Source organism: Bos indicus x Bos taurus, chromosome 6 (assembly GCF_003369695.1).
Source record: "Bos indicus x Bos taurus breed Angus x Brahman F1 hybrid chromosome 6, Bos_hybrid_MaternalHap_v2.0, whole genome shotgun sequence".
NCBI classification, from domain to species: domain Eukaryota; kingdom Metazoa; phylum Chordata; class Mammalia; order Artiodactyla; family Bovidae; genus Bos; species Bos indicus x Bos taurus.
Window position 1 is genome coordinate 13,166,284 of NC_040081.1, and position 121,896 is coordinate 13,288,179.

At 37.7% G+C, this 121,896-nt stretch overlaps 2 protein-coding genes across 12 annotated transcripts; one reads left to right on the top strand and one right to left on the bottom strand.

The window, feature by feature from the left end:
• Nucleotides 1–40,557: 40,557 nt before the first annotated feature.
• LARP7 (La ribonucleoprotein domain family member 7) lies at nt 40,558–58,468 on the bottom strand. Of its 6 annotated transcripts, none has more exons than XR_003511438.1 (13): nt 58,299–58,468; nt 52,213–52,410; nt 51,960–52,060; nt 51,803–51,886; nt 51,508–51,672; nt 51,332–51,425; nt 50,912–51,259; nt 50,690–50,834; nt 48,629–48,777; nt 47,829–47,947; nt 44,374–44,554; nt 44,032–44,123; nt 40,558–40,897 (listed from the first exon to the last, which is right to left on the bottom strand). XR_003511438.1 is itself a non-coding variant. In XM_027543815.1 (13 exons), exons 2-13 carry the CDS (start codon nt 52,406–52,408, stop codon nt 40,817–40,819), a joined length of 1,734 nt encoding a protein of 577 aa, XP_027399616.1. In that variant the 5' UTR covers nt 52,409–52,410; nt 58,299–58,465; the 3' UTR covers nt 40,558–40,816. The 6 variants fall into 6 exon arrangements, 4 of the variants coding, with proteins under 4 accessions (XP_027399616.1, XP_027399614.1, XP_027399617.1 ...); XR_003511437.1 differs by having other exon boundaries at nt 47,829–47,950; XM_027543815.1 differs by having other exon boundaries at nt 44,374–44,533; nt 58,299–58,465.
• Nucleotides 58,469–58,596: 128 nt separating this feature from the next.
• ZGRF1 (zinc finger GRF-type containing 1) lies at nt 58,597–114,425 on the top strand. 6 transcript variants are annotated; one of them, XM_027543807.1, is made up of 30 exons: nt 58,602–58,839; nt 61,780–61,865; nt 62,697–62,777; nt 66,971–67,030; nt 68,512–68,697; nt 69,362–71,543; nt 74,868–74,941; nt 77,161–77,211; nt 79,045–79,131; nt 80,798–80,983; nt 82,749–82,851; nt 82,946–83,043; nt 85,395–85,518; nt 87,600–88,258; nt 89,159–89,297; nt 89,812–89,996; nt 90,784–90,980; nt 94,710–94,849; nt 98,256–98,399; nt 100,872–100,986; nt 102,050–102,312; nt 103,600–103,759; nt 107,249–107,326; nt 107,527–107,674; nt 109,253–109,380; nt 111,049–111,172; nt 112,475–112,651; nt 112,787–112,921; nt 113,640–113,901; nt 114,077–114,425. In XM_027543807.1, the coding sequence occupies exons 2-30, from the start codon at nt 61,797–61,799 to the stop codon at nt 114,235–114,237; spliced, it is 6,516 nt and encodes a 2,171-aa protein (XP_027399608.1). In that variant the 5' UTR covers nt 58,602–58,839; nt 61,780–61,796; the 3' UTR covers nt 114,238–114,425. The 6 variants fall into 6 exon arrangements, 5 of the variants coding, with proteins under 5 accessions (XP_027399608.1, XP_027399610.1, XP_027399609.1 ...); XM_027543809.1 differs by having other exon boundaries at nt 100,875–100,986; nt 114,077–114,424; XM_027543808.1 differs by having other exon boundaries at nt 58,602–58,815; nt 114,077–114,424.
• Nucleotides 114,426–121,896: the final 7,471 nt, after the last annotated feature.

Below are 121,896 nucleotides of genomic sequence, written 5' to 3' on the forward strand. Positions count from 1 at the left end.
ATGCTTGATTTTTGTCTCAAAACCCAGCACAAATACTACAAATAGACATGAAATAAAAATGATGATTTTTTATTATTTGAGGGAGTTGCCAGAAAGAGAGGGAAGAAAACAATAAAAATGCACATGATTTTACAAAGGAACTTTTTTTAAAAGTGTTATTTTGGGGGCCTCCGGGGCTGGACGTAGCCGGGCCTCTGGGTGGGGACGCTCAGGGGCGGCTCAGATGAGGAGGGGTTCTGGCTCACGAGGGAGTGGACCTAGAAACCCTATTTCAACGTTAGTTTCATGACCTCAGGAACTTTCAGTTGGTTTCTCTTTCAGGAAGCCGGAACTCTTCATTCCTGTCTCCAGGGCAGGCCTTCCTCTGAGACCGCACACCCTCCAGGCCCCTGCAGGACACGCTCGGCCACCATGGATGAACTTGAGGCAGGCATGGGAACTTGGGTCGCGGTCGCCGAGCAGAGGGCAGAAATGAAGAGCCTCCAGCAAGGAGAGTCTACAGGCTGGAGTAGCGTGAACTAAAGACCCCAGAGAGAGGCCTTCAGCCACTGCCCCCCACCTGCCGGTAGACCTTCGTGAGGGAGACCCACCCACCACCTGCCCCACCCCGGTCAGTCGCGTGATCTTCGCCATCAACCACAGATTAACGACGTTCCAGAAGGATACTCCCTTAGCGTGCTCTCCAATCCAACCTGTCTCCACACACTCTTCTTTCTAAGCAAATTGTATTTCAATATGTCAGTTAAAAATCCTTACATGGGTTCCCAGTGCCTTCAGGATAAAGTCCGAGTTTAAGCATGAGAGTTCCAGAAAAACATCTATTTCTGCTTTATTGACTATGCCAAAGCCTTTGACTGTGTGGATCACAGTAAACTGTGGAAAATTCTGAAAGAGATGGGAATACCAGAACACCTGATCTGCCTCTTGAGAAACCTATATGCAGGTCAGGAAGCAACGGTTAGAACTGCACATGGAACAACAGACTGGTTCCAAATAGGAAAAGGAGTACTTCAAGGCTGTGTATTGTCACCCTGCTTATTTAACTTATATGCAGAGTACATGATGAGAAACACTGGACTGGAAGAAACACAAGCTGGAATCAAGATTTCCGGGAGAAATATCAATAACCTTAGATATGCAGATGTCACCACCCTTATGGCAGAAAGTGAAGAGGAACTAAAAAGCCTCTTGATGAAAGTGAAAGTGGAGAGTGAACAAGTTGGCTTAAAGCTCAACATTCAGAAAACGAAGATCATGGCAACCAGTCCCACCACTTCATGGGAAATAGATGGGGAAACAATGGAAACAGTGTCAGACTATTTTTCTGGGCTCCAAAATCACTGCAGATGTTGACTGCAGCCATGAAATTAAAAGACGCTTACTCCTTGGAAGGAAAGTTATGACCAACCTAGATAGCATATTCAAAAGCAGAGACATTACTTTGCCAACAAAGGTTCGTCTAGTCAAGGCTATGGTTTTTCCTGTGGTCATGTAAGGATGTGAGAGTTGGACTGTGAAGAAGGCTGAGTGCTGAAGAATTGATGCTTTTGAACTGTGGTGTTGGAGAAGACTCTTGAGAGTCCCTTGGACTGCAAGGAGATCTAACCAGTCCATTCTGAAGGAGATCAGCCCTGGGATTTCTTTGGAAGGAATGATGCTAAAGCTGAAACTCCAGTACTTTGGCCACCTCATGCAAAGAGTTGACTCATTGGAAAAGACTCTGATGCTGGGAGGGATTGGGGGCAGGAGGAGAAGGGGACGACAGAGAAAGAGATGGCTGGATGGCATCATCGACTCAATGGACATGGGTTTGGGTAAACTCCTGGAGTTAGTGATGGACAGGGAGGCGTGGCGTGCTCCGATTCATGGGGTCGCAAAGAGTCAGACACGACTGAGCGACTGATCTGATCTGATGGGCCCCATCTCCCTCTCTGAATTAGCATGTCCCCCATCCCAGGAACTTGCCTGCAAAGTCACACCTCTGTGTCCCTGTGTCTTTCCTGTCCCTCCTTTCATCTTGCTCAGCCCTTCGAAGACTGTTTCAGCCTTCAACACCCAGCACAGGTTGGATGTTCTCTGATCCTCCCAGGGCTTCCTTGTGGGCACCTCGCCTGTGCCGCTGTATGCTTTGTCTCCATCTGACACAGCTGACCTTGACTTATTTTCCTTCATCTCCACTGCACAGAAGCAGCATGACTGCACAAGCTCCTGTTGATGCTCTCTGTCCTCATTAAGACTATACTTAATAAGTGAATGATAGACTTATAAACCCATATATTATTTCAACTTCATTAATTAAAAAAATTATTTTCAAGATTCCACATTGTATTTAGTTGCATTGAGCAGCTCCAGCTGCATGCAACGAATTCTGGTAAATTCTCTTTCCATGTTTATTCTGTTACAAATATTTTCTAATATAATTATATATAAATTATATAATTTATAAATAATTCCTTGTTACAGCTTCTTGGTCTTGTATGTGCTCAGTTGTGTCTGACTATTTGTGGCACCATGGACTGTGGCCCACCAGGCTCTTCTGTCCATGGGATTTCCTAGGGAAGAACACTGGAGTGGATTGCTATTTCCTCCTCCAGGGGATCTTCCCAACCCAGGGATCAAACCCGTATCTCCACATATTCTGCATTGGCGGGCAAATTCTTTACCACTGTGACACCTGGGAAGCCCATGGCTTCTTAAATACACCCATCATTGAAAAGTGGACATTTAATTTCCAAATACATAGGGTTTTTAAAGTTAAAAAATATATAGTATGTTTCTCATTTTCAAGTCATTTTTGGTTTCATCAAAATAATATGGCGTGTAGAGAGGCAACTTTTGAAGAACACATTGGTTTTTAGTTGACAGCTTATTGATACCATACTACCTAAAGTTATTCCAGATATTTTTGACTCTCATATTTACAAATATATTTCAGTATTTCATAAATGTTATTAAGATTTAGAATAGTTATTAAGCTATAATCTTTTTTGTAAACTGTTAATTAAAAAGGTAAAGGTAATATCTGTTCGTGGTAAACAACATATAAACATTACAGGAGTATATAAAGTGAAAATTAAGAGTCCTCCATTCCCCATTATTCTAGTACCATGTCTCAGCAGCAGGCTATCAAAAACTATCTCTTATTGTCCTTCCTAAATTCTTAGCACACATATTTGCAAAGAGATAATAAGTATAATTTGGGGATTGTGTTATACATCCTATTTCTTTTTCACTGTACAGTATAGCATGTTTCCATATGAGTACATACAAATCTACTTTTAAAAAATTTTAATACCTACAAATAACTTATGTAACAAATTTATAATAATTAAAAAATATGAGCCTACATTGATATAATCAAACTATGGATTCTTCACATTACTTATTAAGTTGTAGTTTTTATTGAGATAATTGTAGATTCACTTCCAGTTATGAAATAATATGCCAAGATTCCTTGTACACGTTGTCCAATTACCTGTCACGGTAACATTTTATGAAGTTATAATTTCACAGCAAAGATATTGACTTTGATACAATCTACCAATCATATTCAAATTTCCTCAGTATTATTTGTATTCATGTGTGCAGTTGAGCTATTTCAAATCCTGAAAGATGATGCTGTGAAAGTGCTGCACTCAATATACCAGCAAATTTGGAAAACTCAGCAGTGGTCACAGGACTGGAAAAGGTCAGTTTTCATTCCAATCCCAAAGAAAGGCAATGCCAAAGAATGCTCAAACTACCACACAATTGCACTCATCTCACATGCTAGTAAAGTGATGCTCAAAATTCTCCAAGCCAGGCTTCAGCAATACATGAACCATGAACTTCCAGATGTTCAAGCTGGTTTTAGAAAAGGCAGAGGAACCAGAGATCAAATTGCCAACATCCACTGGATCACCGAAAAAGCAAGAGAGTTCCAGAAAAACATCTATTTCTGCTTTATTGACTATGCCAAAGCCTTTGACTGTGTGGATCACAATAAATTGTGGAAAATTCTGAAAGAGATGGGAATACCAGAACACCTGACCTGCCTCTTGAGAAACCTGTATGCAGGTCAGGAAGCAACAGTTAGAACTGGACATGGAACAACAGACTGGTTCCAAATAGGAAAAGGAGTACTTCAAGGCTGTATATTGTCACCCTGCTTATTTAACTTATATGCAGAGTACATCATGAGAAACACTGGGCTGGAAGAAGCACAAGCTGGAATCAAGATTGCCAGGAGAAATATCAATAACCTCAGATATGCAGATGACACCACCCTTATGGCAGAAAGTGAAGAGGAACTAAAAAGCCTCTTGATGAAAGTGAAAGTGGAGAGTGAAAAAGTTGGCTTAAAGCTCCACATTCAGAAAACGAAGATCATGGCATCTGGTCCCATCACTTCATGGAAAATAGATGGGGAAACAGTGGAAACAGTGTCAGACTTTATTTTTTGGGGCTCCGAAATCATTGCAGATGGTGATTGCAGCCATGAAATTAAAAGATGCTTACTCCTTGGAAGGAAAGTTATGACCAACCTAGATAGCATATTCAAAAGCAGAGACATTACTTTGCCAACAAAGGTCCATCTAGTCAAAGCTATGGTTTTTCCAGTAGTCATGTATGGATGTGAGAGTTGGACTGTGAAGAAAGCTGAGCGCCGAAGAATTGATGCTTTTGAACTGTGGTGTTGGAGAAGACTCTTGAGAGTCCCTTGGACTGCAAGGAGATCCAACCAGTCCATTCTAAAGGAGATTAGTCCTGGGTGTTCTTTGGAAGGAATGATGCTAAAGCTGAAACTCCAATACTTTGGCCACCTCATGCCAAGAGTTGACTCATTGGAAAAGACTCTGATGCTGGGAGGGATTGGGGGCAGGAGGAGAAGGGGACGACAGAGGATGAGATGGCTGGATGGCAACACTGACTCAGTGGACATGGGTTTGGGTAAGCTCCGGGAGTTAGTGATGGCAGGGAGGCCTGGCGTGCTGAGATTGATGGGGTCGCAAGAGTCGGACATGACTGAGCAACTGAACTGAACTGAACTGTGTGTTTGTGTGTGTGTGTGTGTGTGTGTGTGTGTATGCGTGTGTACGAAGGTAGGTATACATTAAGTTCTATACAATTTATCATTTATGTGACTCATATATCCACCACCAAAGGTAATATATTAAAGAGTTTTAACACCACAAGGATCTTTCACATTGCCCTTTTATAGACACCTCTGTCTGTCCTTAACCCTGGTAAGCACTAATCTGTCCTTTCTATCTAAAAATGTTGTCATTTCAAAAATGTCATATTTAATATAAATGAAATCATGTATTAGTATGTCATCTTTTGAGATTAACTTTTTTGTTGAATTCCCAATTAAGCTGTTGCATCCACCAGTGAGTTTTTCACTCCTTTTTACTGCATAGCGGTATAACTTAGAATCTTAATACTATAAGAAGTGTGCTGTTATCAGATGCCACAGGATCTCCTATCACAACTTATTTTAAGAAATCACATCACAGTGGCTCTAACCATCAGGAATTATGTTATGAGGTTGATATAGGCCATGCCTGTTTTCAGGAGTGTAATGGTAACTTCATGAATATCGTCCTGGATGTGGCTCAGGACAGTCTTTCCAATAGAAAATATGTAATATTCAGAAAACATTTCATTTGTTATGTGCTTTATTATTTTGTCAACATGATTTAATTTGAACTTAAGAGACAGAAACAGTCACCTTGGGTTGGAGGAAACCCAGAAGACTTCTGATGTTCTTCTCTACTGGGATATCTTCCAGCTCAACCAGGGCAGACTGCCTGGTGCCTGAAGAGCTAAGGTGAAAACCAGCTATCTGAGGAGGGCACCCGGGCAAGCAGTCTTTCATGGACTCACCCTTGTGTTTGGAAAAACTTCCTCTTGAAGAACAGGGAGTATCTTAGTGTACTAAGATAATATCGCCCCTTCAGAGCAGTTAGCAAACTGTGAAGGAAAAGGAAGACTGAGGAAAACTACAAATTTAGGACACATTTAACTTCACAATTGCTGAAACAGCTAACGTGTTTCAGAAAGTGTAAAATAGTATGCTCTCAAATAGCACTGTTCTAAAAAAGGAAACTAGAAGAGAAAACAATTGTGCAAATTCATAAGAATTCTTGCATATAATAGAACTTGTTTCCTTAGCGATGTTAATTCTTGGTAAGGGAATGGGGGAATATAAGCATAGGAAATCAAGTTAGACGTAGATTTATAGGTGGGAAAACGTACATTTGACCTTCTATGTATTTTTAATCAATTAAAATGTGATATAAGAATCTGTAAATAGAAGTAGAATATTCATGGGCAACTAGGAAAATCTGAATAGCAAATTTCATTGGTTTGCAGATGGCACATAAATGTGAGCTTGTAAAAATAGATCAGAAAGAACAGGAGAGAAATGGAGAGTAGTTTATGTCTGTGGCAAAGAAAATAACGTCTAGATCCCCAAACTAAACAATTATTTTCCTATTTCTGCAGAAAGTGCTTATATATTAGTTAGTTGTTAAGATAAATATCTCTATTTTTTTCAATTTAACACGCAAGCAAATTTCAGTTTGTGTCCTTGGAATAGATTCCTCACTTTTATGCCGCCTTCTTTTTTTTTTTTTACAGTGCAAAAAGGAATATGGAGAATAATAATGAGAGACCTGAATGAGGATGAAACACCCTTTATAGGTCAACTATTCAGGCCCTGTCAGCATCTCTAACTCAGCATGTCCATAGCCACTTCAGCTGCTTCTCCATGTTCTCACAGAGAAAATTGGAAACTCAGAGGTTATCTCTCTCCTTTCTATCTTCGTCCAGTCATATCCACATCACTTATTAAATTCTCTTCATACCAGTTTCTTTTGTCCCAGTCCATTTCTCTTTCTTCATGGTTGCCACAATCTCATTTCAGGCTCTCACTGCTTTTTTTTTCCTCCTTCCTGTTTTAGTGCAGGAACTTCTTGACTGGCCTGTCCCACTCCAATCCTGTGATCTATCTTAGAATGACCTTTTTAAAGCAAATGTCTAACCAGGGGACACTTCTGCTTCCACCCCTTCAAAGTTTCTGTATCATACTCAGGAAAAAATCTAAATCTTGAGTTCAGCTCATGAAGCTCTTCACAGTCTACCCCCATCTACCATTCCTATACCTGCACACGTGTTCCACCATCTTGCCTTCAGACATCCTTGTCACTCAAATGTTCTTCCAGTCTCTAAAATGCAGCTTAAGATCCCTTTTCTAAGTCCTGCTACTCCTACTCCCATATCAGTCTCATTAAATTTATCTGTCTTACATCCTTATTTTACCTATCTTACTCATTCATTCATTCAACAAACGTCTGAGTGCCTACGTGTGCCAGGTATTATATCATCATAAGGTGATGATGATTTATGTGTCTCTCTTCCCCACTTGAATGCAAACTCTGTGGATTCTGGGTTCAATTTAAATAGTGTCTAGTGGATGGATGGAGATATTTAAGGATAGCTGACAGTGTTTCTTATAAGCATCAAAAATTTTTTATATTAATCATTTTATGTAGAAAAATTTCTAAGATATATTCTAACCTCCCTGCATTCTAAAAAAAAAAATACGGAGACTGCTTGACTCTTCTAGATGACTCCTTATTGCTAGTCTGTGAAGTATTTGAGTTCTCCCTCTACATTTTTCTGTTCCTTCCTTGCTGATATGAAATCACCTGTCACTTAGTACTGTTGTCAATTTGCCGCCTGAGGCAGCTGCTCTTCTAACACCATTCTGATCTGTTACAAGTTTGGAAGCCACATCGTGAAAATTGCTATAACTGAAACAGAAGCAAATTGCTACAACAAAGCACAGACAGATTCAGAACGAGGTCCTGAAGACGCTCTTCTGAGAACGGTCATGAACTCGAGGGTAGCAGTAGTACTCGTGCCTGGCAAATCCCGTGGATGGAGGAGCCTGGTGGGCTGCAGTCCATGGGGTCGCTAGAGTCAGACACGACTGAGCGACTTCACTTTCACTTTTCACTTTCATGCATTGGAGAAGGAACTGGCAACCCACTCCAGTGTTCTTGCCTGGAGAATCCCAGGGACGGCGGAGCCTGGTGGGCTGCAGTCCACGGGGGTCACTAGGAGTCGGACACGACTGAAGCGATTTAGCAGCAGCAGTAGCAGCAGTCATGACAATTATTTTTGCCTACTAAGATTGCTTTCCTTCATGATTCTTTGAGCTTTGGATAGAAATGGTATTAATGTATGGTATTGTAAAAGACAAATCACAAGATCAACTTAATTAAAAAATCTGACAGTCTGTGTATTCTTCAGTATATGAAAACAGCATGAGCTTTGGAGACAGATAAATACAAGCCCAAATCTTTGTTCACTTTTTGGGTGACCTTTGGCTATCTCCCTTAATTTCACCTATAAGATATGTAACCTGGAAAATAGAGATAAAATCACCCTTCTTACTGACTTGTTTGCAAATAGAGTAAGATAATAATTTAAATAGTCAACAGTGATGTGCATTTAAAATTTTGCTGAGAGTAACTCTCATGTTAAGTGGACTTACCACAGTAAAATAAAAGAATTTTAAAGAAAATAATTTAAGAGTAGTTGCCTATTTGACATTTTGTCTTGCAAAAATGAGCACCTGCAAATAAGATAGGGGTATACTTCAATAATAAGTAGAAAGTTGAAGTTTCAGCAAAATGATAGATCATTAAAATTTCACTGGGCAAATCCTATAAACCCTTTAAATGTATGCTATCAGTGCCTCTTACAAGCAATCTTGTGACCTTTGCTAGTTTAGGATTATAGCCTTACTCAGGCTCCTGTCAGGAGCTCTCTCTTCTACTCTGAGTGGCTCTTCTTCCCTCACAGACCACCAGGCCATTTTTGGAGAGGGTTTTGTTATTTGGACTCTAAAACTGTGCTAAGCATTCATATCTAATAACTCATTTAATTACACTATACAGGGTTTTTTTTATGTTATCTTAATTTTTAAGTGAGGTATAATTGACAAATAACATTATATTAGTTTGAGGTATACAATATGATTTCAATATTTGTATTATTGCAAAATGACCACCACAATAAGTCTAGGCACCATCCATCACCATGCATAGTTACAAAATTTATTTTTCTTGTGATAACTTATAAGATTTACTCTTTTAGCAACTTTCAAATATGTAATACAGTACTATTAACTATAGTCACCATGGTATACATCACATCCCTATGATCTATTTATTTTAAAACTGGAAGTTTGCACCTTTTGACCTTCTTCATGCACTGTACCCTCCTTCCTACTCTCCAGATTGTACTGTTCTTACACACAGTTTACAGATAGAAAAACTGAGGCAGAAGTTTAAGCCGAGTTGTTCAACATGATAGCCACTAGCTCATGTGGCATGTGAGCATTTAAAATGTAGCTTGTCTGAATTGAGATGTCAGGGTGACGTACACATAAGATTTCAAACACAAATTAGCACAAATCAAAAGGATGTAAACTATCTCATTAATATTAGTTTACATTGATTGCATGATGAAATAACATTTTGCATATATTGGCATAGGTGAAATAGGCTATTAAAGTTGATATCATTTGTTTCTCTTACTTTCTTTAACATAGCTATCAGAAAATTTTAAATCGCTTATGTGTCTCATATTATGTTTCTGTAGGACAACTCTGGTTTAAGCAAATTACCCCAAATGACCCTGGTAGTGTCAGAGGCAGGGTGAGAAACAAGCGGTCTAGAGGACTTCCCTGGTGGTCCAGTGGGTGGACCACTGGGCGGTTAAGAAATCCACTTACGATGCAGGGGATGCAGGTTAGATCCCTGCTCGGGGAACTAGGATCCCACACACTGTGAGTAACTGAACCTGGCCTGCCCCAACTACTGAGCCTGCATGAAGCAACCAAGATCCTTTGGCTGCAACTAAGACCCAACACAGCCAAATAAATAAATATCAAAAGGAAAAGAAAGACCCAGGTGCTCTGGTCTGGTCTCAGAGCATGAGCTCTGCCCTACTGAATAAAGCACTTACTGAGTCTGGGCACTTAAAGTGAAAGTGAAGTTGCTCAGTCGTGTCCGACTCTTTGTGACCCCATGGACTGTAGCCTACCGGGCTCCTCAGTCCATGGAAATTTTCCAGGCAAGAGTACCGGAGTGGAGTGCCATTTCCTTCTCCAGGGGATCTTCCCGACCCAGGGATTGAACCCAGGTCTCCGGCATTGCAGGCAGACACTTTACCGTCTGAGCCACCAAGGAAGTTTGGGCATGTAGTGGAAGCACAAATTTAGCAAATGCAGTTTCCTTCTATATTCATTAATAACATGTCCCTTTTCCTGCACCTCTGCTTTCTTCTAAACTACTTAATAGATATTATCTGATTTAATTTCTATAGAAAGTCTACTGCTACTGCTGCTGCTAAGTCTATTCAGTCGTGTCCAACTCTGTGTGACCCCATAGATGGGAGCCCACCAGGCTCCCCCGTCCCTGGGATTCTCCAGACGAGAACACTGGAGTGGGTTGCCATGTCCTTCTCCAATGCATGAAAGTGAAAAGTGAAAGTGAAGTCGCTCAGTCGTGTCCGACTCTTCGAGACCCCATGGACTGCAGCCTACCAGGCTCCTCTGTCCATGGGATTTTCCAGACAAGAGTACCGGACTGGGGTGCCATAGTTGTCTGCTATTATTATCCCCATACAGACAAGGATATTGCAGTCTAGAGAGGTTAAGTCCCTTGGCCAAGATCACAAAAGCAGTGAGGAGTTAAATTATCTCAGAATACATTTATTAGCAAGGATCATAACATTCAGTGCATCTAAATTGCTTGAGACAACTCTACTGGGCATGCTCTGTGGAACCAGTTCAGTTCAGTTCAGTTGCTCAGTTGTGTCCAGCTCTTTGTGATGCCATGGACTTCAGCACAGCAGGCCTCCCTGTCCATCACCAACTCCCCGAGCCTACCCAAACTCATGTCCATTGAGTCGGTGATGCCATCCAACCATCTCATCCTCTGTCGTTCCCTTCTCCTCCCGCCTTCAATCTTTCCCAGCATCAGGGTCTTTCCCAATCAGTCAGTTCTTCGCATGAGGTGGCCAAAGTATTGGAGTTTCAGTTTCAACATCAGTCCTTCCAATGAATAGTCAGGACTGATTTCCTTTAGGATGGATTGGTTGAATCTCCCTGCAGTCCAAAGGACTCTCAAGAGTCTTCTCCAACACCACAGTTCAAAAGCATCAATTCTTTGGCACTCAGCTTTCTTTATAATACAACTCTCACATCCATACATGACTACTAGAAAAACCAAAGCTTTGACTACATGGACATTTATTGGTAAAGTAATGTCTCTGCTCTTTAATCCTCTGGAGAAGATGGCAACCCACTCCAGTACTCTTGCCTGGAAAAATCCCATGGACGGAGGAGCCTGGTAGGCTATAGTCCATGGAGTCGCAAAGAGTCGGACACAACTGAACACCTTCACTTCACTTCACTTTAGGTTGGTCATAGCTTTTCTTCCAAGGAGCAAGTGTCTTTTAATTTCATGGCTGCAGTCACCATCTGCAGTGATTTTGGAGCCCCAAAAGATAAAGTCTCTCACCGTTTCCACTGTTTCCTCATCGATTTCCCATGAAGTGATGGGACTGGATGCCATGATCTTAGTTTTCTGAATGTTGTTTTAAGCCAACTTTCTCACTCTCCTCTTTCACTTTCATCAAGAGGCTCTTTAGTTCCTCTTCACTTTCTGCCATGAGGGTGGTGTCATCTGCATATTTGAGGTTATTGATATTTCCCCCAGCAATGTTGATTCCAGCTTGTGCTTCATCCAGCCCAGCGTTTCTCATGATGTACTCTGCATAGAAGTTAAATAAGCAGGGTGACAATATACAGCCTTGATGTACTCCTTTTCCTATTTGGAACCAGTCTGTTGTTCCATGTGTAGTTCTAGCTGTTGCTTCTTGACCTGCATCTAAGTTGTTTGAGACAACTGTACAGGGCATGCTCTGTGGAACGAGTATTTCTAGGTATTTTTTAAGACAATCTGCAGTCAGGAGATTGAAATCAAGTTTCAGATCCCCGTAGTCACATAGAGACAACCTCAGAAAAATATCAATGCTGTCATATTTCTTCTGTCATAAGTTATACATCATTTCCAATATGAATTAATGCTAACCAATATATTTTAAATTTGTAATGCAATCAATCAAAATATTTCCAATTGTATACAAGTTACTTTGTAGTACCTTGCATGCCAGATAGCTGCTGCTGCTGCTGCTGCTGTATCGCTTCAGTTCTGTCTGACTCTGTGCGACCCCATAGATGGCAGCCCATCAGGCTCCTCCGTCCCTAGGATTCTCCAGGAAAGAATACTGGAGTAGGGTTGCCATTTCCTTCCCCAATGCATGAAAGTGAAAAGATTTCTAGTACTTGTCATTGTACAGTCAGCTTAACACATTATTTTTTATAGGATATTTTGGAACTTTTCAGCTTTCAAAATTGAAATTAAAGAACAAATAAAAAAAAAAGAACAAATGAATTTAAGATGCCCTTATTACAAATCTTTGAGATAATTCAGAGGGGGGATCATATCAATAATCATTTAACAATTACTAATTGTGTTTTAATTTTCAAAAAATTAATTTTGTGTCTAGTAGTGAAAAAACAACAAGAAAATACCTTGCTTCAACAGAGCTTATGTTCTAGCCAGGGGAATGGTAAGGGCAATAGATATTACAAATGAATATGTAATATGAATATGAATATTCAGGTGGTTAAAGGGCCTATGGAGAAACCCAAAGAAGAATAAAGACACAGAGAATGACAGGAGAGTGGTGGATGGAAATGGGGCTGTTTTTAATAGGAGAATCTGGGAAGTTCTTTTTGATGTGCTGACATTTACACAGGGACCTAAATGAAGTGATGAAGCAAGACTTTGCAGTTATTTTGGGGAAGAGAATTCCAGGCAGAGGGGAAGGCAGGTGCAAAGGACCTAAGGAAGGAGCAAAAGGCTAATGTGACCAAAATGGACTGAACACGGGTAGGCGATGAGGTCAGAGAGACGTGAGGTGGACCAGAGGCAGAGGGCTGGATAGGCCTCAGTAGGGACTGCTAACTTCATTTTGATTGGCACTGAAAGTCATTGGAGGTTTTAGAGTGGAAGAGTGAGAAATTCTGCGTCATGCTCTCACTGCTTTATGGAGAATAGATTGTATGCAGCAAGAACGAAAGTAGGGCCAGGGGCAGCTAAGAGCTTCCTACAAACGCCCAGTTCTGGAAGTTTGGCACATTAGACTAGGATGGTACCAGTGCAGGTGATAAGAAAGGTCAGATTTGGGTTATTTTTGGAGCGAAGGCTGACAAAACCTGATTGGATATGAGATATGGGGAAAAGCTGCATTCAGGCAGCTAAACCGGCCTGAATGCATAGGACTTTGTCTTCATTCATTCATTCATTTGCTCATCCTTTCGTAGCATCTGAACTCTGCCACTTGTCACCTGCGCCCAAGCCAAAACTCATGTTCATACAAAGTAATCCCTCCTCCTCCCGGATTGTTTTTTGAGTGATGTTGCTGTTGTTTTTATAAAGATAATTTTTCCCTTTAAAAAACAAGCTACATCTATAAAAAGATATTTTTTAAAGAAATAGAGGGAAAATTATCCTAGTTACATCTCCCTAAATCTACTACTAATGTTTTGTATATTTGCTTCCTAGTACTTTGCAAGATGCAAGCATATTTTTACATAATGACATTATTGGGCATAATCTATCATCTTATTGCACATTTAGCTTTGCCTTTTGTCTACATAGTACTCAAAAGTAGCATTTATAATGGTTACTATTTCAATCACTATTCTCCTTGTGGCTCCTTCCAATTCTTCGTTATTTATTATAAGCAGCCCTGAAGGAATGTTTCTAATTTTGGATTATAATTTTACACCAAATTTTCAGATTTGGATTGCTGGGTCAAAAATAATGAATAATTTGCCTAATAACATTCATTTAAAATATATCTATTAAATATCTGTATAAATAAGACCAAAATTAAACTGAACTTGGTGAACATAAACATTTTTTGGAGGCCTAACATCTAAGTTTTCAGTAAAAAATCCCAGAAGAATAATCTTTTTCAAATTTTTTGGTTAATAGGTGAAAAGGCAGTTTTAAACTTCTAGAACTATGGCTTTACCATTTATTTCAAAAGTAACACACTTAAAATGTTTTAGAAATATTGAAAAATAGAAGTAGGAAAAACACTGTACTCATATTACACCCTCAAAGTCACTGATAGAATACTAGTGGACTTCCTTCCAGTCTATTTTTTTAATGCTCAGATTATTTTTATTTTTTAAAAACTTATTGAAAAGTAATAATATTTTTCCTGGAGAAGGAAATGGCAAGTCATTCCAGTATTCTTGCCTGAGAAATACCGTAGGCAGAGGATCCTGGTGGGCTACAGTCTATGGGATCGCAAAGAGTCAGAAATGACTGAGCGACTGTACATGCTGCAGTGTCATGTCCTGGAATGGAGTACAGTCACAGCTTCAGGTTTCCAAGAGACAAAATCATATTGGCTTAATTGAAGAACGTATCCCAGAGAAAGCACAGCATATCAGTTCACAGAATTTAAGAAGGTAGAGGTTGCTAATCCCAATGCCCTGAGAACACTGGTATTTCAGACTTCGTGGCTGGTTCTTTGGAAGGCTGAATTGCTTAATATTTTGATTGTATCTGATGAGTCAGAAATCCAAAACCACATCCATGTTACATAAACATTAAATCCAGAGCAGCCAAAAAAAAAAAAAGGCCATTTGTTTTCCTGCTATAAATACAATTTCACATTCCAGTTTATTCATTTAGCATCTTTCCACACAGTTTTCATGCCGCTGCTGCTAAGTCGCTTCAGTCGTGTCCGACTATGTGCGACCCCATAGACGGCAGCCCACCAGGCTCCTCTGTCCCTGGGATCCTCCAGGCAAGAATACTGCAGTGCCTTGCCATTTCCTTCTCCAATGCATGCATGCATGCTAAGCCACTCAGTCGTGTCCGACTCTGTGTGACCCCATAAACGGCAGCCCATCAGGCTCTCCTGTCCTTGGGATTCTCCAGGCAAGAACACTGGAGTGGGTTGCCATTTCCTTCTCCAATGCATGAAAGTGAAAAATAAAGTGAAGTCGCTCAGTCGTGTCCAACTCTTAGCGACCCCATGGACTACAGCCCACCAGGCTCCTCTGTCCTTGGAATTTTCCAGGCAAGAGTACTGGAGTGGGTTGCCATTGCCTTCTCCTTCCTTCTCCACATAGTTTTCATAAACATACTTAAATAAAAAACTTTTCTTTCTTTTTTTTTTTTTTTTAGCCACAGGGTTTTTGGGATATTAATCTCCTGACCAGAGATTGAATTTGGGGCCCCAGCAGTGAAAGTTTTGAGTCCTAGCCATTGGACCTCCAGGGAATTCCCATCCCAACTGACTTTTTAAATGACTGTCAGTTGGAATGAAATGGAATGGAATTTACATGGATGTTAATACGATCTGTCTTTGACTATTGCTAACCCACCCATCAGAATTTAAGCAGGTTAATCCATCAAGCTCAGTGATTGTTTCAGCCGTTCCTTCCTCAGCAAGCTATTAGCGTCTACTGAACAGTTTTCCAAAAAAAGAAGGCTTATAGAAGTTTCCATGCTAGACTCTCTACAGTTTCCTTAACTATCCACCTATTATATTTAGTGTCTTTAATTCTATCTTGGTGCTACATCTGTTCTTATGTAGCCTTTCCAATTCATATGTTGTTTTCCACTTTTAAATATATTGGTAAGTCATCATATACACAGTTTAAAGTTACATATAATCTTCATCTTCTTTATTAAAAAAGCAATGTTCACTAAAGAATATTATAAAATATACAAGGGGGAAAAAAAGGAATTCAAGAGCTGTAATCCAAGCAACAATGCTAATTCCTGGCATACACTGTTCTACATCTTTTTTTCTTTTTGGCCACGCTATGCAGCATGTGGGTTGTCTGACCAGGGATCAAACCAATGCTCCTTCCAGTGGAAGCACAGATTCTTAATCACTGGACCACCAGGCAAGTCCCCTCCCCCTGCCTTTTTTTTTTAATGTATGTATATATGCCCCTTGCAGTTCACCTGCAACCATGTTATTGGTCATCAACAATTGAGAATAACCTAACTTTTCATCTGAAGGGAAAAAAAAAGCTGCCTCCTTGAATGGAAGTTTCATATTGTTGTAAAGTTTTTCTCAAAGGGATGCAGGAAGCCTCACCTGTTCAGTTCAGGGCAGGGAAAAGACAAAGTGAGAGAAGGCTGATGTCAAAGAAAATGGAAAGAATAAGTCAAGGTCGAAGCGGAAGGACAGGCTTCAGAGGCACTGGGTCCTCAGCTGCTGTCGCTTCTCATCTTGCATTTGGCCTCCTGCCGGACACCAGCGCCTGCCCTCCACCCCCCACCCTCCTCCTCTGTCCTGCCCTTGAGAAGACACCCACTAAGAGGTGAGCCTACACTCCCACTCCTGTGCTAGCCGCACGGTGCAAATCCCCATGAGATTCAGGCTGGTACTGAGTTATCCCTTAAGCTCCTAATGATCAGCCTTGTTTTAGGGAACTTCCTTGTGTTTGGGAGACATTCTCACTTCAATAAAAGATCAAAGAAATCTCTTGCCACAGGAATACGCAATTTAAATAGTTTACTCACGTTCAATGTTCCATGAAATAATGAAACTGTATAGAAACTGTATGCTTCATATTTATATTCTACTTTATAAAACATTATCATTTGTGCTGGTAAAACATGGGTTTTGGATGTAATTTAAAATTGAAATCTTACTCCTGACTTTCCTACTACTAATTGTGGGAACTTCATTAAGCAATTTAATTCTCTAAACTTCAATTTCTTTAGATGAAATGAAGCTAATAGTTCCCAACTGCAAATGTAAGTCTTAAATGAAATGATATATTTTAAATGACTAATAGAGTGCCAGCAGATAGTTTTTTTAATTCTTTATTTCTTATCACAACTATAATCGTGTCTCATGTGTATTTGTTGCAACTGAATTAAATAGATTAGCATATATAAACATGAGTTTAAATCCTTTGCCAGCATAGGCATCTGAGAATGTTTGCAAAGGAGACAGAAATTGCCTTGGTCCTTCAGTGTCGCAAAATGGTGCTTAGCACCGTCACTTACATGTAAGTACCCCAGGTTATGGAGTCTACTTGGGTGCTTGTCAAAGGAAAGAAAGGGACTCAGAATTTCAGAGTGACCAGTAGGACACAGATCTAGGAATTTTCACGTGTGTTGCCTGAGACCCTGGACTACTGAATTGATACAGGAGTTTGCATTAGCAATCAACTCTGCTACTGCTAAGTCTCTTCAGTCGTGTTCGACTCTGTGTGATCCCATAGAGGCAGCCCACCAGGCTTCCCCATCCCTGGGATTCTCCAGGCAAGAACACTGGAGCGGGTTGCCATTTCCTTCTCCAATGCATGAAAGTGAAAAGTGAAAGTGAAGTCGCTCAGTCGTGTCCGACTCCTAGCGACCCCATGGACTGCAGCCTACCAGGCTCCTCCATCCATGGGATTTTCCAGGCAAGAGTACTGGAGTGGGGTGGCATTGCCTTTTCCGAATCAACTCTAGGGACTCTCAATATAAATCTGGCTCAGGCAGAGAATTTAAGAAAGAGAAGAGAAATAATTGTCCTTCGTCATCCTTGAATGAACTTAGGGTCCAAGAGGGGAGAGAATATGAAGCATTAAAAGTTGCTCAGAATAGCAAATGAAGCAACTGACAAACAACTAATCTCAAAAATATACAAACAACTCCTACAGCTCAATTCCAGAAAAATAAATGACCCAATCAAAAAATGGGCCAAAGAACTAAATAGACATTTCTCCAAAGAAGACATACAGATGGCTAACAAACACATGAAAAGATTCTCAACATCACTCATTATCAGAGAAATGCAAATCAAAACCACTATGAGGTACCATTTCACGCCAGTCAGAATGGCTGTGATCCAAAAGTCTACAAGTAATAAATGCTGGAGAGGATGTGGAGAAAAGGGAACCCTCTTACACTGTTGGTGGGAATGCAAACTAGTACAGCCACTATGGAGAACAGTGTGGAGATTCCTTTAAAAACTGGAAATAGAACTGCCTTATGATCCAGCAATCCCACTGCTGGGCACACACACTGAGGAAACCAGAAGGGAAAGAGACACGTGTACCCCAATGTTCATCGAAGCACTGTTTATAATAGCCAGGACATGGAAGCAACCTAGATGTCCATCAGCAGATGAATGGATAAGAAAGCTGTGGTACATGTACACAATAGAGTATTACTCAGCCATTAAAAAGAATACATTTGAATCAGTTCTAATGAGGTGGATGAAGCTGGAGCCTATTATACGGAGTGAAGTAAGTCAGAAAGAAAAACACCAATACAGTATACTAATGCATATATATGGAATTTAGAAAGATGGTAACAATAACCCTGTATACGAGACAGCAAAAGAGATACTGATGTATAGAACAGTCTTTTGGACTCTGTGGGAGAGGGAGAGGGTGGGAAGATTTGGGAGAATGGCATTGAAACATGTATAATATCATATATGGAACGAGTCGCCAGTCCAGGTTCGATGCACTGGATGCTTGGGGCTGGTGCACTGGGACGACCCAGAGGGATGGTATGGGGAGGGAGGAGGGAGGAGGGTTCAGGATGGGGAACACGTGTATGCCTGTGGTGGATTCATTTCGATATATGGCAGAACCAATACAATATTGTAAAGTTTAAAAAAAAAAAAGTTGCTCAGAATTTTTTTATGATAAATTAGCAATGATTGGTCCCCCTCTAATGATGGGTTAACAGTGAGAATATTATTTCTGGAACAATGTATTTTGAAACTTTTCTCTTTACTTTTTTAATTTTACCTCTTGTCACTAAAAAAAAGAGCTTCATGCTCACATTGCCAGCAAAATTCAGGGCAATGCCTGGCTGGTCTTATCTATAGACACGGGAAGAGAGAAAATGAGGTGATTTCAGAAAGATGATACTCTGTGCCTAAAAATATCCTCCTACCCCTGAAATTCTATTTCAGAAGCTCCTTGTAAAATGCCTAGCACAGTGGTAGCACATATGTATTAACTGGTCAACATGTGATGGCTATTTCTATTACCAGATAATATATAAAAAATTATATATTATGTTTACTTTTTTTTTTTTTTTTGATCATGCTGCAAACATGCAGGATCTTAATGCCCTAACCAGGGGTTGACCCCGTGCCTCTTGCAGTGAAATCTCCAAGTCTTAGCCACTGGACTGCCAGGGAATTCCCTATTTTTACCTTTACAGTTTTGTGTCTTGGAAGAGAAGTACTTTAAGATGTTTAAGGTCACATTATTCTGCTCAGAACCCTCCAGTGGCTTCTCATCTGCTCTAGAATGAAAATTAAAAAAAATTTTGCAGTAACCTCCTTACCCTCAAGGACCTCTATCACCCGATCTCCAGCTCCATGCTTGGCCTCACATTCTACCGAGCTGTCCCCGATCTACTCCACAGCTGCGGTGCTAGCCTCGTACCTCAATAGCCAAGGCACACTCCCACCACAGGGCTTTTGCATTTGATCTTCCTGGACTTAAAACCTAGACTCCCCCCCTCCCAAAAAAAAACCTAGACTCCCCCATCTCATATCCTGCCAGGTCTTCACTCACCTGTCATCTTTTCAATGACACCAACCCTTCCTGGCTTTATTTTTCTCCATAGAATGTGCCATAATCTAAAATAGTGTGTATGTGTTACTATATTGATTGCTGTCTCCTTCCACTAGTGCATTAAGTTCAACAAGGGCAGATATATATTTTATTGCTGATGCTTAGCCATTAATAGCTACACAGTAAATATTTGCCAAAAGAATAAATGAATGAATCATATAGAGTGCCATTTGAAATGCATTATCTAAGAAAATATTTTAGTAAAAGTATAATCTTGAGAGGGGGCATGAGAATCAGATGGGACATCTAAGGAGGTAAAGAGCACGGACCAGAACAGTCTTAGAAATCAAAAGATAAACTCATCTACCTGATCATTTTGCAGAAAGGCAAGCCTCTTTGGTGGGCCAGAAACAATACTGCATTAATCTAGGCGATTGAAGAACACCTAAACCTCATCTCAGAAATTCCACTGTATTAAAACCCTGTTATGGACTTCCCTGGTGGTCCCATGGCTAAAACTCTATGCTCTCAATGTAGGGGGTCCGGGTTCCATCCCCGGTCAGGGAACTAGGTCCCACATGCTGTAATTAAGAGTTTGCATACCACAACTAAAAAAAAAAATATCTTCAGGCCTCAACTAAAGATCTTGGATGCTGCAACTAAAAAAAAAAAAAATCAACAATAAATCAGTCAATCACTCTTTTGTGGTCATTTCTCATTCATGTTAATAGATCTCTCCTTTTCCTCTAAGAGCACTAGAGCCAAAAAAGAAAAATTACTTCAAGGGCCCGGAAGGGAATGACTTAACTAAATATAGCCACATCGTACTGTAAGAAATAAAGACTGTAAGTCTGCCAAAATCAGATGCTGTCAACAAGGAACATATTCTGTTGTTCCTTTCTTCAACCTTGAGATGGGAAAATTTAAGAAACTAAGATGTGCAATTCTCTATTTTCATATCATAATTAGACATTTAAAATGATCTTGTATTTGGACCATCTTTTCCAAGTGTGAACTGGATATTTAAAGGCAGATGCTACGTGACTCCAGACAAAAATACACTGTATCATATTGGGAGCCATGTATGCCTCCTCAGCTGCCGCAGGAACATTTGTCATGTGGTGACAGCATTCTTCTCACTTCTGATAGCACGCACACTCTCACACCAGTGCCCAGGGCCTCTTCAAGTCTCTGTGTCTCTGTGAAGTCAGTTTTCAAGAACGCTTTGAGATTAGAACAAGGTAAGAAAGGTGTTAAGCTCCCTCCTACTTTTTCAAGCTATTTCAAAGGTAAGTATAGGATCAGTAGAGACAACATTTCAGTGATACACAGATTGGGGCTGGAGGTGTAGTGAAAACACACAATTCTTCTGCCCTGCACAGGGTCTCAGAGCCTTAGGGTTAAACGCCAGCTTTGGATGCCAAACCAAAGCAGAGTTGTCCAAAACTTGCTCTGGAAAACTTTTAATTATAACTCTCTCTTTCTTGGCATAGGTAAGTTAGGAAGCAGTGATGCAGTGAAAGGCTATTTTAAGGATGGTGTTCTTTTTTTATTTAGACGTCTTAGGGGAAGAGAAATTAAGTATAAATAGAGAGGGAGTATGTTGGAGGCAGACTATAGGTTACCCCAGAAGGGAATATGATGTGGGGCATAAGCAAGTAGAAGAAGCCAGATGATTGCAATAATGTGGCCTATGAGCTAATAATACACTTCCATGTATAATCATGAGACAGTCATGAGAACAGTGGTCCTCAAACTGTGGTCCCTGGACCAGTGGCGTCTCCATCACCTGGGAACTTGCTTCAGCTGTAGAGTGTCAGCCCCACCCCAGACCTACCGAATCAGAAACCCTGCGGGTAGAGCCCAGCAAGTTTACCCAGCCCCTCAAGGAGTCTGCTACACACTAAAGCTTGAGAACCACTGAACTAGTGAATCTGGGCCCTGTGCAGGAGTTCTGCAACGTTAAAGAGCTTCAGGATCGTCACCTGGTGATAGATCCCAGCCTCTAACGCCATGCTCAGACTAGGCTTTTCATCAGTCCTTGTGGGCTTGTGAAAGAAAGGAAAGGAGGGAAGGGAGGACTATATTCATATATCTCAAAGAAGCAGAACTTAGCAACTTCCATCATTCATCTCTCGTGTCTTGGTTTTTGTTATACTCAAGCAAATTTACAAAGAGATATAAACTACTACGTATAACAAATAACAAGGACATATTGTATGGCACAGGGAAATAGAGCATTATTTTACAATGACTTTAAATAGAGTATAATCTGCATAAATATGGACCATATTGTACACCTGAAACTAATAAAATATAACAATTATACCTCAATTTGAAAAAAACAAATTTACAGAAAACTTAATCTCCAACACCATTTAAACTGTATGAAGTGGGTGTGCATAACATTTTACTGAGCTGAAATCAGTGTATATGCATTATCTTTGCAATATGATTTTAATTTTTTATTTATGCTTTTACCTTTATCTATTAAGGATATGAGGCTACCGCTTGTTTTTCACTTGGTACACACTCCCATGTATCAGTTTAGCCAATATGTTTTTCATTTTTATACTTTATAATCTTTCTGTGTGTTTTCTTTTCAGTGGCTTAGAAATAGAAAATAACTAACTCTGATTTTTATGACAAACAGTGGCAAGAGCATTTGAATCTCCTGCAGAAAACAGCACTGACTGCTACCATGTGCTAAATTCAATTCAAATAACAAAGAAAAAAAAGAATCAGTCCCAATTCTGTACAGGCAACAGTCACATGAAGTAATTTAAGGAAATTAATTAGTAAGAAGCACCATGGTACTTAAGTGATTAGAGAATACACAGCAAAGAAGTGATCAGAATGGGAAGGCTCCCTGAAGAAAATTAAGTTTTGGATCAGCATTGAGAAGAAGTGATAGCTGTGGATTGGCAGAGAGTAGGATAGTCACTCCAGGTTTACAGAATGGCCTTTCCAAAGGCTCAAAGACAGGAACTAGCAAGTCATATGCTGGGTGCTATTTGCCAATTAACTTGGCTCAAGAAGAAGGTCATGTTAGGGAATAACAAAAGTTGAGGTTGGAGAGTTGACAGTAAGCCCAGAATGCTAAACTGAGAGATACGGTAACTAGTAAACAGGGACTCTTGATAGATTTATAATGAGGCAATGATGTGGTAAAAACAATTAAAAAAAAGGTTGACATCTGAAATGAATGCTGATGTAGAAGTAAAATCCATAGGTTTATATTGTTGGCAATATAAGTCATTTAGAGCAGGAATTGTTGTGAATAAGACATAATTGTTTGCACTATTATATCGCTCTCCTTTTGTTTCTGCACTTAATCTGCTTTATAAGTCCCCTATTCCCCAGCATCACTATGTAAAATAATTCTCACGTAAGTCAGATATGACTTAGCAACCAAACAACAACAAACTTGGGCTGGAAAAAAATCTCTAACACACCAAATTTCTATCATGCAGAAGTAGCTCAGGTTTTCAGAACCAATGCTAACACTGTATTTCTGCACTACATTTCTGAGCCTCTGCTTGCCTTCAGCTGTGAAGGTTGTACCACTTTACCTTAGTCAATCTGGTGAAGTCACTGCTTGCTACATCCTCTGTGTACAATGTCAGTTTCATTTAAGACTTGAGTTTCACCATCTTTAACTGGAGCAGCAACAAAGCTGGAAAAAGCTCTTAAAAATCTTGATATTTTAGAAATGTCAAAGATATTAAATAGGAGGAAAATGTGATGCTATCCAGTCCAGTACTAATCCTGAGCTTTATTTTTCTTTTTGATAGTCTACATGCATACCTGGAAAATCCCATGGATGGAGGAGCCTGGTGGGCTGCAGTCCATGGGGTCGCTAGGAGTCAGACATGACTGAGCGACTTCACTTTCACTTTTCTCTTTCATGCATTGGAGAAGGAAATGGCAACCCACTCCAGTGTTCTTGCCTGGAGAATCCCAGGGACGGGGGAGCCTGGTGGGCTGCCGTCTCTGGGGTCGCACAGAGTCGGACACGACTGAAGTGACTTAGCAGCAGCAGCATGCAAAAGAAGGCATCTGTAAGTGAGCTCTAGTTGTTCACTCTGGGGTCCATCTATATCAAGGATACCATGGTGAATTTAAATCAAGAGCAGATTTGACGAATAATAAATCAGTGTAGGAATTTTGCCAAGACTTCACAACCTGGAGGTGATGATTTCAAAGAGAAACTTTCCCAAACCAGTTTAGGACTCTAAGAGCTAGGGAGAACAAAGTATTTAAAAAGCAGAACTCACGGTCTTCTTTCAACACATGCTAAGGGTCAGCACTAACTTTTGGCCAAAAGTATATAGAAATGAGATTTTGTTTTGGGAAAGCAAGCCTCTGGGATGGTGAGAAAAGAAGTGTAAGGATTTCCTACCTGATATAAACCAAAGAAAATCACTGGGTAGCTTCCTGGCCAGCAGACGCCCATCATTCTTGTATTTTCTTCTCTCTTTTCACTATTTCAGTTCCTCTTGGGTGCCTGTGGGCCCATCAAATATGATGGAGTCATAAAATACGTATGTTGACCTTGAAAAGCAAACCATACACGCTCAGAAAGGAGAAAGGGAGAAAAAGAGAGAAGAAAAGGAAAGAGGGGGAGAGGATTGAGAGTGTGACAATTTGATTAGTATGGAAAAGCCTCCTTAGTTGGGAACTGGGAACGTGCTCTTCCCTGACTTCTTTTTCCACAATTCTGAGTGTGATTATGAAGCTACACTTCAGCGTGCTTTAGCATTTACAGATTCGTTTGTCACACGACACGACCCTCATACTCGTTAGTGTTCCCCTGTAGGAAGAGGGACTGCTTCAAAGAGTGGTAGAAAATGGGCTCGTTGAGCTTAAAGAACAAGCTTTTGCAGTACATTTGGGGGATTATTTTTTACCGCAGGATACACTTGACTATTCGTGGTATTTCTATTATTATTTTTTAATCTCTTTTATTATTTTTTATTATTTCTTATTTTTCTTTTATTATGTTGATATACATTCTTCTATACCTTATTTGTTGAGAAATTTATTGTGAAAGGATGTTGAATTTTGGTAAATTCTTTTTCTGCGTATGTTGAGGTGACCAGCATCTCTTTTTTGATGCTTCCTATGTTCCAGGTGCAGATCTAGGCACTGGAGACACCTCATTTGAAATCCCAGCTCTGCCATTTACTTGCTGTGTGGCCTTGGACAAGTTTCTCAATTTCTCTGACCCTCAGTTTCCTCAAAGGTAAAATATATCTCCTAGGACTCTTCAGTTCAGTCGTTCAGTCGTGTCAGACTTTTTGTGACCCCATGAATCGCTGCACGCCAGGCCTCCCTGTCCATCACCAACTCCCGGAGTTCACTCAGACTCATGTCTATCGAGTCGGTGATGCCATCCAGCCATCTCATCCTCTGTCGTCCCCTTCTCCTCCTGCCCCCAATCCCTCCCAGCATCAGGGTCTTTTCCAATAAGTCAACTCTTCGCATGAGGTAGCCAAAGTATTGGAGTTTCAGCTTCAGCATCAGTCCTTCCAATGAAACCCAGGACTAATCTCCTTCAGAATGGACTGGTTGGAACTCCTTGCAGTCCAAGGGACTCCCAAGAGTCTTCTCCAACACCACAGTTCAAAAGCATCAATTCTTTGGTGTTCAGCTTTCTTCACAGTCCAACTCTCACATCCATACATGACCACTGGAAAAACCATAGCCTTGACTAGACGGACCTTTGTTGGCAAAGTAATGTCTCTGCTTTTTAATATGCTACCTAGGTTGGTCATAACTTTCCTTCCAAGGAGTAATCGTCTTTTAATTTCATGGCTGCAGTTACTAGGAGCGAATAAATGCACAGTGCTTGTAACTGTGCCTGGCACAGTAACCAGCTGTGAGTATTCTTTTACTGTTAATTCACACAGACATGTGTAATATAAAAGATGAAAATCAATACCCCATCCCACTCTGCATACATAACCAGTATTAATAGTCTGGCTAGTATATGTCCTATTTTTATATGCATATATCATGAATTGCAGCAAGAGTCGGACATGACTGAGCGACTGAACTGAACTGAACTGATAAAATTTACACCTAAATTAGGTGTGTTAATTCTATTACATGAGTGGGATCATTCTGCTCTTGAACTTGTTTGTTCACTTACCTATGTTTATTTCATTTATTCAGAAAGAAATGGATATTCACAATATATCACATAGAGTTAAATACAGGGACTTCTCTGGCGGTCCAGTGGTTAGGACTCCATCCATGCTTCCAATGCAGGGGGTGCAGGTTCAATTCCTGGCGGGGGAACTAAGATGCCACAATTAAGTGGCCAAATTTTTTTTTATTTAAACAAAATTAAATACACTATACATAAATTAAGTCCCTTCCTACACACCTGGGCTTTCCTGGTGACTCAGACTATAAAGAGTCTGCCTGCAATGCAGGAGACCCAGGTTCAATCCCTGGGTTGGGAATATCCTCTGGAGAAGGGAATGGCAACCCACTCCAGTATTCTTGCTTGGAAAATCCCACAGACAAGAGGAGTCTGGCAGGCTCAAGTCCATGGGTCACAAAGAGTCAGACACGACTGAGTGACTAACACTTCACTTTCCACACACTCATAATAAAATATGGACAGGATAGTGACTTCCAGGCTGCCTTGAACCAAGCTGGATATTTTCTGGTTAGAGAGGATAAACGTGTAGTAGAGAATAGGGGCCTTTGGTAAGCTGGTAAATCTGTTTATTCATCGTCATTGAGGTCAGCCTTTCTTCTTTAAAAGTAGTCTAATAAATCTTGATATATGATATATTAAATCTGAGACTAATGCCAGATCCATCCAAACCAAAATAAGTCCATAGAAACAGAGAACAGTCCTTAGGGCTGGTATTAGGTAGGATCAGTGAGGAATGCAAGTGAATAGCATAATGTGATTAGCAGCTTCTTCTTGTTCAGTTGCTAAGTTGTGTCGGACTCTTTGTAACCCCATGAACTGCAGCATGCCAGGCTTCAGTGTCCTTCACTATCTCCCAGAATTTTTTCAAACACGTGTCCATTGAGTTGGTGATGCCATCCAACCATCTCATTCTCTGTCGCCCCCTTCTCCTCCTGTCCTCAATCTTTCCCAGCATCAGAGTCCTTTACAAGATGCTTCTTTGCATCAGGTGACCAAAGTATTGGAGCTTCAGCTTCAGCATTAGTCCTTCCAATGAATATTTAGGGTTGATTTTCTTTAGGATTGACAGGTTTGATCTCCTTGCAGTCCAAAGGACTCTCAAGTCTTCTCCAGCACCATAATTCAGAAGCATCAGTTCTTCGGCACTCAACCTTCTTTACGGTCCAACTCTCATACTCACACGACTACTGAAAAAACATAGCTTTGACTAGATGGACCTTTGTTGGCAAAGTGATGTCTTTGCTTTTTAATACTCTGCATAGGTTTGTTATACCTTTCCTTCCAAGGAGCAAGCATCTTTTAATTTTGTGGTCGCAGTCACCATCCCCAGTGATTTTGGAGCACAATAAAATAAAACATGTCACTGTTTCCATTTTTTCCAATCTGTTTGCCATGAAGTGATGGGACCAGATGCCATGATCTTAGTTTGCTGAATGTTGAGTTTTAAGCCAGCTTTTTCACTTTTCTCTTTTATTCTCACCAAGAGGCTCTTTAGCTCCTCTTCGCTTTCTGCCATTAGAGTGGTATCATCTGCATATCTCAGACAGCTTATTCTTAGAAAAGTGTTTTAATCAGATAACTAAAACACTGAACACAAAATTGGGAAGAAACAGCGTATCCAAGGATTCATTCAGGCATCAACAGTGAGCAACTGGAGCTCAGAAACAGCAGGCATATTCAGAGGTTAAAAAAAAAAAATTATAGTGTCTTAGAAATTTCTCATTAGGTGTTCCTTTCTTCCAGTTTCTCTTATTTCACTTTGAAGATGGAAGGTTAGATCCTTTAAAGTGGCAGGAGAGAGACATACTCAGATTACTTTAGAATATGACACAGATGCCAACTCACCAGCCATTCCAGTCAAGCCTGTGATGAAAGCAGTCCTGTTGGAGAACCTCCCAGGAGCTCAGCTTGTTCCTCAGCGACCTACACCCGAGAGTGAAGATACCGAGGGGCCCGCTGGCACACTGACTGGAGTCACTGGATTCCCCCAGGCCAGCACACACATGTGCCTTTGCTCTGGTCTAGTCAGTCATGGTCACAGTAGCAAGTAGGTTCTTGACATGCATAGCATAAACCACATTAACTTTACAGGAGAGGCAAAGAAAGGCTGTTAGAAATATTTAGCAGGCCCTTACTGAGGATTTCATGGCCCAGCCTCCTCTATACTCCACTCCTTACCTGCCATGAACATATCTAGGAATTTATCCTAAGCACACACGAATACTTAGAATAATAAAAAAACAGAAAACTGAATGTCAAGCAATAGTGGGTTGATTCATAAACTTTGGGAGATAACATAATGGCATACCAAATAGCTATTAAAAATAAGGATGCTATTTTAAGAGATTTGATGAATGATTACCATATGCCAAGCATGTGCCAAATGGTAGGTAATATTACTATCTCTACTTTGCAGATTAAAAACCTGACTCGAAGATATTTGTTGACAGAAAAACCTTTATAGTATACTACTCGGTAAACATAGGAAGTTATGAAATGGTGTAATATGATATATAGAATTTTGATGAATTTCTTTTTTTCTCATATATTTTCTATTTTTTTCCTCAGAATTTGTATTATTTATGTATCTGAGATATAATAGCAGGGTAACATTTTTTTTTAATCAAAAATTTAAAGTTAATTTTCAGTACTTGAGATAATTTAAAAATAAATATATTTCCATTCCTTTAGTATTCCTTCCTTACCCTTAATAAAAAAAATTTTTTTTAATCTAGAGAAGGGGCAAATAAAGTTGGTTTCCTTAGTAATAGCACCAAAAGCTTCCAAACATTCTTTTTGTTCTTCCCATTACTTTCTTTTAAAACTGTTTGGATTTCCTGAGTAATAGATATGCATACTAATTATCGGTCCAATTTTATTCCAGGGTTTTTCAAAATGATGACTGTGAAAATGGCCTGATTCAATGTTTAAACCAACAATTTTAACAGCTTAAACAAACAATTAAGTGGGTCACCGTCTCCTCCTAGAATCTGCAGAGCCTTTCCAACACTAGTTTAAGTTCAAGGGCCAATGTCTTATTGCACAAATGTCAGGAAGGGTTCTCATTTTAAATGTAAGGATTGTGTTTAGAGGATTCTTCAACTTTCTATTCATATTAAAAAAATTAAATACAAGTAATGCATTTTAAAAAATATGCAAACAGGACAGAAAGACATAATATTCTTTGTCTTTACTTCGGTTCTTCTTCACTGAAGGGATTGCTATTACCAAGTTTCCTGTGTATTATTTTAAAGTGTGTTTAATACATTTAACAGCACATGTATGATATATGCTTTTTTAAAGGAGACATTCTCTTTTTAATATGTTTGCCCAGATGGGCTCACACTATGATACTGGTTTGTGACATCTTTTTTCTGCTTCAGTTTAAATGCAACAGAGTATTCAATTGTATAAATGTGGTAGTTTAGCCACCAAGTTATGTCTAACTCTTATGACCCCATGGACTGTAGCCTGCCAAGCTCCTCTGTCCATGGAATTTCCCAGGCAACAATACTGGAATGGGTTGCCATTTCCTTCTCCAGAGGAATCTTCCTGACCCAGGGATTGAACCTATGTCTCCTGCATTGCCAGCAGATTCTTTACCAGTGAGCCACCAGGAAAGCCCTGTGTAAATGTACCATTATGTAAACAATTAGTCTCTTTCTGATGATTTAGGATTTTTCTTTTAGAAGTAATTCTGGAATGAGCAAAACAGTGATCAAAAAAGAACATCTAAATGTTTGATTCTATTTACATAAAGCACAAAATCAGGTGAAATTAATCTATGCTGAGTCCTCACTTGGTGAAGGGAGTGGGAGAGGTTTCTAGGGTACTTATCTGTTTTTTGATTTGGGTGCTGGTTATCCTGGTTATTTGGAGAAGGCGATGGCACCCCACTCTAGTACTTTTGCCTGGAAAATCCCATGGACGGAGTAGCTGGTAGGCTGCAGTCCATAGGGTCGCTCAGAGTCGCTCAGTGAGCGACTTCACTTTCACTTTTCACCTTCATGCATTGGAGAAGGAAATGGCAACCCACTCCATTATTCTTGCCTGGAGAATCCCAGGGACAGGGGAGCCTGGTGGGCTGCTGTCTATAGGGTCGCACAGAGTCGGACACGACTGAAGCGACTTAGCAGCAGCAGCAGCAGTATCCTGGTTATTTGAGTACAAATGTATTCCTTTTGTAAAATTTCACTGATGTTTACTAAGCTTTAAAGTACGTTTTCAGTATACAAGTTGTACTTTAATAAGAAATTGAAGAGAATTGTTAGTGCAATTGCTGTTTGTAAGACTTAAACGCTGGTTCTTCTGGCAGCACACTGAATATGTGGGTTACTTTCATTGAGTTTTAGTTCTGTACTTTTGCGTGTTTAAATGACTAAATATATGTTACAAATAAATGAATGATATATGTGACCTTATACCCTCTTCTCCAGATTACTGCTCTAGCATCACAGCCTCAATTAGCACAGCTATGTGGGGGAAACCCAAATCCCTGTGTTTGGCCTCTTGCTATTATCTGATCATGGTTCCTATTCGTCCAATAACCTGTAAAACATCACCACTTAGAATTCCACCCCCAAATTAGCACATATTAAGAAGCTAAGAATCATGCCTCTACCTTACCAGTCTACCTCTTGAAAATCAATTCTCCTTTTAACCCCTTTTTATTCTTTTTTAAAAATCAACTGCTGTGTTCTGCTACCCAGCGTAGAATCCCAGGCTTTGGCTCTTCCACTTCCATCAACATTTATGTCTGATGAATCAATACAGATTGTCAGCTCTTCCTTGGACCCAGGCCTTGCATTCTTCATACCCTTTCCATTTTCACTTAACTCCACTTTCTCATGACTGAGATATTCTAGTGGGTTTCTAATCTTGTTTCACTGGTATCTGATTTTCCTTCTTCACTTCAAAGAGTTACATACTGATGTTGGTTTTATTGGACTGATATTTCATGATATCTTTCCCTTGCTTTTCCATGCGGATGGTCTTGATCCCTGTCTTCTGTACAATGTCACGAACCTCATTCCATAGTTCATCAGGTCTATCAGATCTAGGCCCTTAAATCTACTTCTCACTTCCACTGTATAATCATAAGGGATTTGATTTAGGTCATACCTGAATGGTCTAGTGGTTTTCCCTACTTTCTTCAATTTCAGTCTGAATTTGGCAATAAGGAGTTCATGATCTGAGCCACAGTCAGCTCCCAGTCTTGTTTTTTGTTTCTCCATCTTTGGCTGCAAAGAATATAATCAATCTGATATCGGTGTTGACCATCTGGTGATGTCCATGTGTAGAGTCTTCTCTTGTGTTGTTGGAAGAGGGTGTTTGCTATGACCAGTGCATTTTCTTGGCAAAACTCTATTAGCCTTTGCCCTGCTTCATTCTATATTCCAAGGCCAAATTTGCCTGTTACCCCAGGTGTTTCTTGACTTCCTACTTTTGCATTGCAGTCCCCTATAATGAAAAGGACATCTTTTTTGGGTGTTAGTTCTAAAAGGTCTTGTAGGTCTTCATAGAACCATTCAACTTCAGCTTCTTCAGCATTGCTGCTTGAGGCATAGGCTTGGATCACTGTAATATTGAATGGTTTGCCTTGGAAACGAGCAAGATCATTCTGTCGTTTTTGAGATTGCATCCAAGTACTGCATTTCGGACTCTCGTTGACTATGATGGCTACTCCATTTCTTCTAAGGGATTCCTGACCACAGTAGTAGATATAATGGTCATCTGAGTTAAATTCATCCATTCCAGTCCACTTTAGTTCACTGACTCCTAGAATGTCGATGTTCACTCTTGCTATCTCCTGTTTGACCACTTCCAATTTGCCTTGATTCATGGACCTAACATTCCAGGTTCCTATGCAATATTGCTCTTTACAGCATGGGACCTTGCTTCTATCACCAGTCACATCCACAACTGGGTATTGTTTTTGCTTTGGCTCCATCCCTTCATTCTTTCTAGAGTTATTTCTCCACTGATCTCCTGTAGCATATTGGGCACCTACCGGCTTGGGGAGTTCCTCTTTCAGTATCCTATCATTTTGCCTTTTCATACTGTTCATGGGGTTCTCAAGGCAAGAATAGTAAAGTGGTTTGCCATTCCCTTTTCCAGTGGACCACGTTCTGTCAGACTTCTCCACCATGAACCGTCCGTCTTGGGTCGCCCCACACGGCATGGCTTAGTTTCATTGAGTTAGACAAGGCTGTGGTCCGTGTGATCAGATTGGCTAGTTTTCTGTGATTATGCAAAAAAGCAAAATGGCTGTCTGAGGAGGCATTAAAAATAGCTGTGAAAAGGAGAGAAGCAAAAAGCAAAGGAGCAAAGGAAAGACATAAGCATCTGAATGCAGAGTTCCAAAGAATAGCAAGGAGAGATAAGAAAGACTTCCTCAGCGATCAATGCAAAGAAATAGAGGAAAACAACAGAATGGGAAAGACTAGAGATCTCTTCAAGAAAATTAGAGATACCAAGGGAACATTTTATGCAAAGATGGGCTCGATAAAGGACAGAAATGGTATGGACCTAACAGAATCAGAAGATATTGAGAAGAGGTGGCAAGAATACACAGAAGAACTATACAAAAAAGATCTTCACAATCCAGATAATTACAATGGTGTGATCACTCACCTAGAGACAGACATCCTGGAATGTGAAGTCAAGAGGGCCCTAGAAACCATCACTGCAAACAAAGCTAGTGGAGGTGATGGAATTCCAGTTGAGCTATTTCAAATCCTGAAAGACGATGCTATGAAAGTGCTGCACTCAATATGCCAGCAAATTCAGAAAACTCAGCAGTGGCCACAGGACTGGAAAAGGTCAGTTTTCATTCCAATCCCAAAGAAAGGCAATGCCAAAGAATGCTCAAACTACCACACAATTGCACTCATCTTACATTCTAGTAAAGTAATGCTCAAAATTCTCCAAGCCAGGCTTCAGCAGTACGTGAACTGTGAACTTCCAGATGTTCAAGCTGGTTTTAGAAAAGGCAGAGGAAGCAGAGATCAAACTGCCAACATCTGCTGGATCATTGAAAAAGGAAGAGATTTCCAGAAACACATGTACTTCTGCTTTATTGACTATGCCAAAGCCTTTTCCTGTGTGGATCACAATAAACTGGGGAAAATTCTGAAAGAGATGGGAATACCAGACCACCTGACCTGCCTCTTGAGAAACCAATATGCAGGTCAGGAAGCAACAGTTACTGGACATGGAACAAGAGACTGATTCCAAAGGAAAAGGAGTTCGTCAAGGCTGTATATTGTTACCCTGCTTATTTAACTTATATGCAGAAACACTGGGCTGGAAGAAGCACAAGCAGAAACACAAGCTGGAATCAAGGTTGCTGGGAGAAATATCAATAACCTCAGATATGCAGATGACACACCCTTATGGCAGAAAGTGAAGAGGAACTCAAAAGCCTCTTGATGAAAGTGAAAGAGGAGAGTGAAAAAGTTAGCTTAAAGCTCAACATTCAGAAAACGAAGATCATGGCATCCGGTCCCATCACTTCATGGGAAATAGATGGGGAAACAGTGGAAACAGTGTCAGACTTTATTTTTGGGGGCTCCAAAATCACTGCAGATGGTGACTGCAGCCATGAAATTAAAAGACGCTTACTCCTTGGAAGGAAAGTTATGACCAACCTAGATAACATATTCAAAAGCAGAGATATTACTTTGCCAACAAAGGTCCAACCAGTCAAGGCTATGGTTTTTCCAGTTGTCATGTATGGATGTGAGGGTTGGACTGTGAAGAAAGCTGAGCGCTGAAGAATGGATGCTTTTGAACTGTGGTGCTGGAGAAGACTCTTGCGAGTCCCCTGGACTGCAAGGAGATCCAACCAGTCCATCCTAAAGGAGACCAGTCCTAGGTGTTCATTGGAAGGACTGATGCTAAAGCTGAAACTCCAGTACTTTGGCCACCTCATGCGAAGAGTTGACTCATTGGAAAAGACTCTAATGCTGGGAGGGATTGGGGGCAGGAGGAGAAGGGGACGGCAGAGGATGAGATGGCTGGATGGCATCACTGACTTGATGGACGTGAGTCTGAGTGAACTCCGGGAGTTGGTGATGGACAGGGAGGCCTGGCGTGCTGCGATTCATGGGGTTGCAAAGAGTCAACACGACTGAGCTACTGACCTGAACTGAACTGAACTGAACTTCCCTTGCTTAAAATCTTCAGTTGCCTTTATGGCAAACCTCTGAGTCTGACATTCAAAAAATTTCTATAGACTGATCCTTATCAACCTATCCTTTTATCTTTTCCTTCTTTCTTTTTACTTATCTTTTCAGCGGCTGAGATCCTTTGATATGTTCCAAATATGCCAGACAAGTTCCAAATTTATTATTTTTACATTTGCCGTCCTCTCAATTTCTGGAGCAAATGGCCTCCACAACTGGGTATTGCAGAAGCATGGAGAATTCTGACTCAACTTAAGCAAAAGGTAGAGAACCCTCAATTGACTGAGATTAAAATCCTCCATGGGATGTGGGGCTTGAAACCGAGTTGAATTATATAGGAAAATAAAGTTACATTTCTAGGACACTTTAGTTTGTGGGCTGACTTCTACTGCAACAGAAACAATGGATTTTGTAGTATTTTAGGTAAAGATGTACATTATTATTTTCTATACTCATTTGGTTCAGAATGTAATTTATCAACTGAACAATGAATTCATGAGTTAACCCCCAAGATGTTTAATTGCTAACGATCCATCCTAATTTTGTCCATATCCCTTTATACTAAAATAAGGATTAGGCAGGTGTATGTTTGAAAGGTTACTTCATAAGTAATTCCACGAATTGCTCTAAGTACAGGAAAATAAACTCCTTAAATCATGACAATTTTTATTTACTCATACCACTAGAGACTCATGGAAATACAAATCTAAATCTATTCCAGGCAAAAGATTAACAAAGCAAGGGGCTTATTAAATGGATTCAAGACATAAAATAGCCTTTTCTTTGCCTGGCCATAAGCTATGTCTATTGCAGGGATATAAGCATGCTGATATTGGTATTGTCATTCTTTCAAATAACTGCTCATCGGTATAATTATTATTGTGTATACTACTGTAGATTCCAGTTGCATGGTGATAAAGTTCTATCAATTCACAATACAGCATATTACCCCTTTAACCCTATCCCTGACCACACTGGGTAATACTAATCTTTTTTGTCAATCTAATCAATCCATAAAAGGGCAGAACACTTTATTTTCATTTTCTAGATTACTAATGAATTTATGGGTCTGTTCATTAAGTTTATTGGCCATTTATATTTCGTTCAGTTCAGTCGCTCAGTTGTGTCCGACTCTTTTACGACCCCATGGATGGCAGCATGCCAGGCCTCCCTGCCCATCATCAACTCCCAGAGCCTTCCCAAACTCATGTCCACTGAGTCTGTGATGCCATCCAACAATCTCATCCTTTGTCACCCCTTTTTCCTCCTGTCTTCAATCTTTCCCAGCATCAGGGTCTTCTCCAATCAGTCAGTTTTTGCATTGGATGGCCAAAGTACTGGAGTTTCAGCTTTAGCATCAGTCCTTCCAATGAATATTCAGGACTGATTTCCTTTAGATTGACTGGTAGGATCTCCTTGCTGTCCAAGGGACTCTCAAGAGTCTTCTCTACCACCACAGTTCAAAAGCATCAATTCTTCGGTGCTTAGCTTTCTTTATAGTCCAACTCTCACATCCATGCATGACTACTGGGAAAACCATTCACTAGATGGACCTTTGTTGGCAAAGTAATGTCTGCCTTTTAATATGCTGCCTAGGTTGGTCATAGATTTTCTTCCAAGGAGCAAGCGTCTTTTAATTTCATGGCTGCAGTCATCATCTGCAATGATTTTGGAGCCCCCCAAAATAAAGTCTGCCACTATTTCCATTGTTTTCCCATCTATTTGCCATGAAGTGATGGGCCAGGATGACATGATCTTAGTTGTCTGAGTGTTGAGTTTTAAGCCAACTTTTTCACTCTTCTCTTTCACTTTCATCAAGAGGCTCTTTAGTTCTTCACTTTCTGCCATAAGGGTGGTGTTATCTGCATATCTGAGATTATTGATATTTCCCCCAGCAATGTTGATTCTAGCTTGTGCTTCATTCAGCCTGGCATTTCTCATGATATACTCTGCATATAAGTTAAATAAGCAGGGTGACAATATACAGCCTTGATGTACTCCTTTCCCAATTTGGAACCAGTCTGTTGTTCCATGTCCAGTTCTAACTGTTGCTTCTTGATCTTGACATGCATACAGATTTCTTAGGAGGCAGGTCAGGTGGTCTGGTATTCCCATCTCTTTTAAGAATTTTCCAGTTTGTTGCGATCTACACAAAGGCTTTGGCGTAGTCAATTGTTTTTGTGGAACTCTCTTGCTTTTTCGATGATCCAACAGATGTTGGTAATTTGATCTCTGGTTCCTCTGCCATTTATATTAATACTTGCTAATCCTTACTCACTTTTCTATTGGTCTTTCCTCGTTGGTTTATAGTATTAAAAAATAAAACACTTTTCTTAAGACCAAGCCCTGTTTAGTCAAGACAAATCTAAAAACTTCTGCTAACATAAATTATATTCCATACCTTTGGAGCGGAGTGAAGCTTTAAGTACTGCTACAGAACAGAATCATGAAAAACTAACAGTGTCCTTTAGTAGTTGCAAATCTCAGGAAGATGGACCACATTTAGAGATTCTTAATTCCTGACCCTGAAGTCTCTACTTAGATGATGATATGGTCTATATTACAAATCCTGACTCTTGCTTTGGATTACCTCAGACCTATCTGTGATGACTTAAAAGAATGTTCAGTTTTCGTTTTGTTTCCTTCAACAGTGGAAGAATATTCTCAAAGTACAAAAAGCTGAACATTCTTGTGCACTGGGCTGCCATGAACAGTGGGCAGATTGTGCACTGCACAAATCCAAGAACACCGTTCACATTGTAACCTATGCAAATACTGCCATCAGTGTAAGACTTGTGCCTCTCTAGGAATAAGGCAGCCTTGTTGGTGTACTAACATTAAGAAGGTCAACAGACAAGTGTGGACTAAGTACAAGTGACAGTGTTGACTCTTTCTTAGTGTAACTCTTTCCTAGCTTTTCATTCCAGTTGCTTTTCTCTATTATGAACTTTCTGAGGCATTTTTTAAAATGTGTGATTTAAAAACAAGGACCTACCCGTATAGCATAGTGAACTGTATTCAGTGTCTTGTTAATAACTTATAATGGAAAGGGATCTGGAAAATATATATACATATATCACTTTGCTATATACCTGAAACTAACACAACATTGTAAATTAACTGTACTTCAATTTTTAAAATCGCTTAAAAAAATAAGGAAATTCAGGGGAAAAAATTTTAAATGAATAGTATAACTTTGCCACAGAAGCTCTCTTAAATCCAGAGAGAGGTAAGGAACCAAGATAGCACAGAAGTATGTCTTAAAAAACACAAACCAAGGATGTGGTTATTAGCATGTGGAATTCTCTAAAATCAGATAGGAAGTCTGCTGAGTTTCTGAGAAATTACTACTGCCTAATAAATTCATGAACCTAAAAGTATAGTTTATTTTTTAAAGAATAGTATTGCTTTTTTTTGAAGATGATATTTATTTAAGGTTGTGATTGGCTGTGAAGAACAGACTCAACTCATGCTAACTCAAGAAAGATTTCTGCTTACAACTCTATCTTCTGGGTATCAAAATCAAGAAATGAAGTACAGACAGGACTCACAGGTTTCAGAAGGAGAAATCAAGTTCTGTTAACAGCAGATTAAAAGATAAGGCTCTAGGAATTCCCTGAGGGGCCAGTGGTTGACTCTGCTTTCATTGCCATGAGGCCATGTTCGATCCCTGGTGAGGGATCCCACAAGCCATGTGGTGGGGCCAAGAAAAAAAAGAAAACAAAGATATAGCTCTGTAAAAATATAAAATATCTATAAAATAAAAGTGCCATAAACCAAATCAAAAGGCAAGAGATTGAATGGGAGAAGATATTTATGAGAATGCAATAACTGTTGCTGGCAGTGCAAGTCTATACAGCATTTTTGGACTATTTCAGTCACGTTATATAAAATAGATTTCTCCCAGCAATCTTTATTCCAGAAATCCATCATGAAGACATACACATGTCAACAAAGGTGGGGGATACAATGTTCATTGCAGCATTGCTTTTAGTAGTAAAACAGAGCAGACAACTACAAGTCCAGTAGAAGCACAGTTAAATTGCAGTACATCTCTACTACGGGATGCAAAGCACTGGTTAAAAAGGAAATAAGGAAGGAAGAAAAGAAGTTGGCAAGAGGTTGGGAGAAAGGGAGGTATCCTAATCATTAAATGTGTGATCTTCAGAATAAGAGAAACTGCGTTTAAGTCCTAGACTAGCTATCTATTACGACCTTTGGCAAGTGCTTCAGCTTCTTCATTTTTAAAGTGGTGATACCACTGGCACCTGCTTCACTGAGGTAACACAGCAAACAACCTACCGATGACAACAGCCAATACGGTTTTCTTTGTGAAAGTGATACGGAGCTACTGCAAGGTGCTTAAATCAGTACTGCAGTTAAGGGAAGCAAACCCCACTGACACGCACAGACAGGCGTGTAGCACACTTGAAAAAAAAGGAACATGAACACCGAGAATCAGCGACTTGAAAGAGAAAATATCCTTTATGCAACTAAATCAATCTCTGATCCTGGGGAACATCCTGAAGCACATATTCAACTCACATTTATTAATCAGCTACTATGTGCTAAGTGTTGGATAAAGAAGGGAATATACTTACCTGAAGGATCAAAGGTTATATATCTTGAAAGATCATGCAGAATCAGGACTCTGCTTTCAGGAACCTATCCTGTATCATCTAGACTAATTGTCCTGTTACTTATATTGTACTGCCAGTTTATATTGTTGACTTGCCAGTTTCCCTCAAGGCTGTAAATTCCCTAAAAGCAGGGAACCTTACCTTTTCTTCACGTCTCTCAAATCTACAGTGTGAGTGTCTGATGTGTTAGTTAGTGTTAATGTTAGTCGCTCAGTCATGTCCAACTCTTTGCGATCCCATGGACTGTAGCCTACCAGGCTCCTCAGTTCATGGGATTTTCCAGGCAAGCATACTGGAGTGGGTTGCTATTTCTTCCTCCAGGGAATCTTCCCGACCCAGGGATCAAACCCAGGTCTCCTGCACTGTAGGCAGATGCTTTACCATCTGAGCCACCAGGGAAGCCGGGGTCGATTAAGTATTCCTTTAGTTAAGTGAACTGAAGAATAAATGCAAGAATGAATGAATGAAATTTTCTCCCCCTCCATCTTTTTCTGTTTGTCCCTAGGACTTATCTAACATTGTGTAATTTTTACTTATTTTTATTTATCGTCTCTATCTACTGCTGGAATATAAGCACCATGAGAGAGGGATCTTTGATTTACTTCACTAATGCCTCCCAAGTGCTACAATAGTGTCTTAATTAGGCTTTCCTGGTGGCTCAGACGGTAAAGTGTCTGCCTACAATGTGGGAGAGCCAGGTTTGATCCCTGGGTAGGGAAGATCCTCTGGAGAAGGAAATGGCAACCCACTCCAGTACACTTGCCTGGAAAATCCCGTGGATGGAGAAGCCTGGTAGACTACAGTCTATGGGGGTCGCAAAGAGTCGGACACGGACTGAGTGACTTGACTTTCTTTCTATCTTGTTTTAAAGACTGCCAAGGGGAGAATTTCTGAAAGTTTACTTGATAACCTCTCCAAAGTCACCTATGACAGCCCTCCTTGAAATTAACTGAATTCTTGAGACATACTCCTACTATTGATTATTCTAGATCAACCGGAGCATATGTAGTCATAATCCTTATAAGAGGGTTTAGCAACAATTTACTGATCATTCTTTTTCTTCATGAGTGTGTATGCTAGCTTTTCTTCGTGGGGAGAGAAAAACTAGTGAGTCAGTGGCAACCTGCCAGCATGCCTATTTTTGGTAGTAAGCTGCTGCTACCCCAACCTGATGCAGCCAATTTACTTAAATCTCTGGCCCATAGGAGTGAACAGATTCTTGATTCTTTGCCTCCCACAATGCATCCAAGGGATATCCAAGTTAATCCCCCACTGCTGGACAAAGCTGATGGGACTAGAAATGGGTCTGTAGACCAAGGAAATGAATCCCAAGGTTATCCAGAGTACTTTCCTGATATCCTGATGAGAGATTAAGATGCCAGTCATGTACATCCCTGGACATTCAGTTCTAGGAAGGCCTTCAACACTCCCTTCTGTGATTTTCCTGAATAAAATGATACACTTCAATTATACCAAAGGCTGGTTCCCAGAAGATATTTTTTTCTGTGTTTACAGCATCTGGTACATTTTATTTTGTCTAATCAAAATAAAATGTTTACTTCATTTATGAAAACAAACTTAGTATGTTTAAAACATTTAAATTGCAAACAGTTCATATAGTCAGTTCAATGGAAGCTCGGACAGGCAAAGTACAATAAACAGAATGAAATACCACACACATGTCTCTGTATAAATCAACATGAAAGGATATCTAAGATATTTCAAATGGAAAAAGCAAGTTACAAAATAAAAAGCACAATGAGCATTCTCTGTTAAACATTTCCCCCAAGCTATTTATTTAGATAGTATTATTTTTGCATATATGTTGTTTTCGTAATATAAAAACATCAAACTTAATGATAATTTCAAACACATTTATTTTCTAAATCACCAGGTTTATTTGTGTCATATAATTTCAACAAATGCAACGTTTACAGAAAAACTGTGGTAAACAATGTAACTGTGTCCAGGAAAAGTATTTACAAGTCAAAGAACAAGTATTTAATTAAATGTAGGTTTTAGAAAAACATTATGCATTATCACCATAAAAAAAAGATATTCCTAAGAATAGCTCTAGTATCCAGTGAAATCTGAAGAGGTACACAAAAAATTTTTTTCAGTCATATTCAGAAAATCTTATGTGTTGACTTGCTTGTTGAGTCTTTTCGAGTCTAATCTTTTCAGCTTTGGTGATTAACTACAGAGAAAAAAATCAGAAATTAGAAGGAACTGGATACCTAAAAACAGAAAGATAATTATGACTAGAAAAATCTCACAACTATTACCTTGAATAAAATTTTTTAAAAAGGGGAAGAGGAAAACAAATGAGATAATTAAGCTCAGGTCAAATCAGTTACAGAGAGAACTACTAAATTAGAGCTTATTAAATATAGTAGATATTAAATTTTTGAATTATCTAAGATCCTTGCATTTTAGTTCTAGACTACTAAAATTTTTTCAATTAAAAATAACCAATAATTTGGTTATTAATTAATTAATAAATAACCATAATTCCACCAACATGGACCTACTATTCAGTATAGGGAATGCTCCTCAGTATTCTGTAATAACCTAAATGGGAAAAGGATCTGAAAAAGAACACATGTATATACGTAGTAACTGAATCACTCTGCTATACACCTGAAACTAATACAACACTGTTAATCACCAATGTGCCAATATAAAAGTAAAAAATTTTTTTTGACATTTTAGGAGGGTTGAGGACCAATCTTTGTTTCATCATATCCCTTTGGGTTTGAGTATTAAGACACTTTGCTTAGAAATTTGAGAAATATTCTAAATAAGGATCTGCTATTAAAAGTACTTATTATTACACCCTTACATAAATAATCAAAAATTTTAAAGAAGGCAAATGAAATTATGCAGAATGAAGAAGACCATTTAAAAATGCCCAAAAGCTTTCTTGATAGAAAAACTAAAGTAGCATATTTAGCTTTGGAGGAAATGAAAATCTTAGTCTCTTATAAACACAGATTCTAATTACTATTCATTAAAATAGTTTTTTTAAACTGGTGATAAGTGGTCATGGCAGGAAGTCACCATTATTTATTTTTCATTTTTTTTTATTGTGGTAAATTTTTAGGAAGTCACTTTCAGATTAAACTAAACGCAAACTGATCAGTGGAGTCAAAATTTAAGTGTTTAAAATCACAACCATATACTTTTTGCAAATTTTATGAATTCTATCTTTATCTGTTTAATAGCTGATCTGTCAGTACTTTATAAAGCAAAGATGATTTTGATGAAAACAACAAAAAATTCAAATGTGCTCTACAAGCTAAAGAAAAATGAGAAAAGCCTCACTGTGTCTCCAATACCTGTTATCTAATTTTACTAAAATGCTCAACGTGATAGGGTACACTAGAAAAATTTGATTGAGGTAGAATGAATGAGACCCCTTAGGGCATGTCTTTCCTTCATCTTACTGATCTTTTGTTACAGGTCTTAATTTATCTGCACTTGATTTTTATATGTCAAAATATCATACATAGAAAACAAAGTATTTCTTTATCACTTGTCTTTTAATTCTATACAAACTGAACAGAACTTAGAAAAGTGTCCCCAGTAGCCCTCTCCTCCATAAAGTGAAAAAGAAGAACCAGGATTTTCTATATAAGTATTTTTCTTTCACTCAAGTATACTACTGTGGAAACAGTAAAATGGCATGCCAGTGAGGTATTTACACTATACTTTTGGCTGTTAATTTTTTCTAAACACTTATTTTCTATTACTAATATGCTTGCTTGCTTCCTGTACTCCAGCTACACTGGCCTCCTAGTCTGATAATCTCCCTTCAAGACCTCTGTACTCTCAGTTGCCTCAGAGAGTAAAGTGGAGCACCTAAATTCTCCTGGCTTGTCTGCTCACTTCCCTAAAGTCTGCTCTACGGTCACCTTTGTAGAGAACTTTCCAAGGAACCTCATCTGATGTACCCCATTATACTTTTGAGTTTTCTGCACAGCACTGGTCATCATCTGACCTATATTAACTCTAAGCCTCATGAAAGAAGGAGACCTTGTTACTCATGGCTAGACACTCAGTTCTTACACAAACCAATACCAAAAATGTTAATTAAATGAATTAACAAAGTAGTAAACTAATAACCTCCTCTCCTCTGAGAAGCTAGGTTGTGTGGAACCTTTTTTCATTTTATGAAATGAGCAAACTAGTACTTTCATTGCTTTAGCTACAATTCTATACTTTCAGATGACTGCTCACCATACAAATCATGCTAATGATAAAAGCCTGATCCTGTTAATCAATACATGAGAACTCTTCAATTCAATGATAGAACTACTCACTGGTTTCAACCCAATTTATAAAATTCTCTGTCAATGTTTATTTCCTTGTCTCAAATTTAATTTATACAGATGGAGTCTTTCTTAAAAACAAAACTGCTTTTTTCTAGTTTTAAAAATACACACAATTCAAATGATATTTTACACCAATTAGAAGGAGAAATATTACTTAACAAAGTGATTTCAATTGTGAGTTCTGGATTAATGATTTTAACATTTAAGTTAATCAAAGCTTAAGTAGGCTTTGAAATTAACACCTCATAGACCTGAAAGAGTCCTTAAAGAGGAAGGAGGCCTCTCTATCTCAACAAATTCAGTCTGCATTCATGGAAAGAGAATTAACAAAGATCAGTAGAAAACCTCCTCCCAAGTCATTTTAAATTCCAATGAATCCTAGGAGATGCAAGACTAATGAAAAAAACTTGATTTTCCAATTAAAAAAAAAAAAGAATTTTATACATAGGAACAATTAACAAACCCAGAACACAGGAAGTATGATCTTTCATAAAATAATGCACATACATCTTTTTGGATTTTATTGATTTTTACAGTATACAATTAGAAATTGATAATATTAATTATTTTGTGCCCTATTTTGCTCTAAGCACTTTAAGATGTACTTTTACACGTATAACATTTTTAAAAAGAATAAACAGCTTACTAGCAATAATAAACATCTGATAAATTCTTAAGTGTCATTTAAAGTAAAATTATTAAGAGACTTGCTTTAAATTATTATTTTTTTTTCTATAAACTATTTAATGAACTAATTTAAGCTTGTTTATTTCCCTTGTCAGCTATTCTAGAGAAAAAGGAATAAAGCTTACCATCACTATTGGGAATAATATGCATAGTTTCTGAATCTTATCTGTGGAGACTCATATCTTTAAAAACTACACTCTAAATACACACTGTGCTTTTTACCATTAAGACAATCTTTAAATAATCATTTACCACAAAGTTATGAAAGAAAACAGCCAGAAACTGAAATTACAAAGTATGAACTGATTACCTTCTCAGTGCCTCTTTTCTTTTCACGAGGTTGGTTAAGTTTGGCCTGCCTATCTACCAAAATCTTCTGCCAATACCTCTGTTCATGATCACCTTTAAGAAAACAAACACACATAAACATGCTTATCACTGAACATAAGGATACAGATGAAGAAACACATCCACAGCTTTGTATTTTCAGTAGAACCGGAACAGTTGTCCGAGTTATTTAATGCCTTTTACGTATATTAGTGTAGAGAAACCTCCCCCTAGTTTTTCATCTGCCAAACTCGGAAATTATAAAACAATCACCCCAAAATAAGCATTGTTAAAAAAAAAAAGAGAAGGTTCTATAAAGTTTTACCAGAAAGAATCTCTAGTTGCCAGCAGTGTTTCTTTTTAATTTCCGAATGTGCAGTTACTACTGCTTGAGCATCCTCAGGAGTTTTAAATCTAGCATGGCATTCTGTATCTCCTTCCAGCAAATCAACATAAACAACTTCTGAGATTGCTGCCAAAGTATCCTGCATTAGAATTTAGAAGGGCTTAAAATAAATAATAAAAACATTTGATTATAATTCTAAAATTATTCCAGTATAGGACCTATTGTAAAATTGAGCCATGTATCATTTCAAATGAGGAGTAACTATTTCATTTCAGTTAGCTTCCAAGATATATACAAATGGAGAATTCCTTGGCAGTCTAGTGGTTAGGACTCTTCACTCGCACTTCCAAGGGTACAGGTTCAACTTCTGGTCTGGGAGCTAAGATCCCATAAGCTAATAAGATGCCCAAAACAGACCCCAAACCAAAAACCAAACCACCACCTAAAAAGAGACCTCAAACAAAAACAAAAAAACAAATGCTCTTAGAAATAGACTTGGACAAAGTTGAGTACCAATTTAACATCAACTCTAACAACTTTCTTTCATTCAACAGTATCTTTAAAATCATGCTAGATGGGAATATGGCACAAGGCAAAAAAGATCTATAATACAGAATGTACAGACACTTTCCTCTAACACTCAAATTTAGAAGAAGGGTTCCATGTCTGGGTGTAAAGAGTAAAATAAAAAACAAAACTGAAATGGCATTAAGGAAGAAGTTGTGTTTCCACTTACCTGTATAAAATCACTTAGGACTTAAAATATATGCAAACTTTTTATAACCACTTGTGAAAAATGTTTCAAGGAGCACAGAAAGAAGCTTGGTTCTCAAGTTGTCTATGGGAATACAGATGGGGCCAGAGTTTTTACTCTGATAAAACATCTAAGCAACCTCTTCGAGTCACGTAGCAATGAGAAGTTTTACCTATAAGGCCTGCTGTGAAGGCAAATTAACAAGATTCCTGCATTCCCAAGTCATTTTTTTTTTTTCACAGCAGGTTCTACAGTGTAAGCAAGGTAATTATGCAGGAATGTTACACTAATTCTTAATTCAACAACTTCCATTCATAAAGCTAAAGTAACTGAAGGTTCCCAACTGAAAAGAAAAAAAAAAAAAAAAAAAAAGCCCTACCTACCTCAACTCCTTCAGTTTAAACCCAAAATTTCAAGGTGCAACTAATTTAGATTATTTATTAAAAGAAATATTTATTTGGCCACGCCTCTTGGCTCGTGGGATCTTAGTTCCCCAACCAGGGACTGAACCCAAGTCTTTCACAGTGAGAGCTTGGAATCCTAACTACTGGACCACCAGAGAATTCCCTAGATTACATTTTGATGTTGAATTTTAAAATTCTGAATTACAGAAAGAACTCAGCAATACCTGGAAAGGTTACTTCATAAGAAAAGTGCCTTAGTTAATAATAAAAAATAAGTAGTAAAAATCCATGCTTATATATTAATACAAGCCAGGTACTAAGTCTTAATTTATCCCAACAGTTAAAACACTGCCTATCACAAAATAGACACTTTATAGGCAAATTCAATTTAAAAACTGAAAACTGGAGAGAAATATACTTGCCAATTCTTCCCATTTCTCTATCCAGTTAATGAGTTTTTAAACACAAAGAAGGAAATATAAGGTATTAAGTGATGAAATTTGAATGTGTTTATTGGTAGTAATGAGAGTTTTGTAACTGATATATTTACTAAATATCCATTATAATGTCAGGCTAATCTCCAGATTTAAAACCCTTCTTAGAATGACAAATTAACCTGGCAATCACATGGGAAACTCAGAGACAGCAGTAAGAATCATAGCTCAGTTTTTGTTCCAGCAAAATGTAAGTAATTAATAACTTGCTTAATGCACTTATTTTATGATTTTGGTGATCAAAAATGAATTTGTAATTGACATAATTACCATTTAGATAATAAAATCTCTCTGATAAATATAATTAAACCTATTCCAGTTATTCAAAATAACAAACTTTAAGTAGTTTTTCTTTTAAAACTTGGGCCATCTGACTAACCACAGCAGCATTTACACTTCAATGTTTTAATCCTTCTTATTGCAAAGTCTATTTTGCTACCAAATTTTGAAGTTCAAGCTAGTATATCAATTTGGGATTGACCAAATTCCTAATCAATACTATAGTGAGAGTCTAGATTTACGTCTTAGTGACAGCTACAGGATTTTAAGGAATAGGGTTTCAGATAAACAGTGCTTACGGATGGTTACAATGAGCAACTTTAATGGTAACAGAAGTTAAAAAATGTTGACTGGTAACAGTCTATGGAAAACCAAAACAACATACCACATGGTGCTGACCTCAGCGTATTTATAAATATACTTGCTAGTTACAGAACACATTGCATAGTTTAAGAAGAAAGTGTTTCACTTAAACGGATGACAAAATTTAAAAGTAAATAGGGTACTCCACCTAAAAAGAGTATGTGAATAACAAATATTGCCATGCTAGTACAAAATGCTGTAGAGGATAAACTCTATAAAGTGAAAAAAGACAAGAACAGCAGGGATAGGAATTTAAAGTGTAAACTATAAATTTTTGGAGATTTTCAAAATACTTTACACTTTCCTGTAATTGTTTCAAAAATTTTAAAATAATCGATGTGGACTGAAAATACCAAAAAAATTTTTTGGAATAAAATTTTTAAAGGCTCTTCTTGCCAAAAACAACAACCCTGCATTTTTTTCAGGAGAAAATTTCAATTCTCAAGAGGATTCATTAACAGACAAAAATAAACTAAGTCTACGGTAAGTGAAAAATATGCACACTATCCCTTTTATTTCAAAATAGTTCTGATTTTTTTTTTAAGTCACAAAATCTTTCAGGAATCTATTGAAAACTAAAAGCTCTAATGAAAACAAATCACAAATTCTCTAGTTTGCTCCAAATAAGACAACAGCAAATAGTTACAGTTTTATTTTAGAAACAATCACAAACCAACTTTAGTGTTAGTTCAATCTTTATGAAAGTTTTATCCCTAAGTATTGCCCCAAAATCTAGTTTCTGTGGATTTTTCTGAAAAACAGAAAAGGTCCCCTGAGAAAACGAATATTGGGAAAGCATTTTACTTAATCTCCTCTTTTGCTATAATAACTACAGTAGGGTTTCATCTGTTTCCTATACACAATCATTGGGCCACCAATAAAAATAGCACAAATTGCTGTTTTCCTATAAAAGGATTAAACTAAATTCACTATAAATTTGATTCAGTGAGGAATTTCAGGTATCAGAATTTGCTTCAAGTCAGACTTAAAGGGTTATTATGGAATCAACCCAATGAGCAGTTTACCACAAGAGAACAAATCCTAATTTGATTTGCCTCATTTTCCATATTCAAAACACTTTCACATGGGGGTTTTTAAGAAGAAAGAGAAACAACTATCATGGGGATTCAAAAGCATTACCCTGACTTGTTTCCTGCCAGGTAAAGGCTCGGTGCTAACGATCTTCACAATCACACCACTCACAAACTGCGGTCCTGCTGAATTAACTTTCTCCTGAGGACCACACTCTTCACTGTTTGCTGCTGATGCAAAAAGAAAAAGACCAGGAAAATACCTCTTACTTTAATAATTTAACGCTTATAGGCCTGCTCTAGAGTATCAATAATGGTCTCCCAGCTTTATTTAAGTAATTTAAACTTACTCATAAGGCCATTATGTTGTAAGTTATACTATTTATTACAGATTACCATAAAGTAAAATACAGAAACTCTTATTATTGTAAATGCAAACTTCTACCCTTAGAACAACACGTTAAAAATCTTAAAAATGTCCCCTTTCACTGAACCAATAAATTGTTTTACTCATAAAGAAATAAACAGGCATAGGTATACCATTACAATTCAAATGTGGAAATTTATATTTTCAACTTATGGGAATTTAAAATATAAATATCAAAGATCATCTTTGTTTCTACAAATGTGATGAACTACAGACTAGGCACTCATCACTAATTTTGATTACTAATGAAAACTGTATAGAGAAAATTTACGTGATTAAAAAAGATTCAGTTTAAAATGAGCCCTTCAAATATTTTTAGGTTAAGGATAAATCATATCTGGACACTTGAGAAATCAGTAATTGCTCTAATAACAACCACTATATAATTGAGTTTCAAAAACTAAAATTTATCTTACAATAACTCAGTGCGTTTTAGCATAAGTACAATATAATGCTACAAAAACTATCATATTGATGCTTACTTTTTTCATTTTTCATTCCGGAATTAGTAGGTACTCCATTTGTTTCCATTTCTGATTGTGATTTTATTTGGGATATTGTTTTTTTTAAAGAAGCCATGCTGGCTTTTTGCAGTGCTAAATACTCTTTCTTCAAATCCAACCATTCTGTTCTGTAGTGAAAATAATTGTACTTTTAAACAGTGACAACAGATCATTAAATAAAAAGTAAGTCTCAAAATATAGACAGTGACTTTTAACTACTCCTTCTCCCAAACTTTCTTTAAACACAGTTAAATTATCTCCTGAGTTCTAAGTCTATCTGGCAAACAAGAAAAGGGGAGTTCCCTCCGTCCCAACATTCAGATTAAATGTTTTATATTTGCTGATTCAATTCTTTAGTATTTTTCAAATATGTGAGTGACAAAAATAAAAGCACTGAGTTAACTAACTAGTAACATTTACTAGAAAAGTCAGTTAACTCTGGGTGAAAAATTAAAATTTTAAGATTTGTTAAACTGCTTCCAATTTGAAAGGTAACATTCCTCAGTATTTACAGGAGTCAAAGGAATTTCTAAGAAGAAAAAAAACACCCCATGGAAGCAATTTATTTATTTACATACATTTAACGTGTAGAGGTTTCTTCAAACAGCTAGAGCTCCTCCAGATAGAAACACAATGCCTCTCCTGGCTCTGCAGGAGCACTCATTGTTACCCTAATCTGTGCCATCAAACAAGCAGATAGGGGATTTTTTTTTTTTTTTAAAGAGGAGAATATCTGTGGTAATGGTTTTAGCTGTTAACATTGACATCTGTATACTTCAAAAAAAAAAAAAAAAAAAAAATCCAGACCCACCCAGGACCATACATTCCCTGAGAGCTGATACATTAGAATAACAAAGGGCTCTTGTAATGATTCTCTGAGATAAAAAGGGAAAAGGAATTCAGGAGTTAAGAATAGTATAAATAGAAGTACCCAAAGTCCATGCCTTTTAACCCTCCAAGAGGAAAACTGGAATCTTTGGAAACTGTAATCCAGGAAAGTTAAGAAAGAAACTCTTGTAAAAGGTATGCCGTTTTCTTTCTTCTACTTATCTTCCACCTCTTGAGAAGATGGACTCCCTTTAACTTTAACATGGTAGTACTTTCTGTGACTTTTGAAATAGTAAGTGCTTCCATGTTTTAGTAGAAGTGAATCCAAATTATGCCCCTGGATACAAGATGGCAACTTTTATAATTTATCGAAGCTAAAAGGGGATCCCCTCTGCTTTAACATGGGGGTACCTGCTGTGTAAAGCAAAAGTAAGTGCTTCCATGTTTCAGTGGAGGTGTCTCCAAGTCAATACTTTAAAAGGATTTACGATCTGGTATTTTACAGAACTGTTGAAACTGGCTATTAATGAAGCTCTGAAAGTAGTGGAAATGTAGCATTGCTTAATTTCAAATAAAAGATAAAAAGTAAGTAGTCCTTTTAACGATGACATTGTTACCATTTTTTATCATTGTTATATCATTTTTTATCATTGTTATATCATTTTTTTTATCATTTTATATCATTGTTACCATTTTGCTTAATGTAAGTTTGTCAGGCATTTATTCTGTTCCCAGACTATTTTCTAAATGTACTTTTCAGGTTAAAGAAAATTCACGATTTTTCCCAAGACTGGGCTCCCCACCACTTAAACGTGGATGTACTTGCTTTATAGCTAAAAAAGTAAGTGCTTCCATGTTTTAGTGATGGTAAGTCTTCTTTTTTCATTTTATCTTCAAGAAAATGCAAAGAGTACTTACTTACACTGCTGGTCTTTGGCATATTCAAGATGTATTTTTAAAGCTATTAAGGAATACCCTCTACTTTAACATGGAGGCACTTGCTGTGACTTCATAAAAAAATAAGTGCTTCCATGTTTTAGTGCGGTGGTTCCTTTTTAAACCTCAGCATTGTGTAACTTCTGTGCAGATCATGGCTTCAGGCCATTACTGTTGCTAATATGCAACTCTGTTCAATTCAAATTGGAATTGCACTTTAGCAATGGTGATGGAGTGTGTCATTTGCCAACAATATAATTTGTACCGGTGACTTACTTTGATAGTACTCGTAATGGAATAACCTCTTCTCCCATTTTATGCCTCTCTTTATGTTTTTTCTTATGCTTTCTTTTTGCTTTCAGTAGGGATCCGTCTTTTATATCTCCAGTATCCTTTTCCTCTTCCGTAGAGACTTCTAATTCTAAATTAACAGAAATAAAGACATGAGTTAAGAAGAAACCCCTCCTTATCTAATCCTAAACATAAAGTCAGAAATACCTTTGTTTTCTTTACAAACTTCTGGAGCTTCTTTTTTAACGTCTTTCTGTGACACTTTCTTAACTTTCACTTTGGGAGTGAGGCAGTCTGCATCTTCAGAGCCGCTTCTTTTCCTCTTCCCTGCTTTGACTAAAGGTAAGCTGGATACTTCAGTTTTTTCTCGTTTTTTCTTTTTCTTTGTGGGTTGCTTTTGGGGTTCAGTAACCTCTACTTCAGAGCTCTCAGATGTGGTCCTTGATCTTTTCTTACAGCCACTTTCCTTGCTCGCGTCCATATTTGACTCCTTGGTCTGGATATTGTCGTCTTTCTTTGTTCGGCCTTTCTTCTTTTTTTTCTTTTTCTTTTCTTCTGTAACAATGTTATTTTATTTACTTATTTTACTTCATCTAAGTGTAAATAAAGTATTTAATAATAACTCACCAGTTACGCTGAGCGCAGGAATGGGCTTGTTTTTCACGGTCTTGGGAAATACACCAGGTTTTCTTGGTGCTTCCTCTGGCGGGTTATTAAGAAACTGAAATGAAATAAGCAAAATTTTGTTACTGTTTAAGACACTTAGTAATTTTCTTTCTCTTTCTTTTAGGTTGTGGACCTACCTCAATAGCTTTTGCAGCTTGTTCTTTTGTTTCAAATTCCACGAAGGCAAATCCCTTTGGGTCCCCAGTAGATTTATAATGTGGTATACTTATATAAACAACATTGCCACATTTCCCGAAGACTCTCTCAATCCAGCTGTGGTTAACATTTTTGGGAAGTAATTCCTATAATAAAATAGTAATAATAAATTGTTAAAAACCTTAACTGAAAATAAAGCTTTACTTAAATTCACTACTACTACAATGTTTCTGTTGGGTGACAACAGTTCTGAGCTTTTCCAGAAAAACTGCTTACCACATACACTGTCCGCTCATCCTCATCCTTTGGCCTTTCACCCAGTGGCTTTTTCCTCCTGATTCTGGTGCCTTCTAAATCCAGCTTTAAAACAGTACATAAAGTCAGTATTAATTAACAGTATCATGTGACACATAATATATGTAACAATTCTTACCTCTACAACAGCAGAACTTTTTAGTGCTCTGGCTATTAACTTTCCATCAGTGGTCAATTTTTTCATTTTGTTGAATGACACAAGAAGTGATATATCAACATCTAATGAAAACATAAATTTAAAAAAGTTTCAAAAACATTTTTAACTGTTTAATGTTTAATACACAGTGTATATTGTACATTATATGCAGCATATATAGATTAGAAGTAGATAGAGCTCTTACAACTTGTATAATACACTAAAGGAAACTTACATCCATCTCTAGATTTTTCTATCTGCTCTCGAAGAAATCTATCCTTGTGGAGATTTGCATCTCCAAACCAGAAGTCCACTTGCTTCACAATATCTGCAAGCACCTGTTTAACTCTAGACCGTTTCTTTTTTTCTTCTTTTTTCTTTTCTATGCTTTCTTCCATTGCCTTTTCTTTATTTCCACTTTCAGCTTCCATTTCTGTCAAATAGGAAGAAAAGGTAAATATTTTAAGTATTAGTGACATAAAAAATACTTAATTTAGCCTTTATCTGAAGGGAAATGGGCTCAAATATCTCTACCAGAGAACAAACTTCGGATATTTTCACTATTAGCTGTGGAAACTTTCATTTTGCCTGTTTATCTCCTATGTTAACAGCGTTTTTTCATACATTCGAGTATAAATAAGGAATGACAGACTGAAGTGTTCATTTCACAACCTCCAATGAGAGAAAAACACTTGATTTTTAAAACTGTTCTTTGCTTGCTGAAGTGTCAGTGAGATCTCTTATAATCAAGACTGCAAAGTTCTACACAGACAACTAATCTGTTTGCCCTCTTTTCTATTGCCCTTTTTAAAACCTTACTGTTTATCCTATATCTTTGTTTTGCTCACTGGTACATTCCCATTTCCTGGTATACAGTAATTCAAAAATCTGTTGGATGGTGTCATCTTAGTTGATACACTAAACTTACACACACACTAAAAATGAGTTAGCAAAGGCCTAACAGGAGGCCTGGGGTGATACTAAGACAAATGGGAAGTTTCATCTGTCTTCTCTGGTGCACTGGGGTGGGAGATGCTATTAGTTGGTATGCAGGCCTTGAGGCTGACCAGCATGACAATAGATTGGTGGGCTAAAGCTTTTGGGTATCAAGGTGACCAAAACACGATACTAGTCTTAGATAAGGGTAGGGGAAAGCAGTGGATTTGGGTTAATTGCTGTATTTGGGGAAGACTGGGACTACATCTCCAGAAGAGATGAAGATTCTGCCCCTACGCTTATCTTCTGTCTTATATCCTTTAAAGCTCAGTAAACAGTTATTAGATTAAAGCCTATTTGTGTCTCCTGAGTCTGTCAGCTATAATCTGAAAGTGCAGCAGTGATGCTGCAGATAGAAACAGATTTTGTTTCAAAGTGACATCCAGGAGGAGGGTACGAAGCCATTAATGCATTTCACTTCAAACCGCCAACTCAATGTGCATTCTCATCAAAGGAAGAGTATTTTGGCATTTTTAAAACAGGCTTCTGTTGGTCGGGTAAGCACTAATTTCTAAAACATAAGTAATTTATTTAGATGATGCTAGCCTAACTCATAAAATGGAAGTACATGCCAAAATTAACCATTAGAAAAACAATCAGGTGCTGCATAACCATTTATTTCTCACCTCACTCTCACTTCAACCCATCCTGTCAGGCTTTCCTTTCCATCATTCTAATGAAACTGAATACTAGGGTCTCCACTGTCTACCAGACCTCTCAGGAGCATTTGCAGTTGCTAACGCCCTCGCTGAAAACATTTTCTTCATTTGGCTTCCAGGAGTTGTCTTCTCCATTTCCTTCTCCGGACCCTCCGACTCTGTCTGCTCTACCTTTCCATGATGCTCAGGACTGCATTTAGTCCTGGGCTCCCTGATCTACACAGATGCCCTTTCAGAGGGTCTCTGGCTTTAAGCTCCATGGCTCTATATGTTGATGTTTAACAAACCTATCTGCCCCACTCCCGACTTATCCCATTATCTCCCCATTCCAACAGGCAAATACCCACCTGACCTCTTCACTTATTTATCTGAAGCATATCTCAAGCTTAAATTGAACTCTCAAATTTTAGTAAACCATGTTTTTTGCCTAGTTTTTCCCATCTCAGAAAATACCAGTAAAAATTGCTGAGAGGGCAAAAACACTGAAATCCTTCTTAATTCCTCCCTCACACCCCACAGCCAATTTATCAGCATTTCTGTTGGCTCTAGCTTTTCAAAATTCATATGAATTCTCATTTCTTCCATCACAACCACCTGTTCCAAGCTATCACGGGTGTCTTGCCTGCAGTTCAAACACATCCTCACATTTACTTGCTTCTACTCCTCTTCCATTATCAATTCTCCAGACAGCAGCCAGAATGATCATTTAAATATATAAGTAAAATGTCAATTTCTTGAACAAAATCCTCCAAAGGTTTCTTATCCCAATCAGAATAAAATGAAAAATCCTTATTGTGGCCTATAGGTCCTATTAGATCTGGCCTAGGGATTTCACTCTAACTTCATCACTTGCAACTTCTTTCAGGGTGCTCATTACAACCTCAACACACCATGGTTCCATTCCTTGAACAGTCTAATGCATTCCCACTTCACGGCTTTTTGTCCTGCTGTTCCCCAGCTTTCCTGTCACACCTGCAGGGATTACTTCCTTGTTCACCCAGGCCTCTGCAAATGTCACTTTTTCAAAGAGGCTTTCTCTTTCACCAAATCTAAAATATCCCTTCCCTGCCAACCATAACCCTACTCTCTCCCTCACTCACCACTTTCTATACTTATATCCTCTTATTCCTACCTGGAATTATAATTTTATTGCCTACCTGCTTCATTATAATATAAACACTACGAAGGCAGAGACTTCAGCTTGATCACAACCTTGGCATTTATTGAATAGTTAAGTAATATAACTAACAGTATCTAATAAACTGTCAAGTATTGAGCATTTCAAGTTATTTTGTAAGGGGGTAGAATTATGAACAAAATACAAATGTAGGCTATGATTGTCACTACAGAATTCACTATTAACTCTTCTGAAAAATCTATAAAGGGCAGATTACCACTTCTCCATTTGTTTTCATAGTCAAAGCCACCATCTAAGGAGATGGTGGACAGAACTACATAAACACAGAAAGCCACAAATCTCCAAGAAATCAGACTTTTCCCAGCATTCTCTTCTCAGCCCTGATACTCTCCTTCCTTCCTCATATATATATATATATACATTTTTTTTTTTTTTTGGTGGCCTGGAGAATTAAGTTCAGAAAATCTTGCCCCATGTGAATAACACTCATCTGCAATTTTTAATCTTAAAAATCTGTAGAGAATCAAATATATCTTCATTTTTGAGTACGGATATGGATTAAACAGGAAATAAGCTATGGTACAAGTTCTCTTCCCTACCTACACATTGGTTTCAGAAGATCAGGAAGTTACATGATAGTCATAGTTTACTTTCTCAATGTCCTATGATAACAAATAGGTCATTCCAAACATTCCAAATCAAAGTTGTTATCTTTCTTAGCAATGTCTGTTCTGCTGTTCTCACCACCCTCATTTTATTTAAGGATGACATATTCTACTTAGTTAACCAGTCGAGCTATTTACTAGCTGTATGAATTTTGGGCAAGTTAACTCAACTTTCTACGATCTACAAAGTGGAATAAAATTTATACTGACATAATTGGAGAAGGCAATGGCAACCCACTCCAGTACTCTTGCCTGGAAAATCCCATGGACGGAGGAGCCTGGTGGGCTGCAGTCCATGGGGTCGCTGAGGGTCGGACACGACTGAGCGACTTCACTTTCACTTTTCACTTTCATGCATTGGAGAAGGAAATGGCAGCCCACTCCAGTGTTCTTGCCTGGAGAATCCCAGGGACGGGGGAGCCTGGTGGGCTGCCGTCTATGGGATCGCACAGAGTTGGACACGACTGAAGTGACTTAGCAGCAGCAGCAATAGGGTTGTTGTAAAAATTAATCAAAATGAATAAAGCACTTTCCATTGCTGCTATACAGCACACAGTCAACAATATGTAACTGTTATTTATTATCATTTTATCATTTACCAATCTTTCATTAAGTCCTATCAATGTAACCTTTGGAATGGCTCTTATCTTCATTCAGTTTTCCACAACTACTGTTATAATAATATGGAAATAGTTTATAAATTGTTCGAGAAGTCATCCATCCTTCACAGAAGCTGTGTAACTTGTCTAAACACAGGTCTAATTTTGTGACTCTGATGTTAAAACTTTCAACAATAATAATTCTTTAGCATCTTTTGGTAACACAACATGTATTTTTAAAAAATTAAATGAATCAACTAGTTTCATAGGCTTTAAACAAAGAATAACAGTTACTGTGTAACACCAGTTACTTTACACACCTTGTTTTAAATCCTCATAATCCCTCTAGGTTGTTTCTCTTAACTTCTTTTTACAAAGGCTCAAAGGTTAAGTGACCTGGCTAAAGCTAGCTAGGTAAGTAAGCTCAGGTATGTTTAACTCTTACCCTGTTTACGTTTTAGTAGAACCTCTTGCAACCTCTTACCATGTAGTCTATGTTTTGACTCAGAAATCCTTTTTTTTAATTGTTAAAAAAATTTTTTACAACGTTGTGTTGGTTTCTGCTGTACAACAAAGTGAATCAGCCATTTGTGTGTTCGTGCTAAGTCGCTTCAGCAGTGTCTGAGTCTTTGTGATCCTATGGACTGCAGCCATCCAGGCTCCTCTCTGTCCAAGGAATTCTCCAGGCAAGAATACTGGAGAGGGTGGCCATGCCCTCCTCCAGGGGATCTTCCTGACTCAGGGATCTAACATTGCATCTTACATCACCTGCAATGGGAGGCAAGATTTTTTTAACAGTAGCGCCACCATCAGTCATAAATATACATATATCCCCTCATTCTTGAGCCTCCCTCCCCTTTCTCCATCCCACTCCTCTAGGTCATCACAGAGCACCAGACTGGGCTCCCTATGTCATACAGCAACTTCTCACCAGCTATCCATTTTACCATGCTACTTTCTCCATTCATTCACTCTCTCCCTCCCCACCCCCACTGTGTCCACAAGTCCATTCTCAACATCCTGGCTCAGAAATTCTTAACCTGAAATCCATGGAATTTAGGATGGATTTCAAAAATTATTGTGAATCCCAAGAAATTTTCAAAGGTAAATTTTAAAGAAAAGGTGAAATCATGACTTTTCTACATTTATAAAATGAACACGTCAATCATTTTATTTAAGTAATTAACCAGGGAACTAGTTAAGTCCTAAAAACCAGTTCAAAGGTGAACTCAAAAACTAGACAAGCATAAATACAAGCAAGCAAAAATATTGAAATGAACTTGTTAACAGATGTAACACTAATCAGGGCAATAACTCTGACTTATTTCAATTATAACTTACATAATTGTAACATAGCTCAGTGACAATGAAAAGCAGAGGTAAGCTGGAAAAGTAAGCCAGACACCTTTTATTTTGGCCATTTTAACCTCTTTTACAATTTTTCTTTAAAAGGTTATAGAAAATGTTTAGACATGTATATGCATTTTCCTGGGAGGCTCATTCATATCTTTTAAATCACATTTTAAAAGGAAATGGTGTGTCAAAAAGGTTAAGAACTATAGTTCTAGTCACAGCTGACTATCCAGCAGTGCCCACTTTCTTGTCTCTGCCTCTGCTTTAAGTGAGTCTTCTCGTCTTCCTTGTCTTATCAACTCTTACTCAGTTTTCAAGGCCCAGGTTAAACGGCATCTTACTCTTTCTAGCTTTCTGCTAGCACATTTTCCCTAAACAATCGCCTCATCTGTTTCCCTTTAGGTATGTCTATTAACGCACTCAATAATACACTGTATTTTTTCTTCCTTCCATAACTGGATTTTCAGCTCTCTGATAGAGACAAAAGTTCTGAAAAAGGAAATGACTTAATTTTATTTTTTGACTTAATTTTAAAATACAAGTCCACATTCGCTATCTGTTGGCCACCAAAACTCGAATCTGCGAAGAAAAGCAATTCCCCTTTTACCTACTGCCCCTTTAGGTACCCATCCTTCCTCGCGGAAGACGTCAAACGCGGGACTGCCCCAACCTTTCAAAACCGGACGACAGGCGCCCCCAATCACTAGAAAACTGGAACTGCAAGGGCTGCCGGAGAACTCTTGCGCGTGCGCACAGAGAACTAGGACACTAGGGCAATCGAACTGATGGGTGGGTGGGAGGGGGCGGGATGAGAAGGACCAGAGACGACAGAAAGGACTGCATAGAAAAACACTGAGAGTAATTGAGACCTCACCCAATCTGGGCTACCCTAGAGTCCACTTAGAACTTACTCTGTCCAATTCCCAAAACACAGGGCCAGAGACTGCGTTCTTCAGGTCTTCGCGTCCCCCGAACCTTATAGTCGTGGTTATTTTAGCGTCACATGAGCGACACTTCTTCCGAACGCCTTGGAAAAGATGGGCCCAGAGGCTGTGCGACCGTCATTTACGTCACAGGCGTAGGCTCGCTCAGCGTGGGGGCGGGACATCGGAGAACGCAGTCGCCACAGAGGCTCGCAGCCAAAGAGGAATTTGATTGGCAGTTTGAAAACGGCCGTTCAGGTCCGGAGCCGTGGTGGGCGGGCTAAATAGTGGGGTTTGATCCGGTGCGGTCGCGAATTGATGATGTCACGACTTTTCGCGGGAGAAGTTCGAAAGTGGGTGCTGTGCAATGAGCAAGTTAAAAGAGCTGTTTCTACTCGGGAGTTTCTGGGGAGTGAGGGTAGATAGGCTGGAGTTTTGAGCTCCAGGTGCTGTCACTGATTTTGATGCGACGGGCGAAGGAGTTTGCTCCGCCAGACGGGGTCCGGTAAGGAAGCTGTGTGGAGACAAGGTTGGTTCACGGCTTGCCCCAGCAGCTTGTAAATAATTCGTGCCTCGTCTTTACCACCTTCCCCCAACTCCTGCTGTGCAGTTCCGGTATCCGTGTGAGAACCCGGGATGGTTTTGCTGTTTATTTTTAGGACTGACAAAGGGTCTCTTCTTCATTGTCATCTGGTTACCCAAGATAGTGATAATTAGAACGTTGGCAAATGAAATGTGAGCATCTTTTGGTTGTCTGAACTGGACGGTTTCTTAAAAGCCTCTTGGGCTCGTGATTCTTAAATTTTTAAATCTGTGAACCATTTAGGGATTCGAGAGATCCTGCTTGTTCCAAAAGAAAAGGACCAAAAACGTCTCATCGTACTTAGTAAGAACAGCTCATATTTTAGTGATAACACCGAATTTTATACATAAATCTAAAAAACAGCACACTAATGTATGTGTGAAGATATGTATGTAATTCTGTACTAAATTATCACAAAACATCTAATCTCTCCTCTTTTTTTGAAGTGTAATCCTTTGAAGTAATCTACCACTTACAAGAATTTGGACCTTCTCAATACCTTTTACATTGCAAATCCCTCAAGTAGTAATTCTAATTTAGGAAAACAAGGGGGGAATTTATTTTGCAATTGGTAAACAGCATATAAGTAATCCTAAAGAAGTAAATACTGGATTTCTAACCTGTAAATTGTGATGGTAATAACAACTTTTCAGGATTATGAGACTGATAAATATTTTATGTAAAGAACCCAGTCCCATTCTTGCCTGATACAGTAGGTTTTACATAGTCACATAATGTAGTTTTTGTGAATGGGAACACCAGAATTTAGACTACTTAGTTTTGAATTCTGAATCTGCCATTTATTTACTTCATGATCTTAGGCAAATTACATACTTATTATGTACCTCACTTCCTATTTTTGTAAAATGAGTGTAAAAAATAGCATCTGTACTATAAGGTGTAAATATTTAAAGCATTTTAACAGTGTCTATCATATAATTTGCACTGAATAAATAATAGCTGTTATTAAAGCGATCTAATGTTAACTGCTACATGCCAAGCATTGTGTTGACACTATGTAGTCTTATCTACATATATAGGAAGTCTAACCCATTCACTGGCTAGAAGCAAGTTGCTGTAAAAGCAGCAGTGAGCGATGTGTTTCTTTGGACCTCTGTTACCTTCTTGGCATTCACTAGGCATCTAGCAATCCTGTAAGCTGGAGGGGAGGGATTAGGATATGGAGTTATATTTCTGAAAGGCAGGGCCTCTGTAGGTCTGGTCCTGTGCTGTGAACTATGTCATGGGACAAGTATTCATATCTCATTTGTGTACCGTTTGCCCTGCCCTTTCTCCATTTGGCAGCCAGAGCAATCTTTGTAAAACCCAAGTCAGATCATGTAATCTTATTCTTAAAATTCTGCCTTGGCCTCCTACTGTCTTTTTAAAAAGTCCAAACAACTTAGCATAAAATAGAATGCCCTTCGCATCCTGTTATTGCTCACTTTTTCAGTCTTATCTCTCACAACTCACTATGTTACACTTGATTATAAACTAAAGTTCCTTGATTATGCCTTGCTAAGTCTTCCACAGGTCTTTTGTACATGTTATTCTTATTTGGAAATACCCTCCTTGGAATTTTTCCTTAGTTAATGATTATTTCGGTTTACAGTATATGCATTATGTCTTTCAGGAAACCTTGTTTGATGCCCTAGACTGAGTTGGGTGCCCCTCCAGTGCTTTTCCTTCCATATTTTTTGTAATTACTGTTTATTACCCTGCTATACTGAAAATTCCTTGAGACTAGGAGCAGTATTTTGTTCATTTTAGTATCTTGGCCTAGTGCTATGTACACATAGTACATAGCACACAGTAAGTACTAAATATATGTGATTTATAAATACCATGTAGGTGGCCTATTTTTATACGTTTTGTATGTATAAAGGATGACTTTAATCCAGAATTGCAAATCATTGCTTTATTGGATACCTGTAGGTTTCAAACTTGAGTGTGTATCACTGTCACCTCCAGTGATTTTTAAATTACAGGTACTGGACCCCAGTGCCAGCCTTTATGATTTAATAGGTCAAGACTCAAGAATTTGAATTTCTAACTAGCTCCCAGGTGTTGCTAATGCTATTGGCCCAGAGATCTAAGGCCGTGCTTAAAAATAATAATACTTTCTTTGGCATTTCTATTTACTTCTTCAGTTCATCATCAGTGATTTTAGATTACCAGATTTGCCCACAATAACAATTTTATCCAATAGCATGGGATAAGTATAATTGCAACTCATTGCAATTATATTGAAAAAGTTTTTCCTTGGAGATGTATTATAATGTATATTTGGTTTTAGATACTATGTTCCATTGACTTTGAAAATGTAAAAGGAAAAATTTGAAATGCAAGGGGGCCATCTTGTGGTGATCATAGTAATTCAGTAATTTGCCAGTTTTAGAAATTGAAGCTCTTTCTCAGAGAAACCCAGCTTCTGGGGCAGGGGAAAATCAATTTTCTGATACATATTATGGCACCTGGAAAAACGTCTGCAGCCTACTCATTATTTTATATATTTTACCTAGTTTTCTCTTTACTTGGGAAATTCTTTTTCCACAGTGTGGTGTCACTATTCTGTTGGGTCCTCAGTGGCAGGTAATTTGATTACATCCGTGGGTTGGTTTTTTTTTTTTTTTTTTCTTTTGGCTTACCCTGGGAGCTTGTGGGATCTTAGTTCCCTGACCAGTGAGTCATACCAGCCCTTTGCGGTGAAAGCACAGAGTGCAAGCCACTGGACTGCCAGGGAATTCCCTACGTGTGTGTTTCCCTTGGTGATTACATGGTCTCAACACTTAAACACCTCTCTCTGGTCCAGAGTTTGTGGGGAAAGATTGTAGTTGATACTTATTCTGTTCATCAGGGTTGAATATTTGTCGTTTTTCATTTTAGGTGCTATAAATAGTTGAATGACTACTGATTATTTTCTGGACCTGACTGTAATATCAGAAGAAATAATGGAAAGCCAAGAATTTATTGTAAGTCTTACTTGTGTTCACTGTTTCCTTTTTCCTTCCTTCTTTGCATGTTTCACAAATGTTTTGCCAGATTTAGCTAAAAAACCTAAAACAAATTTTTTAAAAACCCCAAACCTGGGACTTTCCTGGTGATCCAGTGGCTAAGACTCCTTGCTCCCAAGGCAAGGAGTCCAGGTTCGATCCCTAGTCAGGGAAACAGATCCCACGTGTTGCAGTTAAGAGTTCACATGCCACAGTTAGGGATTCTGCATGCCATGGTGAGGATAGAAGATCCCACGTGCTGCAACTAAGACCTAGTGCAACCAAAGAAAAACAAAAAACAAAAACCCAAACCTAAAATAGGACACTCTGTTAAATTTGAACTTCAGATAAACAGTGAATAATTTTTTAGTATAAGTATGCATCTCTTAAATATTGCCCTGTATTCTGTCTGGTAACCCTGTATTTTGCCTAGAGTTCACATTGGTTATGCAGAGTTCTTTGGAACAAATTCTTTGGAAGCTTGGAACCAGGAAATAATTTCTTTCTCTCGAAAGACTGGCACGTCTATTCTATCTAGATTAATGGTTCTTAACCTGTTTGGTGTCAGGACCCTTTTATACTCTCACCTCTCCTTTCTCCCCTCCATTGTCTTTAAAGACCAGGTTTCTTTCTTTGTTTTTTTTTTAAATTGATGTTTCATTGTTATGTATCTATGTTTTTATTTTGATAAATAAAAGATCCTTGTGATGTTTTACATATTTTTTGCATAAAGGAAGGGTATAAAAATATATAACATTTAATACGTGTTAAGTAGAAACCATTTCTTTGCTTTATACTTTTGGAAATAAGGTACTATATACTCATCAAAAGACGAAGAAGTCAAAAGTGTGGCAAGATGGAATTCTGAAGATCACTCACTTAGGAAACAAAGTAAGTGCAAAACAGTGGACTAAGGAGTCTAAAAGTTGGGTTCTTTTGATTGAATATTAAGAAAAGTCTGTAGGTAAAACCTTACATATGTCCATAAGCTGATATGATGCGAAAACAGAAGTTGTCAAATGATTCCTATATCACAGTGATTAATTTGTGGATTATAAAAGCTCAGTTAATACTATTTAATTTCCTTTGATTTTTTAAAAAATCAGATTTTCATGAAACATTTTAGGAATTTTGACACTTTTTTTCTTTGCAGTAGTAAGAGTTTATACCAAAAAAACTACTATAAAATATATTTATACCACAATAATGCTCACAGTGTAATGGTACATATAGAGTTGACATATTTTAGAAAAGCTACCAATTTCTGAAATTATGTGTAGGATTCTTTTCTTCTGTTTTTGGATTTTCTTCATTATTTTCTGATATCCTATCAAGTTTTGAGAGAACTATTTACTAGGATAAATCTTTGACCCTACTAGATATAGTGATCCTTCTATGGGTTTCTTTTCCCACCCTGATTATCATTATCTTCATCTGTCAAATTTAAATGTTCAACTCTTACCCATTCTCAGGACCTTATTTAATACCCTTGTCTCCTCATTCATCATATCACCTCTTCTTCATTTGACTTCTGTGACACCACACTCTTCTAATGTTGCTTACTGTCCACTTCTAAGTATTTTCTGCTGGCTAATTGTCTTCCCATGATTAAAATTTTTACTCAGGACTCAGGCCTTCATGCTTTTGTAGAGACGTATAAAGATACATAAATTATCTCTTCCTCTATGGAGGAAAGGGAGATTTATTAGAAGGAATTGTGTAATGTGATTGTGGAGGCTGACAAGTTCCAACATTTGTAGTTGGCAAGCTGGAGTCCCATGAGAACTAATAATGTGGTTTTAGTGTTTATGCCAACAGGCCTGACACCCAGGAAGAGCCATTATTTCAGTTTGAGTTATAAGTTAGCAAAAAACTGATGTCTCAGGTCAAAGACAGGCAAGAGCTTTTCTCTTACTTGGGCTTTTTGTTCTGATTAGGCTTTCTACTGAAGGGATGAGGGACAGCAATCTAGTCATTTATTTTATTGAGGTATATTTTTGACATGTCATTATTTTAGTTTCAAGTGTACAACTTAAAGATTTGTGTATACATTGCAGAATGATCACAGTAAGTCTATTTCCCATCCATCACCATCCATAGTTAGAAAAATTCTTTTTCTTTTCCTTGTGATGAGGACTTTTAAAATTTACTCTCAGCAAATAAACAATTGTTGTTTTTTAGTTGCTGAGTTGTGTCTCTTTGTGATCCCATGGACTATAGCCCGCCAGGCTCCTCTGTCTATGGGATTTTCCAGGCAAGAATACTGGAGTGGGTTGCCATTTCCTTCTCTAGGGGATCTTCTCAACCCATGGATTGAACCTGCATCTATTGTATATTTTGGACTTCCCAGGTGGCTCAGTGGCAAAGAACCCATCTGCCGATGCAGGAGATGTGGGTTCTATTGTTTCTCTTAATATTACCAAATTTAAAGAAAGAACTTTATTACAGATGAGTTGATAACATATTGGACACATTGGCAAGATTGTATCCTCCTGAGTGAAGCCAGCAGTTAAAGATCTCCATATTCCCTCCTTATTCTGCTTATACATATCTATCACTCTGAAATTATCAGTAAAAGAAACTTTTTAATATAGAAAGACTACTTGTAAGAAAACAAACCTCTTAACCAGGTACCAGGCACATTTAAAGCATGCAGTGAATAGTAACTATTGTTACAGATTTTTGTCTTCAAGGGACTTTTATCTAATTTTTATCTAGGAGCCTAATAATTAAAATATGTACAATGATACGCTTAAGGTTCTATGAGATGATAAATGAGAGATGTCAAAATTTGACTCTGTGTTAAAAAAAAAAATTTGACTCTGGTTAAAAGAAATCTTTCTGGATGAAGAGTATTCTTTTGAGTATTTATTTCGTTTTGTAAACAAAGTTGATAGGTTTGAAGGAAGGAAGCTGAGCGTGGTGTTATGGCTGTAACAGTGTGGAGGTGTAGCACAGAGTGAAACACTTCTGGGAACTAGAAACAGTTGACTGTGTCTGGAATAAGGATCCATGCTGGAAAACTGTAGAAGATACAGCTAAAGACGTGGGCAGGAGGCGTATTATAAAGGACTTTGTGTGCTCAGCCTGAGGTGCCACTGAAGAATTAGGAGCAGAAGAATGACGTAATCATGTTCCTATTTTTAGAAAGATCCCTTTGGCAGGTATGTCTAACATACCTTTTAAGTGACATAGGATGAAAGATTGGATTTAGAAAGACTTATAATAAAGAGGTTGTAGAGTAATATAGACAAAATATAATGGGGCTCTGACCATGCAGGCGTTAGCATTGACATTGGAGGGAAATGATAATAGAAATTGTGAAAATATAGAATCTGAAGGTCTTGGATATGAAGGAGAGGAGAATCCAGAATGACTTTTAGGTTTCTGTATTATGCTCGTGGTACTGAGTGAGACAGGATCTCTGAAAAAGAAAAGCACATTTAGAGGGAGCAATGAAGATTTTGAGTTTCATTTTGAAACTCTGTTTCATAGACTAGGCTAAAGCTTTTGACTGTATGGATCATAACAAACTGTGGAAAGCTCTTAAAGAGATGGGAATGCAGACCATCTTACCTGTCTCCTGAGAAACCTGTTTGCGGGTCAAGAGGCAACAGGTAGAACCTGGTATGGGACAACTGATTGATTCAAGATTGAGAAAGGAGTACGACAGGGCTGTTTGCTGTCACCCTGTTTATTTAATCTACATGCTGAGCACATCATGAGAAATGCTGGGCTGGATGAGTTACAAGTTGGAATTAAGACAGGCTGGAGAAACAGCAACAACCTCAGATATGTGGATGATACCATTCTAATGGCAGAAAGCAAAGAGGAACTAAAGAGCCTCTTGATGATGAGGGTGAAGGAGGAGAATGAAAGACCTGGCTTAAAACTAACTATTAAAAAAACTAAGATCATAGCATCGGGCCTCATTGCTGCATGGCAAATACAAGGGGAAAAGGTGGAAATAGTGACAGATTTTCTCTTCTTGGGCTTCAGAATCACTGCAGATGGTGACTGCAGCCATGAAATCAGAAGATGATTGCTTTTCAGCAGGAAAGCTATGACAAACCTAGACAACATGGAAAAGCAGAGACATTACTCTGCTGACAAAGGTCCTTATAGTCAAGGCTATGGTCTTCCCAGTGGCCACGTACAATTGTACGGTTGTGAGAGCTGGACCGTAAAGAAGACAGAGCACCAAAGAATTAATGCTTTCAAACTGTGGTGCTGGAGAAGACTCCTGAAAGTACCCTGGACAGCAAGGAGGTCAAATCAGTTAGTCTTAAGGGAAATCAACCCTGAATACTCGTTGGAAGGGCTTATGCTAAAGCTCCAGTATTTTGGTCACCTGATGCAAACAGGTGACTCATTGGAAAAGTCCCTGATGCTGGGAAGATTGAGAGCAGCAGCAGAAGAGGGCGTCAGAGGATGAGATGGCTGGATGGCATCACTGATGCAATGGACATGAACTTGGCAAACTTCGAGAGATGGTGAGGGACAGGGAGGCCTGGCTTGCTGCAGTCCATGGGGTCGCAAAGAGTCAGACATGACTGAGCAACTGAACAGCGAGCAGCATGGCTAGAGAGCTAGAGAGACACAGGAGAAGGCCAGAAAATGATCATCACCGTAGTTTCCTTTTTCTCCTATGTCCTGCACATTCAGTAGGTTTTACTTTGTATGCCTCAAACAATTGTCTTATCCCATTGCTGAGGACTTATTTCAAGTTCTAATCATCTCCTTGATCCTTCATATCACACCATTAGAATAAGTTCTTTATTGATAACTGTTTCCTGATTTGCTTCCTGTAATTTATTCCAACTCTGTTTTCTCCCCAGTTTCATTCTAAGATTCTCCTGGTAGGGATTAATTTCTTGAATTATGAGTATGCCTTTGCTCTCTTACACACACTGAATGGATGATTAGTAAACATTTGAGATAGATGCACTTTCTAATCCAAGTTTACAAAGTGGGTAATCCTTTCAAGACATGATTTTATTTGCTTTGAAGATATTTAAGAAAAGTAGAATTATGTTGTGTCCTTTTTTTAAAACATTGTTAATATTTGTTTTGTTTTAATATAGGCAATTTTATATGATGACAAAGGAGGATGTTTGGAGAGTTTATTTCTTAAGTGCCTTGAGGTATTTTAATATATCTTGTTTTTACGCTATTGTTAAAAAAATCTTTTACTTCCTTTGTGAATATTGTTAAAGAGTAATGGTACTAATGTTAGTAATAGTAATAGTAATGGTAGTAATAGTACTGTTAAATAGTAATGGTACTATTGTTAAATAGTAATGGTACTAATATTAGTAATTATAGATATGAACATTTATTATTAGCTAGACTCTGCTAAAGGCTTTTAGATATTGTTTCATTTGATCTTTATACAGCCCTGTGATTTGTATAGACTAAGAGCATAGTACTGAAAGATTAAATAATTTACCCACGTTTATAGAGTTAACAGTGATAAGGCTAGGATTTGAACTAAGAAAGTTATTCTAATTCTATATGTTTTGATAAGCAGAGAACTACAGTGGGATATATATTGTGAAATTGTTCTTATTTAAAATATTTTCTCGAATATTCATGTTTTTTCTCTGGAGAAGGAAGAAAAGGGAACCAAAAGCATATTTTAATATAAAGGATAAGGACAGTAGAAGTTGTTTGTTCTGGATTTATTTCCCACTTTCATATACTTCCTAGCTAACCTAACTTCTCTATGTTCACCCTCTCTACTATAAAATGAGGACCATGGACGTATTCTACTTGATTGGTCAGAAAATTAGAAATAGCTTAGGTAAAGTGCCTCACTGTTTAGTACAGTGATTCTCAAAGTGCTAAAATGTATATTTTTATTATCACTGTGTTGATTTTGGCCATGGTACTTAATCTGTTTTAAAATTTTATGACAAAAATGGTGGTGGAATTCTAATATTTATCAAAAGAGGGTCTAGGAGGAGCATTATTTAGTAGATACTTAATTGATGGTAACAATGGTTATTGTTATTTCATTTAAAGTTATTTCATGAGTAAAGATTGAGTACCTTATCTGTGATAATACACAGATTCTGCATATTACCAACAGGTTAATAATCTTTTTATGTTGCAGTCTGAAATGGTAATAGTACTGTATTCTGTTTATTAAAGTGATTAGAAATGCCATTTTGGAATATAATTGTTTAAGTAATAGTTTATAATAATTTGTGATAATTTTATGTATCTAATTTAATTAATTTATAAAGATATATAAAACTGATTATTTAATAGCTCTAATTTAAGAATTACATTTAATTTTATGAATTCTAAGTGAAATCCTTGAGATGAAGCACAGTTTTCTTGTTTGTCTTTGTATCCCAGCATGTAGCAAAAGGGCTTATATAACCCTTAATATGTATTGTTGAATAAACAAATTAGTGAATTTATTTTGTTGTATTACTTTTTTGTGTGCTTGTGGATAGTTAACTAGTGCATAGTAATAAATAATTTAGTTATTGATTCATTTAGCAACTATTTATTGAATATCCATTGTGTCTTTGCCACTGCTGGAAGCTTATTGCAACACATACATAATCAAATAATTAGACATATATGATTTTGATGTTTATTCTTCAAAATTTAGGTTAAACCTGGAGATGATTTAGAAAGTGATCGGTACTTAATCACAGTTGAGGAGGTTAAAGTTGCTGGAAGCACAGCTGTCAAGCAGGATGTCATTAAAGAAGCACCAGCATTAAATTCAAAGAAGTTTATGTCTTCTGGCCGATCCCTTGGGTGTCAGCCTGCTGGTTTAAAAAGGAAGTTCACTGTAAGTTTCTCTGTTGAAAATAATAAATCAGTATATATTTATAAAATCATTTCAAGAAGTAGTGAATTGCAAAGCTATTGTACTTTATGATTAAAACAGTACTTCATAGTATAGGCTATGGTAGAAAAGACTTCCCTGGTGGCTCAGACAGTAAAGCGTCTGCCTACAATGTGGGAGACCTGGGTTCGATCCCTGGGTTGGGAAGATCCTCTGGAGAAGGAAATGGCAACCCACTCCAGTACTTTTGCCTGAAAAATCCCACAGATGGAGGAGTATGATAGGCTACAGTCCATGAGGTCGCAGAGTCAGACACGACTGAGCGACTTCGCTTTACTTTCACTGTGGTAGAAAGGAAGTAAATTCTAATCTTAATACAAATGAGTGTTTGCATTTTAGCATAGCAAAATTTATCTTTTTTTTTTTTTTTGGCTATGCTGGGTCTTAGTTGTGGCATGTGGGATCTAGTTCCAGACCAGGGATCAAACCCAGGCCCCCTGCATTGGTATCGCAGAGTCTTAGCCACTGGACCTCCTTGGAAGTTCCCCAAAATTTATATCTTAATTTTTACTTTATCTTGTAAAACATGCACATTCTTTTTTAGCCAGTTCATTTTACATTTTCTTTGTCGACTATAGAACAGCTAATAATTGTTTAATATTTTTAGGGTTTTCAAGGACCACGTCAAGTGCCAAAGAAAATGGTTATTACAGAAAATAGTGACCCAGCTGCTTCACTTGAGTCTGAGAAACCTGGTCCTGCCTTTCTTTCTCCATTGTACAGCACACCTCCTTTGTTTCCTACAATTGGCAAGAAAGATGCAAGTAATATGCCAACAGACTCTGAGAACATTGTCACTTACAAGAACAGAGAACGAAATGGCATACCTTTTTCTTCAGTTATCTCTACTCCATCCTTCAAGATTAACCCAGAAGTGCTATGTGAAGAAAATTATGTTTGTTCTCCTGTCAGTTCTGTAAATAAGCATTCAGATTCTTTACTGACTGATGAGTCCATGAAAAGAGACAGTTTGGTATCTCACAGTTTAGGAGTTTCACAAAACATTAGAAGCAAAGCCCAGATATTAGCTCTTCTGAAGTCCACATCCACAAGTACGTCTAAGGAGTTAAATTCTGAGATTATAGGCCATTTCCCTCAGATACAACCACAAGGAAGTTTAGAAATTCCTGCTGAACCAAATTGCTTACCTGAACAGGAAGAGTATGCTGAAGTGAAGAGCACAGAAAGTGTACACAACCAGCATCAATCAGAAAATACCATGAGAAATAAAAGCCGCTGGGCCGTGTATTTATCCTCACGGAGTTCACCTGTACATTCTTCTACAGTAGATGGAAAAGATATAGAAAAGAAACCCAAGACCCAAGAAGGTCATTTAAACTTGAAAGACCTTTCGATGCAAAACAGGATCCAGTTCTTGGAAACATGTGCTGAAAAGGGAAAAAGGTATAATGAAGATAAGTCAATAGATGATAATGATCAATCCTGGGATCAAGAAGGAAAACTAGAAATTCCTTCATTCTGTGAAAACAGTAGCTTACCAATTAATCGTAACATTGTAGTAAATGATGGCTTATTATTAGATTCTGACATTCAAAAAAATAATAAAAGATCTGTTGATCAAAATGACCAGATAGGCAAAAAAGGATCAATTCTTCTTAGAGAAAAAGCACAGGAGATAAATATAAATGGAATACCAGAAAAGAAGTATGAACATCTACAAATTGAATCTTCACTAAGTAACAATTCTGGGATCTCTGATGATATATTTTCTAAAAGTAGTACTAACAATGAAAGCCTTAGTAGTATTCATGAACCCATGAGTGATATATCACAGCCATTTGTGGAAGTCACATTTAATCTAAACAATTTTGAAACCAGTGACACTGAAGAGGAATCACAGGAAAGCAGCAAAACTTCCCAGGATTCAGAGGATTCAACTTTGGTTAATAGCAGCAATTCAAGATGTGAGAATATAAGCTGTAAAGAAATTGGCAGTGAACATCTGCCTCTCTTAACGTCTACTGGGGGCAAACTTTCAGAGACATTTCCCATGAAAGAGATTCTGCCTTCACAGTTTTGTGATAAAACTTGTGTAGGTTATGACACAGAAACTTGGAAAGCTGGAAACACTGGAAAAGAAAGAAAGGAGGTGTGTAGTGACACATTAAGCAATTTTGACTCATCTTTAGAGTGGACTGATGATAGATATGTAGAAAATGATGAAGGTGCTAATAAATCCATTAGTGCTTCCTTCCCAAGTAAATCTGAAAGTATGAACACAAATTTACATATTCCTCATCTTTTAAACATAGCCACTGATCAGAAACCTGAAAACAACCTATTTTCAGAACAGGCTCAGACTGCTCTGGGAAGTGACTTAGACAAAACAACCAATCAGGTTTTACCGTTAACCTCTAGCAGTGGCAACAGTATCCAGATATTAAATGCCAAACAGATTCACTCCAAAGAATGTACTGCACTTGATAAATCACAGACCCAAGGTTCCAATTCTTTGTGTTACCCTTTGGGAAAAACACATATTTCCAAAGACACAGAATCACATATTTCTGAAGCTGAAGAGGTGGGAAGGAGTCGAGGTTTATCCCAGGACCATATTGATGTAGAAACTTCTGGAGAAAACAAACAATACGGGAATAATCTTAGAAATTCTTCAGAAATTTCTGGATTAGTAAATAGCATTTCTCTCTTAAAATCATTGACTGAACACAGTACGGCTTTGGAAGGCTTGGAAGTATTGAAAAAGAAAAATACCTCCTTGAAACAACAAGGAACTCTGCAGACATATGAGCCAGATAGCAGTCCTGAAGGTTAGAATGGCAGGTCTCATCCTCGTTTTATTTGTTTACAGCTGTGTAATATTTAATGTGTGGTTGAACCATCATTCATGCAACCAGTCTCCAGTATTTTGTTATTGCAAATAATGTGACAATGGTAACCTTTTATGTCTGTATAACTCTGTGGGTGTTTTGCATGTTATTGCAGGTGTGTCTCCAGGGCAGATTCCTTCCTAACAGGTTTGTTGAGTAAATGTGTGTCTACTAGATGCTTCTAAATTCCCTCAAAGGAATCATACCATCTCTCACTCCCACTAATAATGTATCAGAGTGCCAGTTTCAGCATAGTATTGCCAATAGAGTATGTTGCCAAGCTTTTGAATTTTTACCAGTCTAATAGATGAGAAATGAGAGTATAAATTTGTATTTCTATTACTACAAATGAAATTGAGCTTTTCATGTACTTAAACATCATTTGTCTTTTTTCTCAAACTGTCTATTCTACCTTTTTATCCAGTCTTTTCATGGTTGTTGGTCTTTTTATTCTCTTTTACTTGGAAGAATTCTTTAAAGATTAGAAATATCAGCCCTTTATCTATGATATATGTTGCAAATATTTTCTTTTAGTATGTTATTGATTGATTGGCTTTTTGACTTGGATTATGGTATTTGCCAACAGCATATTTTTTAAAGAAAAATAACATAGGACATAATTAATATTATGTACATATGAACGAATGAACAATGTACTTTATAATATTCAAAAGTTAAAACTGAACTCTTACTTGATTATCTCAAGGAATCCCTGAGAAAAATAGTAATAAATTATTGTATCTAGAAAATTTTTTTAATGTAGTTAAATTTGATGGTTATTATTATAGTTTATTTTCTAAAAAATTAAAAATAAAAAACTATTGAAAAATAAATGTGGGTAGATGTAGTTATGCAATATCAGATAAGGATATAAATTTCTAATATAAGATTTAGGAATTACAGATTTTAGTTTTGGGAAATTTTTTATTTTTTCTCATCAAGTTGGAGAAGAGGATTTTAGTTAATTCTCATTATTCATGTGATATATGTGCTATACAGTTACCAAACAGTAAGTTAGTGAACAGTAAGCCATTGCTTCTAGGAGAAATGAAGGGTAGGAGAAATGCAGGGTTAGTTTCCTTCAAACCTCTGGTCAGAACATATTCATCAGCTAATCAGTATAAAACCTTGTTTTTTTATTTATTTTATCAAAGGATAATTGCTTTACAGAATTTTGCTGTTTTCTGTCAAACCTCAACATGACTCAGCCATAGGTATACACATATCCCCTCCCTCTTGAACCTCCCTCCCATCTCCCTCCCCATCCCACCCCTCTAGGTTGATACAGAGCCCCTGCTTGAGTTTCATGAGACATACAGCAAATTCCCGTTGGCTATCTATTTTACATACGGTCGTGTAAGTTTCCATGTCACTCTCTCCATACATCTCACGCTCTCCTCCACTTTCCCCAGGTCCATAAGTCTGTTCTCTATGTCTGTTTCTCCACTGCTGCCCTGTAAATTTTTCAGAACCATCTTTCTAGATTCCGTATATGTGTGTTAGAATACAATATTTATCTTTCTCTTTCTGACTCACTTCACTCTGTGTAAAAGGTTCTAGGTTCACCCACCTTATCAGAACTGACTCAAATGCGTTCCTTTTTATGGCTGAATAATATTCCATTGTGTATATGTACCACAGCTTCTTTATCCATTCATCTGTCAGTGGGCATCTAGGTTGCTTCCATGTTCCAGCTATTGTAAATAGTGCCTCAGTGGACAGTGGGATACACGTGTCTTTTTCAACCCTGGTTTCCTCAGGGTATATGCCTAGGAGTGGGATTGCTGGGTCATACGGTGGTAAAACCTTGTTTTATGTGTGTTTCCATTTAAAGATGCCTTACTTAATATATACTGGTGATTGATTAACATTGAAGTTACGACCAACAGCACTCGAACTCATGCCTGAATGAAACTTATCACTTGTTTTCTACATGAGGGATACCATAGCCTTCTTGCACTTAGGAACGCTAGGCAGCAGTAACTTAGGAAACATTTTAAATAGCAGAGTCACCAATAAAAAGCCCTCAACTAGGAAGAATGTACTAAAGAGACCACAAAAGGGACACGTGGAGCAGGAGAGCTGAAATTAGCAGGCGGAGTGTCTCCTTGTTCTACCTCAACTGGGAATGTGCTCATCAAGAAACTCATTTTTCCATAGTTCTGCATGTCTGCAAATGACCTCAGAAATATAGCTTTGATTTGGGGGTTACAAATAAATTTTAGTAAGTAAGTGGGATCTGTGAATAATAAGGATCGACTGTATTTTCTGACATAGATGTTTCTCTAAAAAATGACTAAGTTGGTTTTCTTGAGACAGAGGAGATGAAATTTCTTATTAGAATTTAACAAATGACTTCATGGATTTTAATTCAGAATTAGAGAAGAATCAGTTTTACCACCATTTTAGGATGTGTGAAAATGTTTAAAAAAAAAACACAAAACACATTTTCTCCAATATGTTAAAGTTTTTGTGAGATAATGGGATATAGTTTAGAAATGTTAATTTAGAAGTTTATTCTTGACTGAAGGCAGTGAAGGAAAAAATAATTTTCATGCAGTGCCTTTTAAAAATTATCCTTATAAATAAGCTCAAGTTCTAAAATTTTTGTTTCATTTAAATATAGTCTGAATGTTTACAGGAAAATAATGAAACCAAAAATAATAATTGGTAAAAAATGAAGTTTACACTGGATATAGCTATGTTTGTTTGTTTTAACCAGAAGTAATCACTTAAAAATTATAGTCTTATTGGTGACTTTAGAAGAAACTGAGATTATTGAATTTCTTTTAAGGGAAAAAAAAAATCCCGTTTTAAACAGATAACTGATAAGGTGTTTTGACTTAGCTACCCTGTCCTCCTTTCCATTCTGCACCCTTACCAGCTTTTCTGTCTGAGTCTTGACACTTCTTTTGCCTGAAAACCTTTATTCCTGCATAGCCGGTCTTCTTATCCTCAGGTTTCAGCATTTCTTCCCATGAGAGATCTCTCCAGATCATCCTGCTAAAACCACTCTAGCATATTGCCCTGTGTTATGAAATCCTTTGTATCACAAGCGGAATTTACTTACCTTCTGTGTCCCTCTGTTTTCAAGGGATCTTGTTTGTTTTGTTCACTGCTGTTTCCCCCAGTGTCTGGCATACTGTAATTTCAAAATAATGGTTACATTCCTTGTTTCACTCAGTTTTAGAAATAAGTTTTAAAAAATTTTAGAGCACTACTGTATGTTTGACGAATAAGACCGTTGGATTTTGTCCATTATAGTTGGGAAACCATTGACTACAGTAGTTTCACAAGCTATACCAAAGTCTCCTCATCTGAACCAGGATCCTCATCAGGTACATTTTTTTCTGTCAGTATATTTATTATTTTCATATAGAATGCTCTAGAATTTGTAATAATATAGAAATACCAAGGGTTTGAAGCTATCTTGGTTCACCACCTCCCCTGTATCTCAGTGATTTTATGCATCACTTGGCCAAAGGAAATACCTAGCAGTTCCATGTATTCAGTTCAGATCAGATCAGTCGCTCAGTCGTGTCCCACTCGTTGCGACCCCATGAATTGCGGCACGCCAGGCCTCCTTGTCCATCACCATCTCCTGGAGTTCACTCAAACTCAAGTCCATCCAGTTGGTGATGCCATCCAGCCATCTCATCCTCTGTCGTCCCCTTTTCTTCCTGACCCCAATCCCTCCCAGCATCAGAGTCTTTTCCAGTGAGTCAACTCTTCGCATGAGGTGGCCAAAGTATTGGAGTTTCAGCTTTAGCATCAGTCCTTCCAAAGAACACCCAGGACTGATTTCCTTTAGAATGGACTGGTTGGATCTCCTTGCAGTCCAAGGGACTCTCAAGAGTCTTCTCCAACACCACAGTTCAAAAGCATCAATTCTTCAGCGCTCAGCTTTCTTCACAGTCCAACTCTCACATCCAGGAGAGTCACATACATGACTACTGGAAAAACCATAGCCTTGACTAGTTAGTAGTATTGAAAACTTACCATGCCCGATTAATTTGGCAAGCATTTTGGTTTTTCTTTCCAGTTTTATGGAGATATAATTAACAGTATAACATTGTATTAGTTTAAGATATGTAACATAATGACTTGATACATGCATATATGATTGTGAAATGATTACAATAAGCATTTTATTTTTAAACATTTACTAATGGAATGCATGTGCTTGCTGGACACTCTCCAGTTTCTCAAACCTTGAAATAGATTGAGTTTCTAGGTCCACACTGATTTTTGCATGGTAATTGATTTTTATCATAGCAATTTCCTAAAACCCAGCTTCACAAAGATAAGATATTACTGACAGAAATGACAGGAGATTTGATGTTGAAACTGAGCTACCTTGAATTAGTAGTTTGTTCAGTTTCTGACAGATGTCTAATGACACATGTTTCCCTCAAATTTAAATCATCTTGTGGAGCCCCCATTGAGTACACTGAGGCACCCCAAAGTACCTTGTTACACCAGTTTGGGAACCATGGAAATAATGTAAAAAATAATAATACTAATTAGGGTGAACTGAAATTCTAGAATAATGTAAATTAGTGTTTCCCAGTGAAGATGCTTTTAGCACGTTTGAAGAAACAGTTCTTTTATTGTTTCATTTACCCCTAGTTTGTATCATATTTTGTTTTTCATGTTACTGTTTTTTAAAAAATAATATCAATTTTTCCTCATTTTTTTAAATACAGAAAAAGGTAAAAAAAAATAAAACTTACCAAACCACCGAATGGTAAAGAACCTTTGTGCCAGTGCAAGAGATGTAACAGACATGGGTTTGATCCCCTGGTTCAGGAAGATCCCTTGGAGGAGGAAATGGCAAACCACTCCAGTGTTCTTGCCTGGAGAATCCCTTGGACAGAGGAGCCTGGCAGGCTACAGTCTGTAGGGTCTCAAGAGTCAGACATGACTGAAGCGACTTAGCATGTATTATCACCTGGAGATAATTACTGTTAACAGTTCCAGCTTTTTTTGGCATATTAAAAAATGTGGGTAGATTAATGGGTACAAATAGTTTTATGTCCTTTCTAAATAGTTTTATATCCTTTCTGCTTAATATCATATTTTTTCTCACATTATTAAAAACTCTTAAATGTACCTTTTAAAGGTTACTTATCATTCCATCCTGTGGATATCCTATGCTTTGGACAAGCAGTTCCCTATTTTGGACATTTAGATTATTTCTAGCATTTTGCTTTTGTAAATAAAACTTTAGCAGATAATTTTGCATGTAAATGATTATTTACATTTTAAAGTGTTTCCTTAGATTTGATTCTCAGAAGTGGAACTGATAATTTGAAAGGCCAAGAACAACTTTCTTAGATGTTGATAAAAGTCAGATTGAAATATTTTTTAATGTTTTACAATATGAATATTTGTTCACTTTATATTTACCAGTACTAAGATCTTTTAAAATTCTTCCTAAGTGAAATAGTATTTAATCAACACTTAGCTTTTATTTCTTTGATTGCTAGTAATGGTGTCCTTTATTTTTTCTAACTTACTATTACCTTTTGGCTTATATTAATATTCTATTCCTAAGATGATAAAAGAAAATGAAGCTGAACCAAGTGAATCACGTCAGTCTTTGCAGGTGAGTTAACTTTTAAAATATAATACAATCAGATATTGTATCTGTATATATAGGTATGGCATGTAATTATATGTTTGTGTTTTATATTGCCAGTTTTCAAATTTATTTGTAATTAGTTACCCTTTTCTACTCATTTAGATGAGCCTACTGGCTTGTATAAGTGCCCTGTGTAGCCAATAGGATTTGGTTAAATAACAAATCTTTTATCATAAAGCTAATTTTGCAGACTTGCAAGCATTACCTAATCCAAGAATTGCCATTGACAGTTACAGCTGCATCTGCAGGCTGTGTTCCTTAAAACAGCACAAAACACAATTCATTGTGGTGACTCAGTCATTTTTCACCCTTATGTTAGTATTACAAGCTCAAATGTGTAACATAACAGCAGCTTCCTAATTTAACTTACAAATGATCACATTCTTACTGTTCTTTTTTCACTTAAAAAAATATGGTTTAAACTTTTTCAGTGATAATTATCACAAAGTATAAATTTCAAATTAACACTGTCACTGTTTTTCCCTTCAGGATGAGTTGCTATTTAAAATAAATGTCATATATTTTTAAAGCAAAATATTTTATAATCTCACAGTAATGAAAAAGATCTTAGAATCTTTTGCAAAATAAAAGTAATTTAAATCTCTTTAGTATTAATATTGAAGTACATTTTTGTTTTTATAATAGCTTTCTTGCTACAACTCTGAAACAAACTCTTCATATATAGTAGTGATAGAAGGAACTTTCAAAATTTAAAGTTAGGGTGCTCTTTGAGGATATACTTAATGCCACCTTCACTTTGGAGAAGGCAATGGCACCCCACTCCAGTACTCTTGCCTGGAAAATCCTATGGATGGAGGAGCCTGGAAGGCTGCAGTCCATGGGGTCTCTAAGAGTCGGATACGACTGAGCGACTTCACTTTCACGTTTCACTTTCCTGCATTGGAGAAGGAAATGGCAACCCACTCCAGTGTTCTTGCCTGGAGAATCCCAGGGACGGGGGAGCCTGGTGGGCTGCCGTCTCTGGGGTCACACAGAGTCAGACACGACTGAAGCGACTTAGCAGCGGCACCTTCACTTTAGTTCTGTACGTGTAATTAGTCACACATAGCAAAGGAGCTAGAAGCTATTATACTATGCTAATTAATTTTAAAAATTCACTATTGTTAAAAATGCTAGTTCTAAAATATGAGTTGATTGTTTTTAAGAGCTACTTGATTGGCAGTTGTGCTTACAGAGTTATAAAAGGAAAGTGACCATTGTGTGAACAAATACAGTTTACCTCTTTTAGTGACAATTTTTTTCTTCATAATTATTAAACATAAAATTTCTCCTACAGTTGTTCATTTGTTAAGTCTCAAAAGTCTCTTAAGTCTGTAATTCACATTAGAAATTATGGATATTTTAGTTACTTGAACTAAAAATGACTAGTTGCTGTTGTCTATATCTTGTGTTTTATAGTTGCTAGAAAATGATTCATTTTTTAAATAAAGTGTTACACTATTTATGATTTTCCTCTTTTAATTTCACACTAATTTTTGAATTAAATAATCTGCATTAACATAAATTTTAGTATGGGATTTATAACATACTGTTTTAGAAGATTTCAATTAAAGTTTAGAATTAGAATTTTCTAATATGCTGAGGTTTTAAATTAACTAGTATAGTCCTTTCTTTGCTAGAGCACTCCTTTGCCAGGGGTAGTTTATTTTGTGTATGTATAGAGAGACATGAGATGGAGATGACGTGTACTTTAAGTTTGGGAATATTTTCCCACCAAACTCATAAACCACCTATAAAATTATTTTAGCTAACACACTAATTGATATTTTATCCTAGTTCATTCCCTTGGGCACTGAAGAAGAGACTGCTTTTCTAGCTGTTATTCCTAAACAAATGGAGAGAGAAACCTGTAAAGACCCCAAGGTAAAATTTGTGAATTGATTTTTTAACCCACTGTTTTCCTGCTGTTTTTTACACAACTTTGAGTTCGTAGACAGGTTAGTGAGCAAAATGAATTAACCTGATTTTAAGAACAAGAAAAACTAATGACTGTTACCCCTTTTTTGGTCTTGAGCCATCTATCTGTTACTGATTAATGCATTATAGGATACCCTGGGGATTGGACACGATATATATATAAAGTACAGTTAATGAATGTTCAGTGCAGAACAAAGTGAAGATGTCCATGGCTTTTCATTTACTATAGTTTACTTCACCACTCTTACTTCAGGCTAAATGGGTAGAAGTATATATAACCAAAGCTCTAAGTAGTACTACCCACTCTGCAGCAAAAATTGATAGAGATAACAGGATATATATGGGTGGGTTTTGTAAATGATGATTCTGTTCTTAAAACTCAACATACCTCCGGAAAAGATAGACATAGCAGCAAAGAAAGCAAGGCATTTATTTGTTTATAGAGAATTTGTATTCCCCATCAAACAATGTAGAAAATACAGTCTTTAAAGATTTAGACTTTTTTTTATTGATATGTGTTATATTTTAAAATTCAGAGTGTTTTCAACAAAACTCCTGTTCCAAAGTCATTTTAGTTCCTTTAAAATGTGTGGTTTAAAATCTTAATTTTTAAGTAAGAATGTTCAGATTATATATTATTGTCACTTTGTTAATTTATCAGTTAGAAATAAACTCATTCTTTACATACTTTCCTTCAGCTCTACACACTATTTTTCCATCTTGTGGGTAGACTTTGTCACCTTGTGTAGAGTAAAAATCCTAGAACCCTCAAGGGGGCAGCAGAGAAAGCCATTTGCAGTGTGAAAGCGGACCAGGTCTCTGAGTGGGTGAGAGCACCCCTCTGAGGTACATGTCCGTCTTGGTACTCTTAGACCTCCTTTGTCCTCAGAGCTACAGGAGCTGATTATCTGGGAGGCTGAGAGCCCAGCATCTCCCTTGCTAATAGCCTGATGGTTTACAAAACCTTTAAACAAAGGAAAAGCTTCCTCCGTTCCTTCTCTTTCTTCCCTTAACACATTCCAAGCATGGTGTTAAATGCACATGATACCTTGATGAAGCAGAAGAGTTTCTGCCCTCAAGGAGCTTGCAGTTCAGTTAGTAGACAGAAAAGAAGACACTTCATTGTAGTGTAATATGATGTCTATAGGGGCTTTCCCAGTAGCTCAGCGGTAAAGAATCCGCCTGCAGTGCAGGCGCCACAGGAGACACGGGTTCAAACCCTGGGTCAGGAGGATCCCCTGGAGGAGGGCATGGCAGCCCAGTCCAGTATTCTGGCCTGGAGAATCTCATGGACAGAGGAGCCTGGTGAGCCACAGTCCATAGGGTCATAAAGAGTTAGACACTGAAGCAGCTTAGCATGCACTCACGCACATCATGTCTGTAATGCAAAGCTGTGGGGAAGTTGCTGGTGGTTCAGTAGCTAGGACTCTGTGCTTTCACTGCCTAGGGCTTAGGTTTGATCCTAAGTTGGGGAACTAAGATCCCATGAGCTGTGTGTCATGGCCAAAAAAAAAAGTAATACTTAATAGAAAACTGAATTATGCATTGTTTTCTTTGTACATATGCACTGTAAATATATTTCTCACTACTCGTTTTTAATAATTCACTGTAGCCTGTTGAGTTTCAAGGGCACCAAGTGAAAGGCTCCGCTTCTAGCGCTGTGATGGTCAGAGGACACAGCTCACAGGTTGAATGCAGTCAGCTTTCGGATAGCACTGTGTACGGAAGCTGCACGACAAACACTTGTTTTTTGACACCAGAGTTGCCTAGCACTCGTATGCAGATGGGCTTCTTGCAGGTAAAATGATTCTTATAGTCGCACCTTGCCAAATCATTTTCTTTATGTCAATACTAAATTTTGCAAAGAAAGCATATTTACATCCTTGTACAGCTGTAAGTTAAAAAACAGTTTAGTAAATTCACATGAAGCATCATAAATCAAACTAAGACAAAACTGTTTGAAAGATTTACTGCCTTTTTTGGGATCAGGAACTTAAAGGATTACTTTTCACTTCAGAGAATATTAGAAATTCATGACAAGAGCAAATAGGCGGATTATAATAGAAAATATATTTTATAACAGCTACTAGATATGTTTTCCTTCTAATATCCACCCCTCTCCGCCACTAAGTAGATGCCAAGAACCTCTCATTGCTTCCAAATAGAAGAGGTTATTGAGAAAAGGATGTATGCATGTATTTGAAACAGTATCTGTTAAAGAGATTTAAAATTTTTCCATTTTTTATTAAAGCATAAAACACATATAAAATAAATGCACAGACCATAAGTACACAGCTCAGTAATTACCACAGGGTGAAGACAGCCATGTAACCTCCACCCTTAAGAAACAGAGCATTACCATGGTTATTGGGGTTTATCAGTTTGTTTATTTCTTATTGGGATCTGTTGTAGTAGGTACTTTGGTTTGACTTTCTTCCATATTGCTAAGCCTATACTGTTTCCCCATCCTTTTAATATATTGTAATTCAGGGATACCATTATTTCTTAGTTTCATGAAAGGTAAGAGGTGTTTCTATTTCTCATTTCTTGGTTTTTTTTTTAAAGAGGAGAATTGAGAAGTACTCCATACTGAAAAAGAAATTTACGTCCATTTGTTTTATTTTTAAATATTTTCACATACATCAGTATGGTCATGTTTTATATCCCAAGTTTATAAAAAATGTTCTAAGGCAAAATGACTGGACTTACCAACAGAGATAAGAACTTTGAGAAGTGTGATAGATTGCTTGCACACAGCAGTATCTGAACTTTAGAAATTATCTTGTATTTCATAAAATCCCAAGATATTATAATTAACTGTAAGAAGCACCATTGTAATATATGATACTAAGAAATTAACACTAGTCAATTAACATTACACAGTGCTTTTTCACTGCCTTTTTAAAAAATGTGGTAAAAAACACATACTATAAAATTTACAATCTTCACCATTTTATGTGCACACTTTGGTAATGGGAAGTACATTAACAGTGCCGTGAAATAGATCTTCAGAACTTTGTTCACCTTCACTTGGATTTTTAATGTTATATTTAGTGAAAGACTCTTAGATTTATTTGAACATAGAGTTTTATTGTATATCACACTGCTTTGTTTTCTTGTCTTTCCATGAATATAATACTTTTTGTTTGATGCTAAACCCTAGTTTGATCTTCTTGAGGACATATAAACAATAGAACTACTTTAATATGTCTAATATTAATAATGCACAAATTCATATTTGTGATCATTATTTGACCAGTATGACTGTTTGCATATAGTTGCACTGCACAGGCAGAGATAACTATGTCACAGCTGTTGTCTGTGCTATAGAGATGTAGAAATGTCATTGTTTTTAAGGTGTATCCCCATCTCAAAGATGTTAAGAGATAAGAAATATGAGCCATAAGAATTGATGAAATATAATATATTCTACTTTCCCTGAATGGAATTGGCTTCATAACATCTCTTTGTTTTTCTGTGTCTCAAGTTATAAACTATATAGGTAAAGTTATGGATGTATACACACTTTTTTCTAAACTGATAAATGGATCTCTATTTTCTAGTTCCCAAACGAAGAAAACTTTACAAAAGGAGATACTAGCTTTACTATTGAAGACAATTTACAAGTGAGAGCTGAGTTTAATAAGGACTTGACTAAAAATGATTGTAAGTATATTATAAATAAAATATAATATTAAAAAGTTATTTGACGTTGAACAAACCAGTGTATAAATATTCATGCTTTTTCCCCCCCCGACAGCAATTTTAGATTTCCCTCCTAAAGATTCAGACCATTTATATAATTATTTGGATTATAATTTTAAATCAACAGAGAGGACTTCGTGGGAAAAAAATAAGGTATAATGTGAACAAAGTTGTTTTTCTTTTTGCTTTGTTTTTGTGGCCACACCCTGCAGCTTGTGGGATTTTGGTTCCATAATTAGACATGAACCTGGCCCTGATAGTAAAGCGTTGAGTCCTAACCACTGGACTGCCAGGGAATCCCCTAAACAGTTTTAATAGTTGTGAGTAAAAAAATTTGGTGAATCTTAGAAACAGCAAGTGAGATTGAAGAGCTGGGTGGGTTCAAGAATGTGAACGAAGGCCATAGTAGCTGGATTGTGGAAAGTCACAGGCAAAGCAGTAATCAAATGAAACTGGGAAAGTGAGCAGGACCAGATGCACAAAATCTTGCAGGTCAGATTAAGAGGTTTAATATTGGTCTACGTTCCATTGTGAAATTACTGAAGGGTTTCGGCAGAAAACTCATTACATTTACATTTTTAAAAGGTTTTGCTGGCTGCTGTGTGGAAGATGGATTTGATGGACACTGTGGTGGAAGCAAGGAAACCAGTTAAAATGAGCTGTAGATGACAGTGACTTGAAGAGACTGGCAGTGAAAGTATAGAGGAGTTGGTAATTAGATTTAAGATAAATTTTGGAGGCAGAAGCATGGATGTTGCTAGGTTGGATGTAGAGAGCAGAGTGAAGGAAGGGGAGGAGAAAGCCTCCTGGATTTCTGACTTAACAAAGTGGGCTGAAGTGGGCTTTACTGAGTGGAGTCAGCTGCAGATCTCTGTTAGTCTGCTAGGGCTGCTCTAATGGAGGATAAGTGACTTAAACAACAGAAATTTATTTTGTCACAGTTCTGGAGGGTAGAAGTCCAAGATCATGTTTCTGATGAGAACTCTCTTCCTGGCATACGAACGGCTACCTTCTCACTATGTCCTCATGTATACTTCCTTGGTATGTGCACATGGATAAAGAGAGTGCAAGAGAGTGAGAATTCTCTTCTTATAAGGACACTAATTCTGGTGGCTCAGGGTACCACTCTTACGGCCTCATTTAGCCTTTGTTACCTCTTAAAGGCCCCGTCTCCAAACACAGTCACACTGGGAGACGGGGAAGAAAACAATAATAAAAGGTGTTGCGTCGTACTGGGGACCCACTACGTGGCCTGTAAAACAAAACTCAGGATTGTCCTCCCTGAAGAATAAGAAAAGAAAGGTATTCACATACCAGTTCCCATCTGTCTTTGGCTGAAGGTTACTCCTGGTCATATTAACCACCTGGCACGTTTGGCCTGCTGTACCTGCTGTCCCAGCCACTGTCCTCAGACAGAAAGATGCAGATGCTTGAGATAGGAAGCCTAGGACAGGTAGGGGAGCAATTCTCCAATTGTAGATGACCTCAGAGATAGGCCAGGGAGACATGGCAGGATAGCAACAGCGTCTGCTACAGTGGTTAATGGTGGGAATCTTAGGAACTTTTCAGTGGGCTATGCTTCCTGCCATGCAGAGGAGTCTGGTCTACTGGGAGAGCACAGAAGCGGACTTTCAGAGAAAGAGACAGAGTTAGTGGCAGCAGAAGCCCTGATTCCAGCTGGTTTTGAGGCCCTGGCCCAGCTCTGTTCAATTCATACTAGATTTTTTTTTCATTGGAGGATAATTGCTTTACAATGTTGTGTCGGTTTCTGCCACATATCAAGATGAATCAGCCATAGGTATAGATATGTCCTCTCTCTCTTGAACCTCCCTGTCACCTCCCACTCCATCCCTCCCCTCTAGGTTATCACAGAGCACTGCAACCCATATTAGATTTTTAAGGTGATTAATTTCTAGAAGTAGCAACACAATTAAATCCCATTAGAAGGAGAATAACATAGAGAATGATATGACTGTTCAGATATGGAATATATTAAAGAAGAGTTTATTCCATTTAGAAGCAATATTTTGAAGTTTTAGATCAACTGTAGATATACCCTAGACCTAAGGACATAAAGAAAAAGCTGTTCAGGCCTTGGGTTTGCAGGAAGTGTTGTCTTCCCAGCTCCAGACATGAGATCTGCTTAAGCCTGTGTCCCTAAGACTGGAACCTGATCTTCACAACCAAATCCTCATAACTCATATCAATCCAAATCAGAATCTGACCCATTTCAAATAAATCCAACAGGTTTATGTTCTGTATTTCACTTTCCAATATCCTTGTTTATTTTAGTGCATTTATTCTGTCCTGCCCCTTTTGGAAGGAACTTTGCCCCCCTATAGCTCTACACAATGTGCTTGAAAGCATTGGTTTTTTTTTTAATTTTTTTATTTTTTTTGAAAGCATTGTTTTTATAATACAGTTACTAGAATTTGTTCAGACTATAGGGGAAAAATGCAATAAGAGGATTTTGGTCTGTAGTTTTGTCTCTTCTTTCTGGATAGGTGACGTCACCAGAACAGAAGATCTCAACATTAAGCCCTGTTTCTACTTTATCTTTTAACTCGAGAGATGATGACTTCATGCTAGAATTCTCTGAGGAGTCCCTGAAAGGGCAAACTTTACCTGGTAATGTTTACTTTCTCAGCGTAGATAATTGCTCCCGTATGGTTCTAATCTATCTGTCCATGTAAAATGAGATTTTTCATTTGAGAGATTGCTGCTGCTGCTAAGTCGCTTTAGTCGTATCCGACTCTGTGCGACCCCATAGACGGCAGCCCACCAGGCTCCCCTGTCCCTGGGATTCTCCAGGCAAGAACACTGGAGTGGGTTGCCATTTCCTTCTCCAATGCATGAAAGTGAAAAGTGAAAGTGAAGTCGCTCAGTCGTGTCCGACTCTTAGCGACCCCATGAACTGCAGCCCACCAGGCTCCTCCGTCCATGGGATTTTCCAGGCAAGAGTACTAGAGTGGCGTGCCATCACCTTCTCTGTGAGAGATTGCTACTAAACTAAAAATAATCTTGAAACCAGACTCAGTGTCTTATACCCTCACACCTTCCCACACTCTGCTTTGACTTTTTCTGTTGAGGATGGCTCCTACTTCCAAATCCAGTACTCCCTTCTAGCTCTCTGGTACCTTCTTTATCCTCTCATCTTCTCATCTCAGACCTCTACCATTGCCAACACTTCTCACAGCTGTAACTCCAGAGCCTGGCCCCTCTGTAGCCCCTCTCCCCCGACCGGGGAACAGGTTCATTGTGAATGTCAATCATGGTTGACCTTCTTATAACCTCTCAGCTTCCCCTCTTTTGCTTTGGGATCCTGGCATTATCAGGGAGCTCTTCAACTGCTGTGACCTCAACTGCATTCTCAGGCTTCTGTGTCTTCATTCGTTACACCTCTTCTTCCCTATGAGTAATTTCCTGCTTCTTGATAAGATAATACATTTATAGGATCTTTTCCACTAACTTCTGTTCCTTAATCTCATCAATGTATCTTCCCTTGATTCTGAAGTTAGGCTGAGTGACGAGTAAAGTTGTAGGTAATCTTTTGGTCGTGGGTGGATGATATAAAAATAAAAGCTTAAAGTGTCTGGAGAATTGGGTTGGAGAAGGTTTAGTGGGTGTGGGTGGTAGAGGAAGCAAGGTAGGAAAGAGTCAGTATGGGAAGGGTGAGCATCTGAGACAAGTGAAGCAACAGTGACAGATGGTCGACACAGTGCTGCCATGACTTACTATTTAATCAGGTGTTAACTTTTCTGTCAATGTCGCTTAATCAGTTTGTTAGGAGTACATCATAACACTTTACAAAAGAATGCCATTGACTTACCTGCTGTCCTGCTACCTTCCCAAGTGACAGCAGGGTTTATTTCCAATGAAACAGAAACTCTGTCAAGAAGGAACATTATTATAAAACAGGAAACCATAGCATTTTAGGTAAAAACTTTAAGCTGATATAGTTCTCATGCAGTATTACTATTTATTCAGCAAATATTACTGCTTTTAATATTTTCAGGAATATATTAACTACTAGTGATGCTGAAAGGAATTCTAAAACTCAGCCAAAATCTGCCATAACATGTGTTTAACACAGTTGAACTCTTATCACATAACAATGTATCAAAGTAAAGCTAAAAGTCTTCTTTACCCTGAAGGTCAACATATTAATCCATGAGTGTAATAAATATATGAGAGGTTATAACACATCAGTAAATAAACTTGAACTTCAGTCTCTGGAGAAGGAATATAAAATTGAGAAAAAAACCTAAGTTTGGTTTCTTGTCTTAACTCTGCCAATTGGTAGTTATGTTACCTCTAGGCCTTGGTGGGCAACCTCATCTGTAAAGTGAGAATGATGAATCCCTTCTTGGTTGTAAAGTACTTGAAAGGTTCAGTGTTATATAAATATAATGCAGTATTTGGTGGGGTAGGTGTGGTGGTGGTGAGTGGAAATTATTAGCTAAGAAAGAAAAGAAAAAGAGAAGGATTTCAAGTTTATCAACCTTAAAAAAGTTTCAGAGTCTAAAATTAAATTTGAAATCTTTATTTTTTTGAGACTAAAAAATTAAAATTTTTTAAAAGGAAATGTGATTTTCTTTTTCTGGCACGAGGCATGTTGCTACTTTTTGCTTTTTTGTATGAATACCCACCGTTTTCTAAAGATTGAGTGATATCTGTAATACATTTTTAATCAGCTCTCTCTTTTTCAGTAATGAAAAAATCAAGTTCTCTGGAGAATAAGAACCTTCAGAGGCTTTCCTTTGAAGTAAGTAGAACCCGAGCTCCACTTGTTGCTTTGCCGCCTGCCAGTGGGCCACCTGACTCAGATTCTTGTTCACGTATGACGGACCGTGACAGGCAGAAGGCTTCTGGTCCTCCCATATTCAGCCTGCGTGAAGAGTCAGCAGTTCCTTCTTTCAGCTTTGGGCCCAAGGACCAAAGCGAAGCTTCTTTCTCTAACGAATCTAGGGAAGTGACTCCAAGTGAGGTTTCCCTTCTTGATAATACATCTACTCAAAGCAAGTGGCTGAAATATCAAAATACACGCCAGTGCAACTTGACTACTCCAGACAGAGTTGATGAGAAAGTAACAGACGGCTTCTTTGCTAAGGCTGTTTCTGGGATGCGTTTTAGTAACACAGGTGAAAGAGAGAATGATGCTGTGAATGAAAGTTCTTTAGATTCTGTGTATTTACAAATGATGAAACACATGCTTCAACAGCAGCAGCAGGATTTTAGCAGTCAAGATTCGGTTTGCAGAAAGAAGGCATTTTCTTTGAATATAAACGAGGCTTCTAAGACTGAGGAAGTTCAGAATATGTTAGGAGAGTATGCCTGCTACAACTGCAGTGTAACAGGAGATTTACAGGTGAGGAAATGTCCCAGTGTTTTCTTGGTGCATCTTTTCCAGTACTTATCTGAATTTCAGCAAAAGAATTACCAAAGTCATACAGGTGAAATGATTTTAGTCTTGAAGCCAGTGGCTTTGGGATTTTTCTTTTTTTTTTTTTTAAGAGTTTTCCAGAACTTTTGCTACAGTCACATTTTTTTAAAAAATTCTTTTTATTTATTTACTGAATTTATTTGGCTGCACCAGGTCTTAGATGTGGCCTATGGGATCTTAGTTCCCCAATCAGGAATCACACCCAGGGTCCCTGCATTGGGAGCATGGAGTCTTAGCCACTGGACCACCAGGAAAGTCCCAGTCACATCTTTGACTTAAGACCTTTCTAGAGGTTGTAAACACTAAATTACGTATTTGAAAGTGTCTGGTGCAGTATCTGGACATAAAAGGTACTTAAATTATAGTTCTGTTTCCACCATCACTTCCACTACTACTACTACTATTGTTTTCATTTTTATAATCAGCTCAGTTTTGATTATTTTCATTTCACTATGAGCTCAGTTTTGCTGACCAGATCATTATTAGGGTAAAGGTACATCCTACTTACATTGGTTATGAACAATTCTTACTGTAATTGTGACCAGAAGTAGAGATACATAATGATTCACTCACATCAGTTAAATTTTTCCTACAAAAAATTTAAAAACATATTAAGGGGCCGACAAGAAAAGTTAGTCTTATTTATCATTAAAAGTGCCATGTCATAGCCTTTCCTGCTATACTCAATTTCCCGTTTAAAATTAGAAAATGATTTCATGCATTCTGGAAATCAAAAGAAAAATTTAATATTATCTATATAATTTGCTTATTAGTAAACAGTATTTTTCTGGAATTATTGTAATAACTTGAATTATTGCATTTCAGGAGGTAAAAGACTCTGAGCTATGCTTCCCAAGTGGGCAGAAAGTAAAATCTGCATGTCTTCCCCAAAGGCAGATTCACATACCAGCTGTTTTTCAGTCTCCTGCGCATTATAAGCAGGTTTTTACATCTTGTCTCACAGGTATGAGACAAGATTTTTTTTTATTTTATTATGATTGATTGCTGCTTAATGTCAATAGTATAACTGTGAGAAAGTGTAGCATCTTATATTATGAATTTTTATATTAAATTTCTACTTGACATTTGCTATTTTCTGTATATTTAATCCAGGTTTTGACAGTAACTTATATTTTAATTTCAGATCAAAATTGAGTTTAAGAGTGGGAAATGACAGCATTATCTTGTTCAATATGTAGTGTAAACATTTTTTTAAAACTAAAAGTGTTACAGGTAGTTTTGATAAATCAAGTAGGAAATTTTAAGTATGGTGTATGATTAGTTTTGATTGTTTTTTTTATACAAGAGTAATACTCGTCTTTTTAAAAATGGATGTTAGTGTTATGTTACAGTTTACTCTGTCAAAGGCTATTTTCAGATTTAACTAATAGTACATATCTGATACAAAGGTGAAATTATTTTGTATTTAATTTTCATCTGTATGTATTTTTAAATTACCTTAACAATTTTTTTTGTAGAACATTTAAATATATTGCTATTTGGATTGGCACAAAGGTTGCACAAAGCTCTTTCAAAAGTTGACATATCATTTTACACATCATCAAATGGAGACAAACTGAAAAATGTAGAAAATAATGTGCCATCCTGCCATCATCAGCAGCCTGCAAAACTGGTCATGGTTAAAAAGGAAGGTCCAAATAAGGTATTTTTCCCTCTTCCCCGCCTTTTGTTAGACTTATTTGTTTATAAAAGTCTTGGTACCTGTTGCTTTACAAAAAGTTTAAAGTGTTAAGTCTTGACTAGGAGTCTTCTGCTTGAGGCATTAGTAACTAACATATAGTAAACACTCAGTACATTTTTCCTGAAAGTTGATCTGCATTCGAGGATACAAAAATATGAGTTAAGATCAGCTTTCAGATTGCTTGGGAACTTGCTGCATAGTAGCAGATGGAGAAAAAGATGTAAAAGGAAATTTTATATAATACTGGAATGTATAAAAATAGGAGGGATGCGCAAATTACAGGAAGGGCACTAAGAAGGGAATATGTCCCCACCTGAGGGCTTAGAGAATGCAGGGATGAGCCTGAAGAAAGTAGGGCTGAGACTGGCCTCTAGTACGAGTAACAAAGCTGATACGGCTGGAAGAGTAGAGAAGCACACTGACTTAATTCATATTGCTGATGACATTATTACGGAAGAAGTTAAGTTAGTGAAATGTGTGTAATGTTGATTGATGGTTTGTACTCGTAACTGTACTTTCACTCATAATACAGCTTTCCTCCACTGCTTGCATATTCCACTTTGTTAGTTGAGTATGTAAATTTGGATTTAAATTTAGTTGCAAAAGCAAGAATTCATAAGTAATATTGGAGGAGTCTCCAAGCAGCCTTTAGAAAAGTCTTGACAAACATGGTACTAAAACAGTAAAATAAATAAATAAATAAAAACATGATTTTTCTCACTAAGTTTCAATATCTTTGTCCCCTCAGGGTCGTCTCTTTTATACCTGTGATGGACCCAAAGCTGACCAATGTAAATTTTTTAAGTGGTTTGAAGAAATGACCCCAGGATATTTAACACAGGAAAAATCTCTACCTAGCATGGTTTTAAGTGATATAAAAAGTATTGGCTTCTACTTAAGAAGTCAAAAGATACCCCTCTATGAGGAATGCCAACTTTTCGTGAGGTATGTTTTATGATGCTAAGTAACTGCCTCTAATTGTATCAAAATAGCAACCTCACAGAATTATCACCAGTTTTCAAAGAGTTTGAGTTAGGAAAAATATCTAAAAGATACCTCAGTTTTTATAACTGTAAAATGGGAATAATTCTCTAAAGCTGTTTATGGTCCTCTCTAAATATTGAGCAGATATTTGGGGTGGCTCAGTGGTAAAGAATCTGCCTGCAAATGCAGGAGATGCAGGACATTCCTGATCGCTGTGTCAGGAAGATCCCCTGGAGAAAGAAATGGTAACCCACTCCAGTATTCTTACCTGGAAAATCCCATAGACAGAGGAGCCTGGTGGGTTACAGTCCATAGGGTCGCAAAGAGTCAGACACCACTTAGCAACTAAACCACATTAAACAAGCATTGAACAGTGTCAGCAATATGAAGATTACTGGCAGGAATGCCATTTTTCTAACCACTTTTACATTAATCATAATCCTAAGGAAAACTCTGTGGAACAAATCCCAAGAACAATTTTTATCAGTGCAGGATAATACATCGGAGAAGGCAATGGCACCCCACTCCAGTACTCTTGCCTGGAAAATCCCATGGATGGAGGAGCCTTGTAGGCTGCAGTCCATGGGGTCTCGAAGAGTCAGACATGACTGAGCGACTTCACTTTCACTTTTCATTTCCTGCATTGGAGAAGGAAATGGCAACCCACTCCAGTGTTCTTGCCTGGAGAATCCCAGGGATAGGGGAGCCTGGTGGCTGCCGTCTATGGGGTCACACAGAGTCGGACACGACTGAAGCGACTTAGCAGCAGCAGATAATACATAGTGATCATTCACAAACCTCAACTACATAGTTTATAGTATCATAGAATGCTACTTTTTGGAAACAGTCATTATAAAAGTTGAATTACCCAAAATGAAATAATGAGCATTTGGATGATAATTTAATAATAACTTGTATTATTATATACAATATATATATTGTATATGTCAGGTATATGTCAGGTACTTGTATATGTATATATGTATATATATATGTATGTATATATATGTATATATATATGTATATATGTATATGTATATATATATATATGTCAGGTGCTTGTATATGTCAGGTACTCTTCTAAACACTCTGAAATATTATTTCATTTAATTGTCATAATTTATAAGCTATGGAAATATAGTCTATTACTCCATTTTACAGTTATAGAAACTGAAGTAGTCTATCTTTTAGATACTATTCCTATCTGTCTCTTTTAAAAGTAATGATGTTTCTGTGAGGCTTGTCTTTGACACAATATATTTTTATTGTGTATATATACGAGATCCAACCAGTCCATCCTAAAGGAGATCAGTCCTGGGTGCTCTTTGGAAGGAATGATGCTAAAGCTGAAACTCCAGTACTTTGGCCACCTCATGTGCAGAGTTGACTTATTGGAAAAGACTATGATGCTGAGAGGGATTGGGGGCAGGAAGAGAAGGGGACGACAGAGGATGAGATGGCTGGATGGCATCACTGACTCGATGGACGTGAGTTTGAGTGAACTCTGGGAGTTGGTGATGGACAGGGAGGCCTGGCGTGCTGCAATTCATGGGGTCGAAAAGATTCGGACAAGACGGAGCAACTGAACTGAACTGAACTGACATATGTGTATGAAAGTGGGTTTCCCAGGTGGCTCAGGGGTAAAGAACTCACCTGCCAATGCATGAGTAGAAAGAGACGCGGGTTTGATCCCTTGGTCAGGAAGATCCCCTGGAGAAGAAAACGGCAACCCACTCCAGTATTTTTGCCTGGGAATCTCATGGACAGAGGAGGCTGTTTGGCTACAGTCCAGTTCAGTTCAGTCGCTCAGTCATGTTGGACTCTGCGACCCCATGGACTGCAGCACACCAGGCTTCCCTGTCCATTACCAACTCCCAGAGCTTGCTCAAACTCATGTCCATCAAGTTGGTGATGCCATCCAACCATCTCATCCTCTGTTGTCTCCTTCTCCTCCTGCTTTCAATCTTTCCCAGCATCACAGTCTTTTCAAATGAGTCGGTTCTTCGCATCAGGTGGCCAAAGAATTGGAATCTCAGCTTCAGTATCAGTCCTTCCAATGAATATTCAGGACTGATTTCCTTTAGGATGTACTGGTTTGATCTCCTTGCAGTCCAAGGGACTCTCAAGAGTCTTCTCCAACACCACAGTTCAAAAGCATCAATTCTTTGGTGCTCAGCTTTCTTTATAGTCCAACTCTCATATCCATACATGAATACTGGAAAAACCATAGCTTTGACTAGACAGACCTTTGTTGGCAAATTAATATCTCTGCTTTTTAATATGCTGTCTAGGTTGGTCACAGATTTTCTTTAAAGGAACAAGCATCTTTTAATTTCCTGGCTGCAGTCACCATCTGCAGTGATTTTGGAGCCCAAGGAAATAAAGTCTGCCACTGTTTCCATTGTTTCCCCATCTATTTGCCATGAAGTGATGGGACTGTATGCCATGATCTTCATTTTCTGAGTGTTGAGTTTTAAGCCAGCTTTTAAACTCTCCTCTTTCACTTTCATCAAGAGGCTCTTTAGTTCTTCGCTTTCTGCTATAAGGGTGGTGTCATCTGCATGTCTGGGGTTATTGATATTTCTCCCAGCAATCTTAATTCCAGCTTGTGCTTCATCCAGCCCAGCATTTCTCACAATGCACTCTGCATATAAGTTAAATAAGCAGGGTGACAATATACAACCTTGACGTACTCCTTTCCAGATTTGGAACCAGTCTGCTATTCCATGTCCAGTTCTAACTGTTGCTTCTTGACCTGCATACAGATTTCTCAGGAGGAAGATAAGGTCATCTGGTATTCCCATCTCTTTAAGAATCTTCCACAGTTTATTGTGATCCACACAGTCAAAGGCTTTGGCATAGTCAATAAAGCAGAAGTAGATGTTTTTCTGGAACTCTCTTGCTTTTTTGATGATCCAGTGGATATTGTCTATTTGATCTCTGGTTCCTCTACCTTTTCTAAATCCAGCTTGAACATCTGGAATTACACGGTTGAAGTCCATGGGGGCTACAGTCCATGGGGTCACAAGAGAGTTGGACATGACTTAGTGACTAATCAGAACAACAATATATAAAAGCATATAAACATACACACTCTTTGGTTCTTTCCTTTTCATACTCTGTTTTAAAGAAAAATTTTAAAAAACATTTGTACTTTCAAACTTCCAGTTGCAAAATAAATAAGTCCTGCAGATGTATACAGTATGGTGACTGTGGTTAATATTATTTTACTGTATATTTGAAAGTTGATAAGAGTAAGAGTTCTCATTACAATAAAAAAATTTTATTAAAAAAATTTTATACATGCAATGAGTTCTTTAGTGCTTTTTAAAAAAATTCAATATATTTATTTATTTGGTATGCCTTGCAGCATGTGGGATCTTAGTTCCCCAGCCAGGGATCAAACCCAGGTCCTCTGCAGTGAATGCTTGTCATCCTAATCAATGGGCCACCAGGGAATTCCCCTTAATTTATTTAAAAATAAACAAAAACACTTCATTTTTTTTTCACAAGAAAAAAACTTTGTGACTGTGTGGTGATGGTTGTTAACTTACTATGGTGATAATTTCATAGTATACACATAAATCATGATGTTGTACACCTGGAATAATATAGTATATGTTAATTATCTCAAGAAAAACTTCATACTTTAATATTCAAATTCAGGTTTGTCTCTTACTCATTTTGCAGGAAAGGATTTGATTTTCAAAGAAAACGGTATGGTAAACTAAAGAAGTTTACTACTGTAGATCCTGAATTTTATAATGAACCTAAGAGCAAACTTTATCTTAAACTGAGTCGGAAAGAAAGTTCATCTGCTTACAGCAAAGGTGGGTTGATATGATGATGCTGTGACTGAGTCTAGCCTTGTGTCTTAGTTTTATGTGTGGTGTGCTGTGTGCTCAGGTTGCTCAGTCGTGTCTGACTGTTTTATGACCCCATGGACTGTAGCCTGCCAGGCTCCTCTGTCCATTGAATTTTCCAGGCAAGAACACTGGAGTGGGTTGCCATTTCCTCCTCCAGGGGATCTTGGAGGAGGGGATCGAACCTGAGTCTCCTGTGTCTCCTCTGTTGGCAGACAGATTCTTTACCACTGAGCCACCTGGAGGCCCCATCTCAGTTACATACAGCTCTGTATGTAAATTCTTTGTATTAAAGAGATTTTTAAAAGTACAGTTGCACAGTATATATCGTGAATTATTGTGTAATGAATTAAACCATTTCTTTTGAAAATAGCATATTTTATTCTCCCCCTCACCCCTAGAAAATATATTTAAAATTTTATTTTTTAAAAAACCTTATTATAGGCTGCCAAAAACTGTTTAATTTTGTTTAAAAAGTCACATGAGCTCTTGGCATTGTATGAACTGAATTTAATATCAAAAATAAGCTGAAAATGTAGAGTTTTTTGATACTTCTGTCACTGCTGCACAATATGACAACACTGGACCCCAGCTTTTGTATATTTGGCGATAAAATTCTTAGTAAATTATTTTTCTAAGGACCTTATGTACACTAATTTGGGTTAATTATTATGTTGGTTTCATGACCTACTCTTGTGATTTATCCTCACCTAGCTTGCTTTAGTTATTTGATTAGTTATTTTAAATGATAAAAGTGAATCAACAAAGCAAAGCTAAATCTAGTACCAATTATAGCTACCTATAGTTCATACAGAGAAACCCCACTAACTTACCTAGTTGTTTCTCCTAAGGCAGTTAGCATTGCATCCCTGTGTTCATCAACATCTTGCTTTCCTTTGTATATGTTTATACAAATGAATTCCTTAGAAAGCATATTTTAAGTTTAAAGGTTTTTAAAATGTTACTCAAGTGATATAGTTCTGTAAGTAATCTTATAGAATTTATCTTTTTTACTTACTAGTATAATATATTGCTGCAGTATATAGATATTATTGATGTTGATCTAAAATCTAGTCTAGATCACTTGTGTATATAGTATTTTATTTTGTGACGGTGCCACAGTTCATTCATTCATTCTTCCATCGATGATCATTTGGTTTCTAAGTTTTGCTGTTGTGAACAGTGTGCCATAAATATTCTTATGCTATCCTGTAGATGTGCAAGAGTTTCCTTTAGATATAATCCTAGGAATGAAAATGCTGTTACAGGAAATGAAAATGCCACACAAACCTGTAGGCTCTAGTGCCCAACTGATTTCTAAAGCGGTTACATCAATTTACGCTCCTATCTGGTGGCTCAGCAGACTCAAATGAGCATAAAATGATGTCATTGTGGTTTTAGTTTACATTTCTCTGCTTGCCAGTGATGTTGAATAGCTCTTCATGTGTTTATTAGTTACATATTTCTTCTTACCCATTTTATTATTGTGTTGTTTATAATCTTACAGTTCTTATATATTTTTCATGTAATCTTTTGTTGATATATAAATATATATATAGTGACTAACTTCTTTCATGTATAAAACAGTAATAATAATACTACCTATCTGACATTTAAAATGTCTGCTGACCCAGAACGTGACATAGGTTATTGTGTTTTACTTAAAAAACAAAATTCCCATACATACATGACCTGCTGATGGACTCTGATCTATTTACCTATCCTAGGTTCTTAGCAGTTATGTGGGTTGCTGCCCCATTTCTCATGCTCAAAGCCCTCTCTGTAGCCTTAGTTTTTTCCCCAGAGTTTAACCTCAGGATGGATTCTGGAGTCAACTGCTCCAAGAGTGATAGGATTATTCCATCATCTATTAAATAATGTCCCAGTTGGCCTTCTGTACCCGTAATTCCTTGATTGGTAAGCTTGGAGTTAACCTAGCAATCTGTTGGGGGAAATTCTTTGTGTGTGTGTTTTCAGAATTCCTTTCTATCTGTGCAGGATTAGTGGTTTCCCAGCTTTGTAAGATTTTATCATCCTTTTTGTCCCGTTCCCTTTGTGACTTCCTAAAGCATCTCTGAAATAAGTCTGGCTTTCCCTGCCCCACTGCTGGCTGTTTGCCAGTACTGTACTGGATTTGGATTTCATATTTCTTCTGTCATTTCAATAGGATTTAGGGAGAAAGAGGTTTTTTTCTGTCAACTACTTTGAATTGGAGATCTTTTAAAAAATTGTCAATATTAAATAAAAATGTATTTGCAAATAGGAAATTGCTTAAGTATATGTTACCTCAATTGGCAGATATTTTTAAATAAATTAGGTATAAATTATACTATAGGTCAGCTTTTCCTCAGTTTCCTAAACATATTTCCTTAAAAAAAATAGTTCTGTGGGGGTATTGAATGTGAGTTAATATAAAAATTTTAAAAATTGGTTCCACATTAAACAAATAACCTTAATTCAAGATTTTTCAGTTTTAATATGTGATTTACATTGGACTTACAAAGTAGGAACGTAGTTTTCTTTAAACAGTAATTTTCCCCTTCATATTTATAGTGATTAAGTTATAAAAGAGTGAGTGAAGTTGCTCAGTCGTGTCCTACTCTTTGCAACCCCATGGGCTGTAGCCTACCGCGCTCCTCCATCCATGGGATTTTCCAGGCAAGAGTACTGGTGGGGTGCCATGTCCTTCTCCAGAGGATCTTCCCGACCCAAGAATTGAATGTGGGTCTCCCGCATTGTAGGCAGATGCTTTACCATCTGAGCCACCAGGGAAATCACTAAGTTATAAAAGTATAGTAGCAAAGACAGCTATTACTATTATAAGTAAGTTTTAGAACAAATGCAGTTGACTCTTTGTAGGTGTAAATTCAAACTGATGGTAGAAATAATGCAGGGGCAGTCTGGAAAGTAGCCTACTAGCCATGAGTGCTCAGTGTGCTGTGGAGAAGAAAGGAGAACATTCATTAATCTGGAGCATCTCTTAACTGGAACTTGTATTCTGTGCACAGATTGCCAGATTTATCTGAGCATGGAAACCATTAAAGGGCAGAGCATGTTTTTAGGCTAATATTCTCCCTTGGGAAAATCAAATGTAGCTATAAAACTGTTTTATAAGAGAAAAATGAGTTAGATGTTGTTTTTATTTATAGTGTTTTTTTAAAAAATAATTACGAAGTAACTTTAAAAGCATAAAATTGAGTTAAAATCATGGAAATGAAATGTTATGAGTTCTGCTCTCTGGGTGGAATTATGTCAATTATGATAACCATGTTTGTTTTTTGAAAAACAGTGTAGAACTAAGCACCAACGAAAATCCGAGGTAGCTTTGGATTGAGCATTGTTCTGAGACCTGTAGAAGTGTTTGTCTTTTCAGATGATCTTTGGGTGGTTTCGAAAACCCTAGACTTTGAATTGGATACTTTTATTGCATGCAGTACTTTCTTTGGACCATCATCTATCAATGAGGTAGAGCTTCTACCTTTGAAAGGTTATTTCCCTTCGAACTGGCCCACTAACAGTAAGTATTACTATGACCATATTACTTTATATTAAAAAAGAATGAAAGACATGTGATGCACTGTAAGCAAGCCTGCTAACTTTGTGTGGGATTATTTGATTAAAGCCAACAAAAAGGGAGAAGGAAATGGCAGCCCATTCCAGTATTCTTGCCTGGAAAAGTCCATGGACAGAAAAACCTGGTGGGCTGCAGTCCATGGGGTTGCATGACTGAGCACACATGCATGAGGTGGGTGGAAGCAGATGGATTGGTAGCAATAACAAAGCCAACAAAAAACATCCGCCTCTACTTCCTATTGGGCTTCCCTGATAGCTCAGTTGGTAAAGAATCCACCTGCAATGCAGGGGACCCCAGTTCAATTCCTGGGTTGGGAAGATCCACTGGAAAAGAGAAAGGCTACCCACTCCAGTGTTCTGGCCTAGAGAATTCCATGGATCATACAGAATCAGACAGCGGAGAGTCGCAAAGAATCAGACACGACTGGGCTACTTTCACTTTCACTACTTCCTATTACTGTATATGATGTTCCTAAAAATGTGTATTTGGAGAAGGCAATGGCACCCCACTCCAGTACTTTTGGCTGGAGAATCCCATGGATGGAGGAGCCTGGTAGGCTGCAGTCCATGGGGTCGCTAAGAGTCGGACACGACTGAGCGACTTCACTTTGACTTTTCACTTTCCTGCATTGGAGAAGGAAATGGCAATCCACTCCAGCGTTCTTGCCTGGAGAATCCCAGGGACAGGGGAGCCTGGTGGGCTGCCGTCTATGGGGTCACACAGAGTCGGACACAACTGAAGTGACTTAGTAGTAGTAGTAAAAATGTGTATACAACAAAATATTTCTATAGCTCAAGTCCCAGAGCACTAACTAACAGTACAGTAAAATCTTGACCTCTCACTTAAGTGTTCTGTTATAGTTGAATTTTACATGGTATATACTTGATTTCTAAAAATATAAATAAGAATTTTCTTAATTTCTTACAAGTTCTGGTTCTTGATTTATTTAATTCTCTTGGTTTGTTGTAGTAGTATATATTTAATAAACCATTTTTATATTGAGAAGGTCTTGTAGATTTTACAGGAGATTTTGTGAGCAGTTGGATACAATGATTTTCATTTTGAGGCTATCTTATCATCTGCCTTTAGAAATTCTTTTTTTTTCTTTTTGGCCATATTGTATGGCATGCAGGATCTTAGTTCCTTAACCAGGAGTCAACCTGTGCCCCCTGTATTGGGAGCATGGAATCTTAATATCTAGATTGCCAAGGAGGTCCCAAGAAATTCTTAATAACACAATAGGGTATGCTGCTGCTGCTGCTGCTGCTGCTAAGTCGCTTCAGTCATGTCCAGCTCTGTGCAACCCCATAGACGGTAGCCCCCCAGGCTCCCCTGTCCCTGGGATTCTTCAGGCAAGAACACTGGAGTGGGTTGCCATTTCCTTTTCCAATGCATGAAAGTGAAAAGTGAAAGTGAAGTCGCTCAGTTGAATCCGACTCTTAGCGACCCCACAGATGGCAGCCCACCAGGCTCCTCCGTCCATGGGATTTTCCAGGCAAGAGTACTGGAGTGGGGTGCCATTGCCTTCTCCAAATAGGGTATGAGCCTTATTTATTTATTTTAAAATTATTATTAGTTTTTAATAAAGAAAGCTTTAGTAAGCTCAAAGTGAAAGTGAAGGTCACTCAGTTGTGTCTGATTCTTTGCGACCCCATGGCCTATATAGTCCATGGAATTCTTGAGGCCAGAATACTGGAGTGGGTAGCCTTTCCCTTCTCCGGGGATCTTCTCAGTCTGGTAAGCTGAATCCCTATCCAATTCTATGAATCTGTTACTTCTCTATACATTTTGATCGCTGGAATAATTTCTGATGGTTGAATTTGATCCATAACTAATTAAGACATGGCATTTAATGACCCACTTCACCTATTTCATAGACTTTTTAAACTTGATTTTTTTTCCCTTTAGAACTGAATAAACCTAGTCAATCAGCTTGAGTTCAGTAAGAGCCTAATTAAATAAACATTTGTCATTTTTCAAATGCATATTTTCAAATTTGTTGCAGTTGTTTCCTCACCAATAAACAGCATTCTAATTTTCTGCTTTCCTTATTTTTCTATAAAATAACTGAGGGAAAAAATGTTCAAATTACACACACACTACTATGCAATACAATGTGGTATGCTGATTAAATGGAACTGCCAGCTGCTAAGCAGTGTCACCATGGCCTAACTCAAAACAGTTGTCCTTGTTTCATTATGAAAGTCCAAAGTTGATATATTATGCAGTTTATAAAGGATGAATGAGCAGGTAGTATACTGGTTTAATGGATAAAAGGACCTCTGCATATACTTAAGGGTTTATTTTATGTTGTGACTAATCCATATAACTCTGAGTTATATGGACATTTAATAGTTTTTTTCTAATGGTCCATTTGTTTACATTAAATGTTCATTTTTTGTATTCTGTCTACAGCAGTGGTCCACGCCTTATTGGTTTGTAATGCCAGCACAGAGCTGACCACTTTAAAAAATATTCGGGACTGCTTTAATCCAGCTACTCTACCTCTAACACAGTACCTCTTAACAATGTAAGTCATTATTTACCTTTGGGTCATTGGTATTCAAAAATGGTGACTAATCATGAAAATGAAAATGGAGTAAAAGTACATTACACAAATTTTTGCCAATGAAGTGTTAATTTTCTTTGGGGGATTATGGGGTTCCTCCTCATTAGTAATTAAAAAGAGAAAGGGGAGGTACACATCATTTCCCAACAGTTCCTCTATTTATTTATTTATTGTGGCTGGGGCTAACAAGGATACTGCAGATATTTTTCCTTTTTTACGGAATAATTTATTAAGGATCTTTTGAGTGTTTTTACTTTTTTATTTATCTGTACTTTTATGTTGCAAATTATTAAACATTTAAAATTATGTAACATTTTACAGCTTTAATATAGTATGGTATTGATACTGATCTTATTCTTGACATAACCTATATCTTCATTTTTAATTTGTCAACTACCTTGTCCCTTTCTTTAAAAAACTGGAAGTGACATGTTGAATTCACTGTAAAGTGATAGAAAAAGTCTACATTCTAATTTGGATTGTTATGATCTAACTTGTGGTATTTCATTTTTTTCACCATAATGAAGTCCTAGGTAAAAAAGTAAATATTCTTATCCATTATGTCATTTATCTACTTTGAAATGAATTCAGTCTTAATAGAAATAAAACCAGTTTATTTCCATTTTACCTTAAATGGAAGCTATATTAATTGTCTAAGTTGATTTTGTTTAACAGAACATGGGCTTTAAAGTCAGCTTATACACTTATTAACTGTGTGCTTTTGGGGGAATAAAAGGTTAATATTTCTATATCTCTATATGGGATAATTAAGTACTTAGTATTGTGAAGATTACATCAAGTAATATAAAATGCTTAGCATGATGCCAGCATATAGTAGGTTTTCAACAAATGTTCTGTTTTCATCCACCTTCCTCCAAACTGGGGTATATGTTCATTTATGTCTCCAAAAAAATATTCTCTGTGATGCTTATTAAGTGAAGGCTAAGTTACAAATAGGTCTACTTACCTGTTTCAAAAGCCTTTTATTTAAAAAAAAATCTTTTTCACGCTGCCTTTTTACTAGGTCTTCATCAACTACAACGAGCAACAAGAGAGTCAATAAGAGAAAGTTTATCCCACCAGCCTTCTCAAATATCAACACAAAATTTGAACTACTCAGTATAGAAGCAACATTGAAGTTGGCTAGTGAGTTAATTCAGGTGCACAAGTTAAACAAGGATCAAGCCGCAGCTCTAATTCAGATAGCTCAAATGATGGCATCACGCCAGAGTGTCGAAGAAGCGAAGGAACTGGCAATTCATACCCTCCCTATCACGATCATACACGGTAAGAAGCAGGGAAGAAAACAGTTCTAGTAAATACATTGTTATATAAGCTTGTGTCACTCAATCTGCACCTTTGTAATTTCCTAGTCAAACAAGATTCCAGAATAACTCAATAGATTATTTCAAACCTGAATCCCCTTTAGTATCTTTCTCTCTAGATTAAGTGATTTTCTCTTAACCGTCCTCCCTCTCTCTTACTGTTTCTTTCCCCCTATTAGATCAGTCACTGAGATGTTGCTTCTAGTTTCCTATTTTTCATATTGATATTTCATTTTCATTTCATATTTTCTGTCCTCTCCCACCCATTTGTACCCACTCAGTCCAGGCCTTTAACATACCTCCATATCGCCTAGTTAGTGAGAGTGTGGGCTCTCTTAGCTTTAATTCCCTCCTCTGTAAAATAAGGTTTGATAATAGCATCTGTCTCATAGGTTTGGGGGATCAAATGTTAAATAGGTAAAGAGCTCAGAATGGTACCTGGCACACGGGAGGCACTTAGTAAAGTCAGCATGTATGCGTTACCATGATCTCACACAGCTTTCTAATTGATCTGCCTTTACTTTTTCCTTTTTTCATATTTTCACTCAAGTTGTTCTTCAGTTGCTAAGTTGTATCCAACTCTTTGCAACCCCATGAACTGCAACAAGCCAGGCTTCACTCAAGTAGTTTTTCTAAAAAAAAAAAAATAATAATAATCTGATTAAGTCAGTTCCATTACTTAAAATTCTTCATTGATTTCCATTGGCCTTTAAGATATAATTCAAACTTTTAGCCTTAGCACGCACAACTCTGTGATTTATCCCCTTGTCTTCTTTGTCAGACCACCTCCTCTCTTGCCTTTTTGCTACAGGCCATACAGAAATATTTACCGGCTTCATGCTTTGTCACATCTCTGCCTGGGATGATCCTTTCCTTAAGAGTTGGGATATCTTGCCCTGGAAGACTTAGTTCTCCTATTCTTTTTATTTTCAGGAAGCATTCCCATCTCCACCAAAGGAAAGAGAGATGTTCTTTCTCTGATGCCAATAGTGTTACTTAACCGTATTGTTTTATCATTTTTCTTTACTTGTCTGTCTTCCTAAGTTGACTGTGGTCTTGTTAAATGTGAAAGTCTTTTGATTATCTATGCATGTCCTCCTTGTGCTAATTAAACACATGGTGGGCCCGCAATATTTTTAAATAAATTAATTAAATGGAGAGAGGGAGATGGATGGATATTTCTTGTGCTTTTCAGAAATTTATTTACGATATTGCCTTTACTTTTCTTCCCCCCCTTTAAAATAATTAGGCGTTTTCGGAGCAGGAAAGAGTTACTTGCTAGCTGTGGTGATTTTGTTTTTTGTGCAACTATTTGAAAAATGTGAAGCTCTTACAGTTGGAAATGCAAGACCGTGGAAACTTCTGATTTCTTCTTCTACTAATGTAGCTGTTGACAGAGTGCTTCTTGGGTAGGTAGGACAGGAGTATTTAAGTGCCTGATGTTTTAGGTGGTTGTTGAGAGGCGGTCTACCATGGGCCCTGAATGTCCATGCATATTTGTGCTGGGCATGCCGGACAGGCAAGGCCTTTGTCTCTGACTCAAGAACCAGAGTCCATGAAACAGGAAGAGGCTGACTTAATAGTTTGTAAGCAGGATAAAATACGTACGAAACCTGACAGTTTTGACACAGGATGGGATACTCATGTAAAAATCTAGCTAAGGACATATATTGTTGGGGGAGGCAATCCACCATGCATGCCCTGACCACTCTAACCCAACACATTTTTCCCGGTTATGTTTGCAGTAAGCAACCTTCACTGATGGTGTAATATCTTCCTCCAGGACCAAGAGCAGAGTTGCTGATTTCTTGTTAAAAAATAGTGGCTGTCCAAGCTCAGTGTTCTTTCCTACAGCTCAGTCCACGCAGTGCAGGTGTCCATCTGATTCTCTGTGTCTCCTCATTCAACTTGGGGACCACAGGAAACCACTGTAGATACGTTAGTGCCTATGCTGCTTCCTATGCCAAGAATAAAAGTCCTTTGTCTCTGACCCAGGAGCTTAGGGTGACTACTTTAAAGTAGGCTAAAATTGCAGAACCAAGTTACAGGTTATTCTCTCGTCTACCTGCCCATATGAACACATAATACTAAAATAGCTGAACAGTTTGATTAAATTATGTTTTGGTTTCAATAAGAGGGATCCACCTCTAGTTTTACCTTTATCCCATCCTTGTGCCAAAATCATCAGGTTTTTGTATGTGATTTTTTTCCTTGTTGCTGTTGTTTAGTTACTAAGTTGTATCCAGCTCTTTATGACCTCATGGACTGTAGCCCACCAGGCTCCTCTGTCCATGGGATTTTCCAGGCAAGAATACTGGAGTGGGTTGCCATTTCCTTCTCCAGGGGATCTTCCTGATCCATTGTTCTAGGGATTTAACCCAGGGATTAAACCCATGTCTCCTGCATTGGCAGGTAGATTCTTTACTACTGAGCCACCAGGGAAGCCTGATCTTTTTTCCTACTTACAAACTAAAAGGTTAGCCTCTTGCTGTTTCATGGAAGCAATAGTGCACACAGGGTAAAATTTTTGTGTAAGATTTTATTAAAAATGCAAAGACAGTATTACATAATGTTTTACCAGTATTCCAATGTTTAATGATCTGAATTTCAATATAAATGATAAAGCTTGATTAGGGGAAATAATCCATTATTTATAAGTATAGCCTTTTTAAAAATTAACTTTTATAATTGCATTAGGTAATGGGTATAGTAGAAAATATGCAGACCTCAATGGCACCCCACTCCAGTACTCTTGCCTGGAGAATCCCATGGACGAAGGAGCCTGGTAGGCTGCAGTCCATGGGGTTGTGAAGAGTCGGACACAACTGAGCGACTTCACTTTCACTTTTCACTTTCATGCATTGGAGAAGGAAATGGCAACCCACTCCAGTGTTCTTGCCTGGAGAATCCCAGGGACGGGGGAGCCTGGTGGGCTGCTGTCTATGGCGTCACACAGAGTTGGACACAACTGAAGCGACTTAGCAGCAGCAGCAACATTTTATTATATTTCTTTACAGACTTTCAATACATTCACACACATTCATTTTGTTTTCCAAACTTAGTTTTCAACAGTATATACTGTTTGTTTTGTGTCCTGCTTTTTTTTTACTCAAAGATTATTTCTTTATGGTATTAAATCTTAGAAACCAAAATTTTCTTGGCTCTATTATATGTCATGATTTTTGATCTATAAACAATTTTTGTACTATAAACAATTTTTGATCAGTAAGGTCTTTACAAGCTTTTGCTATTATAAATAATATTGTAACCAAGATCCTTAAACATAAATCTTTGCCTCCATTTTTGATTCTTTTCTGAGGACAAACCTAGGCCTAGAACAAAAGATATGAACATTTTAAAGCTTCTTGATAGATTGCCCTCCAGGCAAGTTCTACCTGTGTGTACTATTCTAAGTAATCTAAGACAGTGGCTGAGGACATTTTTTGACTCAGGATAATGAACAGTTACTTGGGGACAAACTGGAAAGAACTTTAGATTGCTTAGCTTGAGATAAAAATTTAACTCTGTTTAGTAGAGAAAAATCAAGAAGCTAGAAGATTGAGGACTGACTATGAAAGGTAACAAAAAACACAGAAGAGATTCTTTGATGCTTAAGCCTCTGATGAGGGCCTGAGGACTGTGGACTGCAGTTAGGATCTGTATTTATCCCAACTGCATGTACGCTGGACCCAGACATTTCTTCACACTAAACTGACATTTAGCTATGTACTTGGGTAACGCATTTCAACTGCAATGGACAGAATAGGATGAAGAATTTCTTGAGAAGAAATAAAATATTTTTTGCTCCATGATGAGGATACTACAGTGTTCTCATAGAATTAACACACTTATATTGAAAAAAATATATAAACTAGTTTTTCAGACTGAAAAATAGCTATTATCCAAGATAAAAACTAAAAAAGTGCAAAACCTGAAGTCTGTTCATGTATTGCTTGACATTAAACAAATTGCTTCAAGATTATCTAGGAAAACGATGTTTGAAGAGCCATAGTTTCTTTCGTTTTCCAGTTCTTTATCCCCAATTTGAGGTGACAGATGTTTCAGGAGTCCGGATGTTCAGTGAGTCCCTCCTCCGTTCCTCACATAAAGCAGGAGCTGTAAGATACGTAAGAAGGAAGGGAGCTGAGGGCTGCAGCTGCACAAAGCCCTTACTAGGGGGTCATGGATGTGGAAGAACAGTCACCCGTATCTTTTGGAGGTAGACAGACTTGCCCAGGTTTGATTCATGATTGCCTCACTTATTAGCCATGTGGCCTGACTTAGCAAAATACCTGACTTAGAGCTCTGAGTTTCAGTTCCTCATCTCTAAGATGAGATATCGTGCAGAGCTGTAAGGAGTATTAAATTATCAAGGCAACGTATGTAAAGAGGCTAACACTCCTCCCACTAAATTTTGATGCTAACTATATGGTAGCTATTGCTTTCCATGATGTCTTTAGGGCAGTTTTGTCTTTTTTGTTTATTTTTGTGGGGGTTTTTTTGGCCATGCCATGCAGCTTGTAGGATCTTCTATAATTCCTCAACCAGGGATGGAACTGGGCCACAGCAGTGAGAGCACAGAGTCTTGATCAGTAGATTGTCAGGGAGTCCCTAGGGCAATTTTATTTGTGATAAATTCTAACATCAGTATTTTATGAACATTTCATGAGCCCTCAACATAAGATAATACATATTTTTAAAATTCTCTGAAACACATTTTATAAAAAGTTTTTCAGCTAAACCTAAACCCTTTGAGTTTAGGCATTTCACATTAAACTACGTAACTATAAAATATATTGTTACACAAAGTTATTTTAATAATGTGTATATTATATGAAAGTTTGTTTTAGATTCTGTTTTCTAAATAGTCAATCTGTTTCACCCTGTTTTCTTTAAAGGCTTCTTAGTCTTGGATTTGAAAAGTTTGTCAGAGTTGGGAGTGTCAGAAAGATTGCCAAGCCAGTTTTACCTTACAGGTAAGAATGCCAAATTCCAAAAGTCACAGAATGTGCACAGAAGTATAATTTTACATAACTCTTACCTTAAGTTTGGTTTTTGAAGAAGACTAGAGAAAGCCTTTTTCTTGGTGTTAATTTAGGAACTCTTGTGTTTTGCTTTTTTGTGATACTACTAAAATAGAATAAAAGGGTATTCTTTTATGTCATTGTTTTTTAAGTTTGTATGCTGGCTCAGAAAATGAAAATGAGCAATTAAAGGAACTGCATGCACTCATGAAGGAAGACTTGACTCCTGTGGAAAGAGTCTACGTGAGGAAAAGTATTGAGCAGCATAAACTGGGGACCAATAAAACCCTGCTGAAACAGGTGAGAGGAAACAGCGTCAGTTGTTTATTTCTTTAATTTATGTATACGATTTATATTATTTTTATTCCTATTGAGAGGAATATTATTCCTGTTTTATTCCCCTTAAGTAAATTAAAAAAAAACCAACTATGATAGCTTAGATTCAACTAAAGTGTGCCTGTCTATGCAATCCATGTTTTATTTTATTGACGCTGGGCAAAATATCCAAGTGAATTTTACCTTTGATGCTTTCCTAGAAAACCAAGCCCTTTGGGGTCTGTTTAAAATCTGTCCAAGAACCTGGGAGGCTCAGACCATGGATCCCAGGTGTTGGGAGCCCACATTGGACACACAGGGTCTCTGGCTTAGCAAGTAGCATCATCGCCTTTGTCAAGTTCTGACTCAAGACAGGGTGTCAGCTTTGAGGAAAGAAGTCTTCAGTAGCTTTCTCCTATAAACAAAGCATGGGAGAAGAAAAGGAGGTTGTCCACTTGTTGGACAGTGTGGACATGGGTCACTTTCTGCAAGAGATTTGGGACAGTCAACGTGCTTGGCACCGTTTCAGTGAGCTACTGCTGAAATACCATTGCTTAACAAACAAAATCTCAGTAACTAAAGACAACAAATTTAATGATTCAGTGATTCTACAGGTCAGTTGGTGTAGGTCAAACCTCTCATTCTGAGAACAGTTATCTGTGGCATGATGGCCCTCTCCTGACAGATGGCAGAAGTGCAGGAGGGCAGGATGGATCATATAGATACATGTAAAGCTTTTGTTCATAGCATGTCTGCTAAGATTCCTTTTGCTGTAACAGGTCATATGACCAAGCCCAGCATCAGTGGGGCTGGGAAATATACTTCATCTACTTCTCTTGGGGGGAAGCACTGCAAAGCCATACAGTAAAGGGTGTGGATGAGTAATAAATACTCTCACGGTGAAGGAGAGAAAATTGGAAATAATAATGTCTACAATAAGTTTTGGTTCCAGGAGTCCTCAAAATGCTTCAGACTAGCTTTTTATTATCACAAGTATGAACTTAACTTCCCTCCTTTTTCCCCAACCAAATCCAGAAGGGCTTAGTTTGACTACACTCAGGTAGTGCACATTAGTCATTTATGTGAACTACTTGGGCTTCTCTGGTGGCTCAGACGGTAAAGAATCTGTCTGCAATGCAGAAGACCAGGGTTCGATCCCTGACTTGGGAAGATCCCCTACAGAAGAGAATGGCAACCCACTCCAGTATTCTTGCCTGGAGAATTCCATGGACAGAAGAGCCTGGTGGGCTGCAGTCCATGGAGTTGCAAAGAGTCGGACACGACTGAGTGACTAGCACACACACACTTATTTTACATCCTTATCCAATATACTGATATGTTACTATAATCTATTGCTCATTGGTGTCACTTGTTCATAAATAAAATTTTTTTAAGAGGAATTCCTTATGTGGGAATAATGAAAATGTAGATGTCAAGTGGCCTATTTTCTGATTGGTGGTGATTAAATTAGGACTAGCTCATTTATGGTTTTAGCCTACAAGTTCTTTGGTAAGTATATTCTTTTGTTTAATAGTTGTTAATAACATTCTCATTACAATGAAGGTTCGAGTAGTTGGAGTTACCTGTGCAGCCTGCCCATTCCCATGCATGAATGATCTCAAATTCCCTGTGGTTGTCCTGGATGAGTGTAGTCAAATGACAGAACCGGCTTCTCTCCTTCCCATTGCAAGGTAACCTAAAAGGTTCTTTTCCAAAGACTCTCGGATGTTACAGTTATTTCAGACATTTCCTCAAAGTCTTACCAAACTTTTGTGACAATTCCTAGCAATTCAAGTACTAAACTGATTCTTTAAAAGAATGTGAAAGGAAATTTGAGGAGGGGGAGGAGTTTGTATATCAAAATTTGGTTAGATGACAGTTGAGACACCTGAGTCACATAATTCATAAAAGCCTTGAAAGTTCTAGTGCTGGATTCTGGTGGAACATCGCAGATCTCAACCAGATTAAAGGTGCCTCTTTAGTCACAGTTTAAGAACCCAACTCTACTGAAGAATGTTCTTTAGTTCTTACCTTGATATAATTCCAGTGTTTAGGTTCGAAAATAGTTTTTAGATTATGAAAGTAGATAACATATATAAAGAAAAATAAGTTGAAAATGAAAAATTATCTACTAAAATGGAGGAAACTATGAAATCTTCTAAGCTGTCTCAGCCCATTGGAAACACTGCTTTTAAAGCGTCCCTTTCTGAGGAATCCTAAAGGCAGAGGAGGGTGTGCTCAACTAGACCAGACTAATGGGCTCGAGTCCTAGGCCCTGTTCTGTCCCCCTTGGTTGTTTTGCGTTTTCCTTCTTTATAGTAAATGTTTAATCTTCTGATTTCCAGTTTACAAGTGTTGAGAATACACAAGAAAGATTTTACTTCACCAGTACTTTCATGTTAATATATTTTGATGCAATATATATGGCAATAAATCTCTATACATCATAACCAAAAGTATGGGGTTTCCTCCCTTAAAAAAAATGGGGATGTAACATTAACAAACACTTTTAAAATAAAGCACACAATTATTTTGGTGAATTTACAGATCTTTTTCCCCAGGCATAAAGGATGAGGGAGGAGGGCATCAACTGTCATGCTCTGGCTGAGACTTGGGAGGTTCCTGCATCAGGGGGCTTTCAGGGTTTAAACTGGGACAGTCCTGGGCACCAGGACCAGTTGGTCACCCTAATCAGGAGCCAGGGATGGAGAGAGTAAGGCCCTGTGTAGAGGGTAGAGGAGCAATATTTGTGGAGCATCTACTGTATACTAAACACAATACATGCTTAAATCCTTACAACAGCCATGCAAGGTATTATTATATCAAGGTTACTGATAAAAATACTGACACTGTAGAGATTAAATAACTTGCTGTGTCCATAGAATATAATAGAGCTAAAACTTGCATATAGGTTTTTCTACAAAACTTGGATTTTCCCCCACTATATATTACTCCTATTTAAAAAGACATTTAACCCATGAGAACCTAATAGGCTTCATCTCTAAAACAAAAGTTTAAGCTAAATGACTTCTAAGAAAGTTTTTAAGTCTTAAGTTTATAGATTCTAAAAATCATTATTCTCAAAGTGTGTTGTGTGAAATACTGATTCCTTGCCAAGGCAGGGGACACTTAATAGGTTTTATGTGGAGACAAGTAAAGTTATGTAGAGGATTCTTTACTTACTGCATAACTTTTTAAAGCCTTTGAATACACCTAGTAGCACTATTAAGCCTTGTATGTTCTCAGTACATTTCATGGTATTCAGATTCTTTGAAATACATTTTAGAAAATAGTGCAGTAAATTTTGTTAATGCATATTTTTCTCGTTGCTTAGATTAATTTGTAGAATTTTGTTTTAGGTTTGAGTGTGAAAAGCTGATACTTGTTGGAGATCCCAAACAGCTTCCTCCTACTATTCAGGGTTCTGATGCAGCTCATGAAAATGGACTGGAACAAACTCTTTTTGACCGACTCTGCTTAATGGTACTACTTCTAAATTCATACAGTTATCATTTATTGATTATAAATGATAGAAAATAAAATATATTTAGGGCAAGACCAGGTCCTTGCCCTAAAATTATTTTAATTGGAGTCGTTTAGAAAGTACTCATCTTAAAGATAAGGAGAACACTAATAATCTAACAATAAAATGAATCTTTCCCCTGTGAATTTTAGTAGTGGGTAGTAAGTATATTGATTTTGCTATAAAATAAAAAGTCTATAACGTTTCTCTTATCCATGTCCACTGTTGTAGAGCTCCAGTGCAACTGCTGGGTCTGATGCTATTTCTATGTCCAACTTGTGAGAAACTGCAAACTGTTTTCCATAGCAGCTGTACCATTGTACATTCCCAACAGCAATGTGCAAGAGTTCTAATTCCGCCACATCTTTACCATAATGTTATTTTTCATTTTTAAAAAATTACTGGCTATCTTAATAGGTGTGAAGCGGTATCTCATTGTGTTTTCTCTAATGTATAATGATGTTGCGCATCTTTCATGCACTTATCTTTGGAAAAATGCCTGTTCAAGCCCTTTGCCTATTTTTGAATTGGGTTGTTTTTGTTGTTCAGTTGTAGGGGTTCTTTATGTATTTTGGATATTAATTCCTTATCAGATAAATGATTTGTAAATATTTTCTTCCATTTGATAGGTTGTCTGTTCATAAATTTATGGCCTAAAAGAGTTTTGGGAATTGATTTTTTTCTCACATATTTTTCCCCTTTGTCCATGTGATCACTAACCCTGCATTTTATTACATATTATTATCAGAGTACCTTGTAACTTTTCAAAATGTTCAAACAATATTATAGAACATTTTGCAAATAAAGACCAGGAGAGCCCTGAAATAGATGGGAATTAGTTTATGACATGTTAAAAATTGGAAACTTGTTTGAGGATTCAGAGTGAAAATAGCTTGTACCCAAGGAGGAAAGTTAATGGGTTATCACCAACAATTTCTGATTTGTTTTTAAAGAATTCTTTTCAATTTAGTGTTAGGCCAACTCCACATAGGTTCTGAAGGTATAATGTTAGATACCAAATTTATTAGTCTAAGATTTGTTTGTTTTATAATTTTAATATAAAAAGTTTACTATGAAAATATTTTTATTAAATTTTTTTAAAGTTCTTTTCATTTATAGTCCATTTTATCATGGTTGTAATTTATTTACTAAGGGCACAATATGGCAGTAATTTTAAACTTTAAAATATTATTGTGGATTTTTTTCCCCTAAGGAAAAAAAAATGTTTTAATTCCTTATTTTTCTGTACTTAAATTTCTTAGGGCCACAAGCCAATTCTGTTGAGAACTCAGTACCGTTGTCACCCCACAATCAGCGCTATTGCTAATGATCTGTTTTATGAAGGAAATCTCATGAATGGCATTTCCGAAACAGAGAGGAGCCCTTTACTGGAATGGCTCCCAACTCTGTGTTTCTATAACGTAAAAGGACTGGAACAGGTAAATAACATTAATGTTGATAAGAGTCAACACAGTTTAGTTTCCTGTTTTAATTGTATTGTTGTCTGTATGATTTTCTTGGACTTTCTGTATCATTTCTGGGAAATATAATCTAGGTTCTGTTTCTTATTCCAGATTGAAAGAGGTAACAGCTTTCATAATGTGGCAGAAGCTGCTTTTACACTCAAGTTGATTCAATCACTGATTGCGAGTGGAATAGCGGGCTCCATGATTGGGGTGATAACATTATACAAATCCCAGATGTACAAGGTCCGTACTACATATGATGATACTTATCATTATTAAATATTATAATTTCATATTATATTATTTAGTATTACATTCATCATGCTTTGGGTTGTATTGGTTTGGTGCTAGAAAAGCTTTTAGGACTTTAAGGTATTAAAAAGCAGCATTTAGATTTTTGTCTACTGTGGCTTTTTTCTATATAATTAGATGTAAACCTAACAAGGTTTAATTAAATTCCGTTTACAGCTGTTGGGGCAAAAATGCAAATAAACAAATTAGAGGGAAGGAAATACGGTGTATGCTTTGTGTTTTGGGACAGATGGGATTGAATCTGTTTTCCAAAATGTTCTTTCACTATTGTTATATTTTATCAGTAAATCAAAGATAGATCCCAGATATTAATCTACTCACAGCCAGTTACTTCTAACTAGTTTTAATTTATATTAATTTACTTTTAGGATTTTTCATGTTTCATTATTAGTTTATCAACTCTAAATTAGCATATCCAGATGAGTTCCCAGCAATAGATAAATCACCACTTTGATTTTGCTTTGCAACTTATATTATCATCTAGTTATTTATCATTTCAGAAACGAACTTAAGTCTCTGTGAGTAATAACAAAATGAAAATTGCCCACTATTAGTTAAATGATAAAGGCTGCCAGGGGCAGGTGGAGAGGTGTAGGTTCTTCATGAAGACACTCTGCACTGTGTGATTTTTGCCATCTTTCCTCTGTAGCTCTGTCATCTACTCAGTGCGATGGACTTCGACCATCCCAACTTGAAAGCTGTGCAGGTGTCCACAGTAGATGCTTTTCAGGGAGCTGAAAAGGAGATCATTATTCTGTCCTGTGTAAGGACCAGACAAGTAGGATTTATTGATTCAGAAAAAAGAATGAATGTTGCATTGACCAGAGGAAGGAGGCATTTGTTGATTGTAGGAAATTTAGCCTGTCTGAGGAAAAATCGACTATGGGGGCGTGTGATCCAACACTGTGAAGGTAAAACAAAAATGTATTTAATTCAAGCATTTTGAATTAAAACTGACTTTTGTGTTAGTGCCTGGGGTGTTTCGGGTAGGAACTACTCTGAATTTGCCACTGTGGGTGATGAATGAAATGATGAAATGGACACCACTGTAAAATATGGTTGTCTCATGTTTTGTATCTTTTTAAGGGAGGGAAGGTGGATTGCAACATGCAAGCCAGTATGAACCACAACTGGACCATCTCCTTAAAGATTATCTTGAAAAACAAGCAGAAGAAAAACAGAAGAAAAAGGCTGAAAAAGATAAATTGACAGATAAAAAATCTTATTCACAAAAAGACATGGTATAGTTTGTAAAGTTCAAATTCATTTTACACTGTACATTTGTATATTTTTATTACTCCCTAACCCTTGTAATTGGGGGGAAAAAAAGATTTAAATATAAGTAAAATCTGCTCTTCATAAAAAGTGTAATTAAGATAGGCAAATGTTGAAGGAACTATAAAATCTCACCAATAAAAATTCTTTCTGAAAATTATGGCTCTGTTTCTGAAGAAATGAATTTTTCAAGGAGCAGGAAAAAGCTTTTTTGGGGATGTTACTTCAAAAATAAGTGATTATCTCAAAAATTCATCTTTTAAAATGCATCTACACAGTTATACCAAGATACTTCTTTCTGAACTACAGTGCCATCAGAATCTTAAAAAAAGAAATATAATGCCCTATCATTCTGTAAGTAAAAACATTCACAATAAAACTTCCTTTAAAAAAATATTTATTTGGTTGTGCTGGGTCTTAGTTGCGGCATGTGGGATCTAGTTACCTGACCATGGATCGAACCTGGGCGGCATGCCCAGATTGGGAATGCAGAGTTTTAGCCACTGCACCATGAGGGACATTCCTTCACAGTAAAACTTTCAAGAAGTACAAAAGAAAGAAAGAAAAAAAAGTATCTAAAAGTTCATTCCTAGAGATCAGATCAGATCAAATCAGATTAGTCGCTCAGTTGTGTCCGACTCTTTGCGATCCCATGAATCGCAGGCCTCCCTGTCCCTCACCAACTCCCGGAGTTCACTGAGACTCACGCCCATCGAGTCAGTGATGCCATCCAGCCATCTCATCCTCTGTCATCCCCTTCTCCTCTTGCCCCCAATCCCTCCCAGTATCAGAGTCTTTTCCAATGAGTCAGCTCTTCGCATGAGGTGGCCAAAGTACTGGAGTTTCAGCTTCAGCATCATTCCTTCCAAAGAAATCCCAGGGCTGATCTCCTTCAGAATGGACTGGTTGGATCTCCTTGCAATCCAAGGGACTCTTAAGAGTCTTCTCCAACACCACAGTTCAAAAGCATCAATTCTTCGGTGCTCAGCCTTCTTCACAGTCCGTCTCTCACATCCATACATGATCCATCCATAGCCTTGACTAGACAGACCTTTGTTGGCAAAGTAATGTCTCTGCTTTTGAATATGCTATCTAGGTTGGTCATAACTTTCTTTCCAAGGAGTAAGCGTCTTTTAATTTCATGGCTGCAGTCACCATCTGCAGTGATTTTGGATAGCGGTGCTCAAAACTGGCCATGACTCTGCAATAGTAGGTGCTCAATAACGATCTGTTGGATGAACAAAGAATGAATGAAAAGACTCCCTTTGGCTCATTTCCTTCTGGTCTTTTTTCTGTGCATTTGTTTGCACAGTAGTTACTGGTATATATTATAATGGATTTTAACCATTATAAAAAGAATACATTCCCCTTATAGAAAATTTGAAAAATTCAGAAGAGTATACAATGAAAAATAAAAAGCATCTAGAGATTCCCTACCCAGAGATAATAATTGCTAATATATTGCTTCAGTCTTTTTTCTATGCTTATATTCTATATTTATGTATGTAAATAAGTTAAACCATTTGTATGATTTTTAGCCATTATTAACAAAGGAACATTTACTTATCCTTCATGGAAAAATAGCAAGGGCTTGATTATAATTAATAGTCAATGAAGTATTTGTCTTTACCAATTACAAACTCATGGCTCAAGTCACTCAATATTTATTTTAAAGATGCAGGACTACCATGGTGGTCTAATGGTTGAGAATCCGCCTTCCAGTGCAGGGGACATGGGTTCAATCCCTGGTCATGGAAGTAAGATGCCACATTGCACAGGGCAGCTAAGCCTGCACTGTGCACCTAGAGAGCCTGCCAGCTCTAGAGCCTGTGTGCTGCAGTAGGAATACATTGCCACAATAGGCATAATATGCCACAATATAGATCCAGCACAGCAAAAAAAGATGCAGAAAACTGCTTACTGGAATTACTTCACTATGAAAAATGACCCAGTCCACCTCTATGAAACTCTTTTGTTTGGGAGAAAATGAATCTAACAAACAGAAGTTGTAATTCTCCAAGCCTTGTCCACAAAGTGTCAATGTTTACAACAGCAGGTGCTCTTTAGATGTAAATGAAAGCTGTAACTTGAGTTCCAGATAATATACAACTGGATAGGAGACACCCCAGAAATCACCGATTGCCTGCTGCAGACCCCTGTGAGCTCCGCGTGTCTTCAGTAGGTTAACTCGGACAGAGACCCAGGCCTGGAGATGGTGTGTGAGATGCCACCTGCAGGCTAGTCAGCTGAGTGCCCCAGCTGAGCTCTGCATCACCATCTTGAAAACAGGAGTGAAGACAAGCCTTTAGCGATCTGTCATTACCCTAAACAGGCCTCACTGAGCCAGAAATTACTATGCTACCCTGGAATTGTGTGTCTTACAACCGGAAGAAAAGGAGTAACCTTAATGGACCAGTTTACTCCCAGGCTCTCTTGAGAATTCAAACTTGAGCACCACATGATGTCAATTATATGAACAACAAAGGAGCCACATTTTCATGATGTGAAAAGATGGCAGAACAGAAGGACTTTGAGCTCTTCTCTCATGAGCACACCAAAATCACACTGACTGCTGAACGACCGTCAATAAAAAGACTGGAACCTAGCAACAAAAAAAAAGATTCTACATCCAAAGACATAATGAAGAAACTCAATAAGATTTTATTTGATATAATCAAATCCCAAACACTCCAGGTGGGCAAGCTGCAAACTGGAGAACAATTACATTACACAAGTTCTTCCACAGGAGTGAGGGTTCTGAGTCCCGCATCAGGCCTGGGGGCCTGGCATCAAGAGGAGGAGTCTAGAGCATTTGGTTTTGACGTCTAGCAGGGCTTGAGTGCAGGAGCTCCACTCTTGGAGGGCACACACAGTCTCACGTGCACCAGGACCCTAGGCAAAAGTAGTGACTTCAGAGGAGTCTGGGCTAGATCTACCTGCTGGTCTTAGAGGTTCTCCTGGGGTGCTGTGGTGCCGCTGTGGTGCACTGTGGAGCTCACCAGTGACAGAGGTACTGGGGAGCATCCACTGATGTGAACTGTCCTGGAGGCTGCCATTTGGGGACCAAGACCTGGCCCCACCCAACAGCCTGTAGGCTCCAGTGCTGGGACATCTTAGGCCAAACACACAGGGTAGGAATACAGCCACATCCATCAGCAGTCAAGCTGCCTAACGATTTCCTGAGCCTATAGCCACCTCTAGACACATCCCCTGACATGGCCCTGTGCCCCAGAGGGCCAAGACCCAGCTCTACTCATCAGTGGACAGGCACCAGCCCCTCCCATCAGGAAGCCTGCACAAGCCTCCAGACCAGCCTCACCCACCAGTGGGGAGAAACCAAAAGTAAGAAAACTAAGATCCTGCAGCCTGTGGAACTAAATCTGCAGATGCAGATCAGAACCTACCCTGGGACCAGCTGGTGCCTGGCCCTTGCTAGGACGCGTAGGACATCCCCCCCAGACGACCACTTATTCAAGGTTGAGAATCATAATTAACCTTCCACATACAAAAAATACAGATATAAACTGGGACGAAATGAGACGGCAAAGGAGTATCTTCCAAATGAAGGAACAATGCAAAACCCCAGAACAACTAAGTGACATGGAGATAAGCAGTTACCTGAGAGGGTTCAGAGTAATAATCATGAAGATGTTCCAAGAACTGGGAAAAAGAACGGATGCACAGAGCAAGAAGCTACAGAAAGTTTTTAACAAAGTCAGAAAATATAAAGAACAACCAGAGTTGAAGAATACAATAACTGAAATGAGAATCACACTAGAATAAACAATAGCAGAATATATGAGGCAGATGCCCTGGAACAGAATAAAAAGAATGAAAAGAAATTGTGACAGTTTAAGAGACCTCTGGGACAACGTCCTGCACTCTGAAAACTCTAAGATGCTGATGGAAAAATCAAAGATGATACAAACAGATGGAAAGATAAACTGTGTTCTTGGATTAGAAGAATTAATATTGTCAAAATGACTATACTACCCAAAGCAATCTACAAATTCAGTGCAACTCCTATCAAATTACCAGTGGCATTTTTCACAGAATATTTTTTAAAAATTTGTACGGAAACACAAAAGACCCTAAATAGTCAAAGCAATCTTAAGAAAGAAAAACAGCTAGGGGAATCAGGCTCCCTGAATATAGACTATACTACAGAGCTACAGGAATCAAAACAATGTCGTACTGGCACAAAAACAGATATACTGATCAATGGAACAGGGTAAAAATCCCAGAGATAAAACCCATGCTCTTATGGTCAATTAACCTATGACAAAGGCAAGAATACAGAATGGAGAAAAAAGAGTCTCTTCAGTGAGTGGTGCTGGGAAAACTCAACAGCTACATGTAAACGAATGAAATTAGAACATTCTCTAACATCACATACTCAAAGTAAATTAAAGACCTAAATGTAAAACTGGATACTATAAAATTCTTAGAGGAAAACACAGGCAGAAAACTCTTTGACATAAATCGTGGCAATGTCTTTTTGGATCCACCAGCTAGAGCAATGGAAATTAAAACAGACAAATGAGAAGAAATAAACTTAAGAGCTTTTTTGCACAGCAAAGTAAAACATGAACAAAATAAAAAGACAACTTACAGAATGGGAAAAAATATTTGCAGACAATACTACTGACAAGGGATTAATCTCTGAAATATACAAATAACTCATATAGCTCAATACCAAAAATACAAACAGCCTAATCAAAAAATGGGCAGAAGATCTAAATAGATTCAGTTCAGTTCAGTTCAGTTCAGTCACTCAGTCGAGTCCGACTCTTTGCGACCCCATGAATTGCAGCACGCCAGGCCTCCCTGTCCATCACCAACTCCCGGAGTTCACTCAGACTCACGTCCATCGAGTCAGTGATGCCATCCAGCCATGTCATCCTCTGTCGTCCCCTTCTCCTCCTGCCCCCAATCCCTCCCAGCATCAGGTTATTTCTCCAAAAAAGACATACAGATGGCCAACAGACACTTGAAAAAATGTTCAACATCACTTATTATTAGAAAAATGCAGATCTAAACCACAATGGGCTATCACTGTACTCCAGTCGGGATGGCTATCATCAGAAAGTCTACAAATAATTAATGCTGGAGACACTGTGGAGAAAAAGGACATCATACAAGGTTGGTGGGAATGAATATTGGTACAACCACTAGGGAGAACACTATGGAGTTTCCTGAAAAAAACTAAAAATAGAGTTACCACATGATCCTGCAACCCCACTCCTGGCCAAATATCCAGAGAGAGCCATGGTTCGAAGGATACATGCACCCCAGGATTCACTGCAGTACTATTTACAAAAACCAAGACATGGAAGCCACCTAAGTCCCTGTTGACAGATGAATGGATGAAGAAGATGTGTTATATAATGAATACTACTCAGCCATAAAAAATAATAAGAATGTTCTCTAAATTTTTATTTACAAAAAAGTCTGTTTGTGCATCATAGAATGAAACAATCCAATTTCTAGACTGAAATACACTCATCAATTGCCTTTGCTTTATACAGGCATTTGGGTATATATGTTAGGTTTTTTCCAAGATTCTTTTACAAACACCACATTGATCCCTAGGGAGGAGAACAAGTAGTCTCCCCACTTTATAAATGATAAAGCCAACAGAGAAATTGAAGTGATCCATCTAATTGACCATAAGTAGTACAAGACAGGGCTAGAACTCAGACTAATCCAACTGAGGCTTTTCTACTACACGGTACTGCCTGAGTGGTAAGTCATTCACTTTATCAAACTGTGAAAGACACTGAAACCAAAGATTCTACAATCCTCTTTGATTAAACCAGACTGATTTCCTGTTAATTTAACTTGGTTAATTTATATGCAACACTTTACTAGTAATTTGTTTGAACAATCTATACCTTCCTGGTTAAATAAACTTTGCTAGAAAAATGGGATTGTTGAATTTTCTTTGAAGTTCTTGAAGGTCTACATTTGCTACTAGAAGATCTGTTTGGATACAATGGAAGAAAACTGATTTATCAACAAAGAGGTAGTAATGTGGCTGAGCTGGTAATTTTTATTATCAAAAGTTAATGAAAAACAAATAATTATGATTCATATTCTGCTCCACTCTGCAGCAAACCCCTATCCTTAGAAACATATGTTTCAATATTTGAGTTACTTGTGAAAAATCAGAAGTTAAAATCTGAGATTATGAAGCCCAGCTTAAAACTTCAAGATAAAACATAACTATTGGTATAGTTCTTTAATATTTGAACAAAAAGAATGTTTGATTTGGAGATGCCAAAGCAAACCCCACATGCTTCATGCTCTTCTTGACTACGGTTTAATTTAAAGACAGCTGTGAAATAGCTTTATACTAATTTGATTTTTTTATATTAAATAAGAATGAAATGGAAATTGGTGATTTGCTCGACAGATATTGGACCCTGAAAATTAAATAATTGCTCTAAAAGCATTAGCTCAACACTGATTTGAAATGCCTGCTTTGTAATTAGTCTTGAGTGAAATGTATGTTTAGTTCAAGTTGTGTTTTTTGGTTTATATTAGTATGATTTGATTATAAAGTAAAGGAAAAATACAATCCAAATATCACTGCAAGCCTTTGAATTCCTTTCATCCTAAAACACCAGTTAGGTTGATTTTTAAAAAACTCTTCTATTAGTCTCTTAATTATTGATATTCTTTACTATTTTACTTTCTAACTGAGCAAATCTGATCTTGATAATGTAGTAAATGAAGGTCTGTATATGTGTGTGTGTATGAAAAATTAAGAAGTAGTCAACTCACAGGTTAAAGAATTAGTGGAGAAGACTTCCTAAGTGAGTTTTAAGGTACCAATTGCTTATTAAAACAAAATCTTCAAGTCCATTGATTTTATTGGCTGAATGAAGATGGATTTGTAGATTCTTAGAACAGATTCTTTGGCTCCACTGAAGTCAGTGCATTCACTAAGCATCTACTTTGTGGCTGGTCTGTGTTACATGGAGAGCAGTCTGGTTCATTCTGGAACAGACATGTGGAACTTGTTTTATTTGTGAGCCCAGGCATGAAGAATAGGTGAATCAGTTACATATCACTCTACCCCTATATGGGGCAAGCTCAGTTCAGTTCAGTTCAGTCCAGTCGCTCAGTCGTGTCCGACTCTTTTTGACCCCATGAATTGCAGCACGCCAGGCCTCCCTGTCCATTACCAACTCCCGGAGTTCACTGAGACTCACGCCCATCGAGTCAGTGATGCCATCCAGCCATCTCATCCTCTGTCGTCCCCTTCTCCTCCTGCCCCCAATCCCTCCCAGCATCAGACTCTTTTCCAATGAGTCAACTCTTCGCATGAGGTGGCCAAAGTACTGGAGTTTCAGCTTTAGCATCATTCCTTCCAAAGAACACCCAGGGCTGATCTCCTTCAGAATGGACTGGTTGGATCTCCTTGCAGTCCAAGGGACTCTCAAGAGTCTTCTCCAACACCACAGTTGAAAAGCATCAATTCTTCGGCACTCAGCTTTCTTCACAGTCCAACTCTAACATCCATACATGACCACTGGAAAAACCATAGCCTTGACTAGATGGACCTTTGTGGGCAAAGTAATGTCTCTGCTTTTCAATATGCTGTCTAGGTTGGTCATAACTTTCCT

Excerpts from the sequence above, each read along its gene's own strand:
- LARP7 (XM_027543813.1), bottom strand. The coding sequence starts at position 52,408 with ATGGAAGCTGAAAGTGGAAATAAAGAAAAGGCAATGGAAGAAAGCATA. Across the intron at positions 51,673-51,802 it reads ATGAGCGGACAGTGTATGTG|GAATTACTTCCCAAAAATGT; the intron begins GTAAGCAGTTTT and ends ATTTTATTATAG. Across the intron at positions 51,426-51,507 it reads AAGCTGCAAAAGCTATTGAG|TTTCTTAATAACCCGCCAGA; the intron begins GTAGGTCCACAA and ends ATTTCATTTCAG.
- ZGRF1 (XM_027543807.1), top strand. The coding sequence starts at position 61,797 with ATGACTACTGATTATTTTCTGGACCTGACTGTAATATCAGAAGAAATA. Across the intron at positions 61,866-62,696 it reads TGGAAAGCCAAGAATTTATT|GTACTATATACTCATCAAAA; the intron begins GTAAGTCTTACT and ends TTTGGAAATAAG. Across the intron at positions 112,922-113,639 it reads ACAAATCCCAGATGTACAAG|CTCTGTCATCTACTCAGTGC; the intron begins GTCCGTACTACA and ends TTTCCTCTGTAG.